Raw genomic sequence first — 144,179 nt, 5'->3', positions numbered from 1 at the left:
CAAATCCAGCCATTAACAGGCACCCAAAAAATGTCCTAGGTGCTTTTGAGACACATAAGAAAAATCCTAGGGAGGTGGTAGAATCTCCTTCCTTAGAAGTTTTTAAGGTCAGGCTTGACAAAGCCCGGGCTGGGATGATTTAATTGGGGATTGGTCCTGCTTTGAGCAGGGGGTTGGACTAGATGACCTCCTGAGGTCCCTTCCAACCCTGATATTCTATGATTCTATGATTCCTTGTTCTGAAGCTCCGACAATCTAAGGGCCAGATTATACCTCCTTTACACACCTTGAGTCTTCTCCATGAGTACAGCTAAGAAGTCAATGGGATACTTGTCGAGTAAGGTACTATTCAAGCCGAGTGCAGCAGATTCTAGTGCTGATTAGATAGCACATAGAGGAAGTGGAGAAGCCCTCAGGATAGACCTGCACTGAAATAACACTTTTGATGTGCTCTTCTCATCCATCTCCCAGATAGATAGATATATATATATATTTTTTTTTTTACTCGCAACAGGAACACTGAGCTGGGATGTCTTGTCTTTAACCTTGTCCCCAGAAGCCCCTTCTCCCAGAAATTAGTTCTTATTGTCTGATGCTGAAACATCTCCCATGGCTATGGCATGAACTGGTTCTAAGCTAAGACAGGTAGAGAAGATATTTCCTCTAAGTTTAGATGTGGCTAGTGTCTACTGAACCACTTCCACTATTCTTTAGTACGTGTCTATGAATTGGGCTTGACTTTGAGGTTCCATTCATGGGGAAGTGTTCTGAAGTTAACCTACACATTTCCAGACTTTTGCAGGAGATGAACCTCGCATTGTGAAGATGCTGGGAAATAAACAGTTTGAGACTCATTCTCAGCATCTAGGTAAATAAGAAGCCATGAAGCAAAGGACCTTGTCTACAGTAGGGATTCTATCCACTGGTTTAGCTCCACAAGTGAAAACCTGTAGTGTCGACAGGCAAAGCTTTTCCACTGCTGAAGCTATCCTGCTTGAAACATGTCCACGCTAGGGGATGCACAAGGGCTATTAGCCATCAATGGCTGCAACCAGTGGAAATCCCCGGGAGTCAAAGAGTTAAATTGCTTGTATGTTACAGGTATTTTTCATTGGAGAAGCCCCCTGTCAGAAAGTGGTATCTTTTTGCATGTGAGTTTTAGAATGCTTTTGTACTAATGCGTTTGTATTGTGACTGCAAAAAGCCGTTTTTAAAGAGGAAGATAAATCTCACCCAAATCTGATAATAATTTTTTAAAATCTGTGCTCTGCGATTTATGTTGATTGTTTTTTTCTTCCCCTAGAAAAAAAGACACCCCCCCCCACTGCATCGAAGGCTGAAATAATAGCTTGTAAGCACTTAAAAGCTTATGGATAGGAAACTTAAAACTGGCCAGATTCAGCCCAAATCCTATCCGATTTTCTTGGTTTTCATAAACCTTTAATCAGCTCCCACGGGGCATTTTTGCAAACCATAAAACGTGATTAGAAGACACATGCACTTCTAGAATTACGACAGCAAGATGGGCTTTGACTTTAGTCCGACTTCAGAATGGGAATTTAAGAAACCATTCAACTGCTAGGACTAACTTATTGCCCTAGGAAAGGCTGGAGGAGGGGAAGTCATGTGGAAGGGCTTCCATCTTTGCTGAGAAAAGCCAATCTGTTGGTAAATGGCTCATTAACAGGATCTCACCATCTCACAAACTCTTGATAGTCTTGGCTGCTTCTTAACTGAAACTGTTATGCACTTAGGTTGACCAGATGTCCCAATTTTATAGGGACAGTCCTGATTTTTGGGTCTTTTTCTTATATAGGCTCCTATTACCCCCCATCCCAATTATTCACATTTGCTGTCTGGTCACCCTATATGCACTCACCTATGCATGTAGAGAGAGAGAGACACAAAAACAAACACCTATGAGAGGGCCCTGATCGCTACCTTTAAAGCCCTTAATCAATCCTTAGTTATCTCAACGACTGTTTGCCTGCCTGCCTGCCTCTGTCTGCATCCCACTGTACCAGCTAGGATGAGTGGGTACTGAATCTGGAGGTCCCTGGAATGAAACTCCCAGGGTAATTATCTCAGCAGAGGGTAGTCCCTCCTTAAAATTCACTTCCACAGGTAATCAGGGTGAGCCCCAATGCAAGACCCATCTCTTCACACCTGCCTTCTCCCAATAGTGAATCTAGAGAGCCATCCAACAGTGGGAGGCAATATCATCTAGCGGATTGAGCAGGGGGTCTGCAGTCAGGAGACCTGGTGTTTTATTCCTAGCTCTGTGACCTAAGGCATGTTACTACCTATATGTTCCCTCTCTCACCTTTTGTCTGTCTTGTCTACTTAGAATGCCAACTCTTTGGGGCGGGGATTGTCTCTTACTATGTGTCTGTATGGATCTAGCACAATAGAGGCCCCAGCTGAGATAAGACACCATGTGCAACCATAATAATAATTACGAGGAGATAGCCCCTGAGGCTGATCCAACTTAAGAAGAGACTTTAAATTAGGACAGGAATGGAGTATTGGTCCCTTTATGACAGAATTTATATATTTATATACATTATATTTCGAGGTCAAACAGCTATTAAGGTGATAGGTGCACTGGAAATGCTATAGCTAGTCTAATTTCACTATATTATAAGATACTGATTAAATTATTTACTAGTGCAAGAATTTGCAAGTTTGTCACTTGGTCATTTTTTTTCAGATAATTTTTTTTTTAAAGAATTGAATTTCTTTGTGAAAGGTGCTGGCTGGACAGAGCTTTTCAGTGAGAGATCAAGTTGGGTGTGCAAGTGTAACCCTCTGGTGAGTGTGTTTCACAGATCCCCAATCCCCAGAAAATTTGAAAGTGTTACTTACAGCTCCAGGCAGAGAGTTTTCGCTTGAGCTGTAGCATCTCATGCTTTTAGCTCCAGAGGTCCCCAGTTCAATTCCTAGTGTCAGACAAGATGGTGGCCATCACACAAACAGAACCAATTCTGGAATGAAAATTTCCCAAGCTGTGTGTTAGACCTATTTTGAAAGGACCTCCCTATCTTGCAAGGTCAAGGTAATTCACTCTCTGAGGTAATTCAACTTATGGTCAACCTATTCAGAGTTCCATCGAGGGAGCCATTTAGTCCCAAATGGGGTGGTGTGGACATCTGTTCCTTAGGAAGTGGTGGAGTGACACCACCAATCCATTTCACATGGACATGAGATGGTTGTTGGGAGCGAAGGCAACCTTTGATTGTCAAGTGCAGTTTCTGAGCATTCTTAAAGTTCTGCAGAGATCAACAATGTGAAAAATAAAACAACCTGCCCACCCTAACAATCTGGTCAGTTGTACAGGAATGGTCTTTATTGAGATGGATTCTGCACCTTATTGCAAGGATTTGTTGAAGGAAAGCTAGTCATTAAGACGACAGAACAGCTGAATGCACTACTGGAATGTAATCAGATACTATGGAGATGAGGGAAGTACTTCAAGAAAGTATGTAGAATAAGAATAGAAAATATAACACAGCGATATCAGAAGAGGGTGAGTTGCTGGCAGGGTATTTATCATGTAGGACTTTCAATTTTGGAATTCACTCCCCAACTTGGTCTGAAATTATCCCATATGTCTTGATCTTCAGGGGATGCTGCATGGCCCATCTCTTTTACTTGGCAAATGGAGGGATGTCATCAGGGCTGATATTTTGGAGCATGCCAAGATAGTTTCTTTTGATTGGAATCTCTGGTTGATTATTCTCTGTTTTGGACAAAGCTGCTGTTTATTTTTATTGAGTCAAAGGCATCTTGGGCCAGAACAGGTACATTTATTCTTTGCTTGGTTATAATTCAACTATATAAATGTAGGCAATACAATATTATTTTACTCTGTTAATGTCCCTGTAAAAACTATTATTCAAAAACCTGCCTAACGTGTAAACATTTTTAGCACATTGTACTAAAATAATTGTAGATGATTTTATACATGCACGTGCGTGCATATGAACACACACACACTTTCCTCACACATTAACTCAAACAAATAATACAGTTCTACAGCTTTATAGTTTTCTACAGTAGGAGTGCTGCAAGGACTCTTCCTAGACTTTTGGGAGGAATTAGATAGGTTTATATCGCACAAGCTACTTCTGTAAGATAAATTTGCAATCCCTAAAACTGTGTCTGCTGGAGGATTACAGTGTGTCAGTGTGATAGGGTCTTACCGTGGCTGGAAAATTGCAGAAGTGATATAAGAATCTGATATTGCAAGTTACATCTAGAACATTATTGATAAAAACACACTCATAAAAGACTCTTATAATTATATTTTATGATTAGGACCAAGCCACAAGATTCAGATCGGGAACACATTTCAAATGTCCCAACGTGTGTGGGCATTTAGATCCAAGAGTCTGGTTCAACCCACAGAGACAGGAGTTAACTGCAACATTTATAGCTGGATCTGGATTTGGATTTGGATTACATTCCCCTCACTCACCAAAGTTTGGGAGTATTTGGCAAATTCAGCTCTCAAAGCTTGGGATACTCCAATCCAAGAGTTTGGTTTGCATCCATTTCTAGTTTAAAGTGTGATTCTAGTTTGAAAAGTTAACTCTCTGTGGGGTTCTGTATTATCCTCCCACTGACCTTCTATTTCGGATCTTCTCACTTTACAAGTGAAAAGACAATTTTTTTTTTTTTTTTAACTGCGAGACCTTCAGACTCCATCAAGGATCTGAACCTCAAGCGGTCAGAATCAGGATTATAATGCAGGGGTTTCTGCGTCCAGAACTGTGTTTAGATCACTGCGCGCTCGCTCGCGCGCGCGCGCGCTCTCTCTCTCTCTCTCTCTGTGAATATATTCTTGTGTTGCTATGCAAGCCTTGGTGTCAATTCTTGGCATCCAATGCTTTCTTTCCCAGGGTTACTGTCATTTGTCTAATTTTGTCAGCAGCAATTATTTCTTATCACCGAATAGGAAATAGGCTAAAGAGATTACAGCAGTAATTAGTGGTTTACAGTAGAGAGAGTCAATACACACACAGTTCTTCATTCACGTTGAACAATCAGCCTCACTCGTTTTAGTTCAAATGCAAGTTAGGTTCAGTGGAATGAGTTGCTGGACTGTGATGGGAGTGTATAGGCCCTGCACCGAGGAACTAAGGGTTAACGAGCAACTCTGGACCCAGAAGGCCCTGCACAGCCATACCTGCTGCCTGCCGGGCATGCTCACAATGGAAGCAGAGCTCAAAAGGGAGTGGGCGATGTCAGTCAGGGGGGCCGAGTGAGGGAGCAGTCCTACAGGGTCAGCTCCTGCAGAGAGGCTGCAGGAACTCCACACTGCCTGGACCAGACCCCACTGCTGAGCTGCCAAAGGCCCCCCGTGAAGACCGGGAACAGTGGGCTGGATCACTGCCAAGGAGAACCCCCTGCTTGGTGAGTCCATAAGCAGACTCTATCATGACTCTGGAGGAGCAGAGGCTGCGGTAGGAAGTGTCCCAGGCAGCAGGCCTGGGGGTGTCCACCTCAGGCCTCATATCCGAGCTGCCCGTCACAGGGCCCTGGGTTGGAACTTGGTGAAGCAGAGAGGGCCCGGGTTCCCCTACCGCTGGTCCCACAGACTTTTGTCACTGAGTGACACTTGTGGGCTCAGATTCCAATCCCCCTGACATGATCTCAGACATATTTCAGGTACACAGGCACCTACCTGGTAGTAGTCACCACAATTAACATCATTGTTGGCTGCCTCACCAGAGAGGCCAAGGACTTATGGGCCTTAGACTGCCATACCCTCTTCCCTCTAGAGCAAGCCCTTCCATGCCAGAACTGAGACACACGGGCACAGCATTGTGGGGAAGCTTGCCCTATGTCTACACTGTAAAATAAATTCCCCTTTGGAGGTCCCTTTATAACATGGCACCCCATTTAGAATTGTTAAAGCCCAGTTTGGTCTAGTAGTATAGAATAGATGATCTCACACCATGTTTTTAACCGTGTTCACGAATCGTGCTCCAGCTTCAGGCTTTGCAGGACTGTAGCCCACTGTGGGAAGACCTTAAAACCCTATTTTGCTGCTGTCCACGCTGCAAGAATGAACTAAGCTGTAACTGCAACCTCTCGACAATCATATTGTGACAAAGTCCTCTGACAGAATAGATTTAGAGAGCAGGTGAAACCTAAATTTTAACAACCTGGAAAACATGGTACCTGAGCTATCGTCTGTCCTTGGTGTCCCAAGCTGCATCACGTGCCAAGTCATCAGACAGACTAGTCTTAATTTGGAAAAATTTTGAGTTTAATAAAATCTAGCTCAAGTGCACTGGAATATGTCTGGGTCCTTTACAGCAAGGTAATGAAACAGGGACCTAAGCCGCTACCATAAACTGAGTTCATGGATTTTCTGAGCAGTACACAGGAAAGAGACAGGAATTTTATGTGCATGCAGATACAAAACTACAAATAGCTATTGTTCGAATGGGAATGCTTGGGTCACTTGGACTGGAGTCTTCAACTCGCTATGACTTTTAACAGGCAACATCTGACGGTACCGAAGCCCCTTGCAGCCCTGGGTGAAATTATGATAACAAGAGAAAAAAGCTATTACTGCCACCATGCTTTCATTATGCAAATGATATTAAGAGAGGCTGTGCGGATCGCCCGTGGCTATGCTATAATCTCCATGCAGTGATTATAATGTGTCAAACTTAGTCATTTTGATTATGACATGTTAATTACATGCCATCCTCATGCAGACATGAATATTACTCGCAGTCAAACAGAACACAAATTGGGGGCATTGGTTTTTTTGTTTGTTTTGGTTTTGTTTGAAATTTTGTTGATTAAATGGATTAAAAGATAAAGAGCTACGTAATATTGCAAACTCATTAGATATCGGCAAAGAGCTCCTTGCTTGTCTGGCTGGAGCGTTTTTTACAAACCGATCAGCAGCAGGATTTTTTTTTAACATCTGAGCAGGGGTAAAATTTAAAAATCTATTTTGTAAAATCCTCCCATATTCAGGTTCTTTTTAAAACCACGGAATACATGGCGTTGCTGAGCATTTTAACTTTTAACCCTGCTGAGGCTGCTCAGGGAAAAGAAAAAGGAACTGCAGACCCTTGGAACGTCACAGCTAGGCCTGGTCTATACAGGGAACAGTATTTTTAAAAATCCCACTCGTTCTAACATGGCTTCAACTGAACCAGTGGGAGCCCTAATGTAGACAAGGTTTGTGTGGCTGGATCTATTGTTATCACCGCTCAATTAGATCTGTCAGTCTGGTCCCCATCACCATAGCTCAATACCTCCCATTACTTTGAAGATGACTCTGTGCTCTCCTTTCCTTCCTGGCCCGCTAGAGCAGGCTTGGGGCGATATTTTGTGAGGTGTTTTTAGAGGATGTGTGATCAAGTGAGTATTACATTTGGATCTTAGCTAGGCAACGTGAGAGGCCATTCTGATTTCTTCTGGCAGTGAATTCTGAATTCTTGGCCCAGTTCCTGTGAAGGTTCTGTCTCCCATGGGCATAAGTCCCTCTCTGCTGGTGGACAGTATCGTTGTTCCAGCAGAATGCAGCTGTTGTGGCGGGGAGAATACAACATAACAGAATAACTAAAAAGAGGAACAAATAAACCAGATGGCTGATTTTTCCCTATCACAGAGTGTTGGTCTTTCTAGTATTAGTGATCTGACAGTAGGCGCTCACATAGGATTGGGTTCCCTTTGTGCTAGGCCCTTTATGAATACATAGGATGAAACAGTCCCTATCCCAAAGAGCATCCAGTCTCAGTAGACAAGACAAGCAAAGGAAAGGGAAAGCAGAGGCATCAAGAGGTAAAATGATGTGCCCAGGGTCACACAGTCACATATAAAACTCTGGTCTCCTCATGCCCAGTGTGATGCTTCCTTCACTAGACCATACTGCCTCTCAAATCCAGTTTTTCAAATACAGCAATAAATGCTGAGATTGGGCTAGAGGAGCTACCCCATCTTACACTCTGTCAAAACAATTCCTCTGTGGGACTTCCTGCTATTCTTTGCAGAAAAAAATGAGTTTTTTTTATACTTTCCTATTGAAAATATGTTCTAAAACATAGCTATTTTGTAGTGTGGCAGAGTGGAAAACACAATTGCAGGGGAGATGGTTCAATAAAATATTCCCTCTATGATGAAATGTGTCGTTAAATATAGAAAAAAATCAGACCCGGACCATCCCAGTGAGATACCCAAGAATGAGATATCTAGGTAAGAGCTGAATTGCTGAGACACCTCACTAAATTGTGGTGTGGGGGAGGTGGGAAGCCCTTGCTATGGAGCAATTCTTAACTAGATTTGTAAATAGGTGGTACTGGTGCTCGCCTGATTAATTTGGGGAAAATAAGCCTCACTAAAGGTGTTTTCCAAGTACATCAGCATTCCATGCTGAAATATTAAGAATAAAATATTAACATCTAAACAAAGGTATTATCTTTGGTAATTAAATGCTTTGAATTACTGATTCATGAGCAGAGATCTCATCCTCGTTTGTCCCCTCTTGAACTAACTTTTTTGGAAGTATGAGTGAGAGGATGTGTGTGGGTCACATTTGAACCTACACCATGTTTGTGGAAGTGACTCTCTTGTTCAGCGCATGCTGCTCCTCCCACTTTTTCGTTTAGAAGCCAGGCCATGGCTGCCATCCCCATAATGATACAGTTAGCATCAGGATTGGCACGTTTCCACAGCAGCACCATGTAGTCAGGTGGAAAGTGCTCTCCTGTCAGATGGGTGGCTTCTTCCTTGGAATGTTGCCTAAGGGAGGTGTTGGCATGATGGAGAAACAGACAGAGTTGTACACATGGAAGAAGAGTAGGCAGGTCAACAGTTGGAGCAGGCCTAGAGGACGCAGAAGGATTAGAGAGGGAGAGAAGCCTGGGCAAAGAGACAAAAGGTCTTGGCCTAGAAGCCCTTAAGTCTGATACTTATTTTCTTTGTGACCTTGGGAAAGTCACTGAAGCAGGCAGTGTCCCCACCTGGGCTTATGAGGGTGAATTTGGAATGTGTGTTCAGTCTTTTGAAAATATTCTGGTCTATACAGGTCATTGCTATTATTATCTGCCTTGACCTTTCCCCCCCAAAGCTCAGAGGGCATGGGCAGGTCTCAGGAAGGAGAGACAGTACTGGGTGGAGAAGCGTTTGGGGAGAAAACATTTTCTGTAGAGAGAAAAGTTGAGTTCAACAGCAAATGTGAGAGAAACATAACCACAGTAGCAGAGGAGCATTCACTCTCCTCTGGAGAGGATGGTTTACTGTCTAAACATCAGCTTTGAAATATTTACTCTCCCTAGAGCCATCAGTTAAGATCCAGACAATGTTGACTTGCACCTTCATCCAGGAAGTTTCTGTTCTGGTTATTTTCATTATTTCCTGTTGGTTTCTGGTGGCACCCACAATGTACGAGGCATGTTCCCAACATAAAGAAGGGCACAGTCCCTTCCTTGATTTTCAAATTCAGGTTCCTGTGAAAAGCCCAGCCCTAAGATACTGGACCATTATGGCAAATTACAAAATTGGAATAATTGAAGGTGGCACACCCATGTACCTAAGGTTGTAGAAAAAACCCAATATGATGCTATCGTCTTATCTGAAAAAGAGTATAAGATCCTATGGCTAAAGACTGCATCACAAAGCATGTGTACGATGGGGAGTATGGGGAGAGGGGCAGCATTAAAGTGTGATCTATTCTGAAAAATGACAATGTAAAAATGGCACCATCTTGCTTAGCGTATCCACTGGCTTTAGAGACAGAGCTACAGTCCTTAGTGACAAGAATAGGTTTTTTTTATTACTATTTCTTCTCATTGAGCCTGTAGTTCTAACACAGACAAGGGTCTGTCTATACTGCAATCATGGGAACAAGATGACAAACTTCATGTGGAACTCCAGTTACGTGTTATTGACTAACACAATGCATATCATTGAAAGACTACTGGACATGGGTTTGTTGATCTACTGGTTTGATTAGCAACATGACATTTGTTAAAGTACTTATCTGGAACAGCACCAAAGAACTATAGGACCAGCTGTACATGTGAACCAACTTAATGTGGAAGGTCCGTCTCATGCTAAGTGCAACTATCTTTCAAGAGTTCTCAAGAGGAATAACACTGATGTCATTGTTCTACAAGACACTCATGCTGCATACTTTCAGCGAACTGCAAGATACAAAATTGATCTCTACGAACTTATTGTCATTGTGAATGACACTAGTATGGACATCAGGCATAGTTTTAAAGATGTCTCAGCCCTGGAGGAATCCAAGACCATGGGAGGCTCTACTGCTGCAATGAGAATCAGACAACTGATCGTAATGAACATCTACGAAGCTCCAAATCTTGAATGGCCAAAGCCCATATTAACATCTTTTCACCACTCAGCTGTGTATCTTGATGACTTTAATAGCCACCATTTACAATGGGGCTATAGTAGAAATGATGCAGCTAGGGAGCTACTTACAGATTGGGCTTCATTCGGATATGTCCATCATCTTTGTAACCTCAAACAACCAGGGACTTTTTACTTGGCCAGATGGAACACAGTCCAGACCTCTGCTTTCTGATGAAAGACATCAGTGGTGCTCCTTTGCAAGTTGCACGAATAGTGCTTGGAAACTTTCCTTGAAGCCATTCTTTACATCAGCTTTGACATTCCACTGATTGAATGGATGCCAAAACCGTGCTAGAATTTCTGCAAAGCGAATTGGGTTGCGAATTCACACCGCAGAAGTTGAAGCTGGGATACACCAAATCAAAACCATGAACGCTTTGTTCACCACCTTATCAAAGTTGCTGTGAAACAAATTCCCTGTGGCTATCACAAAGTCTATTCTACTAGCTGGCAGCAGGAGACAAAAGCCCTCCTCAAAGGGCACCAGAAGGGTGGTGACCTGGACACAGCAAAAGCACTGAACTTTGCCTGCTTGAAGTGATGGAACAAGACAGTATAGGATCAAGACAGTGGTGGAACTTGAAGTGGAGCGTCTTGACTCATTCCAGCTGCAAAGCTTAGGCACTTCTCTGTAAGCCTGGAGTGCTGATGGTAAGATACTGTCAGCTGAAAGTGATGGCCAATGCTGACATCTCACACCTGGGCACATACTTGGCACAGCTAAGTCGTGCCTCTGCTGCCCCTACTCATGCTGCTATGGCTACGCTGCTATTTATACTCATGCTAGCTTGAGGAGAGCAAACATGAGTATATGTACACATGCAGAGGATTCACACCTCTAGCTCTTAGTGTAGATGTAGCCTAAGAGACGTTGGGCTGGATTCTAGTCCTTCTGGGGCCTCATCCACAGAACTGTATCAAATGTTCCAATTAGTTACACCCACAACTATTTCACATTTGGGGACAATATATACCTTCAAGTCAGCGGCACTGCTATGGTACCTGCATGGCCCCACAGTATGCCAACATTTTTATGGCTGACTTAGAACAACGCTTCCTTAGCTCTCATCCCCTAACACCTCTACTCTACTTGCACTACATTGATGACATCTTCATCATCTGGACCCATGGAAAAGAAGCCCTTGAGGAATTCCATCATGATTTCAACAATTTCCATCCCACCATCAACCTCAGCCTAGACCAGTCCACACAAGCGGTCCATTTTCTTGGCACTACTGTTCTAGTAAGCGATGGTCACATAAACACCACCCTGTACTGGAAACCTACTGACCGCTGTACTTACCTACATGCCTCTAGCTTCCATCCAGGACACACCACACAATCCATTGACTACAGCCAAGCTCTAAGATACAACCGCATTTGCTCCAATCCCTCAGACAGAGACAAACGCCTACAAGATCTCTATCAAGCATTCTTAAAACTACAATACCCACCTGCTGACATGAAGAAACAGATTGACAGAGTCACAAGAGTACCCAGAAGTCACCTACAACAGGACAGGCCCAACAAAGAAAATAACAGAACGCCACTAGCTGTCACCTTCAGCCCCCAACTAAAACCTCTCCAGCGCATCATCACAGATTTACAATCTATCCTGAAAAATGATCCCTCATTCTCATAGATCTTGGGAGACAGACCAGTCCTCGCTTACAGACAGTCCCCCAACCTGAAGCAAATACTCTCCAGCAACCACACAACAAAAAAACTAACCCAAGAACCTATCCTTGCAACAAAGCCTGATGCCAACTCTGTCCACATATTTATTCAAGTGACACCATCAGAGGACCTAATCACATTAGCCACACCATCAGGGGCTCATTCACCTGTACATCTCCCAATGTGATATATGCCATCATGTGCCAGCAGTGCCCCTCTGCCATGTACATTGGCCAAACCGGACAGTCTCTATGCAAAAGAATAAATGGACACAAATCTGACATCAGGAATCATAACATTCAAGAACCAGTAGGAGAACACTTCAACCTCTCTGGCCACTCAGTAAAAGATTTAAGGGTGGCAATTCTGCAACAGAAAAGCCTCAAAAACAGACTCCAATGAGAAACTGCTGAGCTTGAATTAACATGCAAACTAGATACCATTAACTTGGGTTTGAATAGAGACTCGGAGTGGCTGGGTTATTACACATATTGAATCTATTTCCCTAAAGTTAAGTATCCTCACACCTTCTTATCAACTGTCTAAATGGGCCATCTTAATTATCACTACAAAAGTTTTTTCTCCTGCTGATAATAGCTCCTTAACTAATTAGCCTCTCACAGTTTGTATGGCAACTTTCAACTTATCTGTATGTATATATATTTCTTCTTACTATATGTTCCATTCTATGCATCCGGTGAAGTGGGCTGTAGCCCACGAAAGTTTAAGCTCTAATAAATTTGTTAGTCTCTAAGGTGCCACAAGTACTCCTGTTCTTTTTGCGGATACAGACTAACACGGCTGCTACTCTGAAACCTATGCTTACCCATTAAAAACAAGATGGGTGCACAGGAATCACTGAGGATACAATTTGAAGATAATGGGGTTGCACAGATATCATTGTGACCCTAATCTGAGCTGCAGATCTTTTATTACTGGAAGTGATGCATGAGATGGGAAGCATGAGATGGGACCGGGATTGTGTCTTCCTGTGTGTTTTCATAGCACAATGGGGGCCCCTGGTCCTGAGTTGGGCCACAGCAATAATGCTGGCTTTCCGATCACAGGTTGCACTTGTAGGGGCTGGCAGGTAGGGAAAAAATGCATCTTTAAATTTTTAAATTGAGCATACTTGATAGAGAAATCACAGAGACACTCAACATGGGAGCCTTCAATCCCATTATGGGAGAGTCAGGTTCAGAACAGAATCACCCTATGAAGTTGCACGCACAACCCTAACTTTCCTGATTGTGTTGCTCTTACTTCCACTACTGCACTGTCCTTGAACACAACACTGACTGGGGAACAGCAGGCAAAGGAACTCTGTCTTCATAAGCATTTCCTATCTCTCCCCTGTCCTCTTGGCTTCTAGCACAGCCTGGAGTGCTTTGTAATCTGCAATGGCAATGCAGCTAGCTGTGAAATCTAGCTTTGCACATGGAGTAGCAGTTACTCCACTTGTCAGAGAGCAGTGTATTTTTGAATTGCCTTAGGTAGGAGAGGAGCAGGGGTACATACCCTGCAGTTCCAAATCAGCCCCTTTAGCTTTCATTGTTGTCATATCTAGATGCACAGAGGTATAAATGTATACCCAGAAGTCACATCTACGCATGTGAAAAATGTGTTTATGCACATCTAGATACATATTTATACAAAAGGGCCGAATTCTGCTTAGTTCCACCAGCGCAGCCTTATTGATTGCAACCCCATTGGCTCAGCAGGGGAGCTTGACTTTTCAATATTATGTCCAGAGAGCAGGTTGAGCCCCATTTCTTGTTACATTCCCACTTCTGTCAATCATAAAGTAAGCCCCGGCACAGTCACGATTTCAGCAGCTCATCTGAGAGTTTGCTGTTGACTTTAAATGCACAAAATAAATTTTAAATAAAATAAAAGGCATCCCCCTAAACATTGTGTTTTTACAGAGGGACATTTCAAAACAAGTTTTACACAGGTTTAGCCCAGAGGGAAATTAAACTCTACATTTAAATGGAGATTACACACAAAGGAATCCATTAGTTTCAATATTTCTCAGCAGGAGGGTTCAGAGTTATTTAAATAAGTTTAGATATTAAACCTAAAGTAGCCATTAAAGGAATGTGGATTTGTTTGCCTAGTTTTTATAGAAATCTTGTTTTCTCTCCAGTTGACTGAAAAATCCATTGCTTGCATGATGCTGAATATTTTTAATGTATTAAAAAAAACCAGGGGTTTCAATATAGTACTTCCTTTGAATTGTTAAGCACCAAATTACAGAATACTTATTATAGCAAAATGTCTTTTTTAGGAGAGTAAACTGCAAACATCTTCCTTTACTTTTTTTCCTTGCCATCCATTCTTTAGAAGAATGCTAATCTAAACACTGGCATTAAACCATATTGGCTATGTAAGGCACTTTGATTGTCATTGAGATTATTTTAAAAGTTATTTAGGCCCCCGCGTTACATCTTTGCAACTGCATGGAAAATGTTTCACTATGTTTCTCTTTGCAACATTTCTTTGGGGATTCATAAATATTGATTGTACCGTAAAAAATTGATGGAATCTTGAAACAGACTGCAGTCTTGGCAGCTAGGGAATTTACTCAATTTTTCTCAATAGCTGCAGTCTATAAAAAGAGGAGATTTTGCAAATTGTTTCTCACCTTGTCTTTTTAGTATTTAATAGCTCTCAATTTGGTAGCTTTCTGAACCATGCACAGTGTGTGTGTTCCATCAAAACTGTATCAGGCCTAATCAAAGGAAATTTTAAAAGGCAAGGTGGCACCAAAGGGGTTAAACTGACTTCCATAAGGGCAGGTGTAAGTTTAATTAATGTGGCAATGTGCTTCCATCCTAGTCTTTGTTATGTTAACTTTTTTCTTTTCTTGTTTTTCTCATTCTCTTAAGAGTTCATGGTCAGATGTGGAAATGGACAGGAAGAAGTCGATTTCAGCTACTTGATTAAAAAGGATCCTGAAGAGACTCTGTAGTCAGTGCCAAAGCTGTAAAAGCAAAATCTTTTCGCTCACCAGCACTGTACCTTCCATTAATGGATGAAAATCTAAAAGCAAACTTTCAGATGCATCTATCTTTTTAGGTACTTATATGGCCCTCATCACCTTCATACTTAGACTCCTGAGGCATTGTGAGAAACATTAATGGATTTTATCATCACAACATCCTTGTAAGGTGTTGTGTGTTAGGCCCCTTTGACAGATGGGGAATTGAGGCACAGAATAAATGTCTTGAGCCAGGGGCACTGGAACAAGGCAGGCCAGGGGGCCATGGCCCCAGCACTTTTTACCAGCCATAAGGGCTAGTGTCTCGTGGGAGGAGAAGATGGAGAGAAGCAAGTGGGGGTGGAGTCTTGGGGGAAAGAGGTGGGGCGGGGCATCAGGGAGAAGGGGTGACTCAGAGGGAATGGGTGGCGCAGGGTGTGGGCCACGGTTCAGTGCCCCCCCACACTTTTAGGGAGCTTCTACCACTCCTGTCTTGAGCAAGGTCACAGAGGGAATCTGTGACCAAGCCTGGAATTGAAACCCTGTATCCTAAGTCCCATTCCAGTGGGCCATTCTTCCACTGGAGGGGGGCTGGTGCCATTTGCCTGATTGACTAAGTGTCAGACTAACTTGATATCTTTTTTTTTTTAATGAGATTACAAGTTTGTTAGCTAAAGATAAGAGTGCAGCTGTAATCGAGTTAGACTTCTGTAAAGCATTTGATTTGGTACTGCATGGCATTTGTAATAAATAAATAAATATAGAACAATACAAAATTAATAGTGCAAACATTAAAGGCATGAAAAGCTGGCTAACTGATAGGATTCAAAATGTAATTGTAAATGGGAAATTAACATAAAGTGGGTGTGTTTCCAGTGGAGTCTCACAGGGATCAGTTCTTGGGCATATGTTGTTTGACATTTTATCAGTGTTTGCAGATGACACAAAGAGTGGGAGGGGTTAAAAATTAGAAGGATAGGTCACTGCTGCAGAGCAATCTGGATCACTTGGTAAGCTTGGCTCAAAGAAACAATATGCGTTTTAATAGGCTAAATATAAATGTATACATCCAGGAACAAAGAATGCAAGCCATACTTACTAGCTGGGAGACACTATCCCAGGAAGCAGTGACTCTGGAGAAGATTTGTGGGTGGGGTGGATAATCAGCTGAACATGAGCTCCCAGGGTGACACTGTAGCCAAAAGGGTTAACATGATCCTTGGCTGCATAAACAGGGGAATCTCAAGTAGCAGTACAGTGGTTATTTGATCTCTGTATTTGGCACTGGTGTGAACGCTGCTGGAACATTGTGTCCAGTTCTGGTGTCCACAATTTAAGAAGGATGTTGATGCTAAACTGGAGTGGGTTCAGAAAAGAGCCATGAGAATGATTGAAGGATTTAAAAATATTCCTTAGAATGTTGATAAGCTCAAGGAGCTCAATCTATTTCATTTAAGAAAGGGAAGGTTAAGGGGTGACTTGATCAAAGTTTGTAAGTACCTACCTGGGGAACAAATATTTGATAATGGGCTCTTCAATCTAAAAGAGAAAGGTATAACACGATCCAAAGGCTGGAAGTTGAAACTAGGCAAATTCAGACTGCAAATACGGAGCAAATTTTTAACATTGAAGGTGATTAACCATTGGAACAGTTGACCAACAGTCATGGTGGGATTCTCCGTCACCAGTTTTTTTAAATCAAGATTAGATGATTTTTAAATAGATCTGCTCTGGTTCATAATGAATTATTTTGGGGAAGTTCTATGATCTGTGTTATACAGGAGGTCAGATTAGATGGTCACAATGGCCCCTTCTGGCCTTGGAATCTATGAATTTATGATTGTCTGAGCCTTTTGGTACAAGTTATAAAGAGCTACACTATTTCTTGCCCTTTCTGGCGTGCAGCACTGTTCAGTGGTACTGCAATAGCCACAGAATAGCAGCGGTAGTGTGTTCCCAGAGGTAGAACAAGAACCAGGATTCCTGGGTTCTACTTTTGGGTCTTTCACTGATTCACTTTGTGACCACAGACAAGTCACTTAGGCCAAAATTTCTAAACTCGGGAGTATCTAAAGTGAGATGTGTAAGTCCATGCTGAGGCACTTAGCTGCGTAGCCTGAATTTCAGAGAGGCCAAACACCCATAGCTTTCATGGAAGCCCATGTGACTTGGGGGCTCTTAGCACCTTGCTGACCCTTAGGCCTTTATTCAGTCTCGTCTAGGTGTTTGAACCTCACTCAATCTTTTTTCTAGGGTGCCAGTCACTGTAGTATTGAGGTTCAAAGTGCAGACTCTGTTCTTGCCATCCTGTGAACCCTTGAAGTTGGTTATTTTATTTAAGCCCTTCTTCTTTCTATTTGTCTGTCTCTCTCTCTCTTTTCTTCGGCAGGAAGTCAGAGTTTGCACTGGGTTCTAGAAACGGACAGAGAAGGCTCGTTCTGATCTCTGCCAGCAAAGTCTCCCCAATTTATGACCCAGCACCAGGGCATCTCTGCCTCCCGGTCGTGAACACTTCGTCCAGGCTGTTAATAGTTTCCATGTCTGCATGGAGCACAGCTGTCTCTGCAGGTTGCAGATGGAGAGGTGACTTTTGAGGAAGCCTGGTCCCATGAGTTACATGAGCCTGGAGAGAGAATAGGGCCACTATATAGAGTTTATTGAATTGTAATATTCTGGTTTCTTAAATTTTAAAAGTACCACGACTGCCTCAAACACAGTAGAAAATTCTATTAGGGCAATATTTTGGCTATGGATCCATAGGCACAGCTGTCCTTGTCTGGCTTCCACTGGTGTCATCAATACAATACCGGGATTTGGTCCTATCTGCAGATATACAAACAGAAACAAAAATGACCTGCAGACAGCTGACTGTGAATTTGCCTTGCTGCTAATTCAAACAGTGAGTATTCTAAGGATTGATGGGTGCAAATGAGGGCATGGGAAGCTCCTCTGCGCTAAGTGCCTTGAACAGATTGGCAGAAATCCAGGGTTGATGGTGCCAACTAATTCCTGGGTAGTAAGGGCACTTTCATATCTCGCTTTCTAGCCAGCAGCAAACAGACGTGAGAAGAAATCCCTGATTCAGTTTTGCCACATTTCCTGTGTTTTCAAATGTGGGGCTTTGAAAAAGTGGTAATTTGAGCTCACTTTTCCAAAGTAGTTGTAACTCTTCTGTTAGCAGCAGCAAGGGCCAGGTTCAGATGTCTAGGGGTTCCTCTTAAAATCAGCAAACACCATCGGCTGAAGACCCCACCCAGAAATACTTCCCCTCCGTCCACTTAACAGGCAATACTCCCCACCACAGCTGCCAACTTCCACGCAGTAAATAATCACCCCAATTTATACAATAAGCCAAAAATCAAGCTAATCCCATTTCAAAACAAGCCAATCCCTAAGAACCCCAACACTCTGTGACTAGATCCCCCTGGCATGCAGTCTGGGACGGTGGTGGGCCTGCTGTGCACCCCCAACTCTCTCTCTCCCTTCCCCCTGCTTGCCCCTTGCTCCTGATTGCCGGGAGCCGATCCAAAAAAAAAAAAAAAGAAGCTACAAGCCAAAAACTAGCCAACAAGCCAATTAAGGCAAAAACAAGCCCAATTTCTGCATTTTTTTTTTGTGGGTTTGGCATGTCTGCTCCCCACCCCTCACAAGCACTGAGTCTGCATATCAAATAAGGAAAGTCTCTAGTAGGGGAAAGGGGGACAGAGCATTGACTTGGGAAAACATAGCAACAGTACATATAAATGAATGAATAACCCCCCTTCCCCCACCCTGGTGTCTTTGGCAGTAATCCCATAACTCAATTCCCCCCTGCCGACGCCAGAGTGAACATCCAATAAGCAAATGTCCCTTTAACACGTCGCTTCCCCTTCCTTCCCCACTGCTACTGCCTGCTCCCATTTCGGTGTCAGTGGTTAGCCCTAGAGTATGGGAGAGCACTTGGTGAGCCACCTTCTCCAGTCTCGAGGGGAATTGCTGCCTGGTCTGGTCCTGAGGTTCTACCACCTAGCCCAACCAGAGTGATTTCAGCTTTGTTGGTGCTGGGTCAGGAACCCTCACTGGGGTTCACCGAGTGTTGTTGCTGCCCTCTGAGGCTTCAGCAAAGAGCTGCCTCTCACCGCAAAGCTGTCCCTGCCTCAGTGTCTCTGTGTTGTCTCTCGTTGTAAAGTCAAGATCAATGGTGCTTAGAGGACTTCTGAGCAGAGTCCTTGCCCGCCCCTTTCTCCTTCCTCTTTCTCAGTTCAGTCCCACTACTGCACCAGTTCAGAGTTCATGTACAGCTCTTCTCAGGCCCCAACGGGTCAGCTGGAGGATTTCTGGATAGAAAGCTTATGCATATGAAGCTCTCTTTTGCCATACTTTCACCTGCTCACCAATAGCTGATGGAGGAGAGCTCCTTTGACTATGAAGGTTGTCTGCTCTTTCCCTTGTTCACCAACAGATAGTAGCAGAGAGCGCCCTACCCTCCATAGCTTCTGCCGCAGAGCTTCCCTACCGCTAAGAGATGAGACCAAGCCACAGAGTGCTCCAAAGTGTGTGTGTGTGTGAGAGAGAGAGAGAGCTGCAAACTGCAGGTCTAGATGCAGGGGAGTTTCACTAATGTTCTGAGGTGTTTAGATCTGGGATTTTGGCTTGGGCTGGCTGTATCATCCATCTCTCTGTGTGTGCATGTGTCTCAGGCGTTTATACAGCACCATTCACCATTCTACAGGTTCTTGTATCTCATTTCTAGGTCTAATCGGAAGTTGATGGAAGTTTACCAGAGACAAATGGAGTCCAGTGAGTTTTAAGTGCCCCGTGTGCTAATCACAGAGCATCATGTTACCTCACACAGCGTAATGAACATGGGCTATGGGGCAGAAAATCAATTCAGACAGGAAATCCACAGGCGGGGGGGGGGGGGAATAACTTAAACAAAAATCAGAATGGGGCCTTAAACCCTGTATAAATCCTTAATCAGGGCTACCTGCTCCTTCTGCAGTGCCTGGTCTCCAGCAGTGGAGATGTCAAGTCGATATAGCTGTTTGGATCTCCTACACAGGCAGCCATTCAAAAGTGCCACTTTATTGCTTCTGAAACAAAATCCTCTCTTGCAGTTAGAGAGACCTGTAAAGTTCCTCTTGATTCAGGTATCAGGGCATCTGAAGAAAAATCATGACAAGATATTATCAGCTTGATGACAGAAAGATTTTCACATCCTTGGCTGGATTTCCCCCCCCCAGACTGCCTCTTTTGTACTGCGATGTATAAGCAGCCTTTCAGCCTGTACGATAATGTACAAGTCACCCATCTGAAAGCAGATGGCATTTCCTGTTGGCTTTTGAAATCATTCATTGCAGTTAAAAAGACCTGAAGAGTTTTCGGGAACCGAAGGCTACAGTGTACTCAGTAAAGAAAGGAGCAGCGCTGTAAAGGTTCCCATTCCTTGGGGCCTAGTCCGCTGCTGATATGAGAGTGTAACTCCCATTAACATTAATGGCAGTTCAGCACGCACACAGGCTGCAGAAAAAGCCTGAGTAAATTCTGTGCCTACTGCAGTAATGGGATGTAAAATGTGTTTTATGTGGTCAATACTTTAATTTTTTATTGCATGCATATAAATTAGAACACAAAACTGCACACTTAGGGCCCAATCCTGATCCCACGGCAGTCAATGGGAGTTTTGCCATTGACTTCAGTTGGCGCTGTATCAGGTGTTGTGCTATTATTGTAGGGCTTGGGTTGGCACGTGACTAGAGTGAAGTATGCATGCAAATATGTTTCATGTAGATGAGTAAATCTAAGCCAATATTGCATTAACAGCTGTATTGGCCTTGGACAGCTATAATTATTATTTTATTTGTATTGCAGTAGTTCCTAGAGACACCCCCCATGCTCCCAGTTGTGCTAGGTGCTGTACAAACACACAGCAAAAAGACAGCCCCTGCCTCAAAGAGCTTGTAATCTAAGTATAAGATGAGAGGCAACAGGATAATACAACAAACAGATGGAGGGCAGGGAGCACAAGGTAAGATAACGAGATGGTTATGATCAGGGTATAATGATTTTTAAAGAGATGGCACAAATGCAAATGTTGGGGGGAAATTGCTAAAATATCCAATTAATTTTGTTACCTTTATTCTCTCTGCCTTCTGATTTGCCTTACCCACCTGTTGTCTCTTGGATTGTAAGCATTTTGGGGCTGTGTAGCAAAGAGGCATGGCCGCCCTCAGAGATTGACAGCGAGGGACGGCCACGCACACCTACACACTTACAGAAACTGTCATTTACTATCTGTGTGTCCAGTGCCTAGCATAATGGGGCCCTGATTGTGGTTAAAGCCTCTACCACAACATAAAAGTAAAATAATGTAAAATAATAAAAATAAAATAAAGTAAAATAATGCTTCTGAGACAAAGTATTGGGTGACATAACAATACTTCAGAGGGGGAGTCCCTTCAACACTTAAAAGGTTTGTAAGTTTCCATGAGAATTTTTGGTCTAATGATAGAATTGCCAAGGATCAGCTTGAGCATTCGTGTCACACTCATTCAGCGGGACACCCTAGAAAGCACTTCCATACATGTAAAGGAGCACATAGATATAGGAATTCTGCCTAACCTGTGACTAAACTGAAAGCAACTCTCCCCTCCCATTCTATGTCACGGCACCTGAACGGAGTGGCAAGGAGTCCTTTGTAGACACAAACTGAAGTGATTGTTTTGTATTTGGAATCCAGATACCGTGGTGGTGACGCACTAGAAATACATGGCTACAGACAGAGATCCACTCCCTGGCATCTCTTACACTTTCAGTTCCAGAGATGCATATAGCACACAGGTAAATGTCTGCTTCTACTGCCAGCTAATGAATGTATTTTTTTGAGTGAAGAAGTAAAGAAGCTTGTGCTGTTGGTTCTGGGTTGTATTCGTGCCAATGACCTGTGCTGGCGGTTGTTATATATACACCACACCATTCCCCCTTTCAGTTCATTCCTCACTGTGTGTAACCCTTTCAATGCCAGACTGCAGGAAGCACCTCTAATTCCTTTGGGCATCAATAAACGAGTATATAATAGCATGATGATAATTCATGGAAACTCCTGTGTGTTTAAGTTTTGTGACTATATCCTTCTTTCCCAGCTGATTTTGTGAATGACGAATAATTTATCTCCAAGTACAAAGTGTTTGGAAATAGACGTTAGCGTTTGAGATTTATTAAATGGTCTGCTCTTTCTCCCAGAGAAGGTGAAGATGTGTTCCTTAAAATATGTTCAGGAGTTCACCTTGGCGAGAAGCGGAAGCTCTGTTGGCGGGACAGCATCTCCTGCCTGCGCAGTGCTGGTGTGGACAGAGTGAAACTTGCGTCGCTTGGAAGGGGGGAAGGGGTGTTGGTCTTTTTCACACCCCTAAGTGACGGAAGCTATATTGACTTAAGCTGTAGTGTAGACCTGCCCTTTGCCACAGTAAAATAGATCTGGGCATTGGGGCATTTCCCCTGGACCTCCAGCCTCAATTTCACTATGCTTATTTCCACCCTGTTAGGCTTAATTGAAAGTGAAATGCAGACGAGTAGAGAAAGTCAGTCCTTGGTAGTTAGAAAGGCTGGTGCAGACAAGTGCCTGATCCAAAGCCCATTAAAATTCCCTATGGAAATACTTCCAGCTTGAAATCCTGGCCTCGTAGACTAGAGTGGCAAAACTCCCATTGACTTAACTGGAGCCAGGATTCATTGCCAGTCTTTGAATCAAGTTCAAGACCATTGGACTGCCTGGATCAGGCCCTAGACATGTGAATGTAATTGGAGGAATTTGTAATTATCAGCCAAGAACCACCACTGGATGGAGAGCAGTATCTAGTAAATACAGCCCTGCTCTATGTTGAGATAGATAGTTGTTTTGAGAGTTCTTTATAACCTTAACAGTAAGGCAAGCAGCAAGAGTTTATAAGAACAGAGGGATAGTTTCCAGCTGCAGAGACCATGCTGTTTGATCTGCATCCTTCCTCCGTTAATTGCTGCTTAACATAGTAGAGACTGCTAATGATTCCTTTCAAAGCTCTGGGCAATCCAACTGCCCCTCATTGCGGTGTAGCTGTGTAAGCGTAGGTTTTCCTTAAAGGTGATCGATAATATACTTAATCTACTCAATCAGTCATGATGCCATAGCATAAATCAGGCATTGAGTTTGAAATTAGCACTTGAAGAGTGCACTGTACTTTGCTAACCCATTGTAATTTGCAGTGATTTTGAGGTTTTGAAGTACAGTCCAGGGAAGGAGCATCAGAGTGAGTTGGAATGAATGCATTTTGATTTTGTGAAGGACACTGGTCTTATCACCAGTACCCTTACTTCACATCACCTTACATAGTTTGTCCAGATTGTTTGGTCATAGAATTCTACAAACTGATAGGAAAGTTAAGTTTCCCTATAAAGCAGGATTTCTCTTTATAGAAAATTTTCTAGAACTTTGTCCAGTTAGCTCTCAATGTCTCCAGAGATGAGGCATCATCCCTGAAGAAACCATTAACAGTCTAATCTGATAGATTTTTATGGTTAGGAATATTTTGCTGATAGTCATCTTAAATTTTCCTTTTATAAAGATAATTCTGAAGTTTTAGGGCCAGATTCCCCATTGCTGTCGACCTCTATAGCTCCAGGGGAGAATCTGGCCCATAATTGCTTGTGGCACCCTAAACGCAACTCTCGGGGCAAAACCCCTCTAATGCAAGTGTAAGAAAAGAAGGCAGAGCTTGCAGGGGGCAGCACTCACAGCAAACTCTGCTCACCTGAATTGTAGCAGATGGTGCCATATGAAGAAAAGTAAATACAGAGATTAGGAAAGGAAGTAATTCACTCCAGCTGCTACCAAAAAAAAAAAAAAAAATTAAAAAAATCCTGTAACATACAGCAGGGAGGTCTGTTTAAAGGAATTTAACACTGTAAATGGGAATATCCTGGAACTTGTTTTGGATTGGCCACAGTAACCGCTGACACCGGGGAAATGTGTTTTAAAGCAAAGCCCAAATTTGCAAAGCCCTATGCAATGGCACCACCATGCAAAATGCACATCTGCCAGCTAAATGCACCAAACATAGAATCATAGAATATCAGGGTTGGAAGGGACCCCAGAAGGTCATCTAGTCCAACCCCCTGCTCGGAGCAGGACCAAGTCCCAGTTAAATCATCCCAGCCAGGGCTTTGTCAAGCCTGACCTTAAAAACCTCTAAGGAAGGAGATTCTACCACCTCCCTAGGTAACGCATTCCAGTGTTTCACCACCCTCTTAGTGAAAAAGTTTTTCCTAATATCCAATCTAAACCTCCCCCATTGCAACTTGAGACCATTACTCCTTGTTCTGTCATCTGCTACCATTGAGAACAGTCTAGAGCCATCCTCTTTGGAACCCCCTTTCAGGTAGTTGAAAGCAGCTATCAAATCCCCCCTCATTCTTCTCTTCTGCAGACTAAACAATCCTAGCTCCCTCAGCCTCTCCTCATAAGTCATGTGCTCTAGACCCCTAATCATTTTTGTTGCCCTTCGCTGGACTCTCTCCAATTTATCCACATCCTTCTTGTAGTGTGGGGCCCAAAACTGGACACAGTACTCCAGATGAGGCCTCACCAGTGTCGAATAGAGGGGAACGATCACGTCCCTCGATCTGCTCGCTATGCCCCTACTTATACATCCCAAAATGCCATTGGCCTTCTTGGCAACAAGGGCACACTGCTGACTCATATCCAGCTTCTCGTCCACTGTCACCCCTAGGTCCTTTTCCGCAGAACTGCTGCCTAGCCATTCGGTCCCTAGTCTGTAGCGGTGCATTGGATTCTTCCGTCCTAAGTGCAGGACCCTGCACTTATCCTTATTGAACCTCATCAGATTTCTTTTGGCCCAGTCCTCCAATTTGTCTAGGTCCTTCTGTATCCTATCCCTCCCCTCCAGCGTATCTACCACTCCTCCCAGTTTAGTATCATCCGCAAATTTGCTGAGAGTGCAATCCACACCATCCTCCAGATCATTTATGAAGATATTGAACAAAACCTGGCCCCAGGACCGACCCCTGGGGCCCTCCACTTGACACCGGCTGCCAACTAGACATGGAGCCATTGATCACTACCCGTTGAGCCCGACAATCTAGCCAGCTTTCTACCCACCTTATAGTGCATTCATCCAGCCCATACTTCCTTAACTTGCTGACAAGAATACTGTGGGAGACCGTGTCAAAAGCTTTGCTAAAGTCAAGAAACAATACATCCACTGCTTTCCCTTCATCCACAGAACCAGTAATCTCATCATAAAAGGCGATTAGATTAGTCAGGCATGACCTTCCCTTGGTGAATCCATGCTGACTGTTCCTGATCACTTTCCTCTCATGTAAGTGCTTCAGGATTGATTCTTTGAGGACCTGCTCCATGATTTTTCCAGGGACTGAGGTGAGGCTGACTGGCCTGTAGTTCCCAGGATCCTCCTTCTTCCCTTTTTTAAAGATTGGCACTACATTAGCCTTTTTCCAGTCATCCGGGACTTCCCCCGTTCGCCACAAGTTTTCAAAGATAATGGCCAAGGGCTCTGCAATCACAGCCGCCAATTCCTTCAGCACTCTCGGATGCAACTCGTCCGGCCCCATGGACTTGTGCATGTCCAGCTTTTCTAAATAGTCCCTAACCACCTCTATCTCCACAGAGGGCTGGCCATCTCTTCCCCATTTTGTGATGCCCAGCGCAGCAGTCTGGGAGCTGACCTTGTTAGTGAAAACAGAGGCAAAAAAAGCATTGAGTACATTAGCTTTTTCCACATCCTCTGTCACTAGGTTGCCTCCCTCATTCAGTAAGGGGCCCACACATTCACATGGCCATATTGTCCTCGGCTAGTGTAAACAGGCATAGCTCCGCTGACTTCAGTGGAGCTACACACTGATGTCCTCCAGCTGAGGATCTAACCCAGTGTTTACATGCCCAGATCAGGTAGTTGCATGCCTGAACTTCCATTGGCAGATAGACTGGCTCGGTTTGCATATGGAAGTACAGAATTTTGTGCATGCCATGTGTGCACATGCATTCTGATTGTTCTCGCACTGTGAAGGACTTTTAAAATATACCCCTCGGTGCTTCAAGAATCTTTAGTTTCATAGAGTCAGGCTGTGATCTCGTCACGGCTCTTGACTTTGAGATATTAAATCAATCCAGAGTAGCCCGTTCTCCCCACCCTGGCTTTCTGCCTCTCTCTTTATTGGCCCTTGGAAGGGCTAGACTCAGCAGCATGGATCAAGTGTCCTGCTCAGTCTGCTGGAGAAGAGTGCTTTTTGACCAGAAAAGGCAGGGAAGGCTAAACTGGCTCTGCCCAAGAATCCTGCCCTCTTCCATCTTCCTCCTGGCCACAAGCCTTCCTTCCTCCTTCCCACAGCTGCCGCTACTGGTCTCCCAAACTCTCACTGCTTCATTGTCTGGCTAGGGGGCTATAGGTGACTATACATTCTGCTTTAAGATAGGGTATTGTCAATGGTTGCTCTTTGGTTGCTGATTAATAAAGGATCCACCACCAATCGCTTGAATGTTCACATTGGTGCTGACATTTTCCCCCTTTGCAGATTAATAAGCAGAATTCACTTCTGGGTTTTGTTCCTTACAAAGTAAACTTGAAATAGCTAGGCCAGCTCTGGACCTGTTTCATAGTTACTCAAACTGTCTTCTCCAAGCTGACTCAGTCCAACAGACCCCTTATTCCCCATCTTTTTCTTCAGAGTCCCCCATCATTTCCCCTCCTACCAGCCAACCCAGGACTCTTTCCAAGAACCCTCCATTTCTCTCTTCCTGAGTCCTCTGAACTTGTCTCATCTGTTTCCTTACCCCAGTCACTACCATGTATCTCTGCAGAGGGAGGGCAGAGCTGCTTGTTCAGGCACTGGCCTAGGGTTCAGGAGCCCTGTGACTCAGGAAACCTGGGTTCAGTTCCCTATTATGCCGCATGCTCCCTGTGTGAACTTGGGTAAGTCACTTCATCTCTCTGGGCCTCAGTGTCCCATGGAGATAATGCTTTCTTCATCTATTTTGATTGATACCTCTCCAAGGCATGGGTCATCTCTCACTGTGTGTTTGTACAGCACAGTGGGGCCCTGATCTCAGTTGAGGCCTCTAGGCGCTATGGCAGTATGAATAATCATCATCATCTCTCATATCCTTGGATCCTCCCCCCCACCAAGTTTTCTGGTTCGAATGATCCTGAACATCTGACCAACGTGCTAATTCCTGCCTATTGTTGGAACTCATCTAGTTCATTTTCATGCTAAGCTGCTCGTTTCTGGTTTCTTAATGTAGTCTTAAAGTTGCATTTAAATAAACAATGGATATAAAGTCAAATTAATTATTAGACACTCCATGCTACTTAATTTTAAGGCTCCCATTTCACCAGTATTTCTTGTAAGCACAAGAAGCCTCGAGTGCCAGGATGAAGTGAGGCATTTTACTCTTAAATATTTTTGTATTAGATTTGAAAATAAAGAAAGGATAAATACTGGAGCACTGATTTGCAATATTATTTGGAAAAGTTATTTGTAACAAGGGCAGGTTTTTGGTTCACCTCTCCAAATGTATCTAGTGTATCTAGATTCTTATACTGTACCCATCAATGTAGTTTTGGAGCGCCACTCATTACCATGTTAGGATGGTGTCAGCGGTGGGGGCATACGTCTCTGCAATTGTCTGTATTGCCCCTTCCCAGATTGGCCTATTGTCAGGAGTAAGGAGTAAGGCTCTCAGCTGCACCAGCTCAGTACTGCTCTGCTCATCCACAGCTCCAGTCCAGATCCTGCCCTGCACCCAACCTTGTTCCCATCCTGTCCCAACCTTGCTTCTGCCTCAGAACCAGCTCTGCTCCTGCCTTCCCTGACTCCTGGTAATCTGGTTCCAAACCTTGGCTCTGCCTCTGCTTCAACTTTTGGCTCTGGCATTCGGAGTTTGACAAGTAGGCCTAACTCCTGCTCTAATCAACTGGCCTGACCACCTATGACCCAGTCCACTGACCTCTGTCCTCCCCCATGATCCGTTCACACCATCTGGATTTCAAAACAAAAGACAGCAAAAGATTTGTATTAGAAGCGTAAAATGATTTATGTAAAGCTTTACATCTATGAGCTCTCAGGTAGGATCTGTTAAATCCTTTCTTTGGGGGGAAAATAGGTGGATATACAGAAGCACTGGAATGCATTACCTAGGGAGGTGGTGGAATCTCCTTCCTTAGAAGTTTTTAAGGTCAGGCTTGACAAAGCCCTGGCTGGGATGATTTAGTTGGGGATTGGTCCTGCTTTGAGCAGGGGGTTGGACTAGATGACCTCCTGAGGTCCCTTCCAACCCTGATACTCTATGATTCTAAGCAGACAGACTATAAATATACTCCTGTACTATGCATGTCTGGAGGTAAGAAACAGATAGGTTCTTCCGACAGGTGATGAGCTACGGAATATGCTTTGTGTTAAATTTAGGAATAGCCCTGAGCTGCCATATTTGGATCTGGATCCTGATTCAAAATTTCACAAAGTTGAGGAGTGTTTCATAGATTTTGAAGTCCAGAAAGGCCTTTCCAATCATTGATCATCTTGTCTGACCGCACGTGTAACACAAGACATTAGGACTTCACTCTGTGATTCCTGTATCGAGCCCAACTTTTGGCTGAACTAGAGCATCTCTTTCAGAAAGACATCCAATGTCAATTTAAAGACTCAGTGGGATGAGATTTGGTATTTTGGTTGAGCCCCATTTACAGTTAAAATTAAGAAGGGATGCTTAAACTGTTGTGAATAAACCTCTGCTGAGTGGCAGAAATGTTGATAATTCTTTTCTAGAGCTACTCAAAAAGTACAAAAGTGGTTTAATAAAACATTTTTTTCAGTTTTTTTCAGTTTGAAATATTTGAAACAATTTTTTTTTTCCCAAAAAATATTTGAGAGTTTTAATTTATTAATTTTGTGAATGAAAATTTTTTGATAACCATTTTGATAACAATTTCAATACAAATGTAGGGGGAGAATTTTCTAAAATACCATGATTTTTTTCACAAAATATTTTGCTTTTGTAAAAAGGCCATTTTTTCAATTAAAAAAATCCATATCCAACATTTTAACCAGTCATAGAATCATAGAATATCAGGGTTGGAAGGGACCTTAGGAGGTCATCTAGTCCAGAAGTGTCATGGTGTGGCAGCCTCATACATGGCAGGTATGATCCTTTTGCCACACCATGGACACTTCTAGATGTGGTTTTATTTGGGGGCTGAAGGTGATGGCTAGTGGCGTTCTGTTATTTTCTTTGTTGGGCCTGTCCCGTAGTAGGTGACTTCTGGGTACTCTTCTGGCTCTGTCAATCTGTTTCTTCACTTCAGCATGTGGGTATTGTAGTTGTAAGAATTCTTGATAGGGGGTTGGAGCAAATGCAGTTGTATCGTAGAGCTTGGCTGTAGACAATGGATCATGTGGTGTGGTCTGGATGAAAGCTGGAGGCATGTAGGTAGGAGTAGCGGTCAGTAGGTTTCCGGTATAGGGTGGTGTTTGTGACCATTGTCTATAGCCAAGCTCTACGATACAACCGTATTTGCTCCAACCCCTCAGACAGAGACAAACACCTACAAGATCTCTATTAAGAATTCTTACAACTACAATACCCACCTGCTGAAGTGAAGAAACAGATTGACAGAGCCAGAAGAGTACCCAGAAGTCACCTACTACAGGACAGCCATCACGTTCAGCCCCCAACTAAAACCTCTCCAACACATCATCAAGGATCTACAACCTATCCTGAAGGACGACCCATCACTCTCACAGATCTTGGGAGACAGGCCAGTCCTTGCTTACAGACAGCCCCCTAACCTGAAGCAAATATCACCAGCAACCACACAACAGAACCACTAACCCAGGGACCTATCCTTGCAACAAAGCCCGATGCCAACTGTGTCCACATATCTATTCAGGGGACACCATCATAGGGCCTAATCACATCAGCCACACTACTATCAGAGGCTCGTTCACCTGCACATCTACCAATGTAATATATGCCATCATGTGCCAGCAATGCCCCTCTGCCATGTACATTGGTCAAACTGGACAGTCTCTACATAAAAGAATAAATGGACACAAATCAGATGTCAAGAATTATAACACTCATAAACCAGTTGGAGAACACTTCAGACTCTTCGGTCACTTGATTACAGACCTAAAAGTCGCAATTCAACAAAAAAAACTTCAGAAACAGACTCCAATGAGAGACTGCTGAATTGGAATTAATTTGCAAACTGGATACAATTAACTTAGGCTTGAATAGAGACTGGGAGTGGATGGGTCATTACACAAAGTAAAACTATTTCCCCATGTTTATTCCCCCCCCTCTATCCCCCACTGTTCCTCAGACGTTCTTGTCAACTGCTGGAAATGGCCCAACTTGATTATCACTACAAAAGGTTTCCGCCCTGCTCTCCTGCTGGTAATAGCTCACCTTAAGTGATCACTCTCGTGTGTGTATGGTAACACCCATTGTTTCATGTTCTCTATGTATATAAATCTCCCCACTGTATTTTCCACTGAATGCATCTGATGAAGTGAGCTGTAGCTCACGAAAGCTTATGCTCAAATAAATTTGTTAGTCTCTAAGGTGCCACAAGTACTCCTTTTCTTTTTGCAAATACAGACTAACATGGCTGCTACTCTGAAACCTGTCTTCTGACAGTGGCCAATATCGGGTGCCCCAGAGGGAATGAACAGAACAGATAATCATCAAGTGATCCTTTCCCTGTTGCTCATTCCCAGCTTTTGGCAAACAGAAGCTAGGGACACCATCTGTGCCCATCCTGGTTACTAGCCATTGATGGACCTATCCTCCATGGATTGATCTAGTTCTTTTTTTGAACAGATACATGGCTCCTTCCATAGTTCATGTGACAATGATATTGATGACTAGGGTGTCACCAGACTTTCACCTGAGACCTCACATGACATTGTTTGGTGAACCCAAATGTACATACCAGGATCCGGAGATATCTGTACCCCTCTGCACCCTCTTGTCAGTTGCCATTCAGAGGTTCTTGGCTCACAGTCTTGTCTTTGCTGCAAAGTTAACTTGTTATAACACGAGTGTTGCCCTTCGTGTGAGTCCCATCTGCACAGAAAACCCCATAACTCGAGTGTGGTGGTGCTTTTAACTCAAGTTGGCTGGGGCAAAGGCTGAAGCTTGAGTGGGCACATCTCATCGGCTACCAGCATGGTTCCTCTGTGCTGCTAATACATAGGCCTTTTCTAATACAATCACTGTTTGCCTCGCATATGTTGTTTTGCAGTATGGCCACTCTCATTCAAGGTAGGTTAACTCTAGAGGACTAACTCACGTGTAGACAACTTGAGTTACTTCTGCAGTGAAGATGTAGCCCAAGATGAAGAAAACAGCCCCATAGTCATCTATGTTTGTTGGAAATTACAAAACCACTAGACTTGCTATATTAGACTCCCGGATAATCAAAAGGCTGAGAATCCAGAGTTCACCATGGCTTTCCAAGGCATTAGGATTGCTCAGAGAGGTAATGTTAGCAATTTCACGGCATCTGTTCCAAAGCAGGCCTGAGCAGTCCCACCTGCACTACTATAAATGTAAGCATTATTATTAATGCAACATTAAGTTTGGGAAACCAAGCACTAAAAAGGCAGGAGATTCCAAAAATGGAGGTTTATGTCACGATGTTAACAAGGCCATGTGGCACCTGGTTAATATTTTCTATTTGTGTATTTCCCCTGGGTGAACCGTAAGCTTTTTGTTCATGGTATTAAATCTGTTCCATACGTTATGCAGGTTAGGCACTAATGTCACTCCACTCCAGCTCCGGGGCCTTGGGTATGGCCACAATACACAGAATGTAAATTGGGGCCAGGTGAACAAAAATGGCCTAAAGCTCTCCTTTTGCACATCCCTGATCATAGCGCTGCTCTGCACTTGCTGCTCCCCTGTGCTATGTTAGAGCAGCCAGAGGGCAGTAATGGCCACAAGGGACTGAAAATGTAGGCTGGGAGCACTGTGGCAGAGGGGCATCCCTACCAGGCTCTTTTTTCTGTAGCCACACCCTTTCCCCACCCACACTAGCATCAGGGAGGATGCATGGGGTACATACCTCTTCTTTGGTTATACACCAGTGCATCATTGCCCTGCTCTGGGTCAACCTGGTTTATGGTCAGATAAGCCACGCTGCTCCTAAAGATCAAGATTAAACTCTTTACATTTTCCTGCTAAGTTTTAAATCCTTTACATCTGAGGGCTTCTCGGGCCAGTTCTCCTCTCACTTATACCAGGGGAAACTCTGCTAGATGCAATGGAGCCACATCAACATAAAACAGTGTGAGAAGAGAATCAGGCTCTCTGACTTCTGGGGGTCTTGGGTTCTTAACCTTATCCTGCAATTCTATTCTCTGTACATTCTTATGCTGCCCTCATCACTGTAGGGTCTGAGCGCCTTCCAGTCGTGCATTAAGCGACGTGACTAACATCTGTCACGTGTGGTTTGTTCATTCTTTCTTTTCCCCGGGGAAGTATTGTGTGTGCAGTGTAGCATTTTGTTTTGGTAGGGTTCTCTTTGTTACTGGTTTTCTCAATGATGACAGAGTTTTGTTTGCATTTTCAATGTGCACTAACCTAATCCCTCTTGTTCTATATTTTAAATGTATCTATTTTTGTGACTCATGCCTGCCAAAAGCTTTTATGAAGCCACACGGTAATGAGACATGTAAGTGGCCAGTCTTTCCACAGCTTAACGTTTGGTGACCCCCCTGAATTTCTGCTATACCATAGATTTGCCCTTTGATGCTGAGAACATGACGCATGTTACATGTACCCAGATGTGAATCAGGACCTGCAGAATGTTTGCTATTGTAAATTCCCTTCTCAACATAGAGAACATGCTTGGAGAGTCTGGGTGAGAAAGAATCTGCCCTGAACAAACTGATGCCTATTGCAGCTGAACATCAGATTTAAAATGAGTTTTGGCAACTTCCCTTTGAAACACAGTGATTTTTTTTTTCTTTGCAAGATGGGAGGGTTAGAAACATTAAAATCAGGCGGTAAAGATGGATTCAATTGTTAAGCAATGGCAAATAAAGGGTTAAACCCTTTTAGTCATTCTTCATGGTGCAACTTCTTCCAGGACCCCACAAAAAACTTATTAAGCAGCTGCCTGTCACCTCCTTAATAAATAAGAATCTCTTTCCAGCCTCTTTGTCTCCTTCACCTCTGGGGCCAGCCTCCTGTAAACACACTGCCAATTAAACCTCACGTCTAGCAAGGCCAGAACTAATGAAAAGCAATAGAGAATTCACTGCCTTTTAATGAGGAAAACATTGCTTTTTACAGGGAACAATTTATTGGGCCAATTCCCCCCGTCCATCACCCAGGGGAACCGCTGCCTTTTTTACCTCCTGTTTGTTACTTTGTCAAGTGTGTGTAAAATTGCACACTGACCACAGAGGTGAAGGCTCTGACTCAATTTATGGTGTGACATCTCTGATCTTGCTCCTTGGATCAGTAAGTGATCCTGGCAATGATATGCATAGAAATTAATTACTGTGCCTGCCAGCTATACAGCAGGGCCCTGCTGTTGATAATAGATCAGTTTACAGGAGTTTGTTAAAGGGGCGGGCATGTCTGTTTCTGTTTGCCAACATGCAGACAATGTCAGTTAAGTGCAAACCACCACCATCATTGCAATTCTTGTATACATACAAGGAGGGGGAGAGAGAGAGATGCCAGAGTATCCTTGGAAAAGAGAAAACACTGTTAGACTAATGAAACGAATGCACTGAGTTTGGAAAGAGCTAAGTTCCTATTTCCTGTAAGGACATGTTAGTATAAAGGTGACACAAACTTTTTCAAGCCAAGGTCATGCCCGTGATCAATATTTACATGAAAAATACACATGCACATTAAATCAAAATTAAAATACAGTGAGTTTGGAAAGGTACATTGGATAAACACCTTTGAGGCCAGATCCTCTACTGCTGTAAAGTGGGCTAGCTCCGTGGATTACTTTGCGCTTTGTTCTTGAAATTCCATTTTAAAGCATCCCTGTGGTGTTTCTAGTCCAATTTGCTGCTGTGTTTTTTGTGTGATGCTTCTGCTAGACACCTCAGATGGTGTCTTCAGAAGGTTTCACTTTCACATGGTTCAAAATGTGAAGACACATCAAATGCATACAAGGGGAACACAATGATTGGCTGAGCAGATGAAAAGCATGTGTGTCTCTGAACGCACACTGTCCTCTCATTAACTGATTTCATCAGTTCATTTTAGCACTCAGAACCAGGTATCTGGGGGTGCTGGAGAAGAGCTACAAGATTAAGTAATAAAGATATGGCTTCAGTGGGCCAGAACAACAAACTGCTAATGGACAGGAAAGAAACATTGAGAGAGGATCAAGAATTGCTGGTGAAAAAGAGAGGCCACTGCGTTCAAGTCATTGGTCTTGCCCATTCCCAATTCAGATGAAACCACAGGACAGAAAGGAGGAAAAACAGCTGATCTCAATGGCCTTCTCAGATGAAGTCATAAGGGGCAGCATTGTCTGTGACAACACTTTCCTGCCAATGGAATATAGAGCCTGATAGGTGGTGTGCTGGGAATTCTCATCTCCCAGGGACTGCAAAGGATTGTGGGAAACCCAGGGTGCTTTTCGAATGCTGGATGCAGGGTGTGTGTTTGGGCCTCTTGAGCTGTGGCTGGGGGAATGAGGGGTGCTGGGCTGAGGTGCTGATGCTGGTGGCTGGGTGGGGAAAGGAAGTAAACCGAGGGATACTGGAGTGGGGTGCTCAGTTGGCAAGTCTGTAGCTCAGCTTTGCTTCGGGATAGTGTTGCTTTAAGAGGCTCCAGGACCGGCTCCGCAGTCTCTTGAAGCAGCATTTCTCAACCCTCTAGTGCTGGGCAGTGAGCGGGAAGGAGAAAAGAGAAATTTCCTTAGGATTGGGTAGGGGGGCAAAATAGGAAGTAGGAGGGAGGGGTAAATGCTCTGCCTGTCCCTTGTCCCAGCTGGTGTTGGGTCCTTATGCCTACAGGATTTCACTATTTTATCCCTCTCTCAGCTGGTGTGCTGTCGTCTAAAGGTCTACGTCCTGCTTCCAAGTCAAGCCTCACTGGTTGGAAAATAATGCTCTATTCTGCAGGAAGTGGTTGCTGCATGTTAGCTACACCTCGCGCATGATTTACAATGAGGTAAGCGCCGACACTTACAGCAGAGCCAGATGATACCGGATATCATCAAGACAACGAGACGAAAAATGTGTAGGACACGTGGTTCAGCTGAGCTGAGGAAGATTGCCAAAACAAGTGTTGCAGGGACTGGTACCCTGGGCAAGGGGTGCCTGCGGGAAGTGTGGTTCGATGATGTGGCTGACTGAATGGGTTGCGATGTGGTGTGCTTTTCAGGCCTGTGTGAGGACCACACAACATGGAGGAAGATTGCTGGCCAGTGACGCTCATGGATTCCCTTCATTGTGATGTGGCTTTGTGATGTTTTGCACAATGAGAATAATAATAAATCAATCTGCTTGTGCAGGACTGGACCCTACAACATGTTCTCCAAAGTGTTATAGAGGCTAGTTGGAGAGGAAAGATAATCCAGTGGTTAGGGCTCTAGCATAGAACTGGATTCACATCCCTGCTGTGTCACAGGCTACCTGGGCCACCTTGGTAAGCCACATAGTCTCCAAGTGTCTCACTTTCCCATCTGTAATATGGGGATAATGGCACTGGTCTACCTCCCAGGAATCTGATGAGGGTAAATACATTAAAGATTGTAAGGTGCTTAGATCTCACTGTGATGAGGGTCATAGATGGTCATCAGTGATGTCTTATAAGGGACAGAACTTCAAGCACTTCCTTAGGAGACTATTCTACATGCTAAAATATCTCACAGATAGGAGTCTTTGTCTGATACTTGACCTGTGTTTTCCTGTGCTCTGTGTGATCATATTGTTCCTTGTCCCAGCGAACAATTCCTTTCCCTCCTTGGCCTTTATAGCCTCAAATATTTGTAGACATATTTTATCCCTCTGGTTTTTAGAGGACCACACACTCTTTGCCTCCTCTTCAACCTGTCTCCAAACTGATAGCCACTGACATCCTGAAGGATGATGTTCCTGGAAATAGTATTTATTGATTTCTGTTCACCCCACAGTAATAGGACTGCCTTTTACTGACCATAACTGCAGGAGTGACATGAAACAAACACACCATGGACTAGATTCTGCCCTAGATGCTGTCAGTGTCACAAGAGAAGGTGAACGGGGACCGTGCAGTGCTTGGACTCTTTTTAAGGAGGAATTCTAAGTCAGCCCAAATTCTTCTTAAGGCAGGGGTTTTCAAAGTTCATTGCATCGCAACCCCCCTGACAACAAAAATTAGTACACGTCCCCAGGAGGCCTGAGCCCTGGGTGGAGGGGCCAAAGCTCAAGGGTTTCAGCCCCAGGCGGGGGCAGGGTGGGCAAAGCCAAAGCCCAAGGGCTTCAGCCCCAGGTGGGGGGCCTGTAACCTGAGCCTCACCATCCAGGGCTGCAGCCTTGGGCAATGGGGCTCAGGCTTCGGCCCTGGGCCCCAGCAAGTATTAGACCAGTTAGTCACAACCCACTTTGGGGTCCTGACCCACAATTTGAGAACCACTGTCCTAAGCAGGGGTGGGCAAACTACGGCCTGGGGGCCACATCCGGCCCTCCAGATGTTTTAATCCAGCCCTCAAGCTCCTGCCAGGAAGTGGGGTCCGGGTCTTGCCCTGCTCTGGCGCTCCAGCCACGGAGCAGGGTCGGGGTCCTGCCCCACTCCACACGGCTCCCAGAAGCAGCGGCATGTCCCCCCTATAGCTCCGACTCATGGGGGCAGCCAGGGGGCTCCGCACGCTGCCCCCACCCCAAGTGCTGCCCCCGCAGCTCCCAGTGGCTGGGAACCACAGCCAATGGGAGCTACAGGGGCGGCGCCTGCGAATGGGGCAGCGCACAGAGCCATCTGGCCGCACCTCCGGGTAGGAGCCGGAGTGGGGACATGCTGCTGTTTCTGGGAGCTGCTTGAGGAGCTGCTGTTTCTGGGAGCTGCTGCACCACGGACCCCTTCCCGTGCTCCAGCTCTGATCCCCTTCCCACCCTCCAAACCCCTCAGTCCCAGCCTGGAGCACCCTCCTGAACCCCCAACCCCTCATCCCCAGCCCCACCCTAGAGCCCACACTCCCAGCTGGAGCTCTTCCACCCTCTCACAACCCAACCCCCAATTTTATGAGCATTCATGGCCTGCCATACAATTTCCATACCCATATGTGGCCCTCAGGCCAAAAAGTTTGCCCACCCCTGGTCCTAAGGGATACACTAGGCAACTACCCACCATGGCTTCCTCCAGAAGAGCTGAACAAGAGGAGATAGTGTTGTAGTCACATGATCTTCTCTCTGGGTTCAAGGGGTGTATGTCATTTTACTCATATCACCATTAGAAATCACCTACACATAAGCAACATAAGCATAAGAAGGAACACAAACATAAAAATGGCCATATTGTGTTAGACCAATAGTCCATCTAGCCCAGTATCATAGGGTTGGAAGGGACCTCAGGAGGTCATCTAGCCCCTGCTCAAAGCAGGACCAATCCTCAATTTTTGCCCCAGATCCCAAATGGCCCCCTCAAGGATTGAGCTCACAACCCTGGGTTTAGCAGGCCAATGCTCAAACCACTGAGCTATCCCTCCCACCCGTATCCTGTCTTCCCAGTGGCCAGTGCCAGGTGTCCTAGAGGGAATGAACAGAACAATTATCGAGTGATCCATCCCCTGTCATCCACACCCAGCATCTGGAAGTGAGAGGCTTAGGACACCCAGAGCGTGTGATTGCATCCCTGACCATCATGGCTAATAGCCATTGATGGACCTATCCTCCACGAACTTATTTAATTCCTTTTGGAACCCAGTTATACTTTTGGCCTTCACAACATCTCCTGGCAATGAGTTCCACAGGTTGACTGTGCATTGTATGAAAAAATACTTCCTTTTGTTTTAAACCTGCTGCCTATTAATTTCATTGGGTGACTCCTGGTTCTTGTGTTATGTGAAGGAGTAAATAACACTTCCTTAGTCACTTTCTCCACACCATTCATGATTTTATAGACCTCTATAATATACACCCCTTAGTCACCTCTTTTCTAAGCTGAACAGTCCCAGTCTTTTTAATCTCTCCTCATATGGAAGCTGTTCTAAACCCCTAATCATTTCTGTTGCCCTTCTCTGTACCTTTTCCATTTCTAATATATCTTTTTTAAGATGGGGTGACCAGAAATGTGCGCAGTATTCAAGATGTGGGCATACCATGGATTTATATAGTGGCATTATGCTATTTTCTGTCTTATTATCTATCCCTTTCCTAATGGTTCCAAACATTGTTACCCTTTTTGACTGCCACTCCACACTGAGTGGATGTTTTCAGAGAGCGCTCCATAATGACTCCAAAATCGCTTTCTTGAGTGTAACAGCTAATTTAGACCACATCATTTTGAATGTATGGTTGAGATTATGTTTGCCAATGTGCATTACTTTGCATTTATCACCACTGAATTTCATCTGCCATTTTGTTGCCCAGTCACCCAGCTTTGTGAGATCCCTTTATAGCTCTTGGCAGTCTGCTTTGAACTTTCCTATTTTGAGTAATTTTGTGTCTCCTGCAAATTTTGCCACCTCACCATTAACCCCTTTTTCCAGCTCATTTATGAGTATGTTGAATAGGACAGCTCCCAGGACAGATCCCTTTGGGACACCGTATTTACCTCTCTCCATTGTGAAAACTGATAATTTAGTCCCATCTTTTGTTTCCTGTCTTTTAACTAGTTACTGATCCATGAGAGGACCTTTTTTCTGGGTCATTACACATATTGAATCTATTTTCCTAAGTTAAGTATCCTCACACCTTCTTGTCAACTGTCTAAATGGGCCATCTTGATTATCACTACAAAAGTTTTGTTCTCCTGCTGATAATAGCTCATCTTAATTACTTAGCTTCTTACAGTTTGTATGGCAACTTCCACCTTCTCTGTATGTAAATATATATCTTTTTACTATATGTTCCATTCTATGCATCCGATGAAGTGGGCTGTAGCCCACAAAAGCTTATGCTCTAATAAATGTGTTAGTCTCTGAGGTGACACAAGTCCTCCTGTTCTTTCGTCTTATCCTTTGCTTAAGAGCCTTTGGTGAGGGACCATATCAAAGGCTTTCCAAAAATCCATGTATGCTATATCCACTGGATCCCCCTTTGTTCACACATTTGTTGACCCCCCTCAAAGAATTCTAATAGATGGTGAGGCATGATTTCCCGTTATAAAACCGTGTAGACTCTTCCCCATCAAATTGTGTTCATTTATGTGTCTGGTAATTCTGTTTTTTATTTCAGTTTCAACCAATTTGTCTGGTACTGAAGTTTGGCTTTCTGGCCTGTAATTGCCAGTATCGCCTCTGGAAACTTTTTTTAAAAACTGGCATTAGATTAGTTATCTTCCAGTCGTCTGGTACAAAAGCTGATTTAAGTGATAGGTTACATATCACATTTAGTAGTTCTGCAATTTCATATTTGAATTCCTTCAGAACTCTTGGCGGAATACCATCTGGTCCTGATGATGTATTACTGTTTAATTTATCAGTTTGGTCCAAAACCTCCTCTACTGACACCTCAATCCGGGATAGTTCCTCAGATTTGTCAACTAAAAAAGAGTGACTCAGGTGTGGGAATCTCCCTCATAGCCTCTGCAGTGAAGACAGAGGCAAAGATCAGCTCCTCCGCCATGAGGTGCAGCCGATGCCCATGGCATCAGCCTCTTCCTGGTGCTGGCTCCTCTCAGTGGCCCCACACCTGCTCCTCCTCTTTCCCCCAACGCTCCACCTCCCGGCCAGGCCAGAAGTCAAAGTCGGGCCATAGTAAGATCCATCCAGGGAAGCCTAGACTCTCCTCTCACCCTGGGCAGTGGGCCAGGATGCCCAAGAGCAGCCCCTGTCCCATGTCCCTGCCCCATGGGTTGCACTGCCCAGGAGGGTCCAGGCTCTCTAAAGCAGCCTGGGCTCCCTGGGCAACTCTTCCCACAGCCTGGCTCTGGCTTCTGAACTGGCCAAGACACAGGGCCTTGGGGAAAAAGGAGGAGAAGGGGGTGGAACCATGGAGGGGTGGGGCCTCAGGAAGAGGAGGGGTTGGGTGGGGCCAAGGAGGGGGCAGGGCCTCGTGGGCCCCCCCACTTCTACTGAGGTTATGGCATTCCTGGCTGTGCCAGATTTTTTGTGTGGCCTTGGTACTTCCTTTCTTTAAAAAAAAAAAAAGATGGGGAGTGTGACAGGGTCAGGCCAGATGGCTACAGGAGAGTGTTAGAAGGCAGATATATTAGTCCTAGATTAAGCAGGTCCCTTTTCCCTGGGTAAGGTAACAGGGGCAGTTCCAGAACAAGAAGGAACTTGCTGGAACAAATTCAGGCAGGCGGGCTAATTAGGACACCTGGAGACAATTAAGAAGCTGCTAGAATCAATTAGGGCAGGCTGGCTAATCAGGGCACCTGAGTTTAAAAAGGACCTCACTTCAGTTTGTGGCGTGTGTGTGAGGAGCTGGGAGCAAGAGGCACTAGGAGCTGAGGGTGAGAAGGCGTACTGCTGGAGGACTGAGGAGTACAAGCATTATCAGAGACCAGGAGGAAGATCCTGTGATGAGGATAAAGAAGGTGTTGGGAGGAGGCCATGGGGAAGTAGCCCAGGGAGTTGTAGCTGTCGCACAGCTGTTCCAGGAGGCACTCTAGACAGCTGCAATCCACAGGGCCCTGGGCGGGAACCCGGAATACAGGGCGGGCCCGGGTTCCCCCCAAACCTCCCAACTCCTGATCAGACACAGGAGTTGACCTGGACTGTGGGTTCCACCAGAGGGGAAGGTCTCTGGGCTGTTTCCCGACCCACATAGTGGATCAGCAGACACTGCAGGGATTGTTCTTCTTCCTTTTTCCCATGTTGGCCAGTGATGAGATTAGCTGAGTAAATGGCAGGTTTGAGCCACTAGCAAAAGTGGCCAAACTGGGCTGCCGTGAATCTCTGAGGCAAGGAAATCCACCAATAAGCGCAGGACCCACCAAGGCAGAGGAGGAACTCTGTCACAGGTTGGTACTCAGTTACTATGGTAATGAGGGCCATATATGTACATACGATAGGTAGAAGGGATGCAGACTTTTTGAGTTTGGTTTGGCTCAGGATTGTTCTTGTTGCTTCTGCTCCTGTCTTCTTACAGGATGGTTCACTGGCTCGGTGACAGTCACCTACTACAGGACAGGCCCAACAAAGAAAATAACAGAACGCCACTAGCTGTCACCTTCAGCCCCCAACTAAAACCTCTCCAACACATCATCAAGGATCTACAACCTATCCTGAAGGACGACCCATCACTCTCACAGATCTTGGGAGACAGGCCAGTCCTTGCTTACAGACAGCCCCCCAACCTGAAGCAAATACTTACCAGCAACCACACACCACACAACAGACCCACTAACACAGGAACCTATCCTTGCAACAAAGCCCGTTGCCAACTGTGTCCACATATCTATTCAGGGGACACTATCATAGGGCCTAATCACATCAGCCACACTATCAGAGGCTCGTTCACCTGCACATCTACCAATGTGATATATGCCATCATGTGCCAGGAATGCCCCTCTGCCATGTACATTGGTCAAACTGGACAGTCTCTATGTAAAAGAATAAATGGACACAAATCAGACGTCAAGAATTATAACATTCATAAACCAGTTGGAGAACACTTCAATCTCTTTGGTCACTTGATTACAGACCTAAAAGTTGCAATTCTTCAACAAAAAAACTTCAGAAACAGACTCCAATGAGAGACTGCTGAATTGGAATTAACTTGCAAACTAGATACAATTAACTTAGGCTTGAATAGAAACTGGGAGTGGATGGGTCATTACACAAAGTAAAACTATTTCCCCATGTTTATTCCACCCCTCAACCCCCCACTGTTCCTCAGATGTTCTTGTCAACTGCTGGAAATGGCCCACTTTGATTATCACTACAAAAGGTCCCCCCCCACCCCGCTTTCCTGCTGGTAATAGTTCACCTTAAGTGACCACTCTCGTTACAGTGTGTATGGTAACACACATTGTTTCATGTTCTCTATGTATATAAATCTCCCCATTGTATTTTCCACTGAATGCATCCGATGAAGTGAGCTGTGGCTCACGAAAGCTTAGGCTCAAATAAATTTGTTAATCTCTAAGGTGCCACAAGTACTCCTTTTCTTTTTGTATGTATTTTGATTTTCTAGTGGGTAGGTGATCATTTTATAGGATAACATGATGACAGACTAAAGGACAAACTCTGCCTTTAGACCTGGGAGTGCATCTCACATTGACCAGAGTGGGGGACTGTCAAGGGGCAGAGTTTGGTCCTTAATAATTATCCCATGGTAGAGAAGTGTTAACAATCTAGACCAGGGATGGGCAAACATTTTGGCCCAAGAGCCACACCTGGGTATGGAAACTGTATGGCGGGCAATGAATGCTAACGAAATTGGGAGCTGGGGTGTGGGAGGGGGTGAGGGCTCTGGCTGGAGGTACAGACTCTGGGGTGGGGCTGGGTACAAGGGGTTTGAGGTGCGGGAGGGTGCTCCGGGCTGGCACTGAAGGGTTCGGAGGGCAGGAGGGGGATCAGGACTGGGGGGGTTTGGGGTGCAGGAAGAGATCGGGGTGCAGGCTGTGGGCAGCACTTACCTCATGCAGCTCCCGGAAACAGCAGCATGTCCCCTGTCCGGCTCCTGTGCAGAGGTGCAATCAGGGCAGCACGCAGACCCGCCTATCTGCACGCGCCACGTCTGCAGCTCCCATTGGCTGAGGTTTCCAGACAATGGGAGCTGCAGAGCCGGCACTTGGGGCAGGGACAGTGTGCAGAGCCTCCTGGCTGCCCCTTCGCATAGGAGCCAGAGAGGGTACATGCTGTTGCTTCTAAGAGCTGCGCGGAGCTGGGCAAGCCCCAACCCTGCTTCCCAGAGGGGAGCTCAAGGGCTGGATTAAAAGGTCTGACAGGCCAGATGCAGCCTGCGGACCATAGTTTGCTCACCCCTGATCTAGACACTGCAAAATACACACACACACACTCACACACACACACACACACACTGAAGCTTTAAAAAAGGGGAGAGGAGGACCAAGAAGATCTTTTATTTCCCAATGCAACTGTTAGATTTGCCTGCTTAACAATTAAACTTTTCCTTTAGTTGTTACCCCTACAGACCTCAGCTTTGAATGGCAACCTGAAGTTGTGTTCGCCAGAGCATTGGGTGTACATGATTCAATTAACCTTTAAGGTAGCTCTGGAAGTTGGTACTATAGGAGATCCTTTCATTAATTGGCAGCCTGACACAGACAATTAAGTTTGATCAGATGAAGAGGGCATCAGGGACGTCATTAGCATACTGTACTGAAGGCGATGCGGTGTGTAAAAGTTGTTTGATTTCTGCTGAGGAAGAAAGTGCGGGACTCGGGGACCCCTCCTTGCATTTACAGCTAATTAAATATTTCATTTCCCTCGCTCCAAGTGTTAAATGTTCCTAATTTTTTTCTCCCCTTTTTGGTTTCTTCCCAGCATATTTTTATTGCAGTGAAATTCACTGAATGATCATTTCTCCATTATTAAAACTTTGCATTTCACATGAGGTACCGCATAAAAACCAAACATACATATAGGCAGATGGAGAAACTGGCTGCAGAGATGCACCTTCGGTTTGGAAAGGGGTGGAATGACACCTGCAGTGCATGGAACATAAGGGACTGTGTAAACCTCATGCAGTAGGGAGGTGGCATGGTCCAGTGGATAAAGCACTGACCCGAACGCCTAGACTCTAGTCCTGCCTCTGCCACTGACCTGCTTTGTGTCCTTTGGTAAGTCATGTCCCCTCCTTCCTTTTATAATGTAGCTCAAATACTCTCTCTCATTCTAAGTCTGTATAGTGCCTAGAACAATAGGGACCTGGTTTTAGATGGGGCCTCTAAGCAATAAATAATAGCACAATCCTGAATGTTTTGGGGCTGGGAGGGACATTGGTGGGAAGGAGATGATGCACCAGACCTGTGGATGGAGCTAGGTCATTGGAGTTACACTGGCTTAGGTGCAGTTTAAAGTGTAAATTATTACAGATTTTCCTCTGTACCTGGAATTGATAAAATCAGTTATTTTGGTATAGTAGCTTTCCCCCACGATTGTATGAGTCACTGGAGTAACCTAGTCACAGTACATAGAGGGGATATTACATAGGGAAGGGAAGGAGTGTGGGCTAGTGGTTAGAGCAAGAGGTTAGCAGTCAAGACCCTGAGGTGAAATCCTGGCCTCACTGAGGCCAATAGTAAAACTCCCATTGACTTCAATGGGATTAGAATTTTACCCCCTGCTTTTGCCTGGCTGTGTCATTGACTTGCTGTGTTTTACATAAGGATTTCCGTGCCTTGACTTACCCATCTGTTATGGGAGTAATAATGCTGATCTTCCTCACCGAGTTGCTGTGAGGTTTAATTCTTGTTTGCACAGTTCTGTGAGATGCCTGGCTGCTATTTAAGTGCAAAGCGTGGTTCTTATTACTGAGCAGTAGAATCATGATGCTTTAAAATCCTGCTTTTTCTAGCAGGTCACTATGCCGTGCATAACATGCATGCAGTGTAATAAATAGGGATGGGCCTTGGCTGCACAATTCATATCTTGATTTCAGTCCTCCCTAAGGTTTACTCCTCTCTCCCATCCTATTGAAGATGTATGTGAAGCTGTTGGGGAGTTTGAGAGATACCCTGGATTCAAATGTTAATAACAATTGGGAAGCACTCAACTTTACATCTCTTCTATCACAAACATAAATAGCAGCTTCTCCTAAAGTATCCGGTGCCTCGCTGAGATCAGCAGCTGTCTGAGGAGCAGTTGGCTAAAGCTAAGTCCAGGTAAGGCAAAGGTGATAGTGGAAGGAAGGTGACAGTATTTTGAAGAACTTGCCATGTCCATAATAGCCCATCCTCCATTGAGAGCATCTGCTCTCAGATCATCAGGATGGTTCACAACCACGGGATTCTTCTGGACTCTTCTCTGCTACTGGATACTGAAGTAGCTCTGGCTGCTAAACACATCTTCTGTCTATGTCTGGCCAGGAGGTTGAGCCCTGTCCTATTAGGTGTTGACCTGGCCACCTTGATCCATGCTTTCATGACCTCCAGGAGAAGAGGCTGCTTTAAGATCACACAAGGCTACTTTCCCCCACTGGTCTCTCCAGGGGCCAGCCCAGAGACTCCACCTAGTTACTACACCAAGGACTTGCATGTATGCACTTCATCAAAAGCTACAATTTGACAAACTGGACTGATGCATAAGCACTAAAACCCTCCCAGGCCTCCTCAGAACTAAAAATTGTTTCTACCCCCTCCTCACCTATCCACTCAGCCCTCCGGGGAAAGCCCTCAGAGAAAAGAGATGCCTTCAAGCGCGACCTTCAGTTCAGCAAATTTCAGCCATGGAGAACAAATGTGAAGAAAGAAATCCGAGAGTTGAGAACCCCTCCTATGCTTGCTTATGGCTAAACCAGTGGATGTCAGCTGAAGTGACCTGCTGGTGTGAATTGCTATGGTACCACATGAGAAGAGAGGCTGGTTATGTAGCTGTGCATATCCCTCTTCTCCCATCCTATCAAGGAGGCTGCCAGTGTTATGGCACCACCTGCCAAGAAAAAAGAGGTAAAAGCACTCTGAGTCTAGACCTATGGATAAGCCCCAAGCCGTACTCCTTCTCTCCAGTTATTTTGCCTCCATGGCCAAGAAGCCTGGGAAATATGCTTCAATTCCTCAGCTTGCTCACGCCCCCTTTTCCAACTTTCCTTCTGGGGAGAAGAGGGAAGGCAACTAGAAAGGAAAGAGGACAGACAGATGGAGAGAAATAAATATATGATATTAGCAATTTCCAGCCTAATATTGCACAGGCAAGCTCTCCACTGCATCATTAGCCTTGCATACTAGTGTTTGCAGTTGGGATACATATTGCATAATTCTTATTGCATTAGCTTTGCCACATAAGTCATCAATGTGCTCAGACAGTTCTACTGGCAAATGTGGAACTCGTCTGCTGTGTGAGGCTAAACAGTATCTATGGGGTTTTAGTTTTAATCCAATCAGATGTTTTTAGCATCCTGATGCCATGATGCCATGTAATGGAAACTTAATGGGAAGTTGCTGCTAGAGTACCAGAAGTTTTTGTTTGTTTGTTTTTTCAAGCCCGGCTTATCTGTAAAAGTCCCAAGCTTGTGAATAACAGAAATTGACAGAAAGTGGCAGAAACCTGGCAATATCTTTAAACAATTCAAATTAGATTTGCAAACGACAGATAAGTGATTGTGCTGATGACTCTCAGAACTCGTTGCTCTACGTGCTTCTCTCTCCACCCATCCCAGTGGGTCAGATCATGTTCTGGGGATTCTTGCCCAAATGAGTCTCTGTTTGCAGATGTCCCCTGGCCCATGGGGAGCTGGGAGTTGCTACGTTTGCAACATCATATTCCCCTTGCCTTGCAGGACTCTCCTCAGTGTCAGAGTTCCATAGCAGGTGAGGGTTTGGGTTTGGTTGGGATACACATCATCCCCGAATCCATCAAACACTGAGCAAACATGAAGACCTCCTTAGGCTGTCTGTGTGGTTGCCTCCATGCTATGGAACCTGCCTTGTGAGAAGAGAGGGGCCCAGGAATGGCAGGCCAATGGTGGAGCTTTTGACACTGCAACTCCATGGAAACTGTACTGCCATGAAACTGGATAACGCACCAAGGAATTCTGGAGCCAGTATAAAGAGACAGGACCTATGCATGAATGACTCTGGCCTCCAATAGATCCCAGGAGTTCCATGGGTTTTAGGGATGGAGCCCACTGTTTCTTCCACAAAGAGACTAACGCCCCTGATGGCAGGATTTGTAGGAAGCTTAGTGAGGAAAACACTGAAGAATTTTCACTCTCTCTTATGCAGCCTTTTCTTTGCACAGGGACTGATGTAAGCCAGTAGGAAACCTGTCCCAGATGCAGTGGTGGATTTTCATTGGTTGATGCCAAAATGTGAAACGCTGTGCAAATTGGTTTATTTGATGCTGATATTGTTGATGATGTGTTTTTGCAGGAAGAAAAAAGGCATTTTTCCAAAGGCAGCCACTGTCTCTCTGCCCTAGTGACCAACTCTACTCTGAGTTTGCTAGGATCAAAGTGGTTCCCACAAACTGGAATGACACTGGGATTAGCACACTGTAGGATAAATATGAAATTAAAGAATTAGGGTTAGCTTAAATTTGGTTAATGAAATATATCTGTGTTGTAAAGAAAGGCCCTGACTAAGAAGTAGAAGGAAGGCCTTGAAAATAAGAAGGTATAAAGCCAGAGGAAATGAAGTCGGGAGGGTGTCTGGCTCAAAGAATAACTAATGAGATAAGGGGAAGCTTCTAAAAAGAAGGTCTCTGACCCATAGGGGTGACTGCAGATGCTTTTATATAAAACTGAGAATCTGTCTTAAAATGAGCCCTTCATGGCCAACATGGCCCTTCCCAACCCACACGCCAGTGTTAAAGCCTATGTGAACCCAGGTGCAATGGAAAAATAGTTGGGCAGGATGAAGGAGGGGAAGAGATAGGGAGGAAAGGCCTTGGGGAGAAAGGTGGTTGTAAATCTTATCTGAATAAAGACTGGAAATAATGATGCACCATCTCAGAGTGGCTTTAGCTGAGATCAGTAACTGACAATGACATCACTTGTTTGTTGAGGGGTATAAAAAAGTAAACTCTTAAAGGGTTCATTGCAAATACCTGCCTGACTGCATCAGAGCCGACCAATATGGATCTAAGCATACAGGGTTTAGCCTGTTTGTATCTTGGCCAAATGATTATAAATGTTTTGTTACTGTTTGGTTGTAGTAAATTGCTCATCAGTTGGGCTTTTTAGGCATGTTTAGAACAATTGTATAAATACCATTTGGCCTTGAATTTAATAAAAGAATCTATGGTTAAATTAGGCCATGTCTACACGTACAGCACTGCAGCGCATCTGGTGAAGACGCTCTGTGCCAACGGGAGAAAGCTTTCCCATCAGCAAAATAAAACCACCTCCACGAGTGGCAGAAGCTGTCGGTGGGAGAAGCTCTCCTGCTGACATAGTGCTGTGCACACAACAGCCTATGTCGGTGTAACTTATGTCGCTCAGGGGGGGTTGTTTATCACACCCCTGAGTGATGTAAGTTATACCAACATAAGCGGTAGTGTAGACGTAGCCTTCGTGTTTGGTGGATTCCCATATTAATCTTAATAATTTAAAATATTAATATTCCAACATTTCCTGGGAAAATTGCATAATTAGCTCAACAGCCGTGAAGTTTATGCAGATTGCACAAAAACAAATATAGATTTTATGAAACTGTTAGGAATTAACTTGGATTTTATGGAAACCCTGGGAAATCAGAAGACATGCCACCTCCCCAGATAGTTTGGAAATACATTTCTTTTTGTTGTTTTTCAGTGTGAGTTTTACCAAACACAAACTGGTGAATCACAGACTTGGTCTGAATACAGGATCGTGGCAGATTTCTGTCTCTCTAGTGAAAAGAGAAGGGAAGGCACAGGAAATGTGAGTTTCTGCAGGGGATCAATATCTAGCTCACAGATGCTACAGAAAGTGGAAAAATATGTAATGGACTAAAATGGCTGGAGGGCAGACTGTGCCCAGATGCAGTAATACCTGCAGGGGACAGGAAGTTCTGCAAATTTCCCTACCAGAGTCTCCTTTGCATTGCCCTGTTGGGGAGACAGTCCTCAAAGCAGGCTTGCATGGGAACAGGGCGCATCCCAGTCCAAGAACAGAGCCTAATACACAAAGTCAAGCTCCCTGCCCCAAGTCTCTGGGCTTGTCTACACTTACCTGGGGATCGACACACGGCGATCAATGCATCAGCAGTTGATTTAGAGGGTGAAGCCCCACTAAATCGTGAAGCCCCACTAAATCGACCACAGATCGCTCTCCCATCGACTCCTGTACTCCACCTGAAGGAGAAGCGAAAGGGGAGTCGCCAGGAGAGCAGTCGACCTTGCATAATGTGGACCCTACAGCACGTAGATCTATGTTATTCACGTAGCTGAAGTTGTGTAACTTAGATTGATCTCCCCCCGTAGTGCAGACAAGGTCTTAGAAGAGTCACGTGGAGGGAAATAGAGGTAGTAGGGCCAAATATTGCAGAGGTGTAAACAAGAGTAGAACTTGGCCTCAGCAGGCTACATTTACACTTGGCATAGGCAGGCACATCTTCTACTGAAGTCAGTGAGGAGCTGCACTCTTACACCAGGATGGAATTTGGCCCATAGTGTTTAGCTGCTGAAAAGAATTCTTTTAAACCATAAAGGAATAAGTTCTAGAGCCCTATTGGCTGTACAGTTTCATTAATATGACATAACGTCTTGGATAGATAATTTTATAATACCTTTGCATGCCACTGCTATTACTACTATGCTGTTTTATGGCAATGTTAATATACAGATGTTGCTTTAATCTGTTTTTTAATTTACTTGTATATCCCCTATGTACATTTGGTCGCAAGGTAGTTTATTTTGTAGCAGCTCATTTATTTTAAAAGTTTTTTTTTCTATATATCACTGTTAGCATGCTAATGACATTTATACATGTGTTCTCTTTAATCTTTCCCCTAGTTGCCTGGTAAAGAACATAGAGATTGTCTGTTCCCTGATCTCCTAAGAGCTGGTATCTGTTTTATTAAGGGTTTGATCTGAAGGTTTACTAATACAGTTTTGCAATAATCACTCCTTGTTTCTTAAGTTTGCCTTGTCTTTGCACCAGTGCTCCCAACTATCTGGCATGTCCTCTTACATCATCCTCTTTATGATAGATCCAGGACGCTCTTTTTAGGGATGATCAGGTGCCTTTTCAAGGTAGGGTTAATCAGTCACAGGTGGACCTGAACCCAAACCCTGCATCTCTTGAAATTTGTGGAAGTTATGATCTGAAACTAGGCCCAGCTCTTAAAATGTGTCTCTGCATCTCATAATGAGCCAAATCAAATCCAAACATCCCAGAGTTTTGGAGACGTTCAGATACGTGGGGGCAGGTATTATATACAAATCTAAGGGTTGGATTCTGCCAGATCCCCTCATCTGGAGTAATGCCTTACTCCTGGAGCAGTCTCATTGAAGACTGTGGGCCTGCATGTGGAATGTTACTACGCAATATGACTAAACGTACTGGAATCTGACTAAGAGAGAAAAAGAGAAAGAGATCACAATGTGGATTTTGGTCCTGATTCAGCCAAGCACTTAAGCATGTGCTTAATTTTAAGGACATGTTTAAGTCCTGTTTAAAATATGTTTATGTGCTTTGCTGAATCCAGACTTTAGAGCTGAACTTTATGGTTTGCACCATCTCTGGAGAAAAAGAAAAGGGGTTGGGGGGTGGAGAATTCTTGCTTAATAACTTTCACAGTGGACTCCTCAAAGCACATCTAATTCAGCCCCCAATTTAGCAAGCCTGTGCATTGATTTCAATGGGGCTCCTCACCTGATTAAAGCTAGGCACTTGCTTAAGTACCTTGCTGAACTGGAGCCTAAAGGTTCTACAGATGGCTCTGCTTTTGCTACATGCCACATGGAAATAGCCTAGGAAGCAAGAAAAATTAACTGCTCCCCCTCAGTGCATGCTTGGAATGAATGACCCAAGTGTAATATCCTTTCAGAGCTTTCCAGTCTCCTTGGGGAGATTTCCCCACTTCCCTCAAAAATAAATGTATGTCAGCAGATGCCTGAATATTTTCCCCATAACTTGGTGGGACAGAGCTTGAGAAATGCTGCCATAGACGGTTTCATGTTGCCAAAATGTATTTGCTATTTGATGATGTGGGCTTCTGAGAGCCTGCTGTTCTCAATTGTCCATTACATATTAAGGATGGTTATAGCCAAGAAGACTTTTCTATTTATTTGTTCCCTTTTCACTGTGAACTTTATTATGCATGAGCAGCTTGACTGTGATACTTCTTTTGTTTTACATTTTGCATTCATTAAAAACCAGTCATCTGCATATTTTGTGAACCCTTAGGGGTCTCTTCTCCCCTTGATACATGCGTGCTAGACCCATTAGCATCAATGGGAATTAGGAGCGCAGGCTGAAGGGAAAATATAGACCCCCCTCCCTTAGTGCTAAACTAGGATATTAAAAAAAAATCATTACAGCCCATGTTCACGAAAACAATAAAATAAAATTTTGACCATCTATGGAGGCGCTTTCTACAGCCCAAGACTGGCGTAAATTACTGTGACTTCGCTGATGCCAACAGAGTTCTGCCAGTTTGTGCCAGCTGAGGATTTAATGCTCTATATTTCACCTGCAAAATACAGGCTACGTTTTGGTTCTTAAAGCCTGCTTTGCATTGAGATGCAGGTGGACCGAGCAGCTTACGCTTGCCTAGGGGAGAGGCAGGAATAATGCCTTGAAGGTGCTAGGGGCAATGTACTTTCTGAAGGTGCCTCAGGAGTTCCCATTTTTGTGAGGGTCTCTAGCTGGAGCACAGAGGCCTGACCTGGCCTGGACATACCCACTTGAGGACTTATGGGAGCCTCAGCCCCTTGCACTCTGTGTGATGGCACAGGCAGAAGTGATATGGCTGCACCTGTACAGGTTGAAGGGAATGCACCTTCTTCCCATCTCAGAGCAGCTAACCTGGGCCATGTATGGTTTAGCCCCAAGGCCCGTATTCTGCCATTGCTCCATGCAGGGGTACCATGGAGCACTATGGGTGCTTTGTGTAATGACTGACAGTGGAGAATAGCCCCTAATACAGGCAAGTGGGTTCTTATCAGGCAGTCATACTGCTTTGGGGTTTTATGATGTCCTCCTTTGCATGACACAAAACAGGCTTTCCAGCGAGGCTGAGAGAGATCTAGGTGCATATGCAGTAAGCTCCCATCAGAAAACATCAGTCCATTAAAAGATCCACAAGGCCCCTTTTGCTGCATAAACTAGATTCATACTTGAAGCAGTTTGGCCCAGTGCATACCAGGGCCAGTGGAGATCAGCACCCAGACTGGAGGAGTGAGGTGCAAAGCTGCTCCGGGGGAGATTAGGGGGGCTCATGCCTCTCTGCTCCCTCCTGTAGTCCTCTGCAGATCCTCTCTCTCTTCATCTCCCTTTACACTGGATCTGTATTAATAACTGGAATTTTTGGGACAGGAGAGAGCCCTGTGTAGCTGCCACAGGAGGAGAGGAAGGGATTGGAGCCAGAGGGTGTCTATTACTTTTTTAAAATATTACCACTTTTTGGGAGCCTCCACTGGAGGGCTGCATCCTCCCCACCTTGTGGGTGTTCTTCAGCCTAGTGGGCCCTTCCTTCTTTCTTGACTGACAGCTCTGGAATGGCTACTTTCCCACAAGGCAATAGTCTCCTTCTCTGTTCCCAGTTCCCTCTGCTAAAGGGTGCCTCTCACCTCCAAATATTCAGGTGGAATCTAAGGAGACAAACCTGTCCTGGTGAGTCATCAGGAATTAACCTGTGGCTTCCCACCATCTGGCAGCAGGAAGAGAATCAGGAACACCTCGTCACAGAATCCAGTAGCATTAGAGATGGGTTAACGTCACCAAACCCAGATCTGGGGCTGACATTGCACCAAGGTCAGGGCTGTTTGGATCTGGGCTTTTGGCTTTTGCCTCTCGCTACCAATATGTAATTCTACAACATAATTAAAAATGCTAGTATCAAATGATAGCCTCCTGTACTCTAGACTTGGTAGCCTCTCTCTGTTATTTCTGAGGGCCAGTTTGAATTGTCCTTTTCTAACCAAAGAGAGGTTTTTTTAAAGCATACATTGACCCTCTGTATTTTAAGGTTGGAATGTCCACTTTTTAAGCATGTATATGTGTGTGTATCCATCTATATCTATCTATACAGAGAGAGAGAGAGAGAGACACACACACACACAGAATTTATTTTCTGCATTGTTAAAGCTTTAACGTTGCCCTCCGAGCACACTGACACAAAGGAAATGCAGCTCAGTTCTCCAAACAGCACATTTTGCCCTGAGCAAAGACACTTTCCCATGCATGGAATGATCTCCCACTGTTTCCCATAAGAGCACCAGGCTGGCTTGAGAAATGGAATAAAATGCTTTCCACACAACAGCCCCATTCAAGCAATTGAAACAAATGAGGGTGCAGACTGCAGTGGGACGATGCCTTTTGGAACCGTACACTAATATTAGTATTAGGCAATAATTCTACGTCATTGTTGTTGTTGGTGTAGCATTATATGCTCTGCAGAGCATCCGTCACTTAGTCTTATCGTCATGCTGTTTGCTATGAGGACCAAGTCCTTACCAGTGTGTTTGCATACTCCTCAGTGTGTCCTATATCACTGGTTATGGCAAGCTCAGGCACCATGGATACTTTAAGAAGTCAACCAGATAAAGGGAGGCTATCTTGTCTGGCTAATAATGGGTGGAGTTGTGGGACTAATGTTTTTGGGGAATGAAGCATTCTATATAGTACAGCTTCCTGGCTATTGTGTCTTTGCTTGCAATACAAAACACTCGCCCCAAATTAAAGTAAAAGTTCAATTAGCAGTGGTGTTCATCTGTCTACCAGGGATGGTTTCTCTAGTGATCTATGTTCCACTGGCCCATACAATTAACTTCTTCTCCATCTTTACATCCTAAGTGCTGTACTCACAAGCAGCCCGATCTGATGGGAGGTTCTGGCATATACCCAAAAGCAAAAAGGAATCATTAGACAGGTGGCAGATAAAACCCAGCAGCCTGTTAGCATAGTATCTTGTGAGGCTTCAAATTTCAGGCTACTGTAAAATAGCCTGGCATAATGTGGACAGATAACACTGTAGATTGAGACAAATTATGAAGTCCTAATAGACTTTACTCAGTCCTTAGGAGGACTTTTAGTTTGGCCCAGTGGACTCAAATGCGACAAACCCCGTTGCCAACTCTGTCCGCATATCTATTCAAGGGACACCATCATAGGCCCTAACCACATCAGCCACACCATCAGGGGCTTATTCACCTGCACATCTACCAATGTGATATATGCCAGCATGTGCCAGCAATGCCCTCTGCCATGTACATTGGCCAAACGGGACAGTCTCTACGCAAAAGAATAAATGGACACAAATCAGACGTCAAGAATTATAACATTCAAAAACCAGTTGGAGAACACTTCAATCTCCCTGGGCGCTCAACAGACTTAAAACAGACTTAAAAGTGGCAATTCTTCAACAAAAAAACTTCAAAAACAGACTCCAATGAGAAACTGCAGAACTGGAATTAATTTGTAAACTGGACACCATCAAATTAGGCCTGAATAAAGACTGGGAGTGGATGAGTCCCTACAAAAATTAATTTCCCCTTGCTAATTTTACCCTCCTGTTACTCACACCTTCTTCTCAATTGTTTGAAATGGGCCACCCTGTTTACATTGGCCTCATTACCACTACAAAAGTGATTTTTCCTCCCTTGGTATTCTACTGTTGAGAATAGCCCACTTCCAGTGTAATTGAATTGTCTCGTTAGCACTGGCCCCCCACTTGGTAAGGTAACCCCCATCTTTTCATGTACTGAGATAGACTCAGCTCTTACCTCTGTCTGGTTTCCTTCAAGATCATGTGACTGGAACTTTGAACGTTTTCCATCAAAACCATATTGTTGACAGAAAATGGCATTTTTTTTGTTTTTGCTAAATTTTTGTTCAAAAATCTGTTTTTTTCAGAATGAAAACCAATTTTTTTGAAAACGAATTTTCCCTCCATTTTTCCCCTTTCATTCCCTTTTTTTCATTTTGTTCTGGAAAAAAAGACAACTTTTCAAAATTTCCTGTGAAAAATGACATTTTTTGACTAGCTTTACATGTGACTGTAGACTAGGGCAAGGCCTGCTGGAAGATATAAAAGTCAGAGTGTTCCACTAGGGAGCCTGAAGGGGATCAGCAGTGACTGTTAGGTCTCTCTAGGCAAGGCCTGGGGAGGGGAGGGTAAAGATTGTCTGGAATCTAGGCATTAACCCTTAGAATCTATGGAAAGGAATTATGAACTCCTGATACCAAGTGTTAAAAGGAGGCCTGTGGAGGCCTAAGAGATGGCTGGTAGAGTTTCAAACAGTCAGGTCAGTCAGACTAAGTTATGGAAAGAGGGGCTTTCCTGTAAAAGTGTAAGGACATAATTTGAGTATTAATGAGATTTCAGAAACAACGAGGAGTCTGGTGGCACCTTAAGGACTAACAGATCTGTTAGTCTGTTAATCTGTTAGTCTTTAAGGTGCCACCAGACTCCTCGTTGTTTTTGTGGATACAGACTAACACAGCTGCCCCTCTAATGAGATTTCAATAAGCCAAACTCTAGGATTTGGGGGTGTGGGAAGGGTCGTGAGATTTTGCTTTGGGATGTCCTTTGTTTTTTGTGCACGATTAAACCAGGCCCAGAAGGGTAACTGAGGCTCAACTGCACCTGGATACTGGAGAAAAATGTGGTGGTCCCACAGCAAGCATTTTATCACCCTGTTATGCAGCTGGGGAAAACACAGTGACTTGCCCAAACTCAGGAAGTGCCTGGGTAACGGACCCCAGAACTCCTGACTACCAAGCCTGCATGTTAGCCACAAGATCATCCTTCTCCCTTGAATGCTTTAGCCCCTTCTCCCTTGAATGCTTGGGGTCCCGACCCCCAGTTTGAGAACTGCTGCTTTAGACATTCCCACATGGTGTTCATATCAGCCAAGTAAATAATGAGCTCTCGTGCTCTGAGCAGAGGCTGGGTTTTGCTGACTCTCTCTGAGAAGACAAGCTGCTGTTGTGTAGCTGTGCTACCCTGTGGAGCTGCACTTATTATTTTCAGTCCGTTCATTTGGTAGAAACGCAGAGGTTTACCGTACGTTTGCTTCTGAGTGGGTGTCAGTAGATCCACAGCGATAGTAAATCTTCCTCATGATGGTTGGGAACTCAGACCTGAATCTTGTTTGTCTGCTCTTTTCCCTTATGAAACCAAAGCCATTCTCCCCATCACACACAAAAATGTTTGAGTTTGTTAGCCGAGGGGTGAAGAATAGAGAGACTCAAAGAATAAGAAAAATGTTAGAAAATGAATGGAAAAAAAACACAGTCACATGATGAAACATAGGCACCAACTTGGTGGGTGCTCCAGTACTCAAGCACCCACAGAAAAGAAACAAGGGGTGCTTAGCATCCAGGAGCCATAGTGTTTTGTATTTTTTTACATGATAACTGTTATTAAAGATGTCCGTTGCCAGTTACTTTGCCTTACTGACACTTTACAATGGCACCAGTAGGTGGCAGGAGCATATACATGGTGCACAGTTAAATCGGAAGGTGGAATTATTAGACTAGAATACCACGATTCACAGTCAAGCAATGGACATGAGTAGGCCAGGTTGAAAGATGGATAAATAAGAGTTTCATCTGGAAAACTATAGTGAGACGTAATGTCTTGACACTGGGACGTTAGTGAAGACAGCTTGTAGGTGAGTGCAGTGGTTTTAATATACTGTAATTCATGATAAGGTAATGATGTAGTTCATTACTATTTTAATGTAAGGGGACTGTTGCCCCCTTACTAACATTCAGTGGGGGTGTTTTAGTTGCTAGCTCCCAGTACTAAAAAGGGGGAAGGGTCGATGGGGAATCAGGACCCTGAGACTGATAGTCCCCAGGAACAATGGGGAGAGGCCAATGCTCCAAGTCAGCCAGAATGACAGGGAGAGCAGGTTTATCAGGGAGTCAGGAGGCCAGGGAGATCCCATCCTCCGTGTGAGCTGGATTTGCCTGGGTCAGACAGAATGGGGCCGAGCTAAGGAGAAAGCAGGGGCCTAAGCTAAGCTGGGGAGCAGAGCTGCAGCAACCAGAGGCAGAGGGGCCAAAGAAGCAGCCCAGGGAGCTGGAGGCAGAGCAGCAGCAGCAGTGCAGAGACAGAGCGGTGGAGCTGGGGCTGGAGCTGGGTGCGGTGAGCAGCTGGGGAGAGCGAGGGGGGACCCTGGGCAGCGGGCCCGGCACAGGGAGACGCCTCAGCCAAGGGGCTCTGCAGGCCAGGCTTGGATCGTAACCCCGACAGGGCGGGGGCGACACTGGGAAGAAGGTCCTATCACCTAGAGCCTGAGAGCATGTGGCCACCACCAGAGCAAGTGTCCAACCTACAGCATCCCTGCAGCACAGCCAAGGCCTGAGAAGAAGGCCTGGGACTTACAAGGAACAGACTGTGAACTGCCCGGACATTCCAGAGACACTGTTTGTGATGTTCCCTGCCACAGAGCGGGGTGATGTGTTTCTTTTAACCTTTCCCATTCTTCCTTTTTAAAATTAATTGTTGATTAAATAACTTACATTTGCTTTAACTTGTATGTAATGGTCAGTGGGTTAGAGAAGTGCCCAGTGCAGAGAGAGTACCCCGGAGTGGGGACATCCTAGCCCCTGTCCTAGGTGACCACAGCAGGGTTGGGGTCAAGCCCCCCAGGAATCCTGGGCCCAGCCTTGTTGGGGTTACGAGGACTCTGCCAGACAGGAGAGTGGAAGGGGAGTCCTCAAGGGCAGGGAGGCCACTGGGTAAAGGAAGTGGGAGCGAGGACTCGGATCCTTTCGCTAGCCCACTTCACCGGGGTAGTGCAGAAGCCAGGAAAGTTCCCCACAATAGCGGGACTATTCCCCCGCTTGCATTAATAATGATTAAATTGTTAAGATAGCAATGATAGACACACTTTTGGTAACTGGAATATGAACGAAGTATATAAATATGCTGAAAATACCCTCCCTCTGAAACTGGCAGAGCCTCCCTTCCTCCTGTACACACGCCTCTTCAAAAGCGCCAACCAGCAAAGCCAAAAGTCAGCGCCCATGTGATGAAGGGCCTAATTCTATCCATTACAGTTGGGTGATAATGATGAAAAGTGACCATGAACATTTACTTGTATTGAATAAATATGAACTGGCCCCATTTCAGCCCCTGAAAACTGGGACACCCTGGAGACTGTTTAGGCTGTAGCCTGTGTCTGAAAGGCCCAAGTGTCAGTGTGTGACCTATTCCCTCCAAATTCCTATCTCATGCAAACTGGAGCAGTTTGAGCCTGCAAAGGCCGAAGTGGGGGTTGGGTTGTGGAGAATAATTACTGCAGCGAGAACTGATGAGTGTGTTTGTGGAGAGAGAGTTGAGGGAATAGTGAATGCAGGTTTCCTGCTACACAGAAGGAAGATGGAAAGATGCAGTGTGCCCCAGCCAGAGCTGTGATAAATGGGGAGATATCCAGTGTTCCCAGGGAGCTCATGTTATTCCCACGGAGCTCTCAACAGCTCATACTAGAAACTGAGCATATACAGTAAACATCACAAATGCACTTATTATTTGGTGTATGCAAACTGGTTGACCAAGATTCGTGGTAATCCTTCAATTTGATCTGCAAGTTGGATTGTCCGTTTCTCCAGACCGCAGACAAGCTGCAGCTGGATACTTACAAGGGCTGTGTCATGAACACCGATCAATTGTGACCCCCACATGTTCACTGGCAGCGCCCCATGACCTGCAGCCTTCTGAAGCTGCAGCTTGGAAGCAATGTCTGACTTGCCCTAGTGCTTCCTTTGAGTTCTCGTTCCATGATCATTCATGCACTGGAGTTTTGCTAGCAGGAATGCTTTCAGGAAGCCAGTGTGAAAAGATGTCAGTCAAACGCTAACACTCAGAACACTCACCATTCACACCGGAAGCCTGGGACTAAGAACTGTGCTCATCCACTCAGAATGGAACAGAAACAACATCATGTGACTTATGTGATCAGGCATGACTAATGAGGTCAGCTTGGATATTTGAATAACAAGCCACAGAATAAAGAAAAATTGCAGAAAACATCAATGAATAATTTTGATTCGGGACTAAATTTAAGAAAATTGCCATCTGTGGGTATTTCACAGACAGAAAGAAGAGGCATAAATTATGCATTGGAAATTACTCACTCAGCTCCATTTTGCAGCCAAAACTTGCGTCAAGGTTAGCAGGTATGCAAGCAATGCAGAATCAGGTTTGGGGAGCCCAATCCTGATTGGGGAATTTGCATGTTACTAGAATACAAATATTAAATAATAATTATAGGTCACAGCAGCTTTCAGAATGGGAATAGAAAATTAGAAGTGCTAGGCCGCAAAAGATGTCTCTGATTTTAATTAAATCTGAGTTTTTGGCCATTATCTTCTAGCAAATATTCCAGGTATTTATAAACTCTGTACCAAGAGTTCCCCAACTTTTTCATAATGTTGGTCACATCTAAGTAGAGTATCTCATTGATATTTTCCTTCTCATTTATGATCACATAATCACTCTGGCAGCAGTAGCATTTAAATAATATTAGGAAAGCATTGAGTATATATTTGGTTTCTTTAAATGTGATTTAACTGTTGGAAACAGGAGAGAAGCCAGCATCATGTCACCAGTCAGCTCTCTGCAGACCACCAGCCCATGCTCCAGAGACCACAGGTTTGAGAACTTTTGCTTTGTTGTCAGGGCTTTGGAGCTGTGCTCCGGCTCTGCTCCAGCTCCAGGCAAAAACCTACTGCTCCGGAGCTGCTCCGCGGGCTCCGCTCCAAAGCCCTGTTTGTTGTGTCATTCTTCCTTCTTTTCAAAGCACATGGAATAATGGAAGAATGAAAGACCATCTGCACCGGTTTTTAGCTATTCAGTGCCCTTCTTATGAGAGACGATAAGTCAGCCAAGTGCTTTCCCTTTCACTGGAAACCATTAGTTTTGATGGGCTTGAATCCATCTTCAAAATTTAAATATATATTAAGGCTCATTCATGCTGACTAAAATACAGTTTAGTCTTAGTTCTTCTGTATTCTCCTGACAACATGCTTTTTTTTTTTTTTAAACTCATCCATTTGTATGTAAGATTACATTTCTCTCCACTGCTATGCATGCAGCTGGGTAGGGACCCATGGCTGTCACTCCCCATTTTATCCATGTAAGTGTCCCATTCAAACTTGACCAGGATAGAAGTCTGCCTTACTGAAAAAACAAATGAAAATAAGTTCCTCCGCACAATACTCAATGCAATTGCCTGCATTTTAGAACCTTTTAAATGAATTTTCAATAGAGATCTTACACACAATCTGGTCTGTTCTGGAGAATAGAGGACTTCTGTCTGGGCCACCTCTTCTTTCCCGTTCAGACAATGCTGCTGTTCCACCTGCTGATCGGAAGGTTGAGAGATTTGGAAATCCTTCAGCCAGGTACAAGCTCCACTTGCTCCTCTCTTTTCAGATTTCTCCCTGCCCATTGAGTCTTCATCATCCAGAAAGGAGAGAGACCATGGGAGAAGCTCAGATCCTCCAACCTAGAGAGCGCTCCCTCAGCTTTTAGCAGAAGATGAGGAGCTTTGCTCCCCCACATTTTCCCTCTTAGTTTGACCTCCGGCTGATTCTTAATTAAACTCCTACGAAGGAGTCCCTTGGGACCAACAGAATATGAGGCCATAGCTGCTGCAATAATTCCATTGACATGGCAGGTTTGTTCAGCCTGGGATATTTGTCAGTGATGGTCACATAGTGAAGTGACCTCTTTACCTGCAAGAACATTCACGTGCTCTGCTGTCCCCTGAATAGGGAGGGGGCATATTAGGAAATTGTTCAGTTAAGGTTAAAGAGAATGGATTTTTGATTATGGAGTTTTGACCCGCCTGCTACTCTACCCTCAGACCATGGCTTCACAGGTCTTCTCTGTGTCATTTGTAATGGTTAAGTTTGTGGCTGAGTCCCTGAACTTTCAGTTCTTTCTATTTGCTGCTTTGCCATTTTGGACATACTTATTCAAGGAGACTGTGATAGATTTGTGTTAATAATGAAAAGATTGAAGAGGGTAAGAAATGTTGGCCAGGAAAATAATTTTGAGCAGATCTGTTGTGTTGCAATCTCATTGAGAAGCTTGAAAAGGTTGACTATAGAACTAATTTTAAGGTACCAAGACCATCTGAACAATTTATTAGCCCACCATACCTATTAAAATGAACTCATTTGTTACCTTTTTGTGATGTTTTATTTTGAAGTTGTTAGCTTCTCTGAATTTTAAAAATTAATTTCAGAGCTATATTTACTAAACCTTGTCACTGAGTCCTGCCATGGAACAATCACGTCGGAATGGAAACAGGGTTACTCTTTATTGTTTCTACTGACTTCTTTGCCTAATATTGGAATATTTCTGATGCTGAATAAAAAGGGATCCAGAATATATTTTGTTTTTGCACCACAAACTGTAAGGAAGGGGCCTAGAGTATTTTGTATCACATCCTAGTGGCCCTCAAAGCTTTACTGCAGGTCTGTGCTGTGCCATGCAGTGAACATAATGTGTCCTCCCAGGGACAATTTGCATAAAGGATAAATAAGAGAATCACAATGTGAAGTTTATTCATTTTTAAATCCTGCAGCGTTTGTGATTGAAGGCCCAAGCTCAGATGTTTTCCTGATGTGTACCATTAAGACTCAGGGCTTTGTCTAATGTCTCTTCTGTTACTGCAGGGGGATGTAATGTGCACTATTTCTTCACACTGGAGTATCATTTTCAGTGTATACCACTCGACTAGGGAGTGAGGAACTGCATGCGGCATTATCTTGTACCAGGCCCACTCTCTTTAATTTGCTGTAACTGAGCCAGCACATTAAATACAAAACATATTGATGTTCTCTGAGAACCCTTGAGGGTCTTTGCCCTTCCTTGTCAGAGGAACTATGCAATCCAGGAGGAAAGAAAAAAGGCATTTTGCCACAGTGAAAACAGTTGTACTGCTAGCATGCGACGGCTGACATAACACTGTGTTTCCATTTACCTTACTTAAAGGAGAAAGTCTGTGCTAAAGCCATTTTATCTTCTTACTCAAGATTAGGGTCAATGGAAAGAGACCATTTGTCTCAGGGTTATGTTTATGCCAAAGACATTAAACAGCATGCTAACTGATTTGCTTAAGACCATTCTGATGTTTCCACAGTTGTAATATATTATCGGGGCTTATGGTGACAGCCCAGTGGATCATGGGCTCTGAAGCAGACTACCTGTGTTAATTGGTATTGGGGAAAATCCAAATGATCATATGCTATAGGTTAATATTTTTACCTTCCTCAACCCAGTGATCCAGGTTCAGATCTGACTTGCACTAGGTCATAGGCTTGACAGTCTCAGCCTAATTCCCAGTGATGCTTGCCTGTGTGTGGGACCCGATGCTGAAGCAGCAATGTAAATCATCAATGAGAACAGGAGAAGACCCTAAGTATCCCAGCCATGGCTGCCTACAGACATGTCCTTTGTGTCCCATGACCAAAGAGTAGGTACAGTGGAGCAGCTACTAGATGACAGAACCTCCCATTCAGCACCGAGCTGCTTCCTCTTATCAAAGAATGGGCAGCCCTACTATTACTCGGTCTGTGTATTATGTCCCTGCACCCCTACTTTGTATGAAGTATCTGAAGTGGCCTTCTAGTGGGTTATTGCACACGTTCTTTATAGTATGTTAAAAACACGTGCTCTAAGCTGGAAAACCGGCTGGGTCTCATGGCTTCATTTAGACTATAAGAATCACAAGTCAGGGAGCATGTTTTCTTCTGTGCACACCGAAGAAGGCAATTAACAAAAGTTACTAATGTGTAGTAACTAATTATGGTCTCCTGAAGCTACTGGAAAGGTTGCTCTATGACTCATACATAGGCAACTTTTATTCCAGCTAATAAGTTTCTCTTAGAGCCTTACACAGACCTTTCAAGTGTCCCATATTTGTGAACTATCCAAGTATTCTGATGGGCTCCCTTCTATGGCACCAGTTGAAGCTAGAGATGGGCTCAAGTTCCCAAATTCAGACCCAGAGTCCAAGCGTTGGAAAAACCACAATTTCAGGGTGGCGGAGGTGGGGTCAGATCCAGGGTTTTGGTTTGGGCCTATAGCTGTTAAATACGAATCTGGAGTTTACATCATGTTTAAGCTGATGACTTTGATGGCACAAACTTTTGCAAAGCCTGTAAGCTACAGCTCAGGACAGCAGACGGAGGGCTTTGCCCAAGAATCAGACATAGAACTTGCCTTTTGTTAAGCTGTCTGTAGTTTTCTTGCACAATGACCTTACTGCAGAAGGTACCAAGTTATATGAAATCTATAAGGAACATGATGAGCAAATACATCACTTTGCAGGGAGGCAAAAAAACAAACCCAAGGCAGCATTTCTAAGCCTGATATGTTTTTTTTTTCCCCCACTGAAAGCTCATGTCAGGCTCATTAGGTTACATGGTGATATTTGCCATGGGTAATGTTTATTCCAAACCATTTTATGCAGCTCTAGTCACAATCCTTTAGATCCTGTGCAATCATTTGTTGTCTTTTGTATTAGAAATCCTTTGTGTTACAATGGAATACTAACTGCCTGTGGAGTCATAGGTTGTATCAAAGGCCTGGCTGCTATACATTGTAGGCTTGTCTCCTTCTCATACTTTTCACTGTGGGAAAAAACAGATTTATATGAACCATGGCCAAACATGCATTGTTATTTTTTGGTACATATCTTAGGTAAAGAAATGGCCAACTGTGGTCCCTGTCTATTAAAATTAGTAATAATAAATAGTGTAGCAATTCTTGTTTTGAATCATTGAAATAATTATCATTGCTGCTCCACGATGCCCTGTTCCTTTAAATGTTTCATGAGAACTTACTTTTTCACAAGAATGTGTGGGCCAGATCTCCATCTGGTGATTCATACCAGCTGAGCATTTGGTCCCTTGGTGTCTATTCTGTGAAATGGCCTTTGAAAAAGCAGTTTCCCTCTCCTCTATGGTCTTCTATATTGCTGGGTGAGTATTTATGACATATTAATGTGTTAGATGAATTTAATCTTTTTGTCTGTTTGAGAATTATCCGAACAGACCGCAATTTTTCTCAAATTTTGTTAAAATATTATCCAGCAATTAGTTCTTGGTCTTGTTGGTGAATATGTGATATTTGAACTGTTTTGGATGGGTCACATGGGGTGCTTATGTGCCCGAGTTGGATGATTGCAATTCTTACAATCAGGTTTCTAGTGTAAATGTTTGTGGTTGTGAATTTGGACTTTGTTTTCTGTGATATTGGGAAAATGCTTCTGCCCTAGTTCACTTACCCGTGTCAACTTGTTCGCTACCCTGTTCACAGAAACCAAGCACAAAAAGGTCCACGAGCACAATAAAAGCAAATTAGATTAAAGTTTTTGAATGAATAGTCATAGGAGACATGTTCCATTATGTGCCTAAGCAGCTAAACATAGTAATTTTTCCTACACTTTATTTCCCTCTACCATCCTGTATTGAATCACTCATAAACCCAGGGCATAAATTCAGCCAGAGCTATCCAGAGCAGAGCTCGGTAAATATTTTTAAACCCCCAGGGCTGAAGCCCTGAGACCCGGCTCACCCCCAGGGGGCTAAAGCCCCAAGACACCCCTGCCCCATAGCTGAAGCCCGGAGCCCTGAATAGGTGCAGAGGGGGGGCCTCCAGGAAATACTGTATGAGAATTTAAACGCTACATAAACCTGTTTGGATTATAACACAACACTGTTAAGCCCATTCTGTCATTAGAGCTGTCCCCTATACTTGGTGTTCTAGAAGCATTACAAATTGGAATGCAGAACAATGGGCCTCAGTGGGGAACTGGATGACCAGGGACATTGGAAGTGTGATCTGGAGACTTTCTCTGTGAACTGCAATCAGCTGTTCACATCCAGCCATGCTTCAGTATTGTCTTCCTGCTCAGACCCATGCCCAGTGCACAAGAGCCCACCACCCCCCAAAATACTGTTCTGACCACTGACATCAATTGGCTCCCTGGATGGCAGTGTGTAGGCAGTGTTTCAATTGGTGGGCAGGCTGAACAACCCTGGAGATGGCTTCTGTCGGTGAGCATGGAGGCACGTTGTTGGAGTGCTGCGAAAGCTAATGCTGCGCTTTCTCTACAGCCTCCAGCCCGGCCTATTTAGCGTCTGTCATGAGCAAAACATTCGCTTATTAAAAATGGATGATCAAAGAGGCTAATTGTAACCCTCTGGAGCTGAGTGGATTCAGGAAGAGGCATCCAGGAAATCAAGGACAGTTGGCTAGTGCTCAAGCTATATCGTACCCCACATTACAGTGATAAAACACTGACCTGTTTGTTTGAAATGTACAAAATGCTTATCAGCCTCTAAGGTAGATCCTCTCACGTGCCTCAGGGGTGCATTGGGGCAAAAGAGGATATAAGGAGCCTCTTTCTTCCATACCAGCAGAAAGTCACGTTCTCTTCCTAGCACTCAGGGCAGCATTAGGAAAAGGGAACAGTTCCTGTGCTAAGCCATGGGCTTTGGCTTCAAAGGGGCATTATCAACCATCTAGAGAGTCTGTCCAGGCCCCTGCTAGCTAGTGGGCTTGCTGAAATGAGCAGTACGTGCTCATCAGGGCAGCACTTAAGTGTGGCTGGCAATGTGTTTGCTAGGCCACTCATATGGCACGGGGTCTTGGCTGGCAGAATTCCTGAGGAGGACGTGCAAGTCCTGTTTGTTAATTGCAGGCACCTTTGCTGCTTGGATTAAAATAAAAATAGCTGACTGGACATTCCTCTTCCCTACATTATATTCTCTCTTTGTGCAAAGCACCACTGAGTCACATCAGAATGAACAGTAAAAACAACAGATGAGAGTCACCGGCCAGCAATCTTCCTCCACATTTTGCGGGCTTCACACAGACTTGAGAAGCATGCCATATTGCATCACATCCAGTCAGCCTCATCACCGAACGACCCTCACAGCCAGCACCCTCTGCCCCTTGCACCTGGCACCAGTCCCTGCAACACTAGCTTTGGCAGCCTTCCTCCACTCAGCCGAACCGTATGTCCCGTCAAACTCAAGTTTTCTTCATGTGCCCATCTTAATAATACCAGATATCACTCTAGTTGTGCTGTAAATTTGGGAAATTACTTCCTTGTTAGTCACATGTGAAGTCTAGCTACCACACAGCTATTGCCTGTAGCATTTCAGTTCAAAGGCAGAAAACCTCTGAATGTCTGTTTCTTTAATGTCCATGTCTCACATGCATATAGCAAGATGCTGAAGACAAGAGACTGCAGCAAATGCATTTTACACTTCACAGTAATACCTTTGCTCTTCCAAATGTGGCTGTGTCATGAGAGCAGCAGTTGCAAGTCCAACTGTATGTAGTAAGTGATGTTTAGCATCCCTTATGGTCATACTTTGAAGCGCTCAGTGCACTCCCGTGCCATTTCGGATCTGGGTAGGAATAGCTCCACCTCTCACCTGTCTGAGATGGCACCGCTATCTTTGTCTTTTCGTGCGTTATCTTTGGACCTAACTACTCTGTTTCCACTGCTATTCTTTCTAGCAATGTTTGCACCCCCTCTTGAGATGATCTGGCAGTGAAGACTAATCCTTTCCCCCTGGATTCAACACATATTAACCATCTCGCTGTGCATGATTATACACAAACACTCACAGAGAGAGAGGCGAGACAGAGTTTCTACGGACTTTGTAAGGTGCCTCGGGGTCTGTAGAGGGCTCTATACACAAACAAGAGGGTTCCTCAGACAAACCTTACAGCTGGCACTAACTCACCTCCTGGTTGGTAATCTCAGCAGAGAGGACAATACCTGAGTGGGCCATGAACACTGAACTTCCTTCCCATGCCTAGGCGTGGCCCAGGAGCTCAGGATTGTTGTTGAGGGACATTCATGGGGTGAGAAAGCTGAGGCTGTCAATGCCCATGATTTATGTGTGAAGTTTTTCCAGGGTTGTCATCTATGGTCACCACTAAATTTCTCTTGATTTAAAAAATAAATAAATAAAAATTGCCTATTTAAGCATGATTTAAAAAAAGATCTGGTTCATGACATTATGCAGTCTCACTAGGGTCTGAATTTTGGTCATCTGATAATACTGCTGAGTGCTACTGTAGGCAGAAAGCCTGCCTTTCTGCTGTTACTTAAATTTGTACTTAAATCATCGTGAGAAATTTATGCAGCAGATCTGCCGTCTCAGGCCCAGCGAGTTAACATCATTAAGCAAATGTACTGTAGAGGATTAACACAGTGTCACAAAATTTTGCAGTGTGGTGTAATGTCGATACATCATTCATTCATATTTAGGCAAAAAGTTACGGCCTATCTTAACGTTCATGATTGTAAGCGTTTTGGCATCAGTGCCATCTTTTTTGTTCTCTGTTTGTACAACACCTATCACGATGGGGTCCTGGTCCATGACGGTGGCCAGTCATGGGCCAGGCATTACCATAATGTAAATAATGTGCATTACACTAAATTATAAAACAAGTGTTTTATGGGGCCAATGTTATGTTATTTTTTTCCACTTTTGGGTGGGACACGAAATTACCATATTCACAAGAAGACCTGTTGTTAATCACAAAAAAATTTCCACTGGGCAATAGTAGTGCAAGTTTCAGTTTCCTCCTTGTAAAATGGGGATAACAATGCTTTGTAAACCTAGGCAGTGAGCTCCCCAGGAGAGGGATGTCTTATTACTTGCTTATACATCCCCTGACAAAATGGGCCTCCGAGCGAGGCAGCCAGGTGCTACCATAAGACAATGACATAGTTTCTTCCAGGCTGCCCCAGTGAGGCGCCTCGACTCTTTTTCTGGGGTGACCACTTTTAGGAGTGAGAGAGTACTTCAGTTTCCAAGCTCTGTTCAGTATTTACCCTTTGTTTCAGCAGAGGGGCCTACTGTGGTAGCCTCTTTTGTGATGTGGCTATTTCTTCATTGTAGGAACTAGACTAAGCTACCCTGCACACACACTCATTTCTCATAAGAAAATGCTGTCCTATGTAGCCTAATGCTGGATCACCAGCGGTGCTTAATCTGTGCCAGGGCTGAGTCCTGGCACCTCTGGACTTGGCAGTTCATAGCTCCGGCACCTCTGGCTTGCCATGTCAGTTATGAATGTAAAAAAATTGCTTGAGCCCCGGCACCTCTTTCTTTACAAATTAAGCACCAATCACCAGAGATTCTGAGGACCCCAACAGTCCCATGGACAACCCACTCAAGAACTGGCCCCAAGGGGGTAAAAGCACTGGACTAGCCCAGAAACTATGATGATTCGTGCCTAGGACAGGAGGCAAATGCAAACCAGACAGAAGGAAAGGGAGCTCTAAAGCAGGTTTACAAAGCTTGTACTAAGTCATCAGTTTCTTAGCTGGAAAGAATAATCCTAATAATTAACAATAAAATACTGTTCCTTGCAGCCCCAGCAATCTCTATCTCCTTCCCCCGCCCCATCCTGTATTCCCAGCAGACTCCTTGAGTTCAGGGGTCAGGCAGATGCAGAGCATGTGTGTGTGTGTGTTTTTGTTCCAGAGTGACTTGTTTGTGCTGTCATCGCGCCGTTGTTTTGGTAAATGGCGAGTTAAACAGATATATCCAAGCGTAAAATCTAAAAAATGTTCCCTGTGGGCGCCTGGGGGGTGTTGTTTGAAATCAACTACATATCAATTGAGCGGCGGCGAGCGGATCCGATGATAAATTCCAGTCCACAGACGCCTTATAAATTACATTTTTTTGTTCACGATCTAGCCTCATCTCAGCTCCCCAGAGGCCCTTCGACGGCGAACTCTGATTGTGTTGGAGAAACGTTTGCTCAGCTTGAGCGATGCCATTAGCATTGCATGTGCCAGTCCTCTCCCTCCCCACCACACCCCCCCTTACACTTCTCCCCCTTCGCCCCCCCCCCCCCAACAAAATGCAATATGTGCCTGGTAATTTTTCTGTTCATTATCTCATTGTTTTCTGTAAGTACAAGGTTAGATTGAATTACTGCAGGCTCTATTGTCTAGTTGTAATTCTCCTTCCATGCCGCGCTGCTAATGAATGGGCAATTTAGTCAATTCTTTGTAACGGCTTCTTCTGTGCGTCAGCCACTTAATTACTCTGAGCTTTTCTCAACTGCTGCTTTATTGCATGGGAGCTCGTGCTGCTGCCAGGCCTTTTGCTAGGGGATCTCCAGCTCCCAAATAAATAAATAAACAAATAAATAAATAAATAACCCACTGCCAGGATCATCTTGTTGTTGCCTTCATGAAGCAGCAGCAGGCTGAGCACAGGGGATTCCCCCCCCCCCACCCCCCAATATGTTTCATTTGCTTTGTACTTAGCAGTTGTGTTAAGTGGCATGTCCTGATGAAAGCTGTCAGTGTGTAAATTAGGCCAAGTATGGCAGAGGTGAGCACACTTTTAGACGCTCAAGGGCCAGGGAGACTTTTCCAAGAAAACCAGAATGGGCTCTGGTGTGTGGACATGCCGTGCCACTGAAATGCATGGGCCTGTTCATCCGGATTTAGCTTCCAGAGTGAGATCAGAATGTGGCCCGCTCTTCTATGTGTGCATAGGAATCCTTTTTATTACAGAAATAAGCCCCTCTGTGTTTCCGAGGAAAGAAACGTCAAATGTTTCAATCTGAGAACAGCATGAGGAATAAATATATATAAAAAAAATTAGCATTCAATGCACTCAAACATGGTTGGTTGTTTGTTACTGCTAGCAAGAGGAAGCTGCATAGGAAGAGTTTTTTTAAGAAAACCCTCTCAGTTTAGTAAAATAATTTAACATCCTTTAATAATACGATGGAAAGAATAACAACAAGAGGAAATAATAATAATCATAAAAAGACCGAGAGGAGTGTGAATAGAAAAGTAGGCCCAGCTCTTCAGCCGGGGTAAATTGTTGACTTCAGTAAAGCCATGCCAATTTACACCAGCTGAGGATCTGGCCCATACAGTCCTGCCCATTGCCAATGAGACTGATTCTGGTATTATTCAGTGGGATCTTTGGGTACGTAAGAAATGCAGAATTAGGCAAAATATCAGATAGAAATGTTTGTCAGGTACATTTTAAACCCACTTTGTCTGAGCATTTAACCCAGACAACAATGCCATGTATATGTTATATTTTCAACACATTCTAGGCCAGATCCTGCAAACCTGATAAATATGCGAACAGTATAACTGTATTCTGTGTTTTATATTTTGGGTAGGTAACCATCCTAAATGGGAATGTGCTCTAAATTATCTGGTTTGTTGAAGTTTATATATACCTTGCCATAGAAAAGGCATCCTTCTTAATCTCTGGTTATACCCTTTCTCCCTGCCATTTTCCCCCTTTCTTTATCTCTTTTATTGTCTTTGAATCTTTGGATCTGTTCAATAATTCCAGTAAAGCTAACCTTTTACAGAGGTTTTTTTCCCATACCAACTGGCAGAAATTATGTAACTCCCCAGTATACTATACTCATCCTATATGGGAGGTTCTATATGTTCAGTATCTAAATGTGATCAAAATGTATTTTTTTTAAAAAATGCACATTAAGTGCAACAATAATCTGGTGCTGTCTTTTCATCACATGTGTCTAATTAGAATAAGTATTTTCTTACTTTTCTGAAAAAAATATTATGCCAGGGTTCCATGGGATAAAAGTAACGTTGAGAACAATTGTAAGCCAATCAAGAAATTCCACGGCTGTTCTAAAGGCATGAAAATGCAGGATTATAAGCAGTGGAATTTTCAAAAGGGCCTTTCAATGGAATTTTCAATGGGACTTGTGCTCCTAAACCACTTAGGGGCAGATTTATGCACTTAAAGATGACAGGTGCCTAGTGGGATTTTAGAAAGCAGCTAGGTATTTTTGAAAACCCCACTACACACCTGTCTGCTTCTTTAGGCTCTTAAATACTTATAAATATCTGGTCCTTAGACTCCTTTGAAAATCCCACCATAGATACACTGGGATGAAAAGATTCTTCCACCCTCACTCATATTATTCTACAATGCCACTGATTTCAAAGGGGTTTCTTGCCAGGAAAGGTGCTAGTCAACATGAGCAAGAGTAACATAATCTGAATTTAAGTGAGGAACTGGATATGAGAAGTGGATTTCCCACAAAATAACTCAAATATTCAACAAATAAGGAAAAAAATAAGCAAATTCTACAGTTTTGCCATGTTGCCCTAGGGAAACACAGAACATATAAAGGCAGAGGTGGCTGCAGAGTCAGTTAAGAAATAGAGGGTTTCTACTTTGTATGCGTATCAACTGATCCTCCTGAATCTGAATATGCTCCACTCTATTATTTAATGTATTGTGTTATTTTGTTTCAGTGAGTGTGCATATTTACCAGAGCAATGTCATCGCATCAGGGTGACCTGAGACATGGAAGCTTAAGACAAAAAGCCCTGCCAAAGTGAGTCAATCATCTTTACATTTTGGGGGACTGGGTCTCATCTTTGGTCTGAAGGGCCCCTGTTCTTCTTCCCAGGCTGAGCTATGCAGTGTAGGTCTCAGCCATGGAGATCTTTTGGTTCCAGATTTGCAGCCCCTTTACAGTGAAGTTGGGGGTGGTGGGGAAAGTCGCCTGTCCCACGTTATGAATTACAAAAAAACACTGAGCATGTCTGACCACAGCATAAATCCTCAGACACCTGCATATCATTTTTAATGTAACCAGCATAACATAAGAACGGCCATACTGGGTCAGACCAAAGGTCCATCTAGCCCAGTATCTTGTCTTCCAACAGTGGCCAATGCCAGGTTCCCCAGAGGGAATGAACAAAACAGGTAATTATCAAGTGATCCATCTTCTGTCACCCATTCCCAACTTCTGGCAAACGGAGGCGAGGGACACCATTCCTGCCCATCCTGGCTAATAGCCATTGATGGACCTATACTCCATGAATTTATCTAGTTCTTTTTTTAACCCTGTTATAGTCTTGGCCTTCGCAACATCCTCTGGCAAGGAGTTCCACAGGTTGACTGTGCATTGTATGAAAAAATACTTCCTTTTGTTTGCTTTAAACCTGCTGCCTATTAATTTCATTTAGTGGCCCCTAGTCCTTGTGTTATGAGAAGGAGTAAATAACACTTCCTTATTTACTTTCTCTATACCAGTCGTGATTTTATAGACCTCTATCATATCACCCCTTAGTTGGCTCTTTTTCAAGCTGAAAAGTCTCAGTTTTATTAATCTCTCCTCATACGGCAGCTGTTCCATAACCCTAATCATTTTTGTTGCCCTTTTCTGAACCTTTTTCAAGTCCAATATATCTTTTTTGAGATGGGGTGACCACATCTGCATGCAGTATTCAAGATGTGGTCATACCATGGATTTATATAGAGGCAATATGATATTTTATGTCTTATTATGTATCCCTTTCTTCATGATTCCCAACATTCTGTTTGCTTTTTTGACTGCCACTGCACATTGAGTGGATGTTTTCAGAGAACTATCCACAGTGACTCCAAGATCTCTTTCTTGAGTGGTAACAGCTCATTATATCCCATCATTTTATATGTATAGTTGGGATTATGTTTTCCAATGTGCATTACTTTGCATTTGTCAACACTGAATTTTATCTGCCATTTTGTTGCCCAATCACCCGGATCTGAGAGATCCTTTTGTAGCCCTTTGCAGTCTGCCTGGGACTTAACTATCTTGAGTAGTTTTGTGTCATCTGCAAATTTTGCCACCTCACTGTTTACTCCTTTTTCCAGATCATTTATGACTATGTTGACTAGGACTGGACCCAGTACAGACCCCTCGGGGACACCACTATTTACCTCTCTCCATTCTGAAAACTGACCATTTATTCCTAACCTTTGTTCCCTATCTTTTAACTGGTTCCCATCAGAGGGGTAGCTGTGTTAGTCTATATCCGCAAAAACAACGAGGAGTCCGGTGGCACCTTAAAGACTAACACATTTATTTGGGCATAAGCTTTCATGGGTAAAAATCCCACTCCTTGTTGAATCCATGAGAGAACCTTTCCTCTTATCCCATGACTGCTTAGTTTGCTTAAGGGACCTTGTCAAAGGCTTCCTAAAAATCTAAATACACTATGTCTACTGGATCCCCCTTGTCCACATGCTTGTTGAATCATAGAATCATAGAATATCAGGGTTGGAAGGGACCCCAGAAGGTCATCTAGTCCAACCCCCTGCTCAAAGCAGGACCAAGTCCCAGTTAAATCATCCCAGCCAGGGCTTTGTCAAGCCTGACCTTAAAAACCTCTAAGGAAGGAGATTCTACCACCTCCCTAGGTAACGCATTCCAGTGTTTCACCACCCTCTTAGTGAAAAAGTTTTTCCTAATATCCAATCTAAACCTCCCCCATTGCAACTTGAGACCATTACTCCTCGTTCTGTCATCTGCTACCATTGAGAACAGTCTAGAGCCATCCTCTTTGGAACCCCCTTTCAGGTAGTTGAAAGCAGCTATCAAATCCCCCCTCATTCTTCTCTTCTGCAGACTAAACAATCCCAGCTCCCTCAGCCTCTCCTCATAAGTCATGTGCTCTAGACCCCTAATCATTTTTGTTGCCCTTCGCTGGACTCTTTCCAATTTATCCACATCCTTCTTGTAGTGTGGGGCCCAAAACTGGACACAGTACTCCAGATGAGGCCTCACCAGTGTCGAATAGAGGGGAACGATCACGTCCCTCGATCTGCTCGCTATGCCCCTACTTATACATCCCAAAATGCCATTGGCCTTCTTGGCAACAAGGGCACACTGCTGACTCATATCCAGCTTCTCGTCTACTGTCACCCCTAGGTCCTTTTCCGCAGAACTGCTGCCTAGCCATTCGGTCCCTAGTCTGTAGCGGTGCATTGGATTCTTCCATCCTAAGTGCAGGACCCTGCACTTATCCTTATTGAACCTCATCAGATTTCTTTTGGCCCAATCCTCCAATTTGTCTAGGTCCTTCTGTATCCTATCCCTCCCCTCCAGTGTATCTACCACTCCTCCCAGTTTAGTATCATCCGCAAGGAATTCTAGTAGATTGGTGAGGCATGATTTCGCTTTACAAAAACCATGTTGACTCTTCCCCAACAAATTATGTTAATCTGTGTGTCTGACAATTTTGTTCTTTACTGTAGTTTCACCCAGTTTGCCCAGTACTGAAGTCAGGCTTACTGGCCTGTAATTGCCGGGATCACCTCTGGAGTCCTTTTTAAGAATGGGTGTCACATTAGCTATCCTCTAGTCATTTGCCACAGAAGCTGATTTAAATTATAGGTTACAGACTACATGCATGCGTCCGATGAAGTGAGCTGTAGCTCACGAAAGCTTATGCTCAAATAAATTTGTTAGTCTCTAAGGTGCCACAAGTACTCCTTTTCTTTTTGCGGATACAGACTACCACGGCTGCTACTCTGAGACTACAGTTAGTAGATCTGCAATTTCACATTAGAGTTCCTTCAGAACTCTTGGATGAATACACTCTGGTCCTAGTGACTTATTATAGTTTAGTTTATCAATTTGTTCCAAAACCTCCTCTAATGATACCTCAATCTGGGACAGTTCCTCAGATTTGTCACCTAAAAAGAATGGCTCAGGTTTGGGAATCTCCCTCACATCCTCAGCCGTGAAGACCGATGCAAAGGTTCGGATTTTTAGGTCATACATGCTAACAGATGCCCAAATTACCATAAAGAGCTTCATCTGGGATGCTTCTCCTCAGTGAACTAACTCACAAGGTTCTCCTATGTGTCAGATGTTTTCTGAACTTAATCAACCTTTGTTTGCCCTTGTATTCAGGTTTCAGTTCTCCCCATTCCAACTGGGAAAACAAAATATCAAGATAAATCACCTTTTATGGCTTCTTTGGCACAACGGATTACCATTGGAGATCATGCAGATCCAGATTTTGATTCCACCAAAGTGCAAAGGTGTTTGGACTTGAGAGTTTTGGTTTGAACTCTAAGCACTGCAACATGTGAAGGCCAAATTTTGATGGAATCAGAATCTGGATCTGGATACATCTCCCCTTTAAAATGCATGGAAGGGGTTTTACTTAGCATTAATTCCCATGTGGATCACCACAGGGAGGATGCCTTGCAAAGCAGTTTTTCAGTCCCTGTTCTCTCTGTACACATTATGTCTCTGGAAGGCTCTTCCCAGGTTGAGAGGGGAAGCATGACACAGAAGTACCTTAGGACCAGCTGCCCCGTTTTCACTCACTTGCACTTCTCGCTGCCCGTATAACTGACTGGTTAGGGTCAATGTGTGTCATACATCCTCTTGTGTCCTCATCCACAGAGGATAAGGGGTTGTTACTACACTCTCAGCTAGAGAGCTTGGCTATTTATCTCAAACCTCCATTTAGGTCTCGGGATCCCATGTTCAATCAGCCAAGATGATAGCCAGTATATGCATAAATAGAGGGGTTCACCTGGCTCTGTCATTATAACTAGTTCCATAAGCTGAGTTGCAGCACTGTGGTATTTCCTGTTCTAAGCGGAGACAAATACCTCAGTTTCTGCAGGTGTCTATACCAGTGAATGTTATAGGCGCCCCCACTTTGCATCCATGGAACTGAAAAAATACATCTTGTGTTTAAAAATGCTTGTTATTTAATAGCAGTTTATTTCTATTTGTCTTTACCAAATAGTTAATGAGAGGAAAAGAATCAGCCCAGGAGAAAACTGGCTTCTCACAGAACCAGATAGGCTTTTCCCCTGCTTTGTTATAATACTTCATTGGAACTGACACATTGATAGCCACAGTTTTTCTAGGAAGTGACCTTCATGCTGTCCATCGATTCCCAGTGGCCATCAACTGCTTGCAATTGGAGTGACAAGCCAGGTTAAAGGTCAGTCCTTAAATAAAGCTTCTGGATTACTAAACACCTGAAGTTAAAATGAAAATGGAAATCTGCAACCTCATTTTATGTGACATGTTACTGCTAATGACACTTCTGGATCTTAATGACTCCTACTCCTTAATACACATGCACATTTCACTCTATAACCTCTTAAACTGCTTCCCTTCCTGCTGCAGCTTCACTGTAACAGGATGGGCTGGGGCTAGAGAGAAGAGCCACCTCATCGGAATATACTGCATGTGTTAAAAACCTTAATGGGAAAGACAGACCCAATTAAGACATTTTGCTTTTCAAGTGATGGCCATTCCCTTAATTAAGATTCTCAGGAAAAGGAGTTTATTCACATGAATTGTGGCATTAAAAAGCCCCCAGTAGCAAGGCAGCACCTTAGAACTTCCTTACGTTTCATTTCTTTGGGCATTGCTATTGGTTCTGCATTCTGAGGCAAAGCCTCTGCCAGCCCTGAGTGCAGGGGCTTTGTAAAAGGAAATACCATTGTGGGAGAGAGGAGGAATCCTTCTTTAAACCTGCATTCTCTGGCCACCATTGCAGGGCTGCAGTACCCTTTGCACCTACCCCAGTTCGGCAGGAGGAATTGTCCCATCCTTCCCCCATATGAACTCACTGGCATGCAGGGTATTTGTGTGGGCTCCTAGCACCTATCTGGTGAAGCAGACTGATTCTGCAGCTGGCAGAGTCTCCACCCCTGTGGAAGATGAGACAGGATTTGTGACTTGAGGAAAGGTATTGTAAGTGGCGGTGTTTATTCTTTTCCCCTGGGAGTCCTCCAAGTTTTTATTTGAGTCCTCTTTGTTGTGTTCCACCCAAACAGAGCTCCACTTTGGCATGCCCTCCTAGCACAGGACAACTAGACTCTCTGGCACTGATCAACCCTCGGTGGCTGTCTGAAGGGGTCGCTAGAGAGCAGAGCTGGTCAGAAAAGTCTCATCAGCATTGTTTTAAATTAAAATGTTGCTGTTGTTGTTTCAGATGTTCTCTGGTTTCCGAGCAGCTCTGTAGCATCTGCGGTCTCCAGTGGAGATTGTTGCTCCATTGTGCTAGGCCAGTGGTTCTTAACCAGAGGTACGTGTACCCTTGGGGTACGCAGAGGTCTTCCAGGGGGTACATCAAAAGTCAGCAATTTTTCATTAATAGTGTGCTGTGACACTTTTGTATTTTTATGTCTGATTTTATAAGCACATAGTTTTTAAGTGAGGTGAAACTTGGGGGTACTCAAGACAAGCCAGACTCCTGAAAGAGGTACAGTAGTCTGGAAAGGTTGAGAGCCACTGTGCTAGGCACTGCACATGCCCAAAGTAAAAGACAATCCCTGCCCCAAAGAGCTTGCAATCTATAGGGCAATATGAGGACATTTATGCTAGAGTCCATTAAATCTCTTTGTGGAATCAGACCCCCAAATCTGTATTGAAATACAGTTGGGGAGAAGGGGTGTTTATTTCCCCCAAATGCCCAATGTGGGTGTGCACTTTTGCATGTGCACAGTTATCTGGGCATATCCACAATGCACGGAGACATTGGACGATTTGTGCACCTAAGCTGTGCACATCATATAAAGGTGAGTGTCTGAAGTGAGGATAATATTTCACCTGGGCCAGGACAGAGGCTCTCAGATGCCATAGTGATGGGCACCACGAAAGTATTATTATAATCATTGTTATTTATTTGTATTACTGTAATGCCTAGAAACCTTAATCCTGGACCAGGACCCCATTGTGCTAGGTGCGGTACAAATACAGAATCCCTAGATCGATAGATGTAAAGCTGAAATAAGGACCTCATGATTTGGCTTATTATTCTAATTGGTGTTATTTTATTCATTCTGTTATTATTCAGTGTCCTGAGAAATGGCACAGTTGTGTAGACACGTAGCTAGTCAATTTTCACATTTTCATGATAATATTATAGGCGCTTCTACAGATCTGTTAGGAGGTACTGTGCAGTCATAGCCCCCAACATTTTATCCTGTGTGTTATTGGAGAACTGGATGGCTCAGGGGATTTATAACAGCCTGTAGAGCCTTTTCACCTTGAGGTCACCCTTCTGACTCTGTCACTGTTCAGTAGTGACCAAAAATCTAATGGCATCAGACAGCTGTTTGGGAATCTGTCTGACATGAGTTGGTGATCTCTGTCTAGTGTCTTGTGGGCAAGTGTCCACCTAATGAATAATATAATTGTTGTCCTTGTTGGTAGTCCTAGCAGAGAGGCCAAGGGTTGAATGAGCATGGAGACTGAATTATGCTCTCATTGCTAAAGGTGGTCCCTCCAGGGTAAGGTGGTGGGATGAGGAAGCTAGCTAGCCCTGCTGCTTGTATTGTAACTGTTCGGTTGATAAATAGTCTCCAGTCTCCAGCACTTTCAATCTGACACCATCCACCAGTAAGAAATTAATTTAAACAACAATGTGTATCATTGGCAGTGATGGGGACTTTATTAAGGAATGTTTAATAAAAGTAACAATAGCAGAGCTGTTAAATAAAATTTTATAAAGCATTTTCAATGCACATTCACCCAACAGACTCCAGTATAATGGATGTGGAGTATTTACATCTAAGTATGTGCTCACTACAGATGTATATTTTAATATTGGCTTGTAAAATAACACTTTTTTCTGGGAAGTACTTGAAGTTTATGTTGGGTAGTCACTTGTCTAAGTTAATATTCTTTATTCATAAAAAGATATATTCTAAAAGATAGGACAATCTTCTAGAATAACCATTTGGTACATTTGATTTTTTTAAATTGAGGCCTGTTTCATATTGCAGAGTCAAAAGGAAAGCTTTTGTGTCACACTGGAAGAGTAGAACTAGCTTCAAACAAGCTTTTTATTAAAAAAAAAAAAGTTGAAAATATTTCCCGTGGCCCAAGACCTCATACCAAATTTCAGCCAGGAGCAAATTTTTACAGCCAGTGTTATAAATCAAAACTGAGTTTCTAATGGAAATGCTGACACAACTTTAACTGTAACAGTACTTGCAGGCAAGACTGTAAATAAATTAGAGTCACAAATTCAGTATTCTAGTGACATATCCAGTGTAGCATTTTTTGATCTTTCGCCAAAAGTAGTTCTATGTTTTGAAGTGGGATTGAGCGTGAATGAACTTGGTATAGGGCAGTATGAGGCTATCCAGTAGACCTAGTTAAACTAGTCATTTGAAATTACATATGTTAGAAATTTAGCCTCTTTGTTGGTTATCAAACCAATTGTGATGTACTACCAGTGTGTGGAATATGCCTTGACATTCACTAACCCATGCCCCCAGCTACCAGGCCAATAGCAAAGACCTCAGCGGTTTCTATGGCAGGTGAGAGTGCTACATTCTACAACAGCGTAGCAAGCGGCTGCAGGCATATCACTTGTTTACTACTATAGAGGGTTCATGGAATGATTTCATATCGACGGCCACAGACTGTACCCTAACCCTATTCACCATACCCTAACCCTGTACCCTATTCAGATGAATCCATATTGCAAGGAAAGAAATTGTTTTGGACAGCGGAGAGTGGAGGCAGTTTGATTTTTAAGGCTCTGAGATTGTATTGCTCTAGGTAAAGACTCTGCAACTGAGCTATTCTGTTGGTGATGTATAAAAGACTCTAACTTGCTTTCCTGAAGCAGTATTGTGTCTGCTGTAAAAGATTGTTTGGGGTCACTGAATGGGATTCTGAATACATGAAGGGTGACATTCATCCATGTCAGGAGCTAGAATGTCACCTAGGCACTACTGCAGATCCAGCCATGTCCTCCAGCCCCAGTCATTGTAGAGCACCACAGCTCCACTGAAGTCAATGCAACTATACCAGATACTCTTGGGGTCCTAAATGGGATTTACAGTGGCGTGTAGGCTTTGTGTTGGCCCTTTGCACACAGGTGAATTTCCCTCCCTGATAGCAGATCTGGTGAGTAAGAAGGGGCCATTTTGTTGAAGTCATTTTTCTGACCATCACCGCCATTTTAAAAGGAGATTGCAAGACATACAGACACGTAGAAGTAGGAAGATGTTTCTCCAAAAAACCAAACAGATTCATGTCAAATTCACCAAATTGTTTCAGTCAAAAGCAAATACAAATATTTCTGAAAAAGTCCAAAATGTTTTATTTTGACTTTTCAATTTGAAATGGCTCTTTGTTTCCAATTTTACTTCAATTTAATTATTTTTTTAAAAAGGTATAAAAAAACCCCACATAAACAAAATGAAAAGGTTTGTTTGACCTGAAACAAATGTTGTTTCTCCTTTTTTGGTTCTCTGAAAAATTCAGGAAAAAATTGTTTGGGGTTGATCCCAGACTAATTTCTGTATTTGAATTTTCAGTTCAGCCACCAAACTGAAAAATTGGTTATTCACACAGCTCTGCCCAGCATTTTGCATCATGAAGCCTAAAGCCATTGATACATACAATAGCCCAGCTAGTATTCTGATTCTACTCATGCTAGCTTTACACTGGTATGAGTCCATTGACTTCAGTAGCATTACTCCTTCTTTTAACTGGTGTACCTGAGGACAGAACCAGTCTCTTGTAATGAGAAAAGGAGTAATTGTGGCACCTTAGAGACTAACCAGTTTATTTGAGCATGAGCTTTCGTGAGCTACAGCTCACTTCATCGGATGCATCCAATGAAGTGAGCTGTAGCTCACGAAAGCTCATGCTCAAATAAACTGGTTAGTCTCTAAGGTGCCACAAGTACTCCTTTTCTTTTTACGAATACAGACTAACACGGCTGTTACTCTGAAACCTCTCTTGTAATGCACATTCAAGTACAGCGTTAGAGGCAGATATGAAGCCGTTTAAGGTAGATATTCCAGGATGCTAACTTGTCTATTTTGCTGCCTGAGGAAAAGATCTATGCACGTAACTTGAAGTCAGAATAAGGTCCTTTTGCTTATGTTCCTCTTCTTTGGATTTTTTTTCTTCATCAAAAAACTTTTGTCTTTTTTTTCTCCTAAACTGACAGGAAAGAATTGTGACTGTAACACTGGGTATTTACCTTATGCAGTTGTCTTTCCAAATCACTCTACAGTCCAAGGCTTTGGCGAGAGAGAGAGCGAGCAAGAAGTAGTATTTGTAGTAAAACATGGACAGTCAATAGCATGTGGGAAAACAACTGAAACTGAAAATGGTCCCAAAGGTAATTTGCAAATCTGCTGAAATCCCGAACAAGCTTTGATTTAACCGAAGCTTGAAATGGCTTTTATTTACTGTCTATTGTGGAATAAATGACATCTCATAAACAGGCTTTATCCATTACCACAGAATGGAGATCACTGTGTTAGGGACATTTTATCCTCTTGATATAAAACAAGATATGCTATTGTGTGTTATTACAAATAGAAAAATCAATGCTGAGACACACACCTCTGAAATTTCATTTTCGTGGAACCCCATTTTCAAACATGTATTCTCTAATAAAAACGTCTCCATAACCAGGGGGATTGACAAAATACTGAGCAACAAAGAACAAGAACAAACAATGAATAAAGTGGCTCCATCCTGAGTCTTTTTGCTGTACATTAGTCACACGCTTGCATACATTTCTGAGCACTGAGCAGAGCTCCCACTAGGCAGGAAAGTAAAACAGCTGAATTAGCTTCTCCCTTAAGCATTTTGTGCAGCAGGTACATTGCATTCCAAGTGGTGCTGGAGGTGAGAACTTAACAGTAAATACTGGCCTGATCCAAAGCCCATTGAAGTCAAAGGAAAGACTCCTTAAACTTCACTTGGGTTTTGATGAGACCATATACATATAAAGGAATCAAAAATAGACTGATTATGACCAGCTGTGCTACCACTTGATACAAGTTATCTGGTCCAAATCGTGCTCACCTTGGTCATATGAGTAAGAATAATAATAGCTAGCTTTTAAATAGAGCTTCACACCTCTAGATCTCAAAGTGCTTTAAAGAGGAGGTCGTGTTTTACAGATGGGGAAACTGAGGCACAGAGCGTCATCCCATTGATTTCAGTGAGACTGTTTGCATGAATAAAGTGAGCAAAATTGGGCCACTGATATATATTTTTTCCTATGCATTTACTGTGACAAAATGAATTTTAATTGTAGTAACTATAGTGATGAGGAAAATATTACGTATCGAGAGACAACTATCCACTCTGCACATATTTATTTGGCTGGCCTGGTTGTTAAAATATAAATGTTAGAATCCAATAATAATGATAGTCACAAATGTAGTCTCTTTAATGACTCAAACTTGGTGGCTCAAGTTAGAACTAGTGGGATTATTTGTGGTCTATAAATTATCTGATTTCAGCCTTTTTTTCTCTATTCACTAGCTGATGGTGAGTCCTTTGCTTCTGTTCGTTTGTTGATAAATATTCACCCCAAAAAATATGCAAAAACATTTCATCCACTAGGTTATTTGTGAACTATTCAGATTGAGTATTTGCTTTATGTGGTGCACAACTGGTCACCAAACTACGGTATTGAAACTACTTCCTGCCTGGGTGAAACAGGAGTGTAACAAAGAACAAATGAATAACAGTGAATTTACACATTTATGGGGTGGGGGTTTTTTTCAGTGAATAATTGTCCCCAGAAATCATGACATGTTGGAATTTATGACCATTTTCTCAATTAAGCAGCAGGGGTATGTGGATGTTTACAGACATTGTACAATGTGAACGTGCAAATAACAGTGGAGAGAACCTAACAAATCACTTTTTGATTATTCAACCATCTCTACCTAAAATCTAGACTGGAAAGTTATTAATCTGCTCTCTGCGGCGGTTCAATGTTATCATAAAAGCTGCTAAACTGAACTAGTGAAGAGATAAGAACATACAAATTGCCATATTGGATCAAACCAGTGTCCATCTGCTCCATTATCCTTGTCTCTGGCCAGCACTAAATACAGAGGCAGGTAGGAAATCTTGCAATGGGCAGTGAGGGAAACTTTCCACAGTAAAGGTCTCTGTCTAACTCCCATTAGTCAGTGAGTATGCCTTGAAGCTAGAGCTGAGCAACTAGATGATTTTTGGGTTTGGCTGCTGAACCGAAAAATCTGTAAAGAAAAAAAACAATACAGTTTGGTTCAAGCAGAAACTGAAATGTTTTGTTTTTTCTTATCAAAACAAAAAAACCAAGAAAAAATATTTTGAATTTAATTTACTATCTGAAAAAAAAAATTCCTCAGCTTTACCTGATGCAAGAAGGGTTATATTTCTTCTAAAGCTCTTGAGTTTGGATTTTTTGTTTTTTGTTTTATTGCTTACCATCATTCTCGGTATACTTGTTATCCATATACATCTCAAATTCTTTTCTGAATGCGGTTAAGCTCTTAGCCTTACTAATAACTTGTGGCAATGAGTTCCACATGCTAATTGTCTGTTGACTGAAAACAGTATTTTCCTGAAAGATCCCATAATGCTTGGACTTTAAGGGCCCAACTCTGCACTTTACTCAAGGTGAACAGCTATTTATTCCATGAGTACACCACTGAATTCACTGGGACAGTTTGTGAGCAGTGATGGTAGAACTGGGCCCAAAGTTTGCATTGAATTTAAGTTAGTAACCGCAGGGGTTTGTGTCAAGGGCTGAAGAATCCTGTCCAGATCTTTTCCTCTGTTATGTAGAATGCAGACAAATGAAGCTGGGTGAGCCAATCTAATGGTAATTCTGCTCTCACACAGATGTCAGTATTTAAATAAGGTTTGAATGGGAAGGAAAGGTCTCTTTGGACTTTCCCTCTGATGTCCTTATTGCAAGCAGAAATTTGCTGGAGCCCCATTACCTTCTCCCCACAGGAAATTCTCTCTTTGAGAAATGCAAGTCGAGTGACTACTTGCCCATCAACAGTGGCTTAGTGAACGCATGACTCAGACCCTTTTCTTTTTTAAGGTGGAATAAATTTATGGAGGATTCTTTGGTTTAAGGGAATCCCATCTCACAGTTTCCTCTGGGATTGGGTCAAAATCTGCCATTACGGCCCCAGGATTGTAAGCAAGGACAGAGTATGGCACACTGATTTGTATCACTCATGTTTTGGTGACAGCTTCAAGTTGGTTTCAGAGTAACAGCCGTGTTAGTCTGTATTCGCAAAAAGAAAAGGAGTACTTGTGGCACCTTAGAGACAAACCAATTTATTTGAGCATAAGCTCAATCCAATGAAGTGAGCTGTAGCTCACGAAAGCTTATGCTCAAATAAATTGGTTAGTCTCTACGGTGCCACAAGTACTCCTTTTCTTTTAGCTTCAAGTTGGGAATCCCATCTGTAATGGGCAAATTAACGAGAGGATTCCCGAGCCAGTCCCATGTCTAGTGGGACATATGGAAATGAAATTATGTGGGGATCCATCCAGCTGCCTGTATGCAGGTGGCTGGTTCAATCCCCGACTTCAGAATCTGCCCAGCAGTGCTGTTAGTTTCCAGCCTGACTTGTATTGATGGAGTTTGCAGGCACTGGTGTGCAGAACTATTAGACATGTAGGTAGCACAGGCCTGCTGGTAGGAGACTGTCAGAGATACTTTACTTGCAGATAGCCCAGGTAAGTGTGGCCCTATGTGTTGAAATTCCCCAAATCCCACTACCCTGAAGTGCACTTATCCTAACATGCCATTCACCGGGGGCGAAGCGGGGGGCACAGCTCATTTCACCTGCTTAAAGCTCTGGTCATCATGCTTTATGGCAGTGAATTTCAGGGGGAGAAGATGGGTGTGGGAGTGTTGGGAGGTGAAATCCACTCCCGCAGACCGAGGCCAAGTGGTGGGTCTACAATAAGTCCCTTCCTTCCTCCCATGGCCAACAGTTCAGTCCAAGGGCTGGAGTAATAATAACAATAATACTCCTGGAGTGTATTGGGGCTACTAGTTGCTTATGGACAGGGATCCCATGCTCTGTCCTCATTGTCAGCCTATATGCACGGCTGCTGTAAAAACCCCTTTCCTGGCCAACAGGGATGCAGCCCTATACCTAAGGCACTTTGCCTGTGACCCACTCACACAAAGCCTCATCACAGGTTTTGCGTGGTCCCACAGGTTATCGTGTGGTCTCTCTGTACTGGCCTGACTTCCATCCAGTATGAACCAGGTAGTGGTCAGTCTGTAATTGTGGAGCTGTTTGCAAAGGGATGAGTCTCAGTGTGACAGGCCTGTGTACATCAGCTCTGGAAAGGTTTAGCTTGTGATGGAAGGATGTGAGAAACCCATCCGTTTGGCCTCAATTGTTCCTTTGTTCGAAAGGTTCCCCAGTCTGGCTCATTTTATTCCTTAGGTGTTTTGTTCCATTTGATGTGCGTGAACAATTGGTGGTATGTCTTTGCATAGCTCTGCCTGTGCTATGACGCTTACCATTGCCGGGACTGCAGCCAGTGCAAATGAGATGCAGATCTGCAGATTGAGTATCTTGGTACAATTCCTGTCATGCATATGGATCAGCCTTCCCAGGTAGGAAAAGCTCAGTGTGAGCGGAGAGTATTTAAGGAGCTGCCGCCTGATGGAAAACTTTGAAAAATATTCTACTTAGAAACAATTCTGCTCGCACCTCCTGTATAGTCTATATAGCTTTTCATTCCTATGTATTGCTCAGGACATTTGCATGAAAATAGGGTCTTTTGTTCTTTAAACATTCATCTGCTCCTGCTGCTTATTCCTCATCCAAAATCATAATCCACTGCCTGTAGAATTGCCAAGTGGTTGCTGTGTGAAATACGAGTGGGCTGTGACAAATGGGGTGATGATCAATGGTAGGAAGGTCTTGGGAAATTCAAAGTTCCCATTCAAGTTTAGTTACTTCTGTGAAAATCCAGAATGTACTATCCTGAATTTTTTATATGGCAAAGTTGGGTTGTGACCAGGCTGTGATGTTTGGCTTCTGACCCAAAGTTTGGAGGTGTTTTGGTGGGGTGTTTGGATCCAGAGTTCTCATTCAGGCCCTTACTGTCCTGGCTGGATATATTGCAAGAAAAGCCTTTTTAAGGATGTTTTGGCATGGCTAATTCCAGTTACGGCCAGAAAAATGAAGCAGAAGAAAAGTACATAGATATTGCAAAACATTAATATTAGAGGTGGATCCAAACTGGAACACTGGGCCAGACCCCTCTGAACTTTGAGGCAGTTTGGATTTAGAACTGGATCTGAAGTTCCCAGCTTAGATCTCTCTCTAACTAGGCTGAAACAACACAGCAAATCCAACCCAACCCCCAACTTTAGTGGAGGTTGGATTTGAATCTGAACTTTGGCAAAGGTTTGGTGAAGGAGAGTATTCAGGTTGACTGTAGGTTTTCTTGTTCCCTAGCCAAACCAGACTTGGTGTATCCATCCCGGCCTACTGTCACCCCATAAACACTTACAGAACATTCTGCAGCCACTCGTTCTGTAGTACAGGTGAGATAGCTCTGGGGATATTATTTATGACCCATTTGTCCAATTCCTCATTATGATTTCACACGATGAATAACCAGCAGGAGCAGAGGCACTCCTGTGAAACCAGGATGCTGTTGGTGCAAATGTCCTTGGTAATAGAGAACACAGGCAAAACAATACAGGAAATACAGTCTGACCACTTAGAAGGTTACCTTATGGTCACCACTTTAGCACAATTAAGTGTGGGGCATCCTTTGATGTTTAAATGTCACCTTCAGCCCTAAATTGTCAAGGATCAAGTATATGTGTGTGAGGGGATGGGAGGAGGGAAGGATTAGTATGATTAATCTCAACTTCCACCCACAATCCAGCTGTCTGTGCCTGCTAGATTGGTCAGCTGTGAAATAATTAACAGTATCCATATTCAAATAGATATAATTAGGCTTCAGAGTGAGCATCCAATTGTGATGAATGGGGAAGGCCATACCTATCTTATAGCTGTTCAGTGGGTCTTTCTGCAGGCTCAGGAATACCACACTGCATTGGTTTATATTCAGAAGGCTTTCTTCACAACCACAAGGGCTAGAAACCTAATTTCTGCTTTTAATGAACAAGTACATTTTGTATAAACTGCTGGAATTATGAGAGACATGCAGATACGGTGGAAGACCAAACACTGACCCAGTCTGAACTGTACATACGGCATGCAGATGAAGACGTGATTCTCTGGCTATGTCATTAGCAAAAGGCAGAGTGGGCATGGCTGGGGAGGGGCCCAGCAGAAGCACAGCACAACAATGGCAGCCATGCTGCTGATGTTCTAGGGACACTCGAGGGAGCAGGGACAGCCCTGAACCCACTGGAGAGGGCTGTTACTTCTGTACACCATGGGCTTCTTGGAGACTGGCAGCTCTGTCCCTTGACCATTCTGTTCTATCACCAGTCATGTCTCTGGCAAGATATGATGTAGGGGAACAGTAGTCCAACAAGGCTACATTATCAAAGGGAGCAATGCTCCTCCTCTAAGCTAATTTGCTTGGGAAGGGGAGCATTTGAGCACAAATGCGAGTCAATGGGGGAAAGGGACAGGTACTGGGCTGAGACTCCGGAGATGTGGGTTCAACTTCTGGCTCAGCCACAGACCTCCTTTGCGAGGCTGGGCAAGTCATTTACCCTACTCCATGTCTCAGTTCCCCATCTGTAAAATGGGGATAATACTTCCCTACCTTACTGGGGTGCTGATGATTGTGAGGTGCTCAGATAATACTGTGATGGAGCCCTCTAAGCACCCATCTAGACAATAACCAACACCCACACACAATAGCAATAGAGGGTTTATAAACGCGAATCAACTGTTGAGATAGCTATACAGTACCTCCCAAAGGAACCATCATGAACTGGGCTAGCATGCTCTCTGGATTTATCAGAGGATAGGATACCCAAAAAAATCCCATTTCAAGATTGATTGAGCTGGCTAGTTTCACTTTTAATGCCATTATTCAATCTTTCTGACAAGGGTCCTTTTGCACTGACTGTCTGCATATTGTACTGCTCGCGTCTTTTAAGCTGTTTACTACAGAAAAATGTTTAAGTAGGATTCAGAGATCCCTCAGCAAAGAAAAAAAAAGCCTTTACCAAGCATAAACCAGAAGTTGCTGGAGGCAAAGATGCCTTTCAGCAGTTTCAAGCTAAGACTTTCTATTTCCATGTAAAACTATCTGTCGAAAGGTCAGGCTACATTTACAATGAGCAAAGTTTTATAGTCTACACATGCATGAGCACCTGCTTGGGAGATAGTGGAAAAGATTCAATTTACCTTTGGGTTGCAATGCTCAGATTCCCATTTAAAAGTCTAAGACCTCTGATTATTTATTGATGTCTTTCTCTTCATAGCTGTCTGAATCTTTACTGGGTTGCAAAATGCTACAGAGTGGCCTAAAGGATTTTTTGAATTAAGTTCTTTGGAGTCATTTTCCCTTCAGGTGTTTAACCAGTGAGACTGCATCTTGACAGGATGCTGTTTCGTGTATTTATTTATATATTTATTTGTCTAAAATCAAATTAACTGCCAGCCAAGCAGCCATCAAACACTGGGTTATGACATGGTTATTGGGTGCTTTATTTTTTATTTACCGGGAGGGGTGGGAGAGGGGTGGGGAAGACGATGGGAAATAATGCATTGAAACAACTCACATATTACAGTGAATATGCTTCGGGTTCCCAAAAGGCAACAACAGAGGAAATTTAATAGAAAGTCTCTATCAATAACCCTTTCCCCCACCCAGAAAGCACAAAAGTGGCAGCTTATATATTTTCTTTAACTTACAAGAACCAAGGAGACTTTTACTGACGATACCTAAAAAAGCATTAGGTTCTACAAGGTACCTGGGGCAATTGAGTAAGTTCCTCCTCATGTCAATGGGAGTAGAAACACATTCTCTTCTCAACCGTAATTTGAGCCACAGTTCAGAAAGAAAGAATGAGCACAATTCCTTTTAGTACTTACCACCCCCTGAATGATCAAAGCCCGTTAAAAAGGAGAGGGTGAAACCCTGATCCTAATAAAGAGAAGAGCAACCTCCACTTCTGTGGAAGCAGGATTTGGCCAAGGAACTATATAGTATAATGGGTCTAATTCAACAAGTTGGCATAGGATGGTGGAATTGATCTTCAGATCAAGACTGGATGCCTTTCAGGAAGACATGTTTTAGCGAAACAAGTTATTGGGCTAAATATAGGCATAACTAAATGAAATTCTATGGCCTGTGTTATACAGGAGGTCAGACTAGATGGTCTAGATCCCTCCTGGCCTTAGTCTCTCTGAATCACTCTCAATGCAAGCACAACTCCTTGTACGCCAGGACAGAGTTTTCACGACTGCCCCATAGGGGTATTCCACTGATTGGGGCAGCTTTATTCCCTGCTGGCATTCAGAGGTGGCTCGGCTGTCCTGGCATTGTCTAGAGAGTTGTTGTATAAGTGGATCCTTGAGATCAGGGGTTCTCAACCCTTTTCTTTCTGAGCTCCCCTCTCCCCCCAACATGCTCCACAAAAACTCCACGGCCCACCTCTGCCGCACCAACTGGTTTTCTGCATACAAAAGCCATTGCTGGCGTTAGGGGGTAGCAGTTGTTCGGGCCCCATCCCACAGATGGCCCCACGAAGCTAAGGTGCTCAGGCTTTGGCTTCAGCCCCGAATGGCTGGGTTCAGGGCCCTGGGCTTCAGCCCCATGCAGTGGGGCTACGGCTTTCTGCTCTGGGCCCCAGCAAGTCTATTGCCGGCCCTGCTTGGCAGCCCCCCTGAAACCGGCTCATAGCCTCCCAGAGGGCCCTGGATCCCTGGTTGAGAACCATTGCTCCAGAGAACCCTTTTCCTTACTTTTGGAGGTTCACCAGTGTGACAGCCACTTTCTTGGCCAACACGTTAGGGATTGAACCTGGGACCTCCAGAGCGCAAAGCATAACTTGCTACAACTTGAGCTAAAGTGCCAATGCTCTGCAGCTGGGAACTCATAGCCCCAGAAGATCAGGCATAGAGGGGGACCTGTAACACATTCACCCCTGGGTTACACCCAGCTGCTTACAGACTATTTCCCCAACCCTCGTTAACTAGTGAGGATCCCATAACAGAATGAAAATAAATTGGTGTGTAACATAGAGAGAGAATGAGGGAGAGTGTCCTCATCGCCTTCCAGGATTGAGTCCACGAAGGGCTGGTGTAGTATCCATAAATAAAGCATTAGTGTTTCTAAGTGAGACTTGTAACTCTAGCGTGCTTCTCCTCCCTAGAGAAAGGAAATACAAGATCATGAACTGACTAGTGTGTGTGTGCACCATTTCCCTCTATTGGGTGAACTGCTCACCTGTATGACATAAGCCCTATACTGCAAACGGCTGGCAGAGATTTTACCTTACACCATGAAAAACCATTCGTTTTCAATGCATGGAAAAGGTGTTTGGAGTTGTAGGATCTGTGTTCTACTCCCCACCATCACGATGACATTCTGAGCAGCCCTAGTGTGCAACACAGTGACAACTATTCTGTTCTAAGTAGGTTCTTATATGACGCCATCCATTCGTGCATCGAGCGATACGATGAACATCTCTCACATGTTGTTTGTTCTTTCATCCTCTCCAGAGAAGTATGTGCAGTGCAGTGTCTTGTGTCGGTAGGGTTTATTTTAGAGAAGACAAGGTCAAAGACATGCATCTTGCTGTTGGAGTGGAAGATGGAGAGGTTTGTGATGGTGCTCAGGTCCTGGCGGAGTTCATTCCACAGTCTCAGACCAGCCTCTGAGAAAGCTCTGTCTCCTGGACGGATGAGCTTTACCCTTATTGTAGTGAGTTCCATTGTGCCAGAGGAGCAAAGTTGTCAGCCATAGACTTTATCCCGGACCTTTAGGCAGTCCTTTAAATATCCTGGGCCCAGCCCTGGAGCTCCTCGAAGATAAGGACCGAGATCTACTTGATTCAGTATTCTATGGGAAGCCAGTGTAGAAGGCATAGGACAGGTATTGATGTGCTTGTGATAGCCTGTGTTGCTGAGGGGAGACACTGCTGTGTTCTCTACTAGCTGTAGTGTCCTAAGCACTGAAGGCATCATGCCCAGCCAGGTATATCGCATTGCTATACTCCAGCCAAGAGGTGACAAAGGCATGAATAACCGAGACCAGGTCATTGTCCACCAGAATGGGATGGAGTCTTCTAGCCACCTGGAGATGCTAGAAGGGACTATTCACAGATGCTGTTATGTGAGAACTTAGTGTCAGTGAGGAGCCCAGGTGCGCACTTCTAAACTACGGATAGATCTGGCAACTTGTGGGTATGAACCTTCAACCAACGGAGACTGCACTTTGGCTATGAACTATTCAAACTGCTTTCCTCTGCCCATCTGCATCATCTGTGTCTTTCTCAACTATGGATGTCCTATATAGCCATGTATTTGTCACACACACTGACACCAGACTTATGGATACCTATTGAGAGTGATTGAATAGACCTCCAAGAAGATACTGAATAACATTCCAGCAGAGAATATTTACAGATCTGATAATGAAACTAAATAACTGTCCAATCCATTTATTAACGTGCTTTCAATTGACAGACCAGAGAGAGTGAAACAGTGCTAATGATTAGAGTAAAAGTGTTAATCTTTATCCAAATCATTTTAATAAATAAAAGTTTTGAAACTTGCGGATTATTATATATTATTATTAATAATAATTTATTTGCATCACAGTGGCACCTATGAATCCCAGCCATGATCCAGGACCTCATTGTGCTTGGCACTGTACAAACACAGAACAAAAAGGTGGTCTCTACTCCAAAGATCATACAGTCTCCATTGTCTTTAGCTAATTCTTTGAATTCATAGGATTGTGGACCCCAGCATGAGAAGAAATATACTCCTCATGAATACAGAAAGACTCATAACCTAGCCTGGCACAATTTCCATTAATTTCAGTGGGAGCAGAGTCATATACTCTATCTCGTATAGTTCGCAAATGTTTAAGTACAGTACAAATAGGGCCTGATCCAAACCCAATAGATTTCCGTGGACTCCAATGGGCTTTAAATCAGCCCTGTCCTATATATCTTAATAAAACAATGGCAGGCACACAGCCTTCCACTGATGAGCAATACAAATAATGTAGTTTGCAAAAATTAAATAAAAAGAGGGTATTGTGTGTCTGATGGTTGATTCTGCTTCCCTCCACTCAGCTTGGTTGCTTTCTTCCCTAGATGTGAGGTTAATAGGTATATGCATTAACGTAGTGACCTCTTTATTGACACACTTTCATTTCACTTCTCCTTAACCACCATGAGAGTAAAACCCAGAAGAACTATTCAGAGAAGAGTGACTACATTTAGAAAAGTAAAACAAATACCATTACAAGGAGTGCACTAAAACCAGGTAATTAGTAAAATGATGTCATGGACACTCTATTCTAGAGAGGTGCACACTCAGCAGTTGTGTTGTCCTAAAGATATTTTCTCCTTTAAGTAGCTGATAAGGTATTTACCATCTTAACTCCGTCAGAACAATTTTTCTTTTGCCTGGGAGCTATGCATACATCTATTTAGCAGATGTAATTAAGCCTGTAAATATCATCTCTCTATATATACATAAACATACATCATGCAGGATATTTGTGGATACCAACTGCTAGTGTAATAGAAGTGGCCAGTTTTGAAAATCAGGCCAATAATCTGAGTCAGGAAACATACATACCACATGATTTAATACATAAAACATACATACATACCACATGATTTAATATTCAAGTCAATTTCAAAACTATAGTATTATCTACCAATCAGACTATATATATTGCTTTTGTGATTTGTTTGACTGTGTATGAAAAGTGAAAAAGGTCTAACAATAGCAAGGAGATAGTTCCGCATTGTTAGAAAATGTATAATTTAGCTGGACTTGAATTGAATTCTTTTCACTAAAAGAAAAATACTTGGAGGTTTGTTCACAAGATAACAAATCCCTAAATGGTTCCATTTTCCTGCCCTCGTGATCATTGGTATTGATTACTTTGTATTCTTCAATCTATTTTGTTCAGCTCCTGTTTAATATTTAAGAGACATGAAGAACCGTATCTTGTAATATTTAGGAGGTTAACTTATTGCAGAGCGATAAAGAAAGAAAACAGTTCCAAATGAGGTGTAACTTTGGCCCGTTTTGTTGATATGCCACAATATAAATTTAGAGCTATATGCTGTACTGTACTATAATATATAGCTTTAAAATGTGGTAAAACATCTATTACAGCTGAGACCTTTTGTCTTCAGCAGAGCATTCAGTGCCATTTAGCACAACATTCAACTCCAGATCCCGATTTCAGGGCTCAAGGGGGCTTGAAACCTGGGTTTTTTCATTCATCCCGGTATGGGGGCTAGTAATAAATTTTGGATTTCAAACGTCCACCTATAATGTTGGAGTCTCTGACTGTGGCTTTAGTTCAGGCTCTGTCTAACATTCTGGGACTGTGATACATTAGATGTCCACTCCTTGCCTGTTTAAAATGTTTAAAGAAACCCTGCTAATTAGTTTAGGCCCCAAGAATCACTGTTTAGCAGGAGTGACAATGTTTGGGGTCTGATCTTTCACACAGGTGCCCAAGTTAAAAAGAGACTTCAAAGTCCAGTGCTTGATGTCCCCGTTAAAAATGACAGTATTTATGACGTTTTAGAGGGCCAGCATGGTCCCTTAGATTTTGAATGGGACAATTCAGAGCTCTAGAAGAGACTCATGATGTTACCTGGGAGAAGTTCTACAACTCCTCCGTTTATTTACCACATAGCTCTACAATTAGTCACATGACTATCGTCAGCACATGTGGTATATGCATTGTGTATATAAGTATTTAGCACACACATAGTATAGATATTTTAAATCCTTTACAATATTCCTTTAGTACAATACTCTGTAAGATCTAGCTAAAGTACTTATATGCCCCCCCATACTATAGTATCTGAGCGCCTGTGAGTATTTATTCTCACAACACCCTGGTGAGGTAAGGAAGTGCTATTATTCCCATTTTACAGACAGAGTTAAGTGATTTGCACAAGGCCATCCAGGAAGTTGGTGGCAAAGTAGAGATGTAAATCCAGGTCTCCCAAGTTGTAAACGAATGCTCTAACCACTAGATCATCCTTCCTCTCTGTTGGTCCTTTGAGATAGGCTGTAACTAGTGTCCTGTCTTTTTTTTTCTTTCACAGAGACAAGCATGTGGATAATAAGGAAAGTTTATTCTTTTTCTCTCTTTGTAACTGGTTTGCCAGTGGGAATGAAAGCTAATTATTAGCACCAGGAGCTGGTCACATAGGGCAAGCCGTTTGGGACTAGTCTTGTGTGAATAACTGATTGTTTTGGTCCTCTGGCCAAACCAAAAATTAACAATAATAAAAAAAAAAATAGGTTTTGGTCAACCCGAAATGAAACTTTTTTGAACCTAAAAAAGAAAAGAAAAATATTTGGGTCAAACAAAATGTTTCATTTACTTTTTGAGGTTTTTTCAAATCTAGATTTTTTTAAAGTAAAATTCAAAAAAGCAAAGGCACTTCAAATAAAAAAATTGAAATGTTTCATTTTGAAAATGTCAAAACCGAAAAGTTTTGATTGGGGAGGCTTTTTTTTTAGTTGTAGTTTTTCTATCAAAATAATTCCGCAAGTTTGACATGAACTTGCAAAATGTTTGTCGACAGAAATGTGCATTATTGGGCAAAAAAAAGTTTTGTCCAAAATTTTTTTTTTCCCCACTTACCTGTGTTTGGGACAAAGTTTTCCAACGTGGGTGTGTATAACTAGGCACTGAAATAGGTAGCCCGACATTCTGAGCTGCAGGTGTCTGGCTTTAGGCACTGATGTTTTAAATGTTTTGCATTAATCACTTTTTGCATCAGCTGTATCCATGTAAGACAAGTGTAAAAAGCCCTTGAAGTCTTTGCCTTGTAGATTTGCTGTTGCAAGCCTTAATTAACTGATGTTTGTAAAAGGAAATTGTGGTGCTTAGATGAAAGGCTCTAACTGAAAATCATCAAAAGTAGAAATGGAAACGATCTAAATCATCCAGTCCATATCCCTGCCAATGTGGGTAAATTAGATGTGCCTGCATATAAGTGCAACATTATTATTTCTCCTTCATGTAAGAAATCCTCCCAAGCTCCTAATTCTTGATGCAATATTTCAGAACAACAGGAAAAAAATAATAAAATAATGGAACAGCAGCATATAGCCAGCCAGATCCTGAGCAGGTGTAATCAGTGCAACTGCATTAACTGCAAGGATCTGGCCCATAATGTTTGATTAATCACCTGAATTATATTGGAAGCTGGCGGCGGCTGGTGCTGAGGATTAGTGGCGAAGCTTTAGGTGCAATTGCCATAACTGAATGCTAATGGGGTATTCAGGAGCCTGTCCATCCATCCTGTCCTCCATCTCTCATCATACAGAAGACAGTGCCCAGTCCTCATATTTAGCACCTGCTGTTCCCTTGCATGCCCACATGCAGGTTCTGTGTGATATAATTTGGGTGTGCCATTTTCAGAATCTCTTTTCAGAATGCCCATTCTGTTTTAATTCCCGGAACAAGCCCCCGGAAGAATCATTACAATCTCTTTCATGCTATATGCAATAGGTGCAATTAGATGCCATGTCATCAAGGGACAGCCACTGTCCTGCAGGAGTGAAATAGATTTGCAGTTAGATAGAGCCCTGCCTAGTGAGTTATTGCCTCTTCTTATGGCCATGAGATCACTTAAGATAAAGAGAACATCTCTTAAAATGCATATGCCTGCCTTCAGCGCCACACCTTCCTTGCATGTGCCTTTTAAGGCAAGCCCACTATAATTATTAAAGTGACATGCTCATATATTTTTGATCTCTATGGGACTATGTAAGTGCTCCCCTCTGCCCTGGGATACGCAATTTGGGTCCAGAGTGGAGATCTGAAACAATTTCTTCCGCAATCAAACTTTAATTTTAATAGTGCCCATGCTGCAATTGGTATGGATTCGGGGAGGTTTGGGAGCTGTGTTATTTCTTCTGTCTCCTGCAGCACAGAAACATTTTACAGGCACTGCAGCCTCCATGTCTGTATTAGTCTGATTATGGCAAAATAAATTTCCAGCATACCAAAGTCATCATCAGTTAAGAACAGGGCTGTGGGTTTATTTTTTGGTCTAAACTAGAATGCCAATGGCCACTTGTTCAAGGAAGTTGAAGAAAAGTTCTATGTCTATTTATAACCTCTTTTCTAGGAGGCTAGAGAACTGCAGGAAGGAAAGATTGCATGCCAGACCTCCAAAAGCAAATACTAATTCAGCAGTCTAGTCACTCTGTCAAACATTTAGTGTATCAGGGTTGATTGTTCCCTGGTAGGTATAGCTCTGGTATATCCGCCAGGCCTTTTGTCATGTTAACTGCAACCGATCAATGGATTGAGGTCAGGACTTCTGATGTAGGTGCAAGCTTAGAGGGAAAAAAGTCTCAAAGATTCATTTTTTCTCGTCTGGTAGCACTCCGGTCACTTATTTTTTCTCAGTTAGCCTCTGCCGCTCTAAAGTGGATATTGATCAGTGCTTTAATGCAAACCTGTCAAATTAATTTTGCAGAGCTGGGATATGACTGGCCTAAAATTGCTTCTGCATCTGTTCTCTGCAGCAAGCCTATGAATTTTAATCATGACCAGAATGGGCTGTTGGCTTTTTTTGTTAGAAACTTGAATAGGAAAGGTTTAAACTGTAAATGCCATGAAATGATGCTGTTTTGTTCTTTTCAGAAACTCATGTGGCTGAGGTCAAAGAAATTATGATGTCTGCGTATTCTTGTCAGATGCTCGGGAAGCTTTGTGGGTTTTTCTTTTTTTTGCAAAGCAGAGCAAAGGTATGTGCTGTTCTTGTTAAACATTCTCAGACCAATCAGAGAACAGCAGGCTTCATGTCTCCTGGAATGCCAGATGCATTAATATTAATATAAAATTTACCTCTCCAGCCCCCACTGAATGATCTTATTATTCCTGATAACTTGATCTCAAGGGATGGGGTGGGAGAGAAGTAAAGATTTTTTCCCCACTTGTAATACAAATAAAATGTTCTTCAAAGAAACCCGGGATGCAATTTAGGGAATTAACAAGGATTGTTGCTGAAGTACAAAACTTGACCAAGAAGAATACAAATGATTATTGAGGTTGTAGATGTATGTGTCACTTCGTCATGCAAAGCAAGCTATTCACGTGCTCTTCATACATAGATACCACTCAAGTGTACAACTTTCTGTTACTATGTGGACAATTTGCAGTGTAAGTAAGGACATTTGCAGTTTTGTCAACATACACCCTGAGTCACACACAAAATGTTCTACACATATACATGGGAACACGCTGCCTCAGCATGAGGCTGGACCATCCATCAAGACTGAACCAACTAGTAACAACAGTCTGGCCTTAGGTTGCATCTTTTGTCTGAGGATCTCACAGTGCTTCAGAACATTCATTAAGCCTCAAAACACCTGTGGGGTAGGAAAGTATTATTAACCCGGTTTCAGTGATGGAGGAACTGATACACAGACTCAAGCCAGTGCAAGGCTGTGTCTTTCTCCTGCTGAGATAACTTGCAAAACTCCCATTGACGTCAGTGGAGCAAGACTGGGCCAATAGTGATTCAATGGCTGAATTGGGAAAGAAACCCTTGGCTCTCACGGCTGCACTTGACCCACTAGACTGCATTGCTTTGTACTGCCTAGCAGTTGCACCCATAATATTTTTGACTGTAAAGACCCTCTACAATTCTTGCTTCTGTTGCTGTCCTTGGCAGGGCAATCTGAAAAAGGTCATCAACCTCGCCGACGATACATTTTGCCTAAATTCCTTGTTTCTCTTGTTGCTTCCTTTGTAGTTAAATAACAAAATAATACTATTTATCAGCATTCCTGTGACCCCCCCTCAAAGCTTAAACTGAGATCAGGGGCCTCACTGTCCTAGGTGCTGTAAAAACACATGGTAAGAGACAGTCCCTGCCTTATGATCTCAATAGACATGACAAAGGGTGGAGAAAAGGAGGGATTATTATCAACCCCATTTTAGAGATGGGGAATTGAGGCACAGAGACACTAAGTGACTTGCCCAAGGTCCCACAGGAAGTCTGTGGAAGAGCCAGGAATTCTACCCAGCTCTCCTGGGTTCCAGTCAAGTGCCTTATCTTATTACGTAACATATTTCACATAACATTTAATTCCTTAACATTAGATGGCCAAACTCAGCTCCAAGTTAATCAGTTACCGCTCCCATTGATTAAAAGTGGCAGCAGAGTGTGAGAAAGGTGCAAAGGGTTTTTAAAAGTTTTAAAATATTAAAATATTTTCACACATCTTTAAACCTCTAAAAGTTTCATGCAACCTTAAATACCCATTATTTCTTCTTCCCTAAAACAAGAACCAGCCATGCCTTTACACCTGTTTGTAGCTGTAATTTATTGACAAAGTGTGTTTTGTGTCTCCTAGTGGATGATTAACTAAAGGATAACTGCCTACTATTGCTACCAGCCACTGAAGGCTAGGGTCCAGATCTTCAAAAGTAGTTAAGCTTAATACTTTTGAGGATCTAGGCCTAACAGTCTGCTATTGCAACCAATGGATTATTCCTCTAGCTGAAGTGGTGGGGCTTGTGCTGTGGTACTTAAAGGTCCCTAAATATCTTTAAATACGTTTTTAAGGTGCCTAAATACCTTTAAAAAGTTGTCCATAAGATCTCAGGTTGAAATGCTTGTGACCTAGATGGGGGTTGTTGCATAATGTTGAGTTAATTTTATATTAATTTCCAATCCAAAACTTAGTCACATTCTCATGATGTAATCAAACACCATGAGATCTCAACACCCTTAGATTTGTTCAAAACTTTATGTAATCCTGGGGGCAAAGAGTTGTGATATTGTGCAAGAATCGATGGGTGTGGGTGTCAGTATTCTGACATGTTCTGCTTCACATGAAATGGGGTTTAGGTGAGTGCAGATGATAAAACTGATCACAAGTATAAGCAATTACGAAGCACTGATTTATACAGCACATTTCTAATAGATCATGCTGTTCAAAAAAGCAACAGGCAAGAACCAAGCAACACTGCAAAGCATGCTGTAGAAATTCTCCAAATAGCTTTAAAAGAGCCTCTAGAAGGGATCTCAATAGAAGAGAACCCCACCAGTTTGGGGTTAGCAGTGCCAAAGCCTTATCTATGGATGCAGTGTGACACACAGCTGCTTTAAAATGTAGCAAGTTAGGCACACAAGTGCAAGCAACAGAATAATGTAAATCAAGTTACGTAGATACCGGCGACCCAAAAATCTCATTTCTCCCACATAGTTCTGACCACACACTTCAATCCTGACCAGTCCTGCCAGGCAGAGGCCAGATACTCAGTCTTTACAATGCAATGCTTCATGACCTGTCTCCCACTGGGGAAAGTGAGATCAATGGGATTGGAACTGTTTATGGTTTCAAGGTATAAGCTAGAGAGGATGGAGGCAGGGTCTTTTACTTGTGTTGAGCTGTGACACTGGGAATCTTTCCCTTAACACACTTCAAAGTTCATCTGTAAGAACCTCAAGGGGCAGATGAAGCCCATTTCATTCTCTTTGGTGTGCAGCTGACTTATTTATTGTACAGTGGAAGTGATGCTGGGGTCTCCGCTTTGATCTGCTCTGTTGTTTGTCTGGAACATGTTAACGTCTTCAGTAAACATTGCCTTCAGTTATCTTGTTGCTGAGGTGTCCAGAGGCCACGAGGCACCATCACCCACAAAATAAAAGTGAATTATTGTTATTATTCTAGAGTAGGGAGAGTAATCTGCTTAAAACACAGGAGTGGGCATCAGGACTCCTGGGTTCTAGCCTCAGCGATGCCAGGGACTGCCTGTGGAACATTGGGCAGTTTATCCATCTATAAATGGGAGACAATAGTTACATCCCTCACTGGGACAATGGAAGGCGTAATTCATTATCATTTAATAAAGAGCTTTGAGAGCCTCAGACTGAAGTCACTGTAGAAATGAAAAAATGTATTCATGCTGATGCCAATGATTGTTCATCCAGATCTTACACACCTCTGATATTAGAACTATGGGTGAAAACAGCAGCTGTGAATCACAGTGCTTTTGCCACTCTGAAAGGCCAAGGTGAAATCCTGGCCCCATTAAAGTCAGTGGCAAAAATCCCATTGACTTTAATCAGGTCAGGATTTCATTCTAAGACTTCTCAACACCCTGAATCTTTGCTTTGAGTGCTTACCAAGTGTAACCCAAAGACTAGTGTGTATGTGCCCCCTCTAGTGGCTGGCCAAACGAGGATATGGCTTTACTACTGCTACCAGTGAGAGGAAGTGCTGCTTTTGCACAAGTGGAAGTAGAGCTGGAAGTCCTAGGTTCAGTTCCCTTTGACAGATTGGAGGGAGGGGTCACTACACAAGCAGCTGACTCCAGGCATGGTGAAAGCAAGGATTCTTGAAGCACACACGTGAGACAAACCTTAATGTTGTATTTGGCATCTGGATACCATGCTAGTAAGGGCTGCAACAGAAGCGCCTAAGGGAAATAGATCTACAGAGTACATCTGTGCAGTCGGGGTTCAGGGAGTGGGTTTTCAGTTCTGTGGCATTACACATGTTTATTGTAAGTCTTATGTCCTTAGACTTTATCTTCGCTGTCACATTGTTTATGGACCTGTCTGGATGTCTGTGACTCTGTTACATCTTAATCTCTGGAAGCCCAAAGTGCTTTGTTCAGGCTCAGGGTATTCAGAGTAGGAATTTTTTTGTATTGTTAACTGAAGCCACACAACTAGAAGGCTAGTGCCCTAGACTGGCAGCTGCCAGTATTGACTGGCTGGTGTGCGAAGGACTTTGCCAATCACAGGTGATAGACTTGGGGCTGTGGCCCACTTGGCAGAGGGGTAACTAGGAGGCATGAAGGAAGTGAATGGACGGAGGCATCCTGGCCTTTTAAAATCACTTGTGTCCTGTAGGGGGAGCTCCATTGAATAACTATGAGTTAATGTTAAAAAAAAGAAAAGAAAAGAAAGAAAACAAAACAAGAAATAAACACTGTTTCCATGCAGGACAGGAGGGCTTTTGAAGCGCCAGAATGCTATAGTCCACCTGCCTTGTCTATTGTAAAATGTTACGTTCAGTGGGCAGAGCAGGCATGAAGGGATGCTGCAAATAACTTTCTGAGGGATGATTCTATTATATTTCACAGGCAGAAAGAAGCATTGGTGACACTCCATGCAAACAAGTACAAAGCTTGCTGTTGTCCTTCTACCTACAGTTATTATATCTCGTAGAGGTGCTCTAAGATGTGGTGAACATAAAGCATGACTTGTACTGCTCGGTCACTGCGATGCTACATGCATTGTGGCATTGACGGTTCTGGCTTCTTAGGGGCCAGATCCATGTATGAATTGCCATTGGAGTGGCAATAGGCGCTGTCATTTGCCCCATCTTCCAGTGTGAGTGATATAATTGTATTGTAAATGCCATATATGTAGGTGATTGATTCTACATTGGATAGGCACTTCCCTGCAGTTTGGCTGGTAGGATGTGTAGTGTGAGCGTGCCTCTAATTCGCCACTGAGAGAGTGTCTTGCATTGAACGGTCTCTCTTAAATCAAAGCATTCAATCCAGGTGAAATGTGGGGAGGGAGAGGGGTAAGCTGGAAAAACAAATTAAGACAATAAAAAAATCAATAGCACTTCCCTATAAAAGAAATTGAGATTTGTGGGATTCACTTCCACTTGATGTCAGAGATGCCAGTCCAGCAAATTCATTTAAGACCAAATTGAAGACTTATCTCGTAGACTGGTTTGCCAGTCTCTTATGCAGCTCACTTACAAGGCCCTCTGGTCATTATCTCATATAAAAGCAGTCTGAAGTGCTTTATATAAGCAGTTGCGTAAGCATTTACCTTGTATTGTGGTTATGAGCATTATATATTATTGCTCTGTATTCTTGTCTGTACAGGTTCGTTGGTGGTGCTATGAGCCAATGAAACAGAAGCCCAGCTCCCATTGCTTTTCTTTGTACTCAAGCTCTAATTATTGGCATGTTCTGCTCTTGGTGCCCTCAGATGGAAGTGAGTAGAAACCACACCTTCATTCAGGGGACCGCAAGAGGAATTCCAGGGGAGTTCGTTCTGGAACAGTATCTCCACCTCCTTTGGGAGGCTACAGCATACTCCCCTCCTGCTGGCTGGGCACTGAGGGATTAGCAAGACCATGGCCCCACCCTATTTTAATGCTCTGTGCCATTAGCCAGAAGAACCTCTGGGTGGCCCCAACGCAGGGGCAAAAGTGTGTGTTTGGGGGGAGACTCCGCCTATCCTTATGAATGTGTGGAGGGGCTGGGCAGAATCCAGCCCCGTTAAAACAAATGATCCACAATGAATTTATGAATCTCTCACACAACAAAGGTCAAAGTATTTATTTCCCTTCCAAAGCAAAATAATAAAGAGCTCAGCTCAGAAGTGATCAGAATTTGTGAGCCTGATCATCCATTGCTCTGCCCCTGAGATAGTCATTTAGAGTAGAGCAAAGTGGGTGTAAACAGCATAAGAGTATTTTACATTGACTTTTTCCTGGTGTAAATGAAATTTTTTATCAAAAATTTGTATCCATAAACTTTAATTGAAAATTGATTCATTGGGTGACCTTAGTCATGTTACCTAGCTCAAAATCTTCATGCTTAGATACCTAAAATTAGGAATCTAATTCCATATTTAGGCACCTAAACAAAAGTGCCCTGTTTTTCAGAGGTTCTGTACACCTATGGTTTCCACTCAACTCAATGGATAAAATTCCCACTGCCTTTAGTGTTCATTGGATCTCCTAGTTTGCATGCAGAATTACGGGGATTATACATTCAAATAAGCAGAACAAGACATTAGCTCATGGAAAACTGCACAAGCAATAGTGCTAATTGTGTGTTCAAATTAAGGAAACAAATGCACATTTGCACGCATATCCGCCTGTTTTCAGTAACTCTCAGTTTTTCCCTTTGTAAAATGGGCATAATAATATTTACTTATCCAACTTCACCAGGGCACTATGAGGCAACTATGAAGCATTGTTTACACAGTACCTTGCAGATGTAAGGCCCACAGCAATGTGTGGTGTTATTGTTACTGCATCCATGCTATGTTGTTCTTTTTACACATCATTTGTTCTTCCAGATATGACTGTGGTCATTCTCCTGCAATGGCTTCCCGCTCAAAACTTGCTTATTGCACATGTGAAAACACGTTTTTCTAATTCCTGCTTGGCAAGCCCAGCTCAGTAGCTGGAAATCAAACTGTGTTCTTTGCGCGGCACACATCATCAACAAAGTGCAGGTTCTGGACTCACCACTTCATCACTGTTTTGCCGATGATGCCGGCAACAGCGCTCCCTTCTGCAGCTGCAGGCACATTAGGGGTGATCTCCTCCCTTAGGTGTGTTTTTCTCCCATGAAGGAGACTCCACAAGTTTTGACTTATAGTGTTCAACTCATTGTTCCGTCAGGGCAGGTGGATTTGCCCCCACCACCATGCAGAAGGGGCAGAGAGCTTGCTCCCCTAATGCAACAAGTTGTCCCAAATCTGCACAGATCTGGGAGACCAATCTCAGCAGCCCTACTGGTGTGTCAATGGGTCAGCCAAAATCATGACTATTTGGTACCAATATTAAGAGTCAGAAAGCTAACTAGAAATGTTAGCTGGTGACTGCTTGGCTTACTGATCAAAGGCCAGTTCCTTCCCCACCCCCCTCCGCAACCCCCGGTCTGGTTTAGCAAGCAGAAGAGAAACCAAAACTTGTGGCACTTGGCCTAAGGCGTGGAAGTGAGGCTGCAGGCACCAGATCTGTGGCATGTCCCTCTTCTTGGGTTCCCTGTGGAAACCCCTGTGACAGAGCTGCATGGGCACAAACTACTGTACATTGTTGGGAACAGAAGAGAGTAGAGTGGATGCTCTGCTGCTAGCCCAGTGGGTATCGATTGGATGTAATAATGCTTCAAACAGCATTAGCAGCTGTGGAGACACCCTCCCTCTCCACTTTCTGTGGCCACGGCTGTGCAGCTGTGGAGTTGGGGAGGAGTTGACATATGGTTCTCACTGTCTGAAACCACAGGAGAAGTCTTTGAGTCTTTACGATAAGTGACTGGGCCACTGTGTATGTGATAGTTACTGCAGGAAAGATAGGTGTTTAACCAACTAAACATGGATGTGACTTTAGATATCAATGTCAGTGAGATGACAAAAAAGAGGAGAGCTAGGGTTAAGGGGGACCTTAGGGGGCAAATAACCACCTAAGGGATAGGTCAAACCTCTACCATATCTGAAAGAGAGTTAACTTAGGCTTGTGTGGTTCAGTCATTTCCTTGTTGAGAACAGAATCTTGATTTGACCTCCTCAAATTGAATGTTCACTTTAGCCTAGATTTGCAAAGCCATTTGTTAATGCTCACATACAGGGCTGTTTCCTCCAGGGTTTTAAAGAAAAAACTCATTTCAATGTAAAATTCACAGGATCAAATTGAAATGTATTTTGAGAAGAGTTAACGTTGCTGATTTTCAGGCTCAGACAATCACGTCCATGTCAGATTGTAATTACATATTTTTGTGCATCAGCTGCACGTGTGGTGTGGAAAAAAATGGAAGATAATGTTGTTCCTTTCAACTACAGACAGGACTTTTGCAATGTCCTACCATGGAAATTCCTAGCAGTAAAAGGAAAAAGCAATACATTTGAGTCAATCTGTCACCGTGACCAAAAACATTCACTTTTTAAAGACTCTGCTTCTTATCGCAAGTTTTGTTTCATTTTCTGCCATTCTATTATAGGCATCCATAGATTAATTTTCTTTTTAATGCAACCACACTGAAAACGTGTGCCTCTGAAAACAGCAATATTAAAAACATTGAAGGGCTATCCTATTTTATAACCTCCAAGCAAGAAACATAGGCTTTTGTACTGTGGATTAAATTGAGAGGAAAGACAATGTAAGAAAAAAGTGAAGAGAGTGAAAGTCAAATTGCATAAAATAGTTCTTCAAATTAAGTATAGTTGGAGCTCATTATTTGTATTATCTCAAAATTTGGATGTTCATTTAGAAACAGGGCCAAGCAAAAACCTCTAATCTGGACACTGCCAAAACTTAGGGAAGAGGCCAGATTCAGAATCAAAACCCAGACCCAGATCTGGACTTCAGAGCTGGCCCTGACTGTTCTCTGTTTGCATTAATGTAGCATCTAGGGGCCCAAACAGCTAAACACTGTGCTAGAGAACAGTGAGCACTTGCCTAGATTAGGGAAATTTGCATTCATGTATCTATATCAGGGCTTGTCTACACTTGAAATGCCACTTTGGCACTGCTGTGGAGCTTCCATGTAGACACTACCTATGCTGATGGGAGCAGTTCTTCTGTCAGCGTTGGCAGTCCACCTCCCCGAGAGGTGGCAGTCCTCTCCCTGAGAATTCTTCCGTCGACCTAGCACTGTCTGCTTACCCCTGAGTCACACAGTTATGCCAACCTAATTTTCTAGCATACACCAGGCCTCTGTCTGGTTATGTTGTGCAAAGCCACAGTGTAATCACACTCCGCTGGTGCTAAGAGGGGCCTTGCATGGATGCAACTGACCCCAATGACTTATCGGTAAGTCAAGAGGTGCAAGCCCTGTCTTACACCAGTGCAGCGCATCTACAATGAGGGGGTATGCCCACGCCTAGCTAGATTGGTGTAGCTACAGTGGTGGAAACTCTACCAGTATAGACAGGGCCTAAAAGAAAGTCCCTTTCCCACGTTGCTTACAATTGTCTCTTTCTTATTTGTTTTGTTATTGTGCCTAGAGCCCTTGACCCGATCACAGTCCCATTGTGCCAGGCACTGTGCAAACATAGAGCAAAGGACAGTCCCTAGCCCACAGAGTTTACAGTCTTAAAGTACAAGCCATAACAAGAAAAGACGTAACAGAAGACAAGATATAACAGCTCACAGTGGAGTGGGCTGGGAGGAGGAGTGTAACTGTGTTAAGGTTCTGAGGATCAGCTATCTGCATAAACTTCAGCTTTCCATGGCATTTTAAGTAAATGAGAGCTGATCAATGAAAAACTTTTCTCTTGGCCTTAACCAAATCTCTCCTCTCGATAACGGCCAGCTCCAAATACCACTGCATTTTGGAGAGAGAGAATGGTTTGAAACCCATATCCAAACAGCCAATTTGTGCCCACCACTATCTTAAATTGCAGAACTACTCGGGGCTGTCGATTAATAACAATTAACTCATGCGATTAAAAAAAAATTAATTGTGATTAAAAAAATTAATCACAATTAATTGCACTGTTAAACAATAGAATACCAATTGAAATTTATACAGTATTTTTGGATGTTTTTCTACATTTTCAAATATATTGATTTCAATTACAACACAGAATACAAAGTGTACAGTGCTCACTTTTTATTATTATTTTTATTACAAATATTTGCACTGTAAAAATTATAAACAAAAGAAATAGTATTTTTCAATTCACCTCATATAAGTACTGAAGTACAATCTCTTTATCGTGAAAGTGCAACTTACAAATGTAGATTTTCTTTTGTTACATAACTGCACTCAAAAAACAAACAAAACCCGCATTCTGCCTTATATTTCATGTTATAGCAGTCTCGGATGATGATCCAGCACATGTTGTTCATTTTAAGAATACTTGTACTGCAGATCTGACAAAATGCAAAGAAGGTACCAATGTGAGATTTCTAAAGATAGCACTCGACCCAACAATTAAAAATCTGAAGTGCCTTCCAAAATCTGAGAGGGATGCTTTCAGAAGTCTTAAAAGAGCAACATTCTGATGCAGAAACTACAGAACTGAACCACCAAAAAAAGAAAATCAACCTTTGTTGGTGGTATCTGGCTCAGATGATGAAAATTAACATGCATTGGTCCACACTGCTTTGGATCATTATCGAGCAGAACCCGTCATCGGCATGAACGCATGTCCTCTGGAAGGGTGGTTGAAGCATGAAGGGACATACAAATCTTTCGCGCATCTGGCACATAAATATCTTGCAACGCCGGCTACAACAGTGTTATGCAAACACCTGTTGTCACTTTCAGGTGACATTGTAAACAAGAAACGGGCAGCATTACCTCCTGCAAATGTAAACAAACTTGTTTGTCTGCACGATTGGCTGAACAAGAAGTAGGACTGAGTGAACTTGTAGGCTCTAAAGTTTTACATTGTTTTATTTTTGAGTATAGTTATTTTTTGTACATAATTCTACATTTGTAAGTTCAACTTTCCTGGTAAAGAGATTGCACTACATTATTTGTATGATTACTGTTTCTTTTGTTTTTTAATGTTCAAATATTTATAATAAAAATAATATTATAAAGTGAGCACTGTACACTTTGTATTCTGTGTGGTAATTGAAATCAATATATTTGAAAATATAGAAAACATCAAAAATATTTAAATAAATGGTATTCTATTATTCTTTAACAGTGCTTTTAATCACGATTAATTTTTTTAATTGCACAATTAATTGTGATTAATTTTTAAATCACATGACAGTCCTAAAAACTACACAGCCACGAAGAAGGATGTCATTGTGGGGCCATGATATGTTTAAACAGAAATCATGGCTATTATCATTTGGTCTGTCTAAATCATATGCCAATAAAACAACATGGGACAGCTAATCTAAACGCATCTAGGCTAGGTATGTATGGAGTGTCCATCACTGCTGTATCTAAATACTTCACTGCTTTAATTAGCTCTGCTTAATGCTTATTTGTGACATTTGCACTCGCCTGAACCACATGGGCCAGATGCTCCCTTGACATGCACCTTGTATGGCCATTTACACTAGTGCCAAATGAGTGTGACATGGGCATAAAACGTTACCAGATCAGAATGCACTCACTTTGTGCTGCCATAAATGACTACCTGAGGTGCAGGGCAACTGAGAGCCAGGGCCACAAGCTTTAATGTTAGTATTTCACTAGGTTAAATCGACCCTCATTTTATAACCTTACAAAATCCTCAGCTGAGAGGTATAATACTTGGGTACAGCAGCTAAAGAAAAGGCGCCTATGGCTAATAGCAAGACTTTCCCATGAAAATGTAGTCTTGGAAATCACTGATTTGTTTAGACTGCTAACGCAGGGTGTAATGGGGGAGAAAAGAGATTCTCAGTGTACTGTGTTGTGTTTTTGATGTTCCAAATCCAAAAGGGATTTTTATATGCACATCATTTCCACAGCCCACTGGAGTCTAACCCAGCAAGTCCTCTGTGCGTGGAGCAACATTTGAAGTCGTTAAGGGTTCCATGTGGAGAGAGCGAGGGCTTGTGGGACCGGAGCCCAGGATAGCAAGGGAGATACTAGATAGCACAGTTTTCTTGCATGTGCATCACAAGTCGATATCTGGATTGTTCAGCCATCTAACTGCTGCATTGTTGAGGGTAGCAAGGTTTACAGACCACTCTCCAATCTTCTAATTGTGCACTCCTCCTCCACAGGTTTGACTGTCTGCCTCACTGCCCCACAGTCACACGGTGAAGACTGGGCTGAGCCGAATTTCTGCATTGTGGCAGCCACTCTGGTCATTCCAGTCAGTAGCCTATTAAGCCTAGTCTAGGATCTGCATCCCAGGCTGCAAGCAGGTGGGGTAAATCAGGGCTTCTGAGGTTTGTCAATATGCCTGTCCCTCTGTCCCAGGGTTGCTGCCACTCTGCTAGGACACAGCTGTGGATCTGCCTTCTCATGGTGTCCCCCATGAGCAGTGCAAAACAAAATGAAGATAAGACAAAATGCAAAACACAGGCTTGTGTTCTAAGCAAGCCGATATCACAGTGATGGGTATATTATAAACCCCTAAGTAGATACACAGAGAGTGTTCAAGCATTGCAAACCCTTGCAGGAAATGCAAGTGCCAATAATATTTACCGTAAGTTCAGAAGTGAATGAAGTAGATCTACATTGCTGTTCAGATAAACTCCTGTGTGGTTCCTCAGCACAAACATTTTGGCAGGCTGGACAGTGGAGGCATACGGCTGCCTGTTAGCCAACTATTGGATCTTGTGAACACAAATGCTGCATCAGTGAACTTGACCCCTCTTTACAATGCATCATTTTAATATTAGCACATCAGGCTGGGGAGTCAACAGCAGTTAATTCTTTCTGCAAACAAATTAAATCTTAAGTGCTGTCATTTTTACCAAGCAGTGGAGAACCGGGATCATTATATGAATGAAAACAAATCCTTCCACTCCTGCATTTGCCATGCATAAAAAGAAAGAAAGAAAGGAACAGGGCCTGATTCCATGCCCATTAAATCAGTGGAAGTCTTTCCACGAATTTCACTGGGGTTTGGATCAAGCCCATAATTGCTAAGCATGCCCAAGCCCGATCCAGATGCCACTGAAGCCAAAGGAACAATTCACAGATTGAGCTTCCTATTTCCTACATAAAGGCTTTCACAATATGACAATGATCACTCCTATTGTTTCCCTTTGGTACAGTACCCTTAGAAACACACTGTAATTTGTGATGGAAAACAACAATAATACTTCTTTACATAGGAAGATAAGAACCACCCTTTGCAGCAATGAAGCTCAGATGTCTTGAGCAATGTGTATAGCTTAGGGGGGATTTTTGACAGTGCAATATTGTATATAATAACAATTACCAATGACCTCCATTAGGTTGTCCAGTCTCATTAACGCCAATGCATTTGGTACCTGCCACTGCCAATTTGCCTCAACTGAGGTTTTATTCAGTCGGAGATGATAGAGCTGTAAAGCAATTTTTTTTTCATTTAAATAGTTTAATTGAGGAATGCTATCAGATGTTTCAAAATTTAATGTATACAACAATTTGCTTCCCGTATCTCTTTTCAGAGTTTAGTTTGGAGAAAATGACATCTGATTCTTCCAGAAAGAAAGCAATTACATTTCGGCGCCTGCATGCCCGTATTGCATATGTTTTTAAACATAAAAAGAAATTCTTAATATGTAATTGTCAGGTAATAAAAAGGCAAATATTTTACTTTGCGTTTATGAAGTCATTTTTCAAAAGCATAAGGGAATTGTATGTTAACGTTTTTCGTTTATTATCACACTCCTAATTCTGCACTGTTTCTACAAGTTTCAATTTTAAAAAAAATCTGATGCACACGTATTTGTATGATAATAAAGTAATTAGGACAGAGGAAACCACAGAAGTTCTGAAATCCTTGACAAGCCGATGCAGGCTCCAGGGCATGACCCAAGACCCACGGGGAGTCTTTCCTCTGATTTCAGTGGACCCCACTTCCTAGCTAAATCTTATCAGGAACTTCAATCCCATCTCACATTCCATTCCCTATGGGCTGTCTTACTCCTTCTTGAGTCCACACCCTGCTCCCATTGAAGTGAATGGAAGTTTTGCCATTATGTTAAATGGGAATAGGACTGTGCCCCTTTTCCTCACTAGACTGCTTGACCCAAAATAGAAACAGCAGGCCTCACTCACTACTGCATCACTCTAGTTTCATGCCAGTATAACTCCACAGAGGGCTAGTCTTCACTATTGGGGTAAGTCGACCTAAATTATGCTACTCCAGCTACGTGAATAATGTAGCTGGAGTCGACGTAGCTTAGGTCAACTTACGGTGTCTTCACGGCACTGAGTTGATGGGAGACACTCTCCAGTTGACTTCCCTTACTCTCCTCGGAGAGCTGGAGTACCGGGGTCGACCAGAGAGTGCTCTGCCATTGATTTAGTGGGTCGAGACCCGCTAAATCGGTCCCTGCTGCATTGATTGCAGCAGCGCCAATCTCCTCGTAGTGGAGACCAGCCCAGAGACTGGAACTGGAGTAATGCAGGGGTTAATCATCCCCTCTGGAAGGACAGTCTTTGTGTCTACTATATTGTGATGCTGGCAGGTCAGATGCCAGCTCTTGTCCAGGCTGCAGCCATCAGCTGAGCACTGACAAACTGGAGACCAGACCAGCTCAACTGTATGTTAGTTTTGCTCAAAATAGACATTAGTTTTTGTAGCGGGGCGGTCACCCCGCTCCAGCCCTGAGGGGGTTAAAGGCCAGCCCTGGCAGAGGGCTGGGGCTGAGAGCCAATAGGAAAAGGCTTGGAGGCAGCCTATCAGGGCCAGGCTGGACCCTATAAAAGAGCTGCAGGGCCAGAGGGCAGAGTCAGTCTCACTCCAGCCTTGGAGTGAGAAGGACCTGGCTGCTTGGGAGCACAGGGTACCTGGAGCAGGGCAAGGGCAAGGGCAAGGGCAAGGGCAAGGGCAAGGGCAAGGGCAAGGGCAAGGGCAAGGGCAAGGGCAAGGGCAAGGGCAAGAGGAGCTCCAGCCTGGCAACTCCCCAAGCTGAGGCCTTGTTAAAGGCCTAAGGAGGTACTGGGGCTGCAGAGGTGCAGCCCCCTTGCCAGTGATGAGTGGCCATTACAGACTGCAGTCTGCCCCAGAGAAAGGGGGCTAGATGATGACTGGCAGTAGCCACTGAGGCAAGGTGGATATAGAGGGTTGGGGGTTCCCCTGGGAGGGGAGACACAGAGAGTGGGGTTACTGCTGGGGGCAGGACACTCAGGTAAAGGGCATTGGGGTCCAGGAGGGACACAGGATCTGAGGCAGGAGGTGCTCCGAGGCTGGAAAAGAGCTAATTCCCAGACTGACCAGCAGGAGGCACCATGCCAGTGAGTCTGCGATCTGCTACAGTCTTATAAGAAAGTATTTAGTGTTTAGACTCTGAACTGCTTGTAAGTTGCTGCTGGCATTAATCTCACTTGTAATGTTGGTGTTCCAGGCGATAAGAACTGTACATTTTGCTTAATAACTTTGAAAGTGTTTGCTGTGAACTTGTGAACCCAGGCCTGGTTATCGTCCCTCTGCCCATCCACCAGAAGGACTATCAAAGGCCATCAAGGGACATACATCGTGATACAAAGGATTGGTGAATGGCCCTATCACAACCTATAAATGCTACACACAAGGTAGCGCATCCTGTGGACTTGGAAGCTGAATGAAGGAAATAAAACAAAGTTGCAAGAAAAATTTCCATCTCTCTTAGTTGTTTGAGCACTGACTGGGCTAGACACACCAAAGTTAAGGGCTTGTACACAGGAGCGCTTATGCTGGAATAACTTAAGTCGCTCAGAGGTGTGAAAAAAATAGAGTGGGCTATGAATCAGGGGAGCTGGGTTCTAGTTCCAGTACTGTTACTGACCAGCTCTGCAGTCTAGGGAAAGTCCCTTCTCCTCTCACCTTTTATTTGTCTTGTCTGTTTAGATGGTGAGCTGCTTGGGACAGGGACTGTCTCTCTCCAAGTGTTTGCAAAGTGCTTAGTGCAATGGAGTTCCAACCTTGGTTGGAGACCCTAGGAGCTACTGTAATGAATATAATAAAGTGGGAAAACCCAGCACCTGTCATTTAGAAATACTTTGGAAAAGAGAGTGCTTTCAGCACTGGAGAGAGGTCCTGGATTGGCAGCGCTAAAAATAAAGTAACCTATTTTCCACAGAATCCGTATAGCATGTGCTTCAGCAGTATAAGCTTCCCTGATCTCCTTGCTAATGGCCTGCAGCTAGCCTCCCTACCCCATCAGTATTTACAAAAGACCAGTAGCAGCATATAGCAATCCTCCCAGGTTTGGATCCAAAATCAATGGGGTGGCTTCTGAGCCTCTCCCTTGAAATCTAAACCTCCACAAATTACGACTGTCTGGATTCAGAGTATTCTGATGGCTTAAATTGGATTTAAGAGGTGTACAGGCCTAGCACTGACTCTCTGCACATGGGAGGATCTTCCCTTCAGTGAGCAGCTATGACTTTGCCACCAACGTTTCTTGAATTCTAATTTATAGTGTAGGACATCAGAGGGGAGACAGTGGCTGAAGGAGGAGTTCACCTGGGTAGAACCAGAAGCAGCAGCATTAGATGTGTACAGTGGTTGCTGAATAGACTTGTCGGTACCTCCTGCCTCAGTGTCCCCAGCTGCGAGATGAATGCCCTGTGCATGCAGCTCATGTCCTCAGCTGGGACTTCCTACGACTGATTGGTGATGCCTTGTTGGCGGTGAGAGCAACAAGTGTTCAGCTTACTGCTGGAGGTCAAGGTAAAGTGATGTCAATTAGAAGGGTCTCAGTACAACGTAGGAAGGTTGGGTAACACTGGCAGCGTGAAGAGATGAGCCACTTAGTCATTTTTTGGCAGTGCCGTTTGGGGGTTGCGGGAATGTTTTTCTTTCTTTTTTATTCTTCCATGTCACTGTCACTGCTCAGACACTAAAAAGAAAATGCAGCTGGATTCTTTAGCTTCCTAATGTTTCTCTCTCTCTCTCAGTTGCAATGCCCCAAAACTTCAAGATGAAAACACCTTGAGAGGGAGACTAGAGATCCAAGAAGGAAAGGAAACATTCAGCCATCTATCCTATTGCCCATACAGGATGGTTCCCGACAGTGTATTCTTGTAAAGGACTCAGAAGATGTAGGTTTCCACCGCTTCCCCAAGGAGCTTTGTCCACAATAGGGAAGGAGTAGTCTCTGCACTCCACTGAATGCAGGGACAGCGACTGTGTCAGGATCTTGCAAAAAGATGGGTGGAAAGGAAGGCTCCTTACATTACGCCCCTATTTCATACCTTTAAAGGGCACAATCTGGACCTAAATAAGATGCAACTACATTCATCTTCCAGATCTTAGGCCAAACCCTCAGGTCCTTACTCAGGAAAATGTCCCCTGATGCCAGTGCGAATTTGTCTCTATAAGAACTGAGTAAACCTCAGGGTGGCCAATTGCTGTTTCTTTTGGGCTGTGTTTCTTTGCTCACCCAGTTGATATAGTTCCTTAGTGCAAGGAGCTTAGAGGTGATGGACTCCAGTGGGATGAGATAATGGGCATGCCCTGGGAGCACCTCCTAAGAGGAGATGTAACCACTGCAGTATTGCCAACCCAAACTGTTCAAATATCCCAAGTCAAATACCCCCCAAAATCACGATTTTAAAAGTATATATTTGGGAGTTTATTTAATTTGCCTTCTAGGGTCTGAGATGATAGAGAGTACTTGGATCATGTTTTCCAGCTTTTCTCCACAACTGTGAGGGCTTAGAAACTTACTTTTTTAAAAATGTGAGAGCTGATATTCTTACCCAATCACATGACTCCAGGAGCTGGGGCTTGAGGGAAACCTGCAAATGGTGTGCGCTTTGCAATACAATAGAAAGAGTTCGTGACAGTGACTTTCCCCCCTTGCTTGTTTTCTTTATTTTGGGGAGGGGGCATTACCCTTTACATTCTCCCGGCTTTAAGTCGGCCAATCCTGATGCCCTTAGTCAATTTTGACTCTTGTCCCAACTTGGGCAAAAAAACTCAAGGGACATCAGTGAGAATTTTCCTGAGTAAAAACCTAGTTTGCCTGAGTAAGGACGTCAGGATTTGGCATTGTATCTTTTCCTTCAGTTTCCCCTTTTCCTTCATTAGATTTTTTTTTCTCATGCGTCTTTGCTGGATGCCTGACCCAGTGAGGTGCTAAAAACTCCCACAGAGGACTGAACACAGTCAGCTGCTACTGAAGTCCTTACAGGGTCAGGAACTCATGCCCCGATCTTCCAAGGTATTGAGGCACCTAACTCCCATTGTTTTCAAATAGGGCCACGATCCTCTCTTTACCCCTCACAGGGCTTCCCCACCATCTTGCCTCCAAAAAGATGGAGACGAAAAGAAAATTTACTTAAAAATGGTTTTATAAATAAAAGCACTGAGAAGAAATGGGAGATTCTGAGCTCCGTGGTGTGACAGTGAGTGCTGCTGATTAAGTGGCTAAGATTCAGATCAATAGCATAGGAGGCAGCCAGGTGAATTTCCACTTTGATCTTCATTCCCCACCACCACCTCAACCTCACTGTGACACACAAATTACAGCTTTGTACAGGAGAAAGCAGTTTTCTAGGGCTTTTGCTTATTGCAATAGTGTATTGGCTGGAAAATGATAAGTTTTGCTTATAGCCTTTTCAAAAAGCCACTAAAAAGTGGGGGCTCCAGCAGTTCAACTTGATGCATCAATGTTTTTTTTTATCTCAGCTAGATATTTTAGGCCTGACCTATAGAACAAAGCCATAGGAGTACTAATAAAGAACATTAAATCTGAAAGAAGGAAATAAAGCTGAGGGTAGAAGTTATCTGTAAAGCTATAAATATACTGTAGGAAAATCTCAGGGCACAGAGATAATATAAAGAAGGGCACATTTATATAGACAAATCAAAGTAGCCTGATTTCCTGAGAGTCTGGGCAGCCGTTATTCCTCCTGAGAGCTGGTGGGAAAATATTTTCATTTTAAATTATGCCGACATTTTGAAATGTTAAAAGACGGTTTCATTCCACAGGAGTTCAAAGTGGACCCCCTCCCGCTTTTTTTTTTTTTTGGCAGGGAGAGGGGGATTGGAAATTTCTGCAGACGTATTTTTCACAAAACTCTTTTCATATTCCTAATACTGCAAATGAACATTTTCAATTCCAAAATCAAAGCAATTATTCTCTACTGACGTAAAATAATGTCCCGTGTGGAGATACCAAATAGGCCTTTTAATGTCATCTAGTTAGGAATGATCCAGCCCAACTCACACAGGTGACTTGGCTACTTAGGAGCTGGGTGGCCTTCTAGTAGATGGAATTACTAAGTGTATTCATTGATCAAGCATAGAGCATGCCTTAATATATAATTTATTAATGCTTGACTTGTATAGGTGGGTGGTGCTTCATTAAGAGAGATTGCTGAAAGGGTGGCTGTGGTTAGCAATAAACTATTGGCTTCCCATATGTTCTCATTTTTAGCATTACAGTCAATTCTGTTTCAGGCAGAACTTCCCTCTGACAGGACTGATGGTTTTTAAAAAATAAATAATTATAATCTTGTAGCTTCTATGCCCTCCACTGCTGTTCAAGTTCCCAACCAGCTGGTTTAATTGTTTTAAAATTAAATGTACACCATGGAGTTCTGTGGGTAGCTGAAACCTGAAGTATGGTTTGTTTTAATTGGGGCTAATGAGTCAGTAATACCCAGACTGTCTGTTGGCCTGAGACCTGATTAATCCTCCCCCCATACTCAACCAGCCTTAGGTGAAACTCAGGGAGTTTACCACTAAAATTGAAAAAGAAAAAAAAAAAAAAAGAATATTTTGCTGCTGGCAATGCACCCCCACCTCAGGAATGTCCCAAACAAAAGCTAGAACCAGCAAGGTTATGAAGTAAAGATGCTGGGAAATTTAAAAAAAAACCCACCTCATTAAATAGTAAAATAAGCTCTAACCAGTGCTTTTATGCTAATCATCTGCACAAACAAAAAAAAGTCACAACTAAGGAACCATTTAAGCATAAAAAATAAAAGATTAAAAAACGTAAGCAAAAAAACACCCCCACCCCCACATCGGTGACTGTGTGTAATTAATTAACATGTTTGTTACTTGGGGGAGTAAAATAATACAATAGGTTTAGTCAATTTAAAGAAAGGTAGCTCATTTTACCTGTATAATATACATAAAAAATAATGCTCTTTAAAAATCAACTCTGGACTTCAGTGCAACCACAAGCTGCAAGACATCGTGCCCCCTGCGCAACCATGACGCCAAAAACCCAAACAAGTCAATCCTGACTGGCCATTGGGTAACATTTGTCTCTATGATAAAAATAATAAGCATAAAAATTTGCTTAGCATAGGTGTTCTATATATATTGCTAATAAATAAATGTTGAAAACACAGCTATGTAAAGCTCTTTCACAAAAAAAGGTCCCACAAACCCAAAGCCCCATACATAAAAGCAGATACTTAAATAAACCAAGTTTCTCCCTAAACCCCATAAATAAGGGTAGGCGCCTTACGCCCCAAGCCATCAGAAGGGAAAGGATGGGGGTGCCTAAATTGACCGGGTCACGCCTTAAGCCCTTGGAAGGGTATATGTGGGGGGTGCCCTAAATTGTGCGGGTAACAAGTCTTTATACCAAGCAATGCCTTCCTTAACAATCATGTGAGAATCTCCCATTCAGCTCCAGGCTCTTCTCTTTCTGGCTTTGGCTCCTGCCTCTTTACTTTTGAAATCTCTTGTGTCTACTATGATATGGCCTGGCTTCAAAGAATTTATCAGGGATCTTAGAATCATAGAATATCAGGGTTGGAAGGGACCTCAGGAGGTCATCTAGTCCAACCCCCTGCTCAAAGCAGGAGACCCCCTACTCAAAGCAGGAAACCCCCTGCTCAAAGCATTCCTTGTCACCATTCCAGTCTAATGTGCATATGGAGAGGGTAAGTGAGGAAGTTGTAGTGTCTCCGGTATGCTGATAGAACCATCCTCTATCGCCCAGAACATGGCACCCAACTTGCATGTGGAGGGGTCCATTGCATGCGGTTTTCCCCTTGTCCATGCAAAAGAGAGGCTTAGGTGCTTCAGCAGCTAGGCCACTTCCATGGATCTCCCATGCCACTTCAAGGAACTCTGCAGTGGGCTCTCCATGCAGTCCAGAGCCCACACAGTGGGAGGGAGTGAAAATGAGACAAGGGGCAGGAAGGCGTATGCCAGGGAATGCACTTTGACCCCACTAAAGATAGTTCATCCTGCCCCTAGCCCTTAGGCACTCCCATAAGAAAGAGGATTAATAATAATAATATTCCAGCCCCATCAAAGGGGTGAGCCCAGCTCAAAGACCCTTGTGAAGCCAAGCTGGTCAGATGATCATATTTCAAAGTTTTGCATAATCTACGGTGAATGGCATCTCATTTGTGTGACTGAGATGGGAGAAGCTTATTTTGTGGGAGGAGCTTGGAAGAGCACCACCATCTTTCTTCCCCCCCTCCCGCCCCAAATCTGCCCCATGTTTCAAACTGTGGTCCCCAAATGGAGGATTTCCGTTCACTGTAAAGTGTCTATGTTTTTAGTAGTCTTATCTTGCCTGTCTGTTTAGACTCTGGAGCCGAAATCATGGTCTTCAGAACAAACTCCAAGTAAAAGGGCTCTTGTACGTTGATATGGACAGAATTCTCCCTCCTAATTTGTAAATGAAGGTGTGGGTAGCTGTTGTGGGTTGCAGCCACACCTACTGGATATGAGGAAGAGTTGTGGACATATTATAATTATTTATCCAGCTGGGGGGAAAGGCACTGCAGAAGACAGCCACAAACTCTCATTTTGGGGGCATGCCAGGGTGGGGCTAGGGGTGAGAGATGTGTGTCAGAAGTGGGCCTTCAGCATTCAGTGCTACAGAGTTTCCACATGGCAGTGCAGGGAGGCTGCTGTAACTCAGACAGACCTCCAGCTCTGTCCATGTTATACTGGGGGATCTCCAGCCCCAGGAGCAGCCCAGGAAATAGAGGATGGAAGGGTGGCTTAAAGCCACCAGAGCAACCCCCTCCCCTGCCCCAATGTAACACTTTCCATCACCCCAGTGCTGTGAGTACTATTTGGCCATCAAGAAATTCCAAAACTAAGGTTGCTTTGGCAATACGAACTTGCTCGTGTGAATATATTTATGGTGAAATCCTTGCTCCACTGAAGTCAGTGGGAATTTTGCAAGGATCTTACCCTTACTATTTTCTATTCTTTCTCTCCATGATAAACATAACTTTTCATGTTGCTCTTGGTTAATAATGTTTACCACACAATATGCAAGAGGCACAATGGAGCTGAGTTAATATTGCTAGGCCAGCTATAACGTTTAGAATTTCCGGGCCAGATTTTCTGCTGGTAAGTAGCTGATATTTTAACTTTAACATTACATTAATACTATTTTTTTAAAAGAACATCAATCTATTCATATATCGATATGTTATATGCACGCATAAAGGCTTCCTGTGCACACAGAGAAATGGCTCAGGCTACGCAAGGAAGAAGAGGAAGAAGTTTTTTATTCAGTTCAATTTTAATCAAATTCAGCAGAACAGTATTTCTAAGCCCTATTTAAAATCCACATAAAAGCGGAATCATTTCCTTCTCAGTCTATACCTCTTACTATTGTTATAGCAAAGGAGCAAGTAAAAAGCTCAAAGAACCCCTTGTAATCCCATTGACATTGGCCAGATGCAATCTGTACAGATATTTTAACCTCACTAAATAACTGTTTGAAATGTCTTTGGCTTCTATTTCTGGGTTCTAAAGGTCCTGATGAAATGATACCTGAACGAAGTGGCCTATGCCTTTGTTTGCTAGCTCTGCCCATGGTTTCTTAATGGTAATTTAGAATATTAAGCATTTGCCCCAGTGTCTGCGATGAGATTTTCAAAAATCTGCTCTAAAGCAAAAGAGACAAAAGAGGATGAATTAAATCAAATTGGGTTGTACCAGTGGACAGATGGGACCCATTCACTAGCGCAACCTGGCCTATTCATGATATTTTCCTCCACGTGGAGCGAGGTTCTAATACTTTGAACAAAAACGGGAATGGCACAGTTTTGAAGATCTGCCTGACGCTTCAGACTTTACATTGACATTTGGACTGATGGGAGCTTTTCATTTGAACCTTTCCATTTTGTTTCGTTATTATTATTCCTAAACGTTGTAACCAGGGCTCAAGTTAAGGAGACTATAGTGAGACCAGAGTGCTCTTGTTGACGGAGAAATTTTGGATGTCCTCTGCTGTCGAGTTAGGAAGATGGTATGTTCTTTCAGTCAAAACTGTAAGCATGGCTGTGAAAGGCAGACTGCTGCTACCTTCCTGAACATGTCCTTCTGAGAGAAGCGTAGTGTCATGACCTGCCTCTTACTGGGCACACACCTTGTTCAACACTGGTGTCTCGTACTGCCTTTTGACTCCTCTAATCATCTTCTCCAGACAGTTGCCTGTAAATATCGGTTGATCTTGGCTGCTTTTCCTAATTCTATTTCGAGGGCCCTGCCGATCTCTTAAAAACACCACTGATTGATTGTGCCTCTGACTGCTGGATTTGACAAAATACTCATCTTTTATTTAACCCGCGTTAATATAACACACGCAGAACAATAATGCTCAGTAACCTTCCTACTCGAATAGGGGCAGCCTAAGCTTATAAGAGTCCCCTCTCCTCAGAGAGCTGATCCTTCCAATTCAACTCCTCAAAGCTCCAACCGATCACTCTGGGTGGAGTTTCCATCCAGGTGTCCAAACCTCTGTGTCTCTGTGCACACAGCAGCGTGTGTTCTCTTTGGTCTTTGTCCTAAAACATACCTCATCATACGGTTTCTCTTAACATTTACCCTATGACAGAATCTCATATCAAACAATTTTCAACTCAACATAGTTCCTTCTCCACTTATGTTTAGAGCACAGAACAGAACTAAGAGTTGGGAAGATCTAGGTTTTATTCCCAGCTGTGCCACGGAGTTCCTATGTCACCTTGGGCAAGCCATTTGACCTATGCAATAGTTTACTGGGAAAAAACAGGCTAATACTACTTAGAGCCCACATTTCTTGAGGCTTATTTCATCAATGGTTATAAAGTGCTTTGAGCACCTCAGAGAGAAGGTGTTGCAGAAGTGCAAAGTATTTGACACCCTGAGTATAAGTAATATACTTCTTTCATATATCTATCTTTTGAGCTAAGTTTTTATAATGCATTCATTAACAGGGTCTCTGAGCACCTTATCCTTTTCTAAAAGTATTTTTACAGTATCATCTGCATATTATATACAAAAGAGCTACATGAAAAGAATCTTAAGATTTGCAAAGTCAAGCACTCCACTTATGCAATGCAGAAGGAACAGGGCCTGTCCAACCTTAATTCAGCCCCCTTGTGCATACGCATTATGATACAGTCTGTAATTACAAGATCATATACTATTTTTTCCAGACAACTCTTGCTTATTAAGTGTGCAGAATGAACGGTGCTCACTGACTGGGCACCTATTCAATATTTTTTTTAACCCTCCTCATTCAATGTGTGGCTCCATGCTTTGTTTACCGAATGCCAACCAAACCTGACACTCAGTACAGAATTATTAACGTCGTCACAGGTGGTCATTACCATTGTGTCTAAGCGCTTCACAAATGTTTCATTAATGAATTTATCTTCAAAACACCATGATGTAGGGAGGTATTTTCACCCCTGATTTTACAGAGGGTGAACTGAGGCACAGTGAAATTCAGGCCAGAAGTGTCCAGTAATTTTGGGTGCCAAATTTGAGACACCTATGGACTGATTTTTTTCAGCCCAAACAGTTAAAATTTGGCAAAGTTATAAGCAACTGGAAACAGGGTCTTATAGTGGAAACGCTATCTCTTCCTATAATATATATCATTTGGGCTTATATTTATTAATATAAAATGGACACTAAAAGAGAAGGAATCTGATTGGCTGATAAAGGTGCCTACTCAGTGGCAATGTAACCAAACTGAGTCATGCTCAATGGCCAATTTGACGTCTGAAAATCATTGCACCTATCAAAGGGGAAATACAGGCAGGTACCACTGGGTGGGTGATCGTTGCCAACGGGTAAGACTAACTTCCAGATGAGCCCAAATGGCTGAAATCTACAAATAAGTGTGCCTTGTCTCAGCTTGTTATAAAACCCATAGGGTAGATTAGATTAGGGAGATACCAACACTGTTTCCTAAACCTCCTTTTGTGGGAAGGGAAGAAGCTACAAACCTAAGAGAATGAAAAGGACGTTAGAAGATTTTATTTTAAAACCCTCCCCTTATTTTCATCCAGAATCACGGTGTGGCAGCCAGCAGTTGGAGCTGACTCTGCAGGGAAGGTTTAAGGGCTGTGCACGTTGCTATGCATTATTGCAGACACGTCACTTGGAATTGTTTTCTGCTTGGTGCTTGATAATAGATTGTAACGAAGCCATTGATAGAGTTGAAGTAATTTCCTTTGCCAAACCAGTGATGCCATTAAGTCTGTGAGGGCCATTTACATCTGTTATTAAACACTAAGGGGCAGATCCGGTTCAGTCCCTTTGCAGTTCCACAAAGGAAGGGAGGGGGAAAAGGGCGTATTCCCAACTTGCACGCCAGAGGACGGAACATAATGAGAGCCCAGAGAAGGCAAGAGCTCTGCAGGACTTCTGGCACTAGCCTCTTCCAAAGAGAGGGGGAAAGGGGCGAGACATGGCCCCACTTCCTCTAGAGCAGAATGGATGCTGCAGCCTGGTCCCAGGCTAGCACAGCAGCTGCATGCCCCTGTGCTCCCTAGATCTCCGGAGGACTTTGTGCATCTCCACAGCTCCTGCTGGGGTCTGGCGGTTCTACATCACTCCAGTATGGGGTTGTGGCTACATGGCGCAACTGAGCCCTAGTGATGTGCACACCCTGCGCTGCTTAACTGTGTGATTTGGGGATGTGAGACTCTGTGTGCGAGAGAGCCTGGGCTCTGAAGCTCAGAAAATTTCACGTTTGAATGGACCAGGTTTTCCCATGGTTGACTGTCAATGCAAACATGTAGACCAGCTAGTTCTAAATCATCGGTTAAATGGTCAGAGAGGCCTGTTTCATTTTACCCTGTAGGAAGTGAATAAAGAGGGATTCTAGCTAGACTGAAAGCATATAGCTTCTCATTATAAATGGTGTGTTACTTTTTGTTTCATCGCCTTCATCCTATTGTTTTGACAGTGTAAGACTCCAGCCAGCAGCTGATTGCTTACTATCCACATGTTTTTGTCAGAGAGAATTTTCCATTTAAAAAAAATGCTTGATTTTTCATGTTCTACCCTTCCTCCTCCCCCAAAGAAGTATTTTATTTAATCAAACATATAAAATATAGTGGGGGGGTTTACTTTATTTTAAAACTCCATATTCCAGCCGGGGAGAAATCTCACTGGTGAGGAAGATAAATGAACAAAACAACCCAACCACCAGGGCTCCAAGAGCCTTAGTTATTTATTTCCACAATTAGCCACTGAGTTCTGGTGCTGTGCCCAGAGAACTCCTCTCATTTGTCAGGGTGTCACTTTGTGCCCAATATGCTTTTAGGAATTGCGGATTAAGGTTGCTCATTGTGGGTGGTTTATGAAACTTTTTATGGGAAACCATGCAGCGAAACCTTTAGAGAATCAGGCCCATCGTTTTAATGGGTTTGTGTTGTATGGGAAGCTATTCGGTAAGATTTCAAAACAGCACAGAGCATCTTGATGGAGCACTTGGATTAATCAGCAATAGCGTTGGCATTCAATGCTGTTGTTTTCTGAATTAGTTACAAAGTATGAACGGTGTTTAGAATGGCCCTTGGGCTGCTGCTCTCCCCCTTTTTAAATAATTTGGAGTGGTTGGCTCTCAACCGGCTGGAAAACATCTCCAAATCTATTTATGGAATAAACAGTTTACTATATATATAGACTCTCCTTGGAAAATGGCTGGCAGATGTACCCAATCAAGGATGCTTCCATACTGCAAATCTGAATATTTATTGTGATATGCTGTAAATCTCAATATACAATATGATATTCTGTTTCTCAAGTTCTTCTCAGAATGCAATGCATTAAAAATAAGTCACTGTAAAAGAACGCCATCATAGTACCATGCCATAGATAGATGTTTACAAAACTGACAAAAGTCATTAACAAATGTATTTGCCCAAATGTTGCTATTTTTCTTGCTCATCAAAAAAAAAGTGGCTCTGTGCAAGTAAAGTTTTGCAAGAAGCTGTTCAGAAGTAGGGGTGCAAAACTTGTGAGACAAACTCTGCGAGATGAGGATCAGTTCAGCTCTCAGTGAAGTCCAAAGTGAGTTTGGTTATTGAGATCAGTGGGAGCAGAGTCAGACCCAGTGGAAATTACAGCCACTCAGTACTCCTCAGGATTTGGCCCAATATTTTTAACCATAACAAAGGCAAGAGTAATGCCTGGATCTACAGTACAGAGCACAGAAATGTCATCCTCACAGAAGGTCGTTAAAGGTATTGATTGATTGCCTATTGTTAAGATTATAGATTGATGAGGCTATAAGCATAAATACCGGCACCATCAATTACTCTAAGTGGAGTTTTAACCTGCATGACTGAATTTTTCAGACATTTTTTTACGTTTGGAAACCAGTGCAATCTTGTGCCAGATTCTCCTCTCCCAAATTCTCTGCCCCTTTTTGTGCACTTTGTACAAGAAAGAACCCCATTGCCCAGCAAGCAATCCACACCGATAAATATCCATTTTATATTATGTACGTTACTTAAGAGAGTCAATGCACAATTTTGTCATCTTGCACAATACATCACTTCACATGGGAATATCTTTTTAAAAACCTGACCCTATGAAGACCTCCACCTGCCATTGACTTTAGGGGGACTTGAGGGCACATAGAACTCACAGGAGGGGTTCAGCACCTTGCAGGCTGGGCGTGTAGAGCTGCATTTTCAAACATGGGTGTCTGCAGTGAGGCCCCTAGTTCTGGATATAGATATATAAAGGTGAGATTTTCAAATCTGCCTCCAGGGACTTAGATGTCCAGTTCTTACCCTAAATGTTTAACTCAGCATGTGGATGCCTAAATCTGGATTTAGGTGCTTTACTTGCTGAAGTCCAAGTTAGAAGGTCTAGCCCCATGTGAACAGAGAGGGGGATTTTCAAAAGGACAAAATGAGAGTTAGATTCCCAATTTCCATTGACTTTCAACAGGACATGGGTGCCTCAATGTCCCGTGGCTTGGAAAATCTTCCCCCGATGCTTTAAAAAATAAACAGCCAATATCTTTCTCAAAAGCACTAGGGAAAGTGTTATATGCCCAGCCAAAGGAATGTCTAACCCAGTGGGTGCATGAATAAAGGACAAGAGCGCAAGAATAGGAATTGTCTTCCCAGAGTAGCCAAAGAAGCCAGCTTCCTGGCTGCTGCTTAGCCATCAGACACCCTGCAACCTACTGAACTCTACTACAAATAATCACCTTAGAAAAATCATTTTCATTTAGCAATGCCCAATTTCAGCCACACCGCAACTTTATCAGTGCCTTTGGAAGGAAGAAGACAAACAATGTGCCAAAGCCTTCAATGTCAATCCACCGCCATTGCCACCAAAGTGATGCAAATAGACTCTATGTTGATCAATTATTCTTGCGTGTAGTTACTAAATCCTAGTCCTAAGCCTCTTGAGTGGCTCTTCGTCATGCTTACTGTCAGAAGCCCCTTTATCTTGCCAGTTGCATGGCGCTGTTTTTATTAGAGGCATGGGGTGGGGGGAAATCTATTCATGATCCTACTTCTGAACAGCCGCCCCCGCTGTAATAACGCACTCGTGTGCTGAGACTTCTCAGTCCCCCCACAGGGCACTTCACCTCGAGGCAAGGGAAACCGGAACGGCACCCGCTGAGAGGTGACTATAGCGCTGGCACTGCCCTCCTTGCCTGGCCATGGGCCGAAGTGGTCTAGCATGGCAGCGGCACTGTGGTAGGACAGCAACTCTCCGATCACTAACGCTAAGGCTGCGGGGACGCCTGGGCCTGTTACAGCTCCTGAAGAATGTCACAGCTGGCGGACCTGAAGAAGAGCGGTGTGTGGCTGGAAAGCGTCTCTCTCTCACCAGCAGAAGTTGGGCCAATAAGAGAGAGTACCTCACCCACCTTGTCACAGCTAATATTGGCAGATGAGACTGTGGGTCGTAATGTAATATCCTGCCACGGATTAGGGAAGATCGATGAACATGGACACACAGGCGTTCCGGTCTGTTCAGGTAATCAGCTGGTTTTCACAAACGCTTTATTCCAGTGTCATATCAGAAGGAAATGCACTTGGAGAACTACCCTGGCCAGCTATACAGGAAAGAAATTAATTATATTATTGTTTCGATGAAATGGAGAAAACAGTGTCCGCTGCTATTAGACCCTTCCCAGTGCTGTCAATGCCTCAGGTCACCAAAGGTCAAACAATAACTTAAAAAAATTAAATGATCATATCAAACACTCCCACTCCATCTCAGCAATGCTGGAGACAAGGGAAATGGAAATAAGCAAATAGTTTGATGCACCGGTGGACTTTGATGAGGGCAAAAAGGTCCAACAACTTGCTGGGCCAGATCCTCAGCTAGTGTAAATCGGTATAGCTCCATTGATTTCAATGGATCTGGCCCTTAAATATGTGTTTAACTATTTTACTTGGGAGTACCATTAAGAAAACGTTTGGTATATTTGGTATATATATGATGTAGGCACATTTCTGGTGATTTCTGTGGGGGAAATTGCAGAGCCATACAGCAAACAAAAACGATACCATGGTTCCATGACTGTCATGCCCCCTTGACTGTCTCACCACCTCCCACTGGGTTACGTCTAACATTCTAAACATCGCAGCTGCTTCATACAGCTGCCTAGAAAAAAAACCCAACAACAACCCCACACACCAGAAAAAAGGCTTCTTTCTTGCCTCACGTGTGTAGAATACTGAATAAGTGACAGGTTCTATGTCTTGCACCTCTCCAGGGCTAGATGCTGTAGATTTATGCCAGTAAGAAAGCAAGCTGCTAGCTTTCCAGTGAGACACACAGCACCTGCTTCTAGGTCTAATAGGACCCAAAATGTCAGACCTTAAAATACAGTATAGAAAAGTTATTTCAGGGCTTTCATTGTGTTCTCTGAGCCCTGTATAGGCAGGATCATGATAATAATTAAGGCACCTTGCCTTACAGGGAAAAGGGTACAGAAAAGTCCCACTAAAAACTTTTAAAGCCTGCTAAAACATTTGTAAAATATGTTTTTCCGTGTTGGGTGTATGCCACATATATAACAGGAGAGCCAGGGGGAGGGCGGGGGGAGAAGTCTGTCAGCACTTGTCCAGCATGGGCTACATGCCTCATTTCTGACTTTGCCAGTTGTGAGTACTGAAATCCACGGGGCAGCCCTCATGCATTGCTCAGTGCAGGATTGGATCCTTAATTGTAAGCTCTTAAGGGAAGGCATCATGTAGAACAGAGCAACCAGAACACATTCTGGGATAACAAAAATAGGAATAGTAGTAATCAGCATTACATCTTAAATTGTGCATGATAAGACCGAGCAATAGTAGGAATTTCAGAAACATGGGGGGGAGGAAAATAACCATAATAATATGCACTTCTAATATCTGTAGATGTCGAAGTGCTTTACAAAGAAGGTTAGTCTCATTACCCCTTTTTACAATGAGGAAACTGAGGCTCAGAGAGGTGAAGTGAGTTGCCCAGTGTCACTCAGCAGGTCAAATGACAGAGCTGCAAATAGAAACCAGGAGTAAGCTTCTGTGCTGCATCGCTAAGGGTATGTCTACCGGGTTTGTGATTGCAGCATGCATAGAGCAAGGGTGTTTGCTAAAACCAATGGTGAAGCCGAAGCAGCGCAGGGTAAATGCTCAATTATACAGCCAGGGTCCCAAGCAGCCTTGCACCTGGGCAGCTAGCTCGTGCTGCTCAGCTTCACTGCTGTTTTTAATCAAGCTAGCGCAGGTATGTCTACACGTGCTGCAGTCACATCTCCCGAATGCAGTGTGGACACACCCTATGAGGCACAGCACAGGACTTGAAGCCCAGGGAGACAAGGAGGCTAAAAGATGGCTTTAAAATTCTTTTGCACCCTCCCAGTCTTGGACTGCTCCAGGGACTGGAGAGGATACTGCAGTAATTTACACAGTCCTGGAGGCCTGTGGAAGTAACAACAGCATCCCAGGGCTGCCCTATGAACATCATCACTGCCTGGACTCTTCCCAGTACTGCATTCTGTGGCCCTCTGCGTGACAGACACACCCTCCTGCCCCCAACCCCACCCCGTCACATGGCCTATGTCTGGACTTGCAAAGGGGTCCTCAGCAGGCAGCCTTATAGCAGTCTTCTGCAAGAGAAAAATGTCATCCAAAGATTGTCTACAGCGTGATTGAGGGGTGGGGGTTGCTAAGCATCTACAAGTATTTACAAGTTGTGAAATCCAGGGAGAAAAGAAAATTGGATGGTCCAAGAGTTTATTCTTAGGCTAGAATATAAATAGAAAAGGGATGACAGGCCTGACCCTAACGCAAATCTATTGTTTTAATCACACGGGTAGTCTTTGTTCCAAAGTTCCAACGAGCTTTCAAAAGGCTTTGGACCAAGTCCTGCACTGTAGTATATGTTTAAAGACACTTCCTCTCAAGAGGATTTTAAGGAAGCTTGTTAAACACTGTGTGAAAAGTAAATTCCTATAGCTAGTGTTGTCGCCAGGCTGGTCCCAGGATATTAGCGAGACAAGGTGGGTAAGGTAATATTTTTTTATTGGGCCAACTTCTGTTGGTGAGAGAGACATGCTTTTGAGCTTACAGGCCTGAAGAAGAGCTCTGTTTGTAAGCTCGAAAGCGTGTCTCTCCCACCAACAGAAGTTGCTCCAATAAAAGCTACTTCCTCCCCCACCATGTCACTCTTAGTAAATTCCTGTCATAGGAGAAATAGGAAACAAAGGGTAGAAAAGAGGTTAATAGCAGAGACCCAAAGCATAGCAAATGTTGCCATCTGACTATCCACTATCTCTGCCAGGGCATCATTTTTTGACTTAACTATTTTTGTATCCTCTGGAGGTCCCCAACCCTTTGTGCTAGCCACTGTCCACAGATATAGTCAGAGACAGTCCTGACCCCAAAGAGCTTTTACACTAAATAAACATGGCTGAGAGAAAGGAAGTATTCTTACCCACATTTTACAGATGGAGAAATGAGGCCTGGTCTACACAAATTTTGCTTGCACAGCTATGTCAGTCAGGGGTGTGTGGTTTTTTCCCTCCCTAACTTGACAGAGCCGTTCCATTCAGTGAGCTGATTTAAGCTATACCAGCAAAAGAACTCTTTTGCAGGTATAATCTGCATCTTCATTAGGGAGGTATGCCAGTGTACCTCTTCAGCAAACCCTTTCAAGTATAGACCTGAGTAACAGGGAGATTAAGTAACTTGACCATGGCTACCAGGAAGTCAGTGTCAGAGCCAGCAATTGCATTTGGGGGTGAAATCCTTGCTCCATTAAAGTCAACAGGAGTTTTGCCATTGACTTCAGCAGAACCAGGGTTTCTCCCCAGATCCACGCCAGTGTCCAAACCACAAGACCCTTCATTTTCTTTTGATCATCCGTCCTCCTAATGCTGTCCAGGCAAAATTATTTAGGCTAAAGACAGAGGATTGCTGGAAGGACCTAACAAAATTATAATGAGGCAATTCAGCAGCAGAGGAAAATAAATGTAGACAACTGCAAGGTAATGCACATTGGAAGGAACACTTTAAACTATTTGTACACACTGATGGGTTCTGAATTAGTTGTAATTCACAGGGAAAAGATTGAGGCATCACTGTGGACAGCTCAATGCGCAGCAGAAGGTCAACAAAGTAAATAAGGTATTAGGCTGTGTTAGAAAGGTGATAGAGAATAATAGGGCAAATATAATCCTGCCGCTCTGTTGTATACACTGACATGTCTTGGCTTTGATTGCAATGTTCATTTTTGCTCAGATCACATTAAAAAAAAGCTCAAAGCGGAGCTCTCCAGAGAAGAGCAATGAAAAGGAACAGAGGAGGCTTTTGTATAAGCAGACATTTAAAAGGCTAGGATAATACCACTGAGGAAGGATTCATCTGGGGACATTTTAGACCAGAGATGCTATGGAACGTGTTGTAGAAACAACCTGCATAAAGAAATCCTAAAAGGCTCAGATAGTGGGTCTATAAAACTGCAGGGCAGATAGTCAGGCTCAGGCTGGAGCCCATGGTCTGAGATCCTCCTTCCTTGTGGGTGTCTTAGAGTCCAGGCTGCAGCCCAAGCCCAGACGTCTACATTGCACAAACCTGAGTCAGCTGGCTCATGCCTGCTGCGGTCATGTTGCAGATCTTTTCTCGCAAGTGTAGCTATATCCTTAGCGTACTATGTATATCCCCAGCTATACAGACCATTTATTAAAATGTCTCTTTGTTGTTACTTTACTACATTTTAACTCCTTAGCATGATGTATTTGCTTCAATGTTTTTTCTCCCCTTTCTTCAGTCAGGATCTAATTCATATCTCACTTGCACTGATGCAAATCAGGAAACAATCTACAGAGGTCAATGGCAGTACATCAGGTGCCAAACCAGTGTGAGCCTTTGATTCAGTATAGCACTTATGCATGTGCTTAATTCTATTTAGTTCAGCAACGCACTTAAGCACATGCCTAATTTTGAGTACATGTAAAAGTCCCGTTGAAGTCAATGGGACTCAAGCCGATGCTTAAAACTGGGCACATGCTTACGTGCTTTGCTAAAGACCACTGAACTGGCACCTGAGAGAAGATACCTCCAGCCCTGCCAGAGCCTAGCTAATTATCACTTCATTCCATCTCCCTTGAGTTTGGAGCAAGTCTTCCCAGTTCTTTTGCTTGGCCCACAACACTCGTTCTATTCTCTGTCTCCACTGAACCAAGTAAATTCAATCGTTGTCTTGATTTTTTAACAGCTTTATTGTCCTCCTTTGTGCTAAGCCTGTGTGACACGGCTACCCGCCGTAAATTCACTGGACATGGACCTAGTTGAAAGCTAGTCTTTAGAGAGAAAGAAAAAAGAAATACTATGAGCTACAGCCAGATTCATTTAAATCTAAATAAATATCAACAAGCAAACGGCATCCCTGTCTCAAGCGTCCCCTCGACAACAAAACCAGCCTCCCTAATTCTGACAGTGACAGCCTCCCAAGTCAGTGTTAATCACTATGCGCGGCACTTAGGAATGACTCTCTAGGAAAGTAAAAACATGTCACAAGAACTGAAGTGGATCCCAAGTAATTAAATGTATAAATTAATTTTCCCCTTAAGATATGTTTCTCTCCCATTATTAGGTTTCTCTCAAAAAAATCCTTGGAGGATGTTCATAAAAGTACCGCTACTTCAAATATCGCATTTCTAGGGTGTTTTTTTTCCCCGTTTGCTGCCTGCAGCCTGCAATTAAAATAAGTGACATGAAAGTGTCTTTAAAAGAGAGATCTATGGAAAACTAAAGGATTGTCTGTCAGAGAGGGGTAAAATGAAAAATGTCAGCCTCAGCTTTCGGAATGGATGAGTGGGGAAAATTCTTGTCCGTCCTAGCACCCAAAGGGATAAAACCCAATGATAGCCTTCTCAGCTGCTTAGCACATAATGCATGTGCTGGTTTGATGCTAGTAATGTGTTTTTTACTTCTTCCTATCTGGGAGGAATGAATCAAATATGAGGAGTGCTGGAACATGATTTTCAACCCATTGCCTTTGATTAAGTGCTTTAACATGTGGGTCCTGAGACTTGCAATAATACTAATGGGGCATAAAGCACTATAAACAGGACGGGCCTACTTTTGTCCAAATGCCATTATCCTGGAATAAAGAGGAACACCAAATGTAATATGTCCACTGTTAACCTTTTTTTGACAGGAAATTTTCTCTCCTACGTGCATGCCATAAATTATGCTGCGTTTTGCCAGAACCATGAGCGATGGCTTAATTTCAAGAGGAGTGTTTTCTAAGCTTGAAACACTTAACCCAGCGCAATATTTAGCTTTGAAAACAGGCAGGTCAGAAGAGAAATATATGTGTGAACTGCAGGCTGGCTGGGCTTGATTTTTTTCCTTTTGACAAAGGTTCTAGGGAAGGGGATAAGGAACCGTAAATAGAAGTGGTTTTTAAAAAATGCTATTAAACTCACCAGAGAATAAAACTGCTAGGGAATAAAGCAGTCTGAAAATTCAAACCACTGATTAGCTCTAAAGAGACAGGGGTTTGGAGACTTAGCCTGGTTTTGTTTTTAACCATTCAGGTTGGTTGAGAATAGTTTCACTGATAAATAGTCACTCCCCATTTCAGCACCATGAATCTGCTTTCAATACCAGCTGCCACTATGGGTAGGGCAAAGCCATTGCAGCGCCATCCAAAGCATTATGCTTGACTGGAGCTCTTTGGGGCTGGCTCCATGTCACTTCTAACTTTGTGATACATTTTATTGCTCTCAGCAAGTTGCAGATTGTCCAACTGTTCTGTCATTTATTGTAAACGGCTGCAAAAACAAGGAAAAAAAAATCCACGACTCTATAACGTAGTCCTTGGTGTAAATCAAACATTCCCTGTCATGTTGATAGCTTGTGTTAGTCTAATGTATTTTATATTACTCAAAAGCATTGAAACCCTGCAGCTTTCTTCATATAGGCCATTATGCGGTTATCATTAAATTGTCTTGCAAAGAACATTATCGGTAATTATAGCAGACACTAAAATCAAATGATCAGACTGGGACCTTTAACACCAAGAGGAACCATTAGAAGTTAATCAAATAAAAGGATGAGAATAATTACGTTAGGATTAAGCAGTAATATGCCAGAAGTTACATACTTTGCTGACTATATATCTTTACTCCCAGCTTCCTGCCGCTACTCCTTGTTGATGTGTTTTATATAATACTTTGGCACAGAATGTAAATGACAGTATTTTTGTGTGTCACGAATGGGGCTTCAGGGTTCAAATGCGGTTCATATCTAAATGGCATCAAAAGCAGCACTATGATAATGATGAAGATAAAAATAATAGTAATAAAAAAAGTGCAAAGCTGAAAAAAATCCATTGGTCAATGAAGCATAAAGTGATGATAAAAATTGTTGCTCTGGCACAGGTGGAACTGAAATGGTGATGGGTTTGTTACTCAGGGCTTTTTTTTTTTTTTTTTTTTAAGCAATAGGATTTCTGCTGCTGGTCTCTCTACAAACCAATATTATCCAGAGTCCTCTCTGTCTCAATTTGTTTATAAGAATGCTCCCTACCTAAATGCTGCTTCTATGGTACAACAGATGATCTGAAAAAGATAGGGGTTTACTCATAGGGCTGTCACTGCCATGGTAAGAAGTTAACATTTTCCATTGAAATCAATGGAAGTTAAGAGCCTAAATACCTTTGAGGATCTGGGCATACGTGCATAAGAACGTAGGGAAGGAGAGAGTGAAATCAGGGGTTCATTTTTAATCTACCCTCCTTTAAGACCCCAGTTCAGCAACAAGCTAAAGCACATTCTTAACTTCAAGCCCATGCTTAAGTGCTTTGCAGAATCAGGACCTCAACATTTTTGTCACTGAAAATTCTTCTCTCCAGTTCACAGTGGAGGGTTTCAATTTCAGTCCTATACTAAACTCTCTTTGCAGCTGTGACTTTCCCACTGTTGTCAGTAGGAGTGTTACTCAAAGGTGCAGAGAGAGGGTTACTAGTATTAAGGTCCAGTGTGCAGATCTGAGATGAAAATGTTGCCCTTAGATTACGCCAAGGATAAGTGATGAAGGTTGGGAAAAATGAAGAACCCTCCCGCATTTTCTTCCAGCCTTCAAATCAAATAATTTGCCAGGCTCTGAAATAGACAGCATTGTGTTTTATTCCTGGTATCGGGATGAGCCCACATCCAGAAGTGTTTAAATTAACAAGAAGATTCAACTATGAACAGAAACAGGAATAGGGGGAATCTCCACAAGAAAGGCTGTTCCTATAGGATTTCCAGACTGACTTTGCAGACTCGTAACAGACTAGATGGTTGGGATAAGCTCCAGAGAAGCAGTCAGACCTGAAACCAGAGACCCTTACTTTCAGAGACTGAAACCAGAGACCATTTTACTCAGAAATGCTGGTAAAAGTTTTCGCGAGATAAATCTCAGTTGTGTTCAATGGGTATTGATTTGAGTGAGGACTGAGTACAGAGGCTGCTCTGATAGTCCTATAGCTGGCAGTGGTGGATTTGCCTCCTAGCTCTTCTTCAAAATCAAAAGGCAAGACTGACATTGAGCCTGACCCATAGTAGAGTGTAGGTTCTAGAGGAGAAGGCACTGCACGTATTAATGGTGGATTCTCCATCACTGGCAATTTTTAAATCACAACTAGATATTTTTCTAAAAGATCTGCTCTAGAAATTACTTTGGGGATATTCTATGGCCTGCGTTATGCAGGAGGTCAGACTAGATGATCACAATGGTCCCTTCTAGCCTTGACTCTATGAATAAGTCAAGTTCATTCCCAGTGTACATCTCCACTGACTTCAGGTGTCCATGTCAAGTCAATGAAGTTATACCAGAGATGAATTTGGTCCAATGGCTTTCCTTGGATCCAACTGAAATAGAAGCAAGAACTGCAGAAAAGTACTCTGAATCCGGAGTTCATTGTTACCCATTTGTGCATATTGCTTCCACACCATGATTCGCATTTTTGCAAAGAACCAAATAGACCATAGCTCATTAGACAAATGGTTCATTTGATAAAAAGAATTTCCCAGTCTCTAGGAGTGTCTGTTCTTACCACACACATTTGATGAGCACATGGCAGCATTAGTGTAAATTTTCAGTGTGCTACATGGCGAATTGCTTGCAAAAATTACCAGTGACTAGACTTTGGAAACGGATTACGAAGCCACTTGCACTGGGCTCATATTGATATAACTCCATTAACTTCAGTTAATGCCTTTTGCTGCATTCATGAAATGTTTTGTTGCCCAATAAGTGCATGTCAAGGGTTCATGTTTATGGCACAACATAATCTCTAAAGCAGTGGTTCCCAAACTCATTCCGACACTTGTGCAGGGAAAGCCCCCGCCGGGCCAGGACGGTTTGTTTACCTGCTGCGTCTGCAGGTTCAGCCGATCGCGGCTCCTACTGTCCGTGGTTTGCTGCTCCAGGCCAATGGGGGCTGCTGGAAGCGGCGCGGGCTGAGGGACGCACTGGTCGCCGCTTCCAGCAGCTCCCATTGGCCTGGAGCAGCAAACCGCAGACAGTGAGAGCCGCGATCAGCCGAACCTGCGGACGCAGCAGGTAAACAAACCAGCCCAGCCTGGCAGAGGCTTTCCCTGCACAAGCGACGGAACAAGTTTGGGAACCGCTGCTCTAAAGGATGGAAGCGTGGGCTTCTCCATCAAGTGGTCAGATCTCTGGAATGAGCTCCCTCTTCTTATAGGCTCGAGTCCATCAAGGTGATGGAGTGTTGTTGTCATTTGAAAATTTCAAGATTTCATTTTTTTTTGGTACATTGCTCAGATGCGTCCAGATAGTGAACTGAAAATCCAAGATTTAAGGTATATTCTATGTACAATCATAAAGAGATAGAGCCAAGATAATGCAACATTTGGGCTTTATTTCTTCCTCCATATAGACTGTTCTCTCTCATCAAATGCATCCTGAAGTAGAGTTCTCTAAATTCCTATGCACTATACTGTGTCCCCTACTGGGTAGCTATTTATCATAACAAGGTATATATTATTCCAGACCCCACAGGTGTTGGGCAGCTTTGACCCATCTCTAAGTAATTCTAAGAAGTTGCATAACGGCATGAAATAGTAGACTCTTCTTGATCATGAAACAGCTTTAAAATGGACTTCTTCTTCTACCCACAGTGTGCAAAATAACGGAACACCCAAAGTCAAATGTGCAACAGCAACCAGTGGAGGCGGTTGACACTGACCTTTGTCACCCAATGGGGAATTCATCTCATTTCTCTACAGAATTATCCTGCCTTCAGAGAAGGATCCAAATCGAAGAGCAAAAGGAAGCTTTTAAAAAAAATCCAGACAAACCAGATTAAAGTACTGCGTGCTCTCCACTCCCACTTTAAACTAATTTTCACATGGGCCAGAATCTCTGCTTGCTCAGCCCATCTGAAAATCAGGACCCTTATTTAGGTGCCTAAATATGGGTTTAGGCACCCAAGTTTGAAAACTTTGGCCTATGTGACATCATAAAGGATGGAAGGCACACCTCCGAAGAGGCACCGAGAACCTTCCAGTACCAGGCTCCCAGAGAGGTACAGAAGAAACAATGTGTCAAAAACAGAATACTCCAGAAAAGTTTGGCGAATGAAGAGGAAAATGTCCCACCCTTTAGTTTCAGGAATTCTGACAGTGTGTGGAATTAGAATCTGTTAGGCTGTGGAATAATTTCAGAAGGGAAGAGGAGAAAGTCCCCTTGCTGGAGAGATGTAAAACCAGACTGGAGAGAGCACCAGAAAATGTCATGTAGAATCCTAAATGACAGCCCTTTTTCTTCTCTAATTTCTATGATTCTTCTATTCTTTGACTCTGAGGTATCTCTCAAAATCTAACCTCCCCCGACAAAATACCCCCTGACTATGCTGTTCTTTTGTGAATGCTCTGAATTTCATGAACTATGAAATATTTTATATCATGTACAAGACGTGACATTATGATGGTCTCAGTGATTTGACCAGCGGCACTCTTCCCCTTCAGATGGTGCTGAACCAATGTCCACTATGGTATTGGGGGCATTGTGTTGTTGGTGCCCCCTTTCAGATGAGCTACTAAAACTGCAAACAAGCAACTTGTCATGAGCTCAAGTGTGAGCTGTGGTTAAAAAAGGCTAATGCACTCCTTGGATGTGTAAACAGGGAAGTAGGAGAAGAGAGGTGATTTTATCTCTGTATATAGTGTTGGTGAGGCCAATACCAGAATACTGCATCCAGTTCTGTTGCTCACATTTTAAAAAGATTGTTGAAAAATTGGAGAGGGTGCAGAGAAGAGCCACTGAAATAATCCGAGGGCTGGAAAAAATACCCTAAAGTGAGAAACTTAAAGAGCTTGATCTCGTTGTCAAAAAGAAGAAGGACAGGAATCGTAGGCGCTCATCCACAGGAGGATCCTCCTTTTGAAAATCATGCTTCCTCCTTTTTGTCTCCCTTCTAATCTTTCCCCTTTTTCTGATGTATCTAATGGTCATTAAAACCATTGCACTGAACGCTCTGGAGGTAAATCTTCTAGTTAGCCATGGAACCGGCAGTACCAACGTCAGTGTCACTACATCACAGCCTCACCAGTGCACCTCACCTCTGCCCAAAGGGGATAACTACAATGGGGGTTTTTGGCCAGAGATCTCCCACCATTGTTACCACTGGTTCAACTCCGCTGGTGGAGCGCTAGTGTGGAAAGGGGCTTCAGGAAGCTGGCCAGCGTTTTAACCACCATGTTGTCTAACCCTGTCCAAACAGGCCAACTTGACATGGTGATTAACCATGACTGCCAGCATGTGGCTACACCAGGACCCCTAGCATTGCAGCCACTAGTGGAACTGAAGCAATGGTAGGAAAGCTTAGTGTAGTACAGAGAAGGCCTAAGTAAATGAGGGGAGTTTGTGTTTCATGGTCCATTCAGATCTTAGCTTGTCTGCTGGGACTGGAGGCAGGAGTGCCAATTAGCTCTAGTGGGGGTGTTTTTTCTGTGATGTGAATGGCTATCCCTGGGGAAGCAGACTTCTTCCATCACTCGTTGGGGAAGTGTGGTAATTTGGTTGTCAACACGAGTGCCAGATAATTTTCCAGGACAATTATCTGCTTTACTAGAGTTGATAGGGGCTAGTCAAATTTGACCTATTAAGAGCCACTTCAGCAGAAGACATCCTCTCTCTCTCCCTACACCTGATGTTTTATGATGAGCTGCAGCTTATCCCCTAGTTAGGGTTTTAAAAATAATCTTGCAGAAGAATCAAATCCCATGCCGTTTTGGAAGTTCTGATGACTTTTCATTTCAGGAAACAAACTTCTTTTGTTCCTTTTCTGCAAAAATGTGCCACTTTAAACTCCTTAGTACCATAAACAGTTCTCATTTCTTCATTAATTGCACATCAGCATTCAGTTCTCTAAATAAAACATGCAACTGTTACAGAAGAAAGCCATTTGCAAGTAACCTCATTCCATTAGACAAATGGTATTTGCCCCCTTTTGTTTATCACAGGATTAAAACATTTTGCACATTAGAATTAATTTAAATTATTCCCAGCACTTTAACAATTTACAGTCAGTTGATTTACTGACTTCCCTTTTACTGAATGTTATTGAACCACCTTGGATTATGTCAGAACAGGTGATTTCAGTTTTTAACAATTAATTGGAAAGGAATGAATATTGCAAAAAATTTCATGTAATAGTAATAACAATAATACCCAGCTTTTATATAGAGCTTTTCATCAGTAGATCTCAAAGCACTTTGGCCTTGAATTGTGTTTATCCTCATAATGCCTCTATGAGGAAGGGAAGTATATTTATTCAGACTTTTAAATCAATTTGTTTAGACTGAGTTTGAAACCCTTTTCCATTGAATTAATTGATTGGCAGGAATGTTCAGTGAAATAGGGAATTTTAAGTGAATGTTGCAGAATATTCATGAGAGGTGAATTTCACATTAGTAATTATAAGTGTTTGCCTCAGAATCCTGAATTCAAAGTTATGCTGTGCCAAGTGGGAAACAGAAACAATCATGTGACCTACCTGCTCAATCAAAGCCAATCAAATTTCAAATCCAAAATACAATGAATTGCTTGAGACCAAAATACAAACCAAGAATTGCTGTCAGAAGTTATCTGGTGAATAATTTTGAATAACAAATCCATCTGAGAAAATTGCAGTCTGTTTATGGACAGCTCACAGACAGAAAAAGAAGCTAAATTTGGTGAGTAAATTAATCATTGCAACTTATTGGCCCAGCTGTACTATTAACATTAATAACACTCCCAAATTAATTAACCAGAAAACTCCCTTGTTATTAACAAATAAACAAACCCTCTGTCAATGTCCTTCCAAAATAATCTGCTATCTCTTTGACAGTGGTTGTTTTGGGTTTTTTTATTTGTCTGACATCTTAATGTGAATCAGGAGTCTTTTCCAGATATTTATCAATATGGGCTTTTATTTATTTCACTCTCCCTTCCTGAGATCTGTTGCAAAAGCTGGGGTTTACACTCATCATTCTATAAAGAGCATAGAATGTCAAACAGTTAAGTCCTGATTCAGCAAAACATTTAATGCTTCTTAAGCACCTTCTCAAAGTCAAGCAGATGCTTAAAAGCTTGGCTGAATCAAGACATTCATTTTCAAAGTCCACTGATGGAACTGTTCAGAGTCTGCGATGTGTCTATTAGCAGCACAGACTGAGAGCTCAGAATGAAATCATTTCAGCTTGTTCCCCAGTCCAGTACAACCATTTCCAAATGGTTGCTGACAGCAGTTATCATAAGTAAAACAGGTTGAAAATTTTTGACTTTTGATTTTTGGACAAACATAATTGAAAATTGCAATTAGAGCAAGAAACAAATATCCCTGATAAGATTTGACAAAAAGTTTCCTTGAAAAGTTCTATCAAAAATTTTTTGACGAAAAGTGTCTTTTCAGCGGGTAGAAAATTTTTTGTTTTTGGGGAAAAAAGAAAGTTGAAATCCTCCCCTTCCCCCCCGAAAAACAACCCTCACTATTTCCCCAAAACAGTAAAAAATTTTGAAAAATTGCCATGAGGTTTTGTTTTGTATTTTCCATCAGCTGTACCAATAAGCCTTGACTATTGCAGGAACTTTGCTATATTACTCACCCTACCGGGCCTGTAACACACCTTGTAGCCACACACAAAAGTGCTCCTAGCAGCATAGGTGCACGCCAGCGATCCTTTCAATTTGGTTTCCTATCACTGAGGCTAACTACAATGTGAGTCTGCACTGCGTTAGTGTCACTGCAGACAGAGATCATGTCCATAATAGCCCCAGAGGTGCAAATTCTCCTCCCAGTGTTCACCCCTGCGCGGACAGTCAGCACATAGACTGTACATTACTGAAAGTCTCCCATAAGCCCCCAAAATGGAACTAAAGTGGGATTGAAGGGCCTTACTGTTTATGGGCATGAGTGAGTTGCTCTGAAAGGCAGTGACCTAGGGCAAGTCTACACTGAAGACAAAAAAAATCCCAAGGCAGCGAGTCTCAGAAGCCAGGTCAACTGACTTGGGCTCCTGCTATGGGGCTAAAAATAGCCATGTAGACCTTTGGGCTTAGGCTGGAAACCAGGCTTTGAAATCCGGCCAGTGCGTGGGTCTGAGAGCCCAGGGTCCAACCCAAATGGGAACAGTTACACTGCTATTTTTAGCCCCAGACCACAAGCCCAATGAGTCTGAGTTCAGTTGACTTGGCCTCTTAGATTCTCTGCTGCTGGATTTTTTTTTGCAGTGTAGACATACCTTATTGAACAGGGAGTGGAAAATCCTTATAAAGCCCTGGTAAAACCCCAGCAGTAACTGGTTGGAAACCTAAACAACACAAACACTCCAGGATCATTTGGTATTTATGAAGCCATACGTTGTGAGTAACACTTATACTGGTCCTCCAGCATCCAGGCCTTTATAAGGTGGCATATTCTACTCTGAAGGGTAAAAAATAAGACTATTCTTTAATCCTTCAATTGAGCCTTTAAATTAGCTTTAGAAATCTGTGGAAGCTTTCCACATGGACTGCCAAAAGGATGGCCATTAAAAGTGCTCCAAAGAAATGAATGTTTAAATCAAGTTGTCTCCCTGAAGGTGGAAGTTGTACCTAATCATGTTCCATATCATATTTTTTCTCTCACACGGACGGATGTCTTCTATCAGAGTCTGATGGCCATAGAGACAAAGGTACCTTTCAGCATAAGTAACTATTGAAGTTTTACCTTGCTTGATTATTTGTTAGTTGTAACTAACATAAAAAATGCCCTCTCCGAAAACAGCTTTAAAAAGTGTAATATTTTGTTTTATTTAGCAACTCTTTGGGAAAATTTAGCACTGAGTCAGAAAGGTTGCCCGGCTAGTAGCACTTCATAAATTGCTGGAGCCCTAATCAATACATATTGTCATCTAGTCAAGTCCTGCGAGCAGATTTTTCTTTGCCCTGCCTCAAAAGCGTATTTTATGAGGTTGTTACTCGCTTGCGCTGCAAGGCCTAGCCTAATGAATCTGTCACTGGTGCTATTGATTGACATGCCAGTGTAAGTGAGACATGTGATTCCGATTGACTTCCTAATTACTGCTGCTGTGATGTCTCACCAACTGGTAAGGCCAGAGGTTAATAGTTTTGATGTTCAGCCATTGCTGCCTCTGGAAGCTGGAGTTAAACTAGCTCCTTGGAAGTCAATAGCTGAATCAAGTTCTCAAGGCTACTTCAGATGCTGATCAATTAAGCCCCTCTTGTTTCTCCCGTTGTTGTCTGACAAGAATGTGATAAGTGGGGAGTTTAAAAGCAAAGGTTTTAAGGTAGTTTAGGACCATTTTAAAACACATGGGCATGTGCTTGGGACATTTAGAGCAAAGAGGTGTACATGCATGGCATGGTGTGAACACTATGTGAGCGTGGACTGTATTTCTACAGTCCAGGATCTCAAGGGATTTGCAAAAAAGTGAACGGAGTTCAATTTTTCAGCAATCCACATGATGCCCAATCACACTCTCCGCCTAAGCTGACTGGACAGTTTTTGTAAAGCAAACAAACTTTGGCCCATAGTCTCGTAGCCTCTCTTTCCCCCTCTGTACAATGAGGATAATGATCAGGACCGTGTGTATTCTTCAATTCTGCTGCTGTATAACTGACCATGAAATCCACCCAGGTCTCACAACTGTGCACCAGAAACTCAGCTTTTGTTTTTAAAAACAATATTTCTAGATTTCGTAGTGGAGAAAATAACTTTGAAAACATGATTCAAGTTTAACCAATGCAGTGATGCTTGCCTGAGTCTGTAGGGAGCCTGAAACAATAGCGCTGAGAAGTATAAACTGCCCCTTCATTGTAGTCAGGGCCCAGGGATTTTGCAGCTGTAGAATCTGGCATTTTCCCAAGATATTATGAAATTCAGCATTTTTGCTATGGAATTTGCAATTCTGCTGCAGCCAAGTTCATGACATTTTGTTTTCTGTCTCCCTGCCCTGCTGTGGCCTGTCTGCAGCCATCTCTTGCTCTCTGGCTTTCCCTACCAGGAGGAGTTCATGGGATCACAGTGTATACTCCTCGTAACATTCCTCTGGGCTAGGCAGCAGTGGGTCAGGGAGTCAGAGATAAAGCCATGCTTGCAGCCAGGGATCAGGGATAGGCTGCCTGTAGAAAAGCACAACAGCTGAAGCTTGGGAACTGTTGTATTAATTTCAAGGGTTAAAAGAGTTAAAGGTGTTATAAACTCTTTCACTGTCCAACATAAAAACAGTGATACGAAGAGGTGGTTGTTTTTTTCCTACAGAGACCTTAGTTTACTCGATTTCTTGGCAAGCATCCAAAAGCATTTATTCTAAAGTTGAAAGTGTATTGATCAAATGCAAAAAAGAACAAGAAATTAAAACAAGCATTTATATTGAAACTGACATTGAGTGATTATGCAAAACAAACTTAATCAAAACCCTTAAACCTTTCTCCTTTTGAAGGTAAAATATTAGTCTCTTATTTTCAGAACAAGCTTTATTTGATGAACAGGAAAGGGTTAATTTTACTTTTAGTCCCAATGTATAAAGGATAGTGACTTCTCCTGTTTCTAAGGAAGAGACAGACACAAGGTGGAGGAGAGACAGGATAGAAAAGGTGGGGGAAATGCAACTTTTGTTGATGTCTTTGGAACACTGGACGCCTGGTCAATCAGGAACGGATGCTCTAGTTGGCAGCTCAACCATGGCACCTGTTGCTTGGACTCTGGTTCACATTCTGGTCAGGGACATCATCTCTCCTTAGAGAGGGCAGGGTTGTGATCATCTCATCTCGCTATGCTGATGCAATGCAGTTGCTTTCAGGGTTTGATGAAAAGCCAAGAGAATAAGATATAGGATAGGAGGAAGAAGTAGTAGGGCAGAAAGTAGGGAACAGGGAAGTCAGGCAGAACAAGCTCTTACATGTCTCTGCGATGCTGGCAATTAGGCATCCCCACTGATGATACAGTGATTTTCAGCACTCACTGGTGAAATCCGATGAAGTGGGTATTCACCCACGAAAGCTTATGCTCCAATATGTCTGTTAGTCTATAAGGTGCCACAGGACTCTTTGCCGCTTTTGGTGAAAATAAAGTTCCTTAAACAAGAGGAAGGCCAGCCAGATTTCCTCCAGGAAGATAATTTTTCAGTCTGTTTTGCTCCTTCTATCTTGGGGTCAGGGAAAATGAGATGAGACAAGATGAGCTGGGATGCAAGGTGGGGTGGATGATCAGAGAAAGGCAGATGAAAAATGTTTGTTTTTTAAAGGCTCCTTTTTAAGAACCCCAAAAAGGAGGAAAGTGGGCAGCATAGTTCATCCCCCTCATTATTTTGTCTGATTAGTAGGCCTAATATCCATCACACCACTTTTGGTTCATTAACTTCTGGGTCCACATATTTGTGTTTTTATCAAGCATGATTTCAACAATCCTTGAAGTATAACAGCAGGTCTTTTTTGTTTGGACAAATCCAGCTTTTTGTCTGGTTCTTTTTGCATTTCTTTGTGGCATTCATTTATTAAAAACAACTCCACCTATTTTCCCTGGTTAATTTCCCATTAGGCAAAAATTATAGATTATTTTAACATCTTATGAAATTTCACTCACTTCTTCCATTTCATCTTACAAAAGGGGTGAATTGTGTAGGCCCAACTGTCATAACAGGACATGAGCCACAAAACCCAGCCACGACCTCCCTGTTTCTACAGCACATGTAGGGGGAAGGACATTTTGAACTTGGCTACCTGGACCGCATCACAGAGGCCAATGCTGGGAAGCCTAGTCAGTCTGCTTAGAAAACACAGGAAAAAAATATCTAAATAATCTGATGAATTTTACATCAATGGATATTTTCCACTATGAGCCATGTCTGTGTGTCTGTGTGGAGCTAGTGGCAGGGTGGGAGTTAAATGCATTTCATGGTGATAGAAAACATTCACGGAGCCATGGAATCTACGATTTGTTGTCACAGAATTTGATCGTATTGAGCTGCGGAACATCCTGAGCCCTGATAATAATGCCTAACTCATAGAGTGTGAGCCTAGATTAATTTTCTTTGTGGTGCTTAGATCCCACAGTGATAGAGGAGGAACCTAAAACAGATTGATAGATACATTGGTCCAGCAGGAAATGGACCGAGACCCTAAAGAAGCTAGTGAACAGCTTGCAGATAGTACTGGTGTAAAGTCACTACGAAACCTGACCACATTTGAACCAGGGACCTAGTGGCGAAAGAGGCGTATTGCAATACCAGTCCCCTGGACCATCCACCCTTCCATCCGGTACAGTTTTGAGTAAACTTTTGGCACTAACAGTAACTTGGGGGCGAGGAGGAGGGGAGGGGGAGGGGGGAAGAAATCTTTTTGCTACAATTCTAATAGAAATTGGTCATATAACCTTTACTACCTTGGGACAAACCTACTGCCATCAGGCTTTAACTTAACTTACTGAAGAAAACTAGGCCAACACAGACTGCTTTCTGATTGATTACACACCATGTTATATTAGACAATGTAGATCACTCTGTCAATATGAATTTCTGAGATGTTAAAAATACAAGGCTGAAAAAAGATTGTATGAAAGGGGAAAAATCATTAGGCAGTCGGAATGGCAATAATTCACCCATATCTATGCAGTGAGTACAAATAATGCCCAAGGGAATTAACTACACTTATCATTTTGTCAACAGTCTATTGCAGCAGATAGTGCTAAAAATTTCTCATTCATCGCTGCTTATTTCCTGCAACGTTTCTGAACATGCTCAAAATAATGGAAGGATTTGAACAGAATGCTTGATCTCAAGCAATTAATTAAAACCAGCCTGAATATACACGCCTTGTTACTAAATTAACTTTTTTTAAAATACATGTTTTTAAATATATTATGTAAAGCTTCTTAAGGACTTGAGATGTTCTCAGTAGATGCTAGTG

The sequence above is a fragment of the Chelonia mydas genome, chromosome 5 (genome assembly GCF_015237465.2).
Source record: "Chelonia mydas isolate rCheMyd1 chromosome 5, rCheMyd1.pri.v2, whole genome shotgun sequence".
Classification (NCBI taxonomy): Eukaryota; Metazoa; Chordata; order Testudines; family Cheloniidae; genus Chelonia; species Chelonia mydas.
This window is presented reverse-complemented; position numbering follows the sequence as displayed.